The sequence below is a fragment of the Rhinolophus hipposideros genome (assembly GCF_964194185.1).
Source record: "Rhinolophus hipposideros genome assembly, chromosome: 1".
NCBI classification, from domain to species: Eukaryota; Metazoa; Chordata; class Mammalia; order Chiroptera; family Rhinolophidae; genus Rhinolophus; species Rhinolophus hipposideros.
In genome coordinates, this window is record NC_138047.1 from 29,972,102 (window position 1) to 30,094,280 (window position 122,179).

Below are 122,179 nucleotides of genomic sequence, written 5' to 3' on the forward strand. Positions count from 1 at the left end.
CCTGGAGCAGGGACAGCAGCAAGGACTCTCCCGTCTTAAGAATGGATGTATTCTACTATCCCAGACTTTTATGTCAGTGCATAACTTGGTTACAACTGTTAGCGCCCAGTATGCTGTCCATGAAACTGAGCTGTGAAATCACATTTGGAAAAGAGAAACAGGTTGGCTATTGTTGGCCCATTTCAGATTCAACCACAGACATTTCTTACTTGTTATAGGACAATCTATTGCAGAAGCTAGAAGTGAAAAGGGACCAGTGTCCAAATCCATTCCAAATTATAACACATCAATGAAATATAATTGTCTTTTAAATGATGAAACATCAAGATTGGTGCTAAAATGACAGGACGTGGTTCAGGAGACATAAACCAAGACTTTCCAGGACATCTCAGTTATGAGATTTCAAGGACCAAGAACAGAAGAGGCACTTGTCTGGGCCTTGTTAAGGTGTTGATATGGCCAATGTTTTTGTTGTTATAGCAACAGAAAAGCATGTCACGCTTGGTATTTGTCCCACTGCCTCTTTTGAAAGAGCCTTTTTCCGCCCCTTAGGTATGCCCTTTACAAATGAATCTGGCTTTGACTCTAAGGGTTAAAAATACTAATATGTATATAATGTTTACCGTCATGCTCAAGCCCTTGAGTTCTGAATCACTCATCTATAGAATAACACTAAGCTATGTTGGTGATACATCAAATGTTTACTAGCAGATACACCTTGATAAAACATTACATAGCAAGGTAACTTTGGGAAGGATTATGCTCTTTTCTCTCCTTGGAAACATATTTATAATATGTGGTAGCATTCTAAAGATGCTGAAAAATCCCATGAGCTAACACAAAGGATAAGATGTCACTTCATACACACAAATCAGAGATCTGTCTTGAGCTACACTAATGATTTCAAAGATAAAAGTAACCAAATGGCACACGTGAAGCAGGAAGAAGTGTGGGACACCACACTCAAGGGCAATGCCCATGAGTCTCTTTCCCACATTGCGTGGATGTTTTCTGGTCTGTAATACTGATGAACTTTTTAAAAATCAGATCCACAGATTATTACCTCACAAACCTAGAACGTGTAGGTTGATCCCATCTTATACACTAGATAGTTATATATCTTACGTGACATTTCTGGAGGCCATGCTTTGTAAATCTAGATTCTACATTCGTTATCTATAAGCAGTTCTGAACCACAGAATTCCTGCTAAAAGCGTTTCACAAGAACTCTGCTCCTGGCAAAGACAATGAGTCTATTTACCAGGTCAGTTTTCAGCCATGTGGACAAGGATGTCAGAATGAGTCTCCCATTCTACCCATAATGGGGAGGAAAAAAAATCATAAGCCAGCGGCTTTAATTCCTTTATCTCCACCCTAAATTTTTAAATATCTGTTTAATTTCTTTGATCCAATGTTTCAACAATTTGTTTAATTTAGAAATAATTTTGTGAATACAAATATCTAAGGAACACGTTTGGGGAAACACTGAAGTAGATAACCCTAAGGTGCTTTTTAGTTACATATTGTATAAGTTATTAAAACCTAGAACAAGGTAGTTTCTCTCTATGAATTTCACATTCTGTCAATAAAATGGAGATAACGATACTTGTTTTTTGCAGAATTATTGTAGGTATTATAAAAAATATACAAAATACCTATTATAGCTTATCACCGAGCTTGTTATATTTGGCATTAAATGTGTCGTAGCCTTTTGCTCAATGGTATTTAAGTCTAGGTATAGATTTGTGACAAATTTTAATTTAAAAAAACTATAATTATTCAATTAGCTCAGGTTCCACTCTCCAGTTTCTTGGTTCTACCTTCTGAGACATCATTCCTTTTTTATATAGCATGTCACCATTGTTTGTAGTTAAGATAATTTGGGGGATCTAGAAGCCTCCTTTCATTTCATAATGTCACAGTCTAATTTAGTACAAACTGACAGGTTTCTGCTGGAACAACTTTCTCAGGAAACTTGTGGGTCCATGTATTTCATAAGGTTTCACATCATTGGACATAAACCAGGTCCAAAGACTTTTTCAAGATAATCTCTCTGCTACTTGGTGTCCTGCTGAGATCGTGGAGCAACAACCCCCTTAATCCTCCTAGAAAAATGAACACTCTGGTCTGATGGAGATGGTCTAGAAAGAGCATCTTTAATCTCTTGAAAGGGACTTTTGTGTGCTTGTGTGACTAATCACTCTGACTTTTTTACCTTTCTAAGGTTTTACCAAAAGGGTATACAATCACACCCAGCCTTTTCTCTGTGCCATACTTTTGGCTGTTATTTCTAACTTTATCATCTCTTGTTATATAGAAGTGCTGTCTTTTCAAAGACCTTGGCTCCTTTTTGTTTAACAGTTTTCCCCTAAATTTATCTCTCTCCTCTTGCATTTTACTATAAGCAACAAGAAGAAAACAGGCAGTTCCATCAACAAAATTGTTTGAAAGTTTTCTTAACTACTTAACAAGTTTCATCTTTTACAAGTCCTGATTTCCACATAACAGCTACACATATTCTCACTATGCTTCTTCCACTGTATAACAAATCTAACTTTCTAATAACTATCTGTTCAAGGCAACCTAGGCTTTCTCTATCATGTGCCTCAAACTGTTTCCAGCCTCCACCCACTGCCCTACTCCAAAGCTACTACTAGATTTTAGGTATTTGTTATAGCGGCATTTCACTTCCCAGTACCAAAATCTATATTACATTTTAATGGTCTATTACAAATTACCACAAATTTAGTGGTTTAAATCAACATAAATGTATTATCTCACAGTTTCTATAGTCAGGAGTCCAGGCTGAATCCTAGGCTGTCAGCTAAAATTAAGGTGTTGACTGAAGCTGCCACCTTGTGTGAGGCTTTGTGTCGTCTTTAGGCTCACTAGTTGCTGACAGGATGCAGTGGTCACGGCTATAGGACTCATTGCAGCTCTTTTATTCAGGCCAGCAGGAGAACCTCTCTGCAGTGAGCTATGATGGACAGAACCTTACATAACAAAATAAGCCAACCATGGGAAGGCTTAATCCATCATAATCACAGGCCACGCTACGTACAAGGGGAGGGAGTATATACAATCGGGGGCAGGAATGTTGGAGGCCATCTTAGAATTCTGCCTACCACAAATATATTCATATTTTTGTCTCTTTAATCTATCCCAATTCTGAGAATTCTCTTGTCCTCCATAATTAATGTGGTTTTCTCATGTTATCTTTTCAGCCTATCATTTAGTCAGTCATCATAACGTAGAAACTCATGTTTACTCTCAAGTCAAACAGATCTGTTCCATTTTATCATTATTATTTTATTTTCTTCATCTACTTGATTTTTTCCTTCTGGATTCCCTAATGAAAGCACCTTTTTAAAAATGTTTCTTGTTTTCAATTACAGTTGACATACAATATTATATTAGTTTCAGGTGTACAACATAGTGATTAGACATTTATGTTACTTACAAGATGATGACTCTGATAAACCTAGTACCCATCTGACATCATACACAGTTATTACAATATGATTGACTATATTCCTTATGTTATACATCCCCATAACTATTTTGTTACTACCAATTTGTACTTCTTAATCCTTTCTCCTTTTTCACCCACCACCAACACTCCTCCAATCTGGCAATCCTCAAAATGTTCTCTGTCTTTATGAGTCTGTTTCTGTTTTGTTTGTCTACCTATTTTGTTCTTTAGATTCCATATATAACTGAAATCATATGGCATTTGTCTTTCTGTCTCACTTACTCCACTCAGCATAATACCCTCCATCCATGTTGTTGCAGATGACAAGAATCCATTCCCTTCCATGGCTGAGTAATATTCCATTGTATATATGTAGTGCCTTGCCCCTTCTTTATAGACCCTTCATCCATCAGTGGACATCCAGGATGCCTCTACATCTTGGCTATTGTAAATAATGCTGCAATGAATTTATGGATGAATATACCCCCTCAATGTAGCATATTCAGTTTCTTCAGATAAATACCCAGAAGTGGGATTACTGGGTCCATCTTTGTCTCTTGTTATAGCTTTTGTCTTAAAGTCTATTTTGTCTGTATCAGTATTGCTATCTCTGCTTTTTTTTTTTTCATTTCCATGTTCATGAAATATCTTTTTCCATCCCTTTATTTTCAGTCTGTGTGTGTCTTTCCATCTGACATGAGTCTCTTCTGGGCAGCATATGTAAGGATCTTGTTTTCTTATCCATTCAATCCCACCCTGTCTTTTGATTGAAGCATTTACATTTAAAGCAATTATTGATAGGTATGTAGTTTTTTGCCATTTTATTATTCATATTTTTTATCTTCTTTGTTTTCCCTTCTTCTTCTTAAAAAAGTCCCTCTAACATTAATTGTAATACTGGTTTGGTGGTGGTGAACTTCTTTAGCTTTTCCTTGTCTGGGAAGCTCTTTATCTGTCCTTTGATTCTAAATGATAGCTTTGCTGAGTAGAGTAATTTTGAGGAAAAAAACTCATGCAGTAGACTGACACAATGAAAAAGTCAGAAAGATTTAATGAGTGTGTAAGCAATGACATCTCTCATACTGATGAAGGCTGTGTAAACCTACATGACATTTGGAAAACAATTTGGCATTATCTAGAAAAAGCGAAGATATACACACCAGAATTAGAATTTCAGTTCTAGAAAAATGGCGTATGTCCAAGATGAGTGCCCTAGTAGAAGAATGTGCATATCAGCATTGTCTATATTAGAATATAACTGTAAACAGTTCAAATGTGCATCAACAATAGAATGGACAAAGACAATTCTGTTGATCAGTGACCCTATCTCTCTGTGCCTCAGTTTCCTCATCTAAAAATGGGGTAATAACTGTGCCTCACAATATCATCTATGGACAGATCCATTTGAATTGCTCTATGTGTCTGTTTTTCCCTATCCAGACTAAATTTTAGATGGTGGTTACCTTTAGCACGGATGAGGAGGCAGAGGGATGTGATCTGAAATGTGCCCACATGGGCTCCAAACATAAACTTATACTTTTAAAATTAGGTTATAGACTATAAAATTATTTGCCCATGTTTACTCTCTTAAAATGTGCAATATACCATTTAAACTGTGAACTTCAGATTAATGAACTATTTTATGTTTTCTTCTATTTCCAAGAATTGGTATTCAAATAATACTTGCTGCTAAAAGGACTTTATTTTACACAGCACTTGATACTCACACACAAATTGGTTTTTAATCTGGGCATTTGATTGTGGTGAAACTTCTAAGGCATAAACTTTCGTCCAGGAAATGGTACATTTGTAAGACTATAAAACTTCTAATTTACTCCATGAATTTAGTATACGTTAGTAAATTTGTTGCTGGAAGAGACTTTCATTTAATTCATACTTAAAGTACTAAAGTGTAATGAAATGAAGTTTTCCATAACGGCTTACTTTCCTTTACAACTCCAAAATATTGTTAGGAGCTCAGGAAATGTGTAAAAATGTCTTAAGCTCCACTCCAACAGCTCAGGAAACAGAGGCAATCCATGTCTGCATTAATTAATGCAATCATCAGCCTTCTAACACTGGTCTGCACTAACTGAAATCTGTCCTGATAGTTCACCTTGAACCTTCCTTTTCATATTAGTGCTTTTCATTGCAACCACTGCCTGGTTTAGCTGTTTACTCACCCCTGAGATGCTGTCTCTTGACCTCTTTGGATTCTATTTGCTGAAGCTTTCTTTCCAGCTTTGTGCAACCCCGAACTCAGCGCCAGCCCCCAAACCCCAGGACCAAGAGCCAGGCCTAGGAAGAAGAGAGATTTGACAATGATTTAGTCAGTAATTATGCAGTTACTGACAAAGTTGAACCTAGTACAAGCTACTACTAGATCCTCATGTAAACATGTCCTGCTTCTTCATCAGAATGTTTGTTTCAGTTAGTGCAATGTAGTAAATTTGTGTAGGTTGGCATCTTTGCATTAATCTGCAGTTTCACTATTCTCCTCTTTAAAAACTAATAAATTTCTTCCAATGAACAGCACACCTTAGAGGCTGAATATCGATTGGCTTATAGCATTGGATTTTGTTACTCTCTTAGGTCACCCATTAATACTCTCTTCGAGACCATGCTGCTTAAACATTCTGGCTCCTGTTTTCCTCTAAAACAATTATGTGGTTCCACTTCAGGGCTTTTGCACTTATTGCCTCTCTGCTTGGAATTCTGTTCCTAGATGTCCAAGTGGCTGACTCCTCTACCTCCTTTACAGCTGCACTTAAGTATTCCCTATTGATGAGGCATAATCCGATTATTCATTCAAGGTAGCAACCTCTTCCTCTTCCTGACACTTCCAATCTTGCTTCCCTGATACATATTTTTTTCTGCATAGAATTTTTTACCACCGGACCGAGTATTTGTGATTATATTTCTTCATCACCAGAAGCATATGTTCCATGAGATCAGGGTTTTTTAGTTGCCCTCTTATTACTGTATATCCAGTGCTGAGAACACAGGAATTGTTCAACACCTATTTGATGAAAGGGAGGCAATAAAGGAAGGGAGAAAAATAGCAAGTGAAAGTTTTCATAGCTTCATAATCCCCTGCCACCCAGCATCATAAACATGCCTATGATATTATGTTGAGGGGCAGCCATGCTATTTCCTTTCATACCTGTCACATATTATCTTATTAAATCACGGAAATACCTTAAATTATTTAATTAATTGACCTGGCCAAATGGTAAAAAGAAGCAGAAGTAAAGATGAAGTGTGAAAAATAACACTTTAAATGCATCTTTATTCCATTTGTCTCTTCATTTCTTTCTTCCTTCTTCTGTCCTCCCTCTGCTTTGTAACTTTGTGCCCTCTCCTCCTTTTGCTCCTTTTCCTCTCTTATTAAAGCTAAATGCATCTGTGGCACCAAGCCACACTGAGAGGCAGAGACTATTGAGAGTCTATGAGGCACATAGTAGATGCAGTTAATCTGCCTTGTAGACTGTTGGAGGAAGAGGTCCTGGTGCTGAAATTGGATAGTGTGTTCTGTAAATCGGCCGTCTCCAGTAAGATTTGATTTAAACTGAACAAGGTATTGCTTATTAAATTGCTATCAGTTGCTTAGAGACACCTACTGATGAGGACGCATTATAATAAAATATAAAAAGAAAAAAACTGAGGATGTTTTTCAATTACTTTTTTTCTTTGATTAAGATTACTGTGTCTCTTAACTGAAAAATACTTGAGTAAACTTAAAAAGTGAACAAGATTCAGTGTGTAAAGAAAAGGTTAAGCCTTTTAACATTGGGCAGATTGCCTGTCAATTGCATATTAAATGGATGTCTGTCATGGAATCAGATATGATGTTTTGAGATATAATTTGTTGGTGTGCCTACCTCCAGACACACACTAACTGGTTCCTGATCATTTTCCAGCTAGAATTCCACACTGAATAAATCCCACACTGCCTAAATCCAAAATTCCTTGAAACAAAGCAAAAAGAAATATATAATGAGTTGTTGGTCATGTCCTCAATTTTAAGTTAGAACGTCTAACCTGGAAATGTAATTGAGAACAGGGAGTAAACACCCAGAAACCCTTGTCAAAGACCTGAGTTGTAAATGCAAACCCAAATCAGAAGCAGATATTTGTGACAATCAAGAATGAGGCTGTATACAATACCAATTCTTAGATAAGAGTTTGGGAAATAGTAATCAAGTTCTAAACAAATAATTCTCCATTTCATTCTTTTAAATTTTTTATAACACTTCACCTGAAATCATTGCTCTGTCTCAGGCATTTTACAAACTTCCTAAAATTCGATGTAAATTTTTGTGTGAATGTACGCATGTAAAATTTTCTGAAATGTGTGTCTATAGTAACCTTAGATTTTTTTTTCTGTTTATAACCACCCCCCCAAAGGAAAAAAAAGATAAAGAACTACTGCTCTATAATCTTTCGGCTATTTGAAAAACAATGTGAGATAAGTGTCTGGCTTTCTGGTATTTTTAGTTGACAGGAGTCCAAAGAGCTGCCTAAGTGAAGGTTCTTTGGTTGCAAGAAACAGAAGCCCAAATAACCTAGCTGCAGCAGATCAAAGATGCCTATTAATCAGAGTTTTGAACAGCAAACAACAGAAAGAGAATCTAGCCATTATAAAGCGAAACTTAATTCATTGGATGAATATCACGGAATTCCTAGAACTGACTGGAAGCTTTAAAAGCTAGGTTTAAAAATACAGGCAACAACTGAAGCAGGCCATCAGAAGAAAGTCAAAATCCAGATATGAAAAGAGTGTGATTAGGACGCTGTTGTTTCTAGTGCAGAACCTTGCATGACATGTCCGTGTTTCCAGAATATTGCACACACTTGAGAAAATGAAAATAATCCCAATTTGTAATCATTTGATTCTTTTCAAAGTCAACTTGTATATAATTTTGTTCATTGGTAAAAATGGAAACGTTGCTCATAAATATTCCGCACAATATCTTTTTGCATATTTAAAAATGGATTGATAGGTAAGGCTACTTTTCAAACTTAAGAGACTAATTTTTTTCCATGCAATTTGAATTTCCAGATAATGCAGACAATAAATGTATATGCCTTTAAGGTGACAACAGTAACAGTCTAAACCATGTCATTTCCAAACTGTCTATATTTCACATAAATATATTTTATTCCACAAATTAGAAACATGATTCCATTATAAAAATTAATGAAATATCAGCCATCGTTTATATTCAGTCCTTTGAGATCATTCTCTACTTAGAGAATAATGGAATGGAATAATGGAATGTTGCTCAGCCATGGAAGGGAATGGGTTCTCTCCATCTGTGGCAGCATGGATGGACCTGGAGGGTAGTGTGCTGAGTGGAGTATGTCAGACAGAAACATAAATGCCATATGATTTCACTTATATGTGGAATCTAAAGAACAAAATAAACAAATAAAATAGAAACAAACACATAGATACAGAGAACATTTTGATGGTTGCCAGATGGGAGGGGAGTTGGGAGTGAGTGAAAATAGGAAGGGATTAATAAGTACAAATTGGTAGTTACAAAGTAGTCATAGGTATGTAGGGTATAACATAAGGAATGTAGTCAATAATATTGTAATAACTATGGATGGTGTCAGAGTACTAGATTTATCAAGGTGATATGATGGAAGGTGGAGTTGGGGGCAGGGTAAAAAAGATGAAAGAATTAATAAGTACCAATTGGTAGTTACAAAATAGTCATGGAAATGGAAAATAAAACATAGGGAATAAAGTCGATAATATGGTAATAGCTATGCATAGTGCCAGATGAGTACTAGATTAGTGAGGGGTACTAGATTTAATCACTTCTTAAATTATATAAATGTCTAATCACTACGCTGTACACCTGAAATTAATATAAAATAATACTGAATGTCAAAATAAATAAATAAAGTGTAAGAAAAAACTTCTATAGACCACCATTATGGCTACTCTTTATTTGAGATATTCTAGAAGAGTTTTGCTCTACAAAAATTCTATCCCTGCTTGATTGTGGTAATCATTTCATAATGTATACATATATTAAAACATCATGTTGTACATCATTAATATATACATATTTTATTTCTCAACTCTATTTCAATAAGCTGGAAAAAATTTTAGAAGCAGGACAAACATACTATTAAAAGTACTAAAATATAAGTCTTTTTCCTTTCATCTTCAGTTCCTCTCTCAAGCTGTCTCTCACGGTGTCTTTTTAAATAAATTTTATATTTTAGAACAAAAAATAAATCCATACTTTTGTCAGGCTGTTTATGAAAAAACATATCTAGTGAAGATTTTGATTTCGGGTTCAAAAATATGGTCACCTTTTACACATTCCCAGGTAACCATTTATTTCTGTCACAACTGGGACACTAAATGAAACAGTTTGAAAGATGTAGTGAAATCCATCACTATGATGGAGAAAGTTTAAAGTAATGGGTATTAGAGTTTCAGTAAAACACAGGAGGCCCAGTAAAGTAGAAATTTTAAATAAACAAATATTTTTAATGTAATTATGCCTCATGCAATATTTGGGAAATATGAAGATCAGACAATTAAGTTCACGAACTCATCCTAGAGCAAGTGCTATGTACCACATTGCTGAATATCTCTATGGTCACCTTCGAAATACTTCCCTTTGGGAAGCTATGCACCGATGTCAGCACCTAGTCCACCCTTCAAAGCAATTTTGGAACTCTTTTTCTGGAATGGCCATCAGAGCTATCGTTGTGTTACTTTTGATGTCCTGAATGTCATCAAAATGTCTTCCTTTCAATATTTCCCTTATCTTCAGGTAAATAAAGAAGTTATTGGGGACCAGATCAGGTGAGTAGAGAGGGTGTTCCAATACAGTTATTTGTTAACTGACTAAAAACTCCCTCACAGACAGTACCGTATCGTGATGCAAGAGCCATGAATTAGTGAAAAGTTCAGGTCGTCTAACTTTTTCACACAGCCTTCTCAGCACTTCCAAATAGTAAACTTGGTTAACTGTTTGTCCAGTTGATACAAATTCATAATGACTAATCCCTCTGATATCAAAAAAAGGTTAGCAACATGGTTGCAACAAGTTCATGAACTTATGTCAGATCTCATATACTAAAAATTATTTGTTCTTTTTCTGAATTCAACTGTAGCCAGAATCTTTTATTTTTATTTGCTAAATCTAGTAAACTTAAGAAAGCTTGCTGCACTAAAATTAAGAAGTGTTATTTCTGTTCTATTCATTAGCATTGAACACTTAATAAGTGTGCAACCGTAGAGGAAGGAGCAAATGCTATAATAAAATGGCTTGTTGAATTGTAGTTTCAAATCAAATACCAATTGGTGTCCACTATATAAAATTAAATCTTCAATGTCTATTTGATCCTATATTATAAATGCCAAATATGACATACCAGAATAGCACAATTTTAAAAGATAATTTAAGAATATGTCACTAGGGTTATGTATTCATAGAGATACAGCTGTACACTCAAGGATATGGGCAAACTGCTCCAGCAAAACAGAGAATACAGGGTGACGTCATAGGAATGGCGGCAGCCGGGCACATTTTCTGAGTTCTCCTCCGGATTTTATTACAAACAGGACATATAACCCATCAAACAACTCTTCGCTCATCACGCAGAACAGCTAAGAGACTCCTAAGAGACTCGTGTAAGGATTACTTGAAGGTGCGCAAATTGGGCGAGCAGGGGAAGAAAGAAGGGAGCGGAGAGGAAACGCGCGGTCTCGCGGTGGAATCAAGCCGGCGGCGGCGGCGGCGGTAAACCTCAGCTCTAAAGACACAGGGAGATATAGAACACGCAGAACAGCGGGGAGACTCGTGGAGGAATTTACCTGAAGGTGTGCGCGGATTGCAAGCAGGGGAGGAGGCAGGACAGCGAAGTGGAAGCGCGCGCCCCCCCACCCCCACCCCCGCGGAGCCGAGGCCGGCGGCGGCCGCCGCCGCAGCGCCAGGACGACGGAGCGCAGACTCGTGGAAGGTTTGCTTTGGAGTGCGCTAGTTAGGCAAGCGGGGGAGGAGAGAGGGGCGCAAAGTGAAAACACTAACCCCCCCGCAGCGGAGCACAGGCCGTACAGCATCGGCTGCGCTGCGCGGCTCCCAGGTCGGAACGGAGGCTCGTGGAAGGTTTGCTTTGAGGTGCACTAGTGGGGCGAGCGGGGGAGGAGCGTGCCCACGAAGGCGGGGGAAGGGAGCACCCGGGGCTCTGGAGTCCCACGGGAGCCCAGGGTCCAGCGGAGAGCGTGGGGTCCAGGAGGTGGGCTCTTTCCCTGTGTCCCGCGGCTGATCGCTCCCGCCAGGGCGGGCAGCTCGTGGGCCCTAGGGCAGACGAGGAACTGAGGCGCCACACCTGGGCCCCTCACGGCGCTTTTCGAATCCTCCCCCCGCCCTTCCAGAGACTTAAACTACCCCTAACTGAGAAACAGTGTCAGATTACAGAGGGGCGTCTGCGCTCAGGTGCTGGGAAGATTGGCAGCCGGCTCTGACCTTCGGAAGAGGCTGGGAGGAGGGGATTTTCGCTGGACGAGGAGAGAGGAGACTCCCACACCCCCAGCCACCACCTTTTCAGGCCTGCGGGCGGAGTGTGAGTGGCTGGCCTGGGAGGGAGGAGACCCCTCCATCCCCAGGCCCCACCCTTTCTGGCTGGCCTGCGGCGGGGCAAGGGCAACCGCGGAAGCAATCCCTGAGTTCAGCAGTAAGCGGCAGTCGCAGCTCCCGGCTTTCAGCAGCTTAGAGATCTCCCGCCCGCCCCCTCCCACTCATCCTTGGAAGGAGGGCCCTAAGACTCAGGAGTACTGGGCACAGGGCTGTTGGAGCTACTCTCAGCGTGCATTTGTGCAGGAAAGGACAGAAACTGCATGGTCTCTCTGAAAACTGTCATCCAGACCCCTCAGCCCCTCGCATTTAAATCTACACTCCCAAATTCACTCTGGGCACCAGGTGACTAGCGATGCCTGCGCACTAGGCAGGGAACTCTTTGGCACAGCGGAGGACAACCTGGAGATCACCTGGTGGGCTTAAGCCAAGACTGGTGCTGCTTTCTGTTTTGCTTTGCTTGGTGGTTTTTATTTTTTTATTTTTTTTTATTTTTTATTTTTTATTTCTTATTTTTTATTTTTTTATTTTATTTTATTTTATTTTCTTTCTTTCTCTTCTTTTTTTTTCTTTTTTCTGCTTGTTGTGATTTGCTTTGTTCTGTCTTTATTTCTTTGATATCTTTGCCTATGTTGAGTGGGGATTGTCGGTTGTATTTTATTTGTGAATGTACTTGATTTGTTTTCTTTGTTGTTGTTGTTGTTGTTGTTGTACTTGCTAACTTTATTTGTGCTGAAACTGCCCTACCAGGGCCCAGCTTAAGAGGCACAAGATTCAACATATCCAGAAGCCAACTCTGGACCAAACCAGAGTACTACCGGGTTTGACCTACAAGTCACCCACGGAAGGAGGGCCCTAAGACTCAGGAGTACTGGGCACAGGGCTGGTGGAGCTACTCTCAGTGTGCATTTGTGCAGGAAAGAACAGAAACTGCATGGTCTCTCTGAAAACTGTCATCCAGATCCCTCAGCCCCTCGCATTTAAATCTACACTCCCAAATTCACTCTGGGCACCAGGTGACTAGCGCTGCCTGTGCACTAGGCAGGGAACTCTTTGGCACAGCGGAGGACAACCTGGAGATTACCTGGTGGGCTTAAGCCAAGACTGGTGCTGCTTTCTGTTTTGCTTTGCTTGGTGATTTTTTTTTGTTTGTTTGTTTGTTTGTTTGTTTTGTTTTGCTTTTTTGTTTTTTTGCTTTTGTTTTTGCTTTGTTTTGTGTTGTTTTGCTTTGTTTTTCTCTTTTTTCCTTTCTTTTCTTTTTCTTTTTTTTTCTTTCTCTTCTTTTTTTTTCTTTTCTTTGCTTGTTGTGATTTGCTTTGTTCTGTCTTTATTTCTTTGATATCTTTGCCTATGTTGAGTGGGGATTGTCGGTTGTATTTTACATGTGAATGTACTTGATTTGTTTTCCTTGTTGTTGTTGTTGTTGTTGTTGTACTTGGTAACTTTATTCGTGCTGAAACTGCCCTACCAGGGCCCAGATTAAGAGGCACAAGATTCAACATATCCAGAAGCCAACTCTGGACCAAACCAGAGTACTACCGGGTTTGACCTACAAGTCACCCATGGAAGGACGGCCCTAAGACTCAGGAATACTGACCAAAGGGCTGGTGGAGCTACTCTCAGCGTGCATTTGTGCAGGAAAGGACAGAAACTGCATGGTCTCTCTGAAAACTGTCATCCAGACCCCTCAGCCCCTCGCATTTAAATCTACACTCCCAAATTCACTCTGGGCACCAGGTGACCAGCGCTGCCTGCGCAATAGGCAGGGAACTCTTTGGCACAGCAGAGGACAACCTGGAGATTACCTGGTGGGCTTAAGCCAAGACTGGTTCTGCTTTCTGTTTTGCTTTGCTTGGTACTTTTTTATTTTTATTTTTATTTTTTATTTTTTTTATTTTTTTCTGCTTGTAGTGATTTGCTTTGTTCTGTCATTATTGCTTTGATATCTTTGCCTATGTTGAGGGGGGATTGTTGGTTGTATTTTACATGTGAATGTACTTGATTTGTTTTCTTTGTTGTTGTTGTTGTTGTTGTACATGGTAACTTGATTTGTGCTGAAACTGCCCTACCAGGGCCCAGCTTAAGAGGCACAAGATTCAACATTTTCCAGAAGCCAACTCTGGACCAAACCAGAGTACTACCGAGTTTGACCTACAAGTCACACACCCAGAGGGAATTCTCTGAAGGCACAAGAGCCCATAGAGGCCAAACCTCATTTAAGTGGCCAACCCTCACCCAGCAGAACACCCTGTGGTGAGCAGAGCCAAGTTTCACAACTAGACGGCCTAGGAGTTAAGCCCACCTACTCACAAGCAAAAAGCAATCAAAGTTCTTCTTGAACAGGACGATATACTAAACACACGAGCCACCTGTGGAGCACATGCAGAGAAGAACGAAGTAGTCCAAGTCAAATATAAAAGACACATACTACATAAGATAACCCAGCAAGAACTAAGAGCTCTAGGGGATCTTCCTAATACATCAAAGCAAACACAGAGAGTCAGTCAGAATGGGGAGACAAAGAAACATGTCCCAAATAAAAGAACAGAAGAAACCTCCACAACTGGAACCAAATGAAGCAGAGGTAACCAACATGTCAGAGACAGAGTTCAGAACACTGGTGATAAGAATGTTTAAGGAGCTTAGAGAAGACATTAAGAAGGACATAGAAATCATAAAGAACAACCAGTTAGAGCTAAAAAAGGATGTAGAAATCTTAACGAACAACCAGCTAGAACTAAAAAACACAATTACCGAAATTAAGAACTCACTTGAAGGAATGACCAGCAGGTTAGATGAAGCAGAGGATCGAATCAGCGACTTAGAAGACAAGTTAGCAGAGATCACTCAAACTGAACAACAGAAAGAAAAAAGAATAAAAAACAATGAAGATGGGTTAAGAGACCTCTGGGATAACATCAAGCGCAACAACATGCGCATCATAGGAATACCAGAAGGCGAAGAGAAGAAGCAAGGGATTGAGAACATATTTGAGGTAATAATGTCCGAAAACTTCCCTAACCTGATGAAGGAAACCAACATACAAGCCCAGGAAGTGCAGAGAGTTCCAACCAGGATAAACCCAAACAGGCCCACACCAAGACACATTATAGTTAAAATGGCAAAGCTTAAAGACAAAGAGAGAATCTTGAAAGCAGCAAGAGAAAGGCAGAAGGTTACATACAAGGGAACTCCCATAAGACTATCAAATGACTTTTCTACAGAAACATTGAAGGCAAGGAGGGAGTGGCAGGAGATACTCAAAGTGATGGAACACAAAGGCCTACAACCTAGATTGCTTTATCCAGCAAGGCTATCATTTAAAGTTGATGGAGAGATAAAGAGCTTCCCAGAAAAGAACAAACTGAAAGAATTTATGACAACCAAGCCAGCATTGCAAGAAATACTTAAAGGACTTCTGTAGATAGAAGAAAGATGAAAACAATTTACTACAAATCTAAAAATGGCAATAACTATATACCTATCAATAATCACTTTAAATGTAAATGGATTAAACGCTCCAATCAAGAGACATAGGGTGGCTGAGTGGATAAGGAAACAAGACCCTTGTATATGCTGTATACAAGAGACTCATTTCAGATCAAAAGACACACACAGGCTGAAAGTGAAGGGTTGGAGTAACATATTTCATGCAAATGGAAGCAAAAAAAAAGCTGGAGTTGCAATACTTATATCTGACAAAATAGACTTTAAAATGAAAAAAATATTAAAAGACAAAGATGGACACTATATAATAATAAAGGGATCAATCCGACAAGAGGACATAACCCTAGTAAACATCTATGCACCTAACATAGGAGCACCTAAATATATAAAACAGGTACTGATGGACATAAAGACAGAGATCAACAGCAACACTATCATAGTAGGGGACTTCAACACACCTCTGACAACAAGGGACAGGTCCTCCAGACAGAAAATCAATATAGAAACAACAGCCTTAAATGATACTTTGGAGCAGTTGGATTTAATTGATATTTTCAGAGCATTTCACCCCAATGCTGCAGAATACACGTTCTTCTCAAGTGCTCATGGAACATTTTCTAAAATAGATCATATGTTAGGACACAAGACAAGCCTCGATAAATTTAAGAAAATTGAAATCATACCAATTGTCTTCTCTGACCACAGTGCTATGAAATTAGAAATGAACTACAGGGGAAAAAAACCAGGAAGATACACCAATTCATGGAGGCTGAATAACATGTTGTTAAATAATGAATGGGTCAAGCAGCAGATCAAAGAAGAAATCAAAAGATATCTTGAGACAAATGAGAATGAGAACACGACGACCCAAAATCTATGGGATGCTGCGAAAGCAGTCCTAAGAGGGAAGTTCATAGCACTGCAGGCCTACCTAAAGAAACAAGAAACATCACTAATTGACAGTTTATCTTCACACTTAAGGGATCTGGAAAAAGAACAGCAAAATAAACCCAAAGGGAGCACAAGGAAGGAGATAATAAGGATCAGAGCAGAAATAAATGAAATAGAAACCAGAAAAACAATACAAAAGATCAATGAATCCAAGAGTTGGTTCTTAGAGAAGATAAACAAAATTGACAAACCTTTAGCCAGACTCATTAAAAAAAGGAGAGAGAGGACCCAAATTAATAAAATCAGAAATGAAAGAGGAGAAGTGACAACAGACACCACAGAAATACAAAAAATTGTAAGAATTTACTATGAGCAACTATATGCCAACAAATTTGACAACCTTGAAGAAATGGACAATTTTCTAGAGGCGCACAACCTTCCAAAGCTAACTCAAGAAGAAACAGAAAGCCTGAACAGTCTGATTACCACCAGGGAAATTGAATCAGTAATCAATAATCTCCCAACAAACAAAAGCCCTGGACCAGATGGCTTTACAGGTGAATTTTTCAAAACGTTCAAAAAAGAATTATCACCTATTCTCCTCAAGCTCTTCCAAAAAATCCAGAAGGAAGGAAGACTCCCAAACACTTTTTACGAAGCCACTATCACCCTGATCCCAAAAGCAGACAAAGACACCACAAAGAAAGAAAACTACAGGCCGATATCTCTAATGAACATAGATGCAAAAATTCTCAACAAATTATTAGCAAACAGAATTCAGCAATACATTAAAAAGATCATACACCATGATCAAGTGGGATTCATCCCTGGTATGCAGGGGTGGTTCAACATCCGCAAATCAATTAATGTGATACACCACATTAACAAAATGAAAAATAAAAATCACATGATCATATCAATAGATGCAGAAAAAGCATTTGATAAAATACAGCAACCTTTTATGATAAAAACCCTTAAGAAAGTGGGAATAGAGGGATCATATCTTAACATAATAAAGGCCATATATGACAAACCCACAGCTAACATCATACTCAATGGGGAAAAGCTAAAACCATTCCCCCTAAGATCAGGAACAAGACAAGGTTGCCCACTTTCTCCACTTCTATTCAACATAGTACTGGAAGTTCTAGCCACAGCAATCAGACAAGAGAAAGAAATAAAAGGCATCGAAATTGGTAAGGAGGAAATAAAATTATCATTATATGCAGATGATATGATTCTATATATAGAGAACCCTAAAGACTCCACCAAGAAACTATTAGAACTGATAGATGAATTTAGTAAAGTAGCAGGATATAAAATTAATATTCGGAAATCAGTTGCATTTGTATATACCAATGATAAAATAGCAGAAGGAGAAATTAAAAAAACAATTCCATTTACAATTGCTCCAAAGACTATAAAATATCTGGGAATAAATCTAACCAAAGATGTAAAGGATCTGTACTCAGAAAATTATACAACACTGAAGAAAGAAATGAAAGAAGACATAAATAGATGGAAACACATTCCATGTTCATGGATAGGAAGAATTAATATAGTTAAAATGTCCATACTGCCTAAGGCAATATACATATTCAACGCAATTCCTATCAAACTACCAACGACGTTTTTCACAGAAATAGAACATATAATCCTAAAATTTATATGGGACCATAAAAGACCCCGGATAGCCTCAGCAATCTTGAGAAATAAGAACAAAGTGGGAGGTATAACGATACCTGATTTCAAACTATACTATAAGGCTACAGTAATCAAAACAACATGGTACTGGCATAAAAATAGATACATAGACCAATGGCACAGAATAGAGAGTCCAGACGTAAATCCATGCCTATATGCCCATCTAATCTACGACAATGGAAGCAAGAATGTACGATGGGGTAAAGACAGTCTGTTCAATAAGTGGTGTTGGGAAACCTGGACAGACACATGCAAGAAAATGAAGCTGGACCACCTCCTTACACCATATACAAAAACAAATTCAAAATGGCTTAAAGACTTAAATGTAAGATCTGAAACCATAAAATATCTAGAAGAAAATATAGGAAGAAACTTCATGGACATTACCCGGAGTAAGATTTTCACTGATATATCCCCTCGCGCGAGCGAAGTAAGAGAAAATATAAACATGTGGGATTACATCAAACTAAAAAGTTTCTTCACAGCAAAGGAAACCATCAATAAAACAAAAAGGGATCCTACTGTATGGGAAAAGATATTTGCCAATGATATATCTGATAAGGGATTAATATCACAAATCTATAAAAAACTTACTCAACTCAACTCCAAAAAAACAAACAACCCAATTAAAAAATGGGCAGAGGACTTGGGGAGACTTTTCTCTAAAAAGGACATACAGAAGGCAAGAAGACATATGAAGAAATGCTCAACCTCACTAACCATCAGAGAAATGCAAATAAAAACCACAATGAGATACCACCTCACTCCAGTCAAAATGGCTATTATCAATAAATCAACAAACAACAAATGCTGGCGCGGATGTGGAGAAAAGGGAACGCTAGTGCACTGTTGGTAGGACTGCAGATTAGTGCAGCCACTATGGAAAACAGTATGGAGGTATCTCAGGAATCTGAAAATGGAACTACCCTATGATCCAGTAATTCCACTCCTAGGCATCTACCCGGAGAAATCCAAAACTCCAATTCAAAAATCTGTATGCACTCCTATGTTTATTGCAGCACTTTACACAATAGCCAAGATATGGAAACAACCGAAATGCCCATCGGTAGATGACTGGATTAAGAAGCTGTGGTACATTTATACAATGGAGTATTACGCAGCCATAAAGAAGAAAGAAATCTTATCATTTGCAGCAACATGGATGGATCTAGAGAACATTATGTTAAGTGAAATAAGTCAGAAAGAGAAAGACAAGTACCATATGATCTCACTTATATATGGAATCTAAAGAAAAGACTATGCAAATGAACTAATCAGAGACAGTTTTGGGGACGCGGAGAAAAAACCGAGAGTGGTTAGATGGGTGTGTGGGAGGGGGTTGGGGATAAGGGAAAAGGTGAAGGGATTTGGAGGCAGCTGGTGACCCAAGATGGCCTCGGGGTTTTTTTTTTTGTTTGTTTGTTTTTGTTTTTTTTTTTTTGTTTGTTTTTGAAAATTAATTTGGGGAAGGTATTCTATAATGTTGTGGAGATTTTGTTGGGTATCCGATGGGCATGCGTCCTGTTTGGGAGACCACCTCAGGGATGCTGTGGATACCTGATCATGGCATTGGACACCAGAGGCTGGACATTAATGAATGCCAACTATAATTTTATATATATAATGTGATGGTTCGGTGTGGGGTCGGAGGGATGGTGGATGGGGGGAGGGGGGTTCACAGTGTGAGGGATATGGATGATGAACGTCTAAGTATTACCTTGTTTTGTACACCTGAAACTAATAAATAAATAAATTTATGAAAAAAAAAAAAAAAGAAAAAAACAGAATACAAAAGCTTCCAGAGAAATAGACTATTTTTAAGTGAAACGTCACATACCTCAAGTCAAACTGTTAATTTGTGATAATATTGGCAGTGCTGAAAACCTAATAACTTATAGATTCATAATATTGGAAAATACAGCATATTGTTGGTTTCATTTCTGGAATGCTATGTAAAACATGTAATCTCTCACTCAAGACTTATAACAATTATATGATATAAAATAAAAGTTAATTTTATATCAATATTTGAAAATAAAGTTGATAAATCTCCCAAACTGAGAATTGATTTCTATCTAGAGAAAAATATAAATCATATACCTTTTTACTTTTAAAATATCACCGATTTTATTAGTATTTTCAATAATAACAAAAACAACATCAAATACTTTATATATACTTTTTAATCCTTTACAATGCTTTCTACTCTAAACTCTGAGACAGGAACTGCTATGGTTCTCCTTTCATTGATGAAGTGCTGAGGCTTAGTGAGCTGAATCACCTGTTCACAATCAGTGAGGAGCAGAAATCCAGTTTGTCCATAAGAAAAGAATTTAACAAATAACATTTTCAGTAAAGTTACCCTAATACCTATGAAGTCTAAAAATATTTATTTCATCTTTTAATCTTTTAAGCACTTCTCCAACATCTCTTAAGACTGCCACCAAATTTATCTCCTTAACCCTCTTATTCTGTAAAGTATGTGTAACAGACACAGAGAGAGAAAAAGTGAGAGAGTAAAAGTGAGAGAGTAAAACAAAGACAGAGAGAAAAAGAGACAGAATGGAAGACAGATAGACAGAAATGGAATTTACTGTAAAATAAGATAGGAAGGACTCTAGTATGTATTTCCTTTGCTTTTTCAGTTCTGAAGTTCCCATTTTCATCCCTGAGAGTTGATCTGGGATAAGTAACTTAAAGGAATATAGAGAATCAGAGTGATGGAAAGGCTGGAAGGGGAAGTAGTGACTGGAAGATCAAACACCAAAGAAGGGGTAAAGGATGGCAAGGAAGATGGTGAAAAAAACAAGTATAAAGATAGAGTCTTAGTTAGAGAGGACACACAGGCTGGAGGGTAATACCATGCAAGGATCAAGTTTAACATGGTGAAAAGTATGGGCAAAATGGGAGACCTGCCACAGTAAACTAATTATTGGCATGTTTGTAACAACAATGTTCAGACTGCAGTTATTTTAAAGATTAAATGTTCTTAAATTTGGCATTCGACCTCATTTTCAATGGTAAAGCAGATATTTTATTCAGTTCTCTCTCTCTCTCTCTCTCTCTCTCTCTCTCTCTCTCTCTCTCTCTCTCCCCCCCCTCTCTCTCCCCCCCCTTCCATTCCTCTATTCTTAATCTGCAAATTTAAAATCCAATCTCCCATCCAAGTACTAACTAGGCCCGACACTGCTCAGCTTCTGAGATCAGACAAGATTGGATGCGTTCAGGGTGGTATCCAGATAAAAATAGTAGAGAACCGTATGACTTCACTGATATGTGGTATATAAAACTGAAAGCAACAAAAAAACAAGACAAACAAACAAAAATCATAGACATAGAAAACATTTTAGTGGGTACCAGAGGGTAAGGGGAATGGGGGATGGTAGAAAAGGGTAAAGGGGGTCAAATATATGGTGATGGAAGGAGAACTGAGTCTGGGTGGTGAACACACAATACAACCTATAGAAGATATATTATGGAATTGTACACTTGAAACCTATATAATTTTACTAATCAATGTCACCTCAATAAACTCAACAAAAAAATTGTAAAGGTATTATACACATAAATAAATAAATAAATAAATAAATAAATAAATAAATAAATAAATAAATAAAATCCAACCTCACGTCAGTTCTTTTTAAAACTATAAAAATGTGAAAGCTTCAATCAAATGGGGCTTGTGTCATAATCTGGCTTTTACTGCCACTTGGTGGTGAGAGGAGCCATGAGTCTAAGATCATTTAAGGCAGAAATTCTTTATCTCTCAAATTATACTTTTGAAATTCTAGCCACATTTAATGGTCCAAATGTTCCATTCTGTAGAACATGTTTATAAAAATAGTTTCTTTTCTTCTCTTATTTCATTATTATTATATCATGCTTTAATTTGTGGTAATTTGTGAATGTGTCATATTTTCCGAAAGCTTCTTAAGGTCAAGATCATTTATGATGATTTTGTGTATCCCTTAATCTCTTGCCCAAATAAGTGCTCAATAAATGTTTGCTAAGTTAATACCATTGAATAAAGTAAAACAAGTTATTTCTGCTATTTGTAATGCCTGATTCTACATTAGCAGGGCAAGGATTCTGAGGCATTTGTCTAACAAGCATTTTGAAAATGACTAGCCAGCTTTAGAACTAGAGACCATGGAAAAGGTACTGAGTGAAGTCATTGGTTGACCTTGGCTTTACTTATACATTCTCTAACCAAATGGATACAGATCAGAGAGTCTCAGAGTTGGAAGGCGCCATAGAAATAGTCAAATCAGAAAAAAATATTCCAAGAAATACTTGAAAGATGTATTGAGCTATTAAAAGTTTTAAAAAGTAAAAATTTAGATGCTAGTTTCTTAAGCAAAATGTCACTTCACAAAAGAATACTCTTAACCACTACAACAAAAGCGATACTTTTGACAGAAGTAAATTCATAGGTTTGTACACATTTTCAAATATTTAAAAGTGACATAAGCTTGATATACAGTCCCAAATGTTTCTGTCAGATCTCCAACTTCTTTGAGTTTGAATCTTAAATGTGTTCCTTAAGCAAGGAGATTTTCATCATGCTTGTCTTCCCCCTGTCCTCACTCAACTGAGAATGAGAATCCAGCTAATTACAAGGGCACAGGGCACCCTGATCTGTAGTGCCTGGGTGACATGACTGTGGAGAAAAGCACTTTGGGGTCAGCCCCCAGACACTTTCCTGTGAGTCTTCTGTTTTCACATGAAGCTTCTGAAAAAGCAGAAATAAAAATGCCAGGAGAAATATATTGCCCTTCAAGAGTATAGACCTGCTGGGAGAGGTGTATACAACCATGAAGAGAGTTCAATATTCTAACTGAACTTTCCACATGGTGTATGTGAAGTTAACAGACTATTTTTGGAATCCCTGTTTCTAATTTCTGTCTACATTCTTTCACTTAAATTTAAGGGAATATTCATATTGGCATTGAGAGATGTGTCTGCATTTGAATTTTTTCTCTTGCATTTTCTGATTGCTAGCACAAATGACATTGATGTTGCCCAGCGATGTGAAGTCAGTAGGCATAGTGTTTATCTAATCTGCCATTTTGGACTCTCTTCCTCAAGATATATAGTCTTTACTTGAATGATAATGTTATTAGCTTAACAATGTGGGTTCTAGTTACTAAGAAAAAAAAGGAGAATGGGTGTTGAGGAGAAACTAGGAATCTTTGACACACATAAACCCTTTCTGTAATATAAATGATTTTTTAAAGAATTATTTTATATCAATGAGAAAAAAACATGGGAAATCCAATAAAAGATAGGCCAAAGAATATAACGGCCAAAGGTATTCGAAGGTGGGGGAAAACCCCAATGGATTAAAAAATACGTGGAGAGAAGCTCAAGAAAATTCACGATCAGCTAAATAACACAAAATAACACATTATAGACATTTGTTCATACATTTTAGAAATTAGCATCATACAAAATGTTAGTGAAAATATGGGTAGAAAGGAATGTAAAAGTTTTATCTCAAGGATGCAGACTCATTTAGAGATCTTAGTACTTACTGAAAATAATTATGCATATACTTTATATCCCAATCATCGCATCCTGAGTGTTTTCCCCAGAAAAATAGGCACAGATGTCTATAAGAACATTTTCAAGGGTCTTATTGGCAGCACTTTTTTGTACTGCAAATTGTACTGAATTTAAATGTCTATCATTGGCAATTCTAGTCATAAAGTGGGGTTTATCTTGTGTAAATATTACCATGATGTAATATGACTATGTGATCTATATAAAATATATATTTTTATGAAATATGTGTGTGTGTGTGTGTGTGTGTATACACACTGAGTACTATAGGTAGACATTTTAAATGGTATCGAGTGAAGATATTAAGCACATTTTAAGAAGCGGATGGTTATCTATGCCGAGTATTACTTATGTATAGTTAAAATATATATACACACAAAACACAGTATTACATATTTTTCAGAGACACATATGTCTCCAAGAACATATATCAAGCACATTAGAGTAAAAGCCTGAGGGGGGATTAGAAAATTTGAGTGAAGATGAAAAAATTGTGGAAAATAAATAAATAAAATAGAGAAAAATAAGAGGGAACTTACGAGGATCTATGCTGAGTTGAGGAGAAAATGAACTCAACTCAGTCTACTATTTCTCTCACCCCTGCACTTAACCTACAGCAAGGTGAAGAGTGAAAAATATAAATTAAAGTGATGAAAGGTGGGTTCAAATAAGGATATATTGCTGACAAAATAAATGTCAGAATAAGAAAGATGAAAAAGTTTAAATACTATAATACTTGACACCTAACTGAATTTGGGGTGATTTCCAAATTCTTAAGTTGGGTAAGTGAATAAATGGTGTCGATTTTTGACATAGGAGATTTTAAGGAAAAGTTAATAAGGTCAGTTTTAGACAGAGTGAGATTGAGGTGCCAATAGATGTCAAGCAGACAGTTGAATTTTAGGGTCTAGTGATCAGGGAAGGAGGGAAGTTCTTAAGACATATACTTGAGAGTGATCGTTATGGAGGTGATAAGATCACTTAAGAAGAGCATCAAAATTTATAAGAAAAATGGGTCAAAAACACAACCTCAACAGGCACCAAAAAATAACGGGTAAACAGAAGCAGAAAAAAAAAATTGTTAAAGAAGCAGGACCATGGGAACTCTTAGATACAGTGATCTGAGGTAATTGTAGCGTCAGTTTGTAAAAACTAAGGGAGGAAAACATTTCAAGAAATACTGTAAACATGTATAGAGTAACCCATATGCAAAAGATGGAAAGTTGATACTTCCAAAGATTGACACGTATTTGGAAATATCAATAAGACTGATTTGATATCACATAACATGTCCCAAAGCAGCCAAATTATCTGCTGGCTATAAATATATACAATGACTCTTCAAGTATTTACCAAAAATATTGTTTTCATTTAGAATGGGTTCAACTGAAAACAACAGAAAACTTAACTAAAAGGGTGTAAAAATAAAGATATTTATAATCTCACATAGCATGAAGGCTGGAGGTAAAAGTTTAGTTAATTCAGTGGCTCAACAACATCATTAAGGACCCAAGCACTTTAACTTTCTACACTGCTATTCTCTACATGCTTAGGTTGCCTACTTCTCAGGATGGCTTCAGCAGTTGCATCATCACGTGCAGGAACAAATCAGAGGAAGAAACAGGAGTAGCCCTTAAGGAAAACCTCTCTTAGTAGTCCTCAGCCAATTTCCCTCACATCTCATTGGACAAATTATGTCACATAGTCATGCTTCACTCAACCACTGTGACGAAGATTAAGGTGGCTGCACTTTTTTTAGACTAATTATGATCCACTGAAAGACCCCCTCCTCTGAGCTACTCCTCTTACCACGAAGGACACGGCCATGACCATTGAGTGCAGAGAAATCACACCATAAAATAGTGAAGACGTCTTTGGGTAGAAAACCAAAAGTGTCTTCCGTAAACAGGGTATGGGAGATATATATAGCCTGCTTTTCTCCAACTTTCCTTACAATAGTGTCTTAATCATCAGAACAAGCAAAAATCTATAAAACAAAGACAGAAAGCATGCAAAACAACAAAAAAACAACAACAACAGTGTTTTATCACGTGAAAACTGACCTTGCCAATACCATCTCACATACTTTCAGCATGTAAACAATATAATTTAAAGGGAAAACATGATTAAGCTTGTACCATAGTACCTCCTGACAAAAGCACATCCTTCAATATCTAAAACACACCCCAAAGACATAAAGATATATACAATCATACAGCATTTTGTGGAGAATAATAAGTTATAAACCAGGAAACAACATTTACATTCAAGTAAGCTGAACATGGTATTAAAACATTTTTAACCACATATACCAAATCAGCAACTGTGGAAACTTAAGTTGAACAACAGCCCGTGTCTATAATATTGGGTAGAAAAATAAAACTACTTTAAAGTATGCATTTTTCCCAAATTACAGAGTGATAAAGTAGCCTCTGAAACCTGACAAATCAAGTAACCACATGAGGGAGTGTGTTTAAGATATTATTGTGGGGTTCCTTAAGTTAGGAGAATATTTTATATGAGGATTCTTCATAGATTGAGGTGCCAAATATTCATGGGACATATACTAAAATGTATTTGTTCTTATGTGAAATTCAAATTTAATGGAAGTCTTGTATCTTGTTAACTCTAGCAAGCCTATTCATACAGGAGAAAAGCTTACTAGAGTTCGACTTCAGACAGAAAGCTTCTGGAATTAAATTCATTAATGCTTTGGGGGTCAAGTTAATCAAGTAATGAATACAAGTTGGTAAAAAAAAAAATACACATGCAAGTATGAACTGAATTAATTTGCTGCGTGTAACAATGTTTGACCAGTATCTCTTCTTGTTGTTAGTTTCAGGTGTACAAAACAATGTAATAGACCCCCTCACAAAGTGATAACCGCCCTCCCCCAATCTACCACCCCTCTGACCAGTATCTTAAGTTGAATTGTGTTTATTTTTGTTCTCTTAAATGCTATCATTTTGAGGTAAGGTAAAATCATGGAACTAGGTGATTCATAGTTTGACACAGTGGTAGCACTTAAGAATCTGGTCCTTAGCTGGCTAAAAGTGGTTGGAGGTAACAGTCATCTTAGGGTATGAATCAAAGTTACAGACTATTGCATTTGAAATGTCCAGAACCTGTTTATATTCATGTTCTAAATCTGTATTTCTTAGACTTCGGTGTGCATGATCAGACTTGCCCAGAACTGCTATATAACAGTACCATTATCCAGGTGCTGCTCTACAAAATCAGAAAGTCAGGGTGGGAATTCAGGAACTGTACTGTGGAGGATTTCTAAGAGCGTTTTTGCAAAGACCTCACTGACAGATGCATTTATATATCATGCTGTAACTTCACACGCTAAGTACTTTCATCTCCTGAATGGATGTTCTGCTGTGGCTGCTAAGGTGCTGCGGTTTTAGAAATGCTGCGTTGTTCTCCTTTGGTCATTGCCTTCAGTGAAAACTGGAATTTGTCTATTACATTCATTATCCTAGTGATTGGTTTCCTTGTGGTATGCTTCAAATGTGTAAGTGCCTACTAGGTATCAGATGGCTGGAATGTGAGGAATGTAATAGGTAAGAGAGCCTCCCATTCAAGTAGCTAAAAGATATGTTTGGAAGGTGGAATTAACAATTTTCACAAATTATAATAGGAGCTAGAATAAAAAAGTAGCATGGTATAAATATAACAAGAAATTCAATGGGATTCCAAAAGGAGGAAATTATATCAAGTTGTGTGGAGATAAATCTTCAAGATAGGATTTAAGAATGAAAATGGGGAGAAACCATTATTACATGATAAATAGTTTTATTTAAAGGTTCTTAACACAACACATTGTCAAGAGAAAAAGAAGCAAGAGGACAAAATGCACCATGAAAATGCTTTATAAAATGTACTTTCTTTGGTAGAAAGCTTATTCTTAAGGATGAGGGACATTAAATCTGAGAGTGAGTTATTTAGATTAGATAGAGACATCCCCTTGTCCAGTTGCTTCCTTGGTCCAGTTGCTTTTTTTTATTAGATTTTTTTTCTTGTCCAGTTGCCTTCATGTTCGCAAATATTAATATTTAGGAAAAGGTCTCTCTGGGATACCATCTGTATATTAGTTCATTCTAACTTCCCATCATCAATGCAAGCATTCAATTACTAACAAAAATTGGCTATGGCCTATATGCTTCACATAACCTATGTACCATCACTTCAGGAAACCGCAGGCTTGAAAACTGCACTTCCTTTCCGGACAACAGAGCAAAGCGTATGATTTTACTGCACACATCTGATGTTTAGGGATGACATGGAGGAGAAGTGCAAAAACAATAGTGGAGGCTTTGCTCCCTTGCACCTGGGCTGACAAGCATACACAGGAAGGAGAGAGAGAAAAAGTGGGGTCAAGTGAGGGCTACAAGGGTGGAAGTGGAAATCAGACAACAGAAATGCTAGCAGCCCAGGAATTTCAAACATACAACAAAGAACGGAATCTGGTCTGCTAGTGGCAATAATTTCAAGCCCATTTTGATAGGTTGAAGTTTTTATACACATCACAACAAAACATTCAGCCTTTCAATTCTTACTTTGAGTCATTCTAACAATATCAATAACATAGGAATGGTGTAAGAGCTTGGTGGAAGACAAGAACAACTGCCTCTCAGTGCTGGAAAACACAAATCATGAACTAAAACGGGATTTTTACAAATAAATGTATATTGATTTTTTTGCTTCCACAATAAAGGGGCATGTTTTCTGCAAAAATTTTAATGAAGACTGCCAATGAGAGCTATCTAAGCCAAAACAAACCTCCTTTATTTTTCACTCCTAAGGGCAGATATGCTTGTGGAAACTATGCAATTGTGAAAAACTTCAGCAGTTAATAGATGATAGACGGTTTAGAAGCCAGAGATTTTAAAACGCATAAAAAAGGAAAAGATCCTGAATGAGAATTATGATCTTTAAAAATAACATTTAGAAGTCAATGAAGACATGATTAAGTAGAGAAGCATGAAACCCTGTACAAAACCATTATGCGGATGGGAAATTCAATTTGTTTGGTCATTCACCAGTGCCCTAAGTAAACCGTTTTGCTTCATAAAAAGCTAAATAGGCTGAATTCACTTCAAGGAAATACTGTGACCATTTATGCAACAACATTAGTTTATACAGTCTGGACAAGAGTTAGCATGCTCTAGGGTAAGGAAGGAATGTATAAAACATTTATCTTAAGTATCTAGTTTAAACTAACATACAAATAATAACATGCCATGTGAGCAACCAAGAAAAAATATTATGGGTTTTTTTGTTAGAAATAGATTATGACCAAAGCATAGCACTGTGTTGTTAAAAGGCCCTCAAAACATTTTCCGGAGTGCAGAGAAAATAATCAGAAGGAAATTCTGCTTGTAAATACTTATTAGGCATTCCCTCATATAGGGAAATTCTTTCCTGAAATCTCACATAAACGGGCTTTATACTCTTATACATAGAAAGAACAACCAGTAAGTTGAGAACTTACCATTACTTAGGTATTATACTTGCACTTTTCATGCATTATCTCAGGTAAGTGAGATGAACTATAGAGCTAATTATTCTGCCAATAATCCTGCAATTATTTGGCAGAATCTAACAACATTTTTAAATTGCTAATTCAATCAATAAATTAAACTATCAATTTGCTTTTATTTTTCCAAGCTGAATTAGATATATTTATTATTATATTGTTATTTTTTATTGAGATAAAATGGACATAAAACATCGTGTAAGTTTAAGCTATACATCATGTTGATTTGATATATTTATTTATAGCAATATGATTCCCACCGTAGTGTTAGTTAACACCTCTATGACATCACATAATTAGCAATTCTTATTTTGTGTTGAGAACATTTAAGATAGAGTCTCTTAGCACTTTGATATATATAATACCGTATCATTGTCTATAGTCAATATGCTGTGCATTAAATCTCCAGAACTAATTCAGATTCATGCTATAAGTTTGTACCCTAGACCAACATCTCCTAGCCCTGATAACCATCATTCTACTCTATTTTTTTACTAATTTGACATTTTTAGATTGCACATATGTATCATATAGTATTTGTCTTTCCCTGTCTGACTTTTCTCACTTAGCATACTGCCCTCAAAATCAATCTATGTTGTTGCAGTAGCAGGGTTTCCTTCCTTCTCATAGCTGAATAACATTCATATATATAATATACATATATTATATATATATATTGGTGTGTGTATATATAATATATATATATATATATATATATATATATATATATATATATAAAAAATCAGGGGTGCCCAAAAAATGTGTACAAGTGGACACTTTGGTCAACATTGCTCAAGCAGTAATTTGCCATAATCAGAAATGTCTGGATGCTGATGGTAACCATTTTGAGCACCTCTTGTAATTGTGAAGTCAAACATGACTTGTATTCATCTTTTGTTATCAGCATATATTGAGTATTACGATTTTAATACAGTTTTCCTTTCTAAAATGTGTATACATTTTTTTGGCACCCTCTGTATATTACATCTTCTTATTTATCCTTTCATCCATTGTTGGACAATTGTGTTGTTTCCACAAATGGGCTATTGTGAACAATGCTGCAATAAACATGGGAATTCAGATATTTTGTTCAATGTCTTGTTTTCATTTCCTATGGATATATACCCAGAAATTGGATTGCTGGATCATTTAAATTAAGTTTAAAAAAAGTTGTTGAGAAATCATGATACTGTTTTCCCTAGGGGCTGAATCAATTTGCAATTCCACCAACAGTGTACAAGTGTTCCCTTTGCTCCACATCCTCACCAATAATTGTTATTTCTTGTCTTCTTGAATAACCATTCTAAAATGTGTGAGGCGATATCTCATTGTGGTTTTGATTTGCATTTCCCTCATGATTATTGATGTTGAACGTATTTTCATGTACCTGTTGAATATTTGGATATCTTCTGGAGAAAACTGTCTATTCAATTCTTCTGCCCATTTTTGAATTTGGTTGTTTGGTTTTTTTGCTGTTGAGCTGTATGAGTTTTTAGTATATTTTGGAAGTTAACCACTTATCAAATATGTGATTCGCAAATATTTTCTTCCATTTCATAGGTTCCCTTTTCATTTTGTTGATTGTTTCCTTTACAGAAGTGTTCTAGTTTGACATAGTTGATTTTTTAAATTTTGTTACTTGTGCTTTAGGAATCACATCCAAAAATTTGTTACCAAGACCAATGTCAAGGATCTTGTTCCATATGTTTTCCTCTAGGAGTTTTACAGTATCAGGTATTACATTTAAGTTTTAGTACATTTTGAGTTATTTTTCTGAGTGGTGTGAGATAATTGCCCAATATTATTTTAATATAAGACCAGGTTTTTATAATATAACATAATATAACATAACATAACATAACATAACATAATATAATGCCGGGTCTTATATTAATTTTTGCTCCAAAAGACGTATTAGAACTGATGGTCCGGCTACGTCTTATTTTTGGGAAAACACGCTATCACATTGTGTGTTCACTACCCAGAGTCAGTTCTCCTCTCATCACCATATATTTGATCCCTTTTACCCTCATCTACTACCCCCCCCGCCACCCTTGCCCTTTGATAACCACTATACTGTTGTCTGTCTGTGAGTTTTTAATTTTTTGTCTGTGAGTTTTTGATTCTTTGTCTTGTTCATTTGTTCCTTTCAGTTTTACGTCCCACATATGAGTGAAATCATATGGTTCTCGACTTTTTCTGTCTGACTTGTTTCACTTAGCATGATAATCTCAAGATTCCTCCATATTGTCATAAATGGCAGTATTTCATCTTTTCTTATGGCAGAGTAATATTCCATTGTGTATATACACCACATCTTCTTTATCGAATCATCTATCAAAGGACACTTTGGTTGTTTCCATGTCTTGGCCACTATGAATAATGCTGCAATGAACATAGGGGTACATATCTTTACAGATATTTTCAGATTTTGGGGGTAGATACCCAGAAGAGGGGTTCGGGTCATATGGTAGTTCTATTTTTAATTTTATAGGAACTTCCATACTGTTTTCCATAGTGGCTTTACCAATTTACATTGCCACGAGTAGTATATGAGAGTTTCTTTTTCTCCACAGCCAGGAGATTGATAATTTTTAAACCTTGCATGTTGTGAGATCATTTTTATAATATACATGTCTTGAATTTAAGTTTTCTAAAATTGTTGCCAAAATAAAGGAAAATGAGAAAGGCATTTTAATATTCCCTTTAGTAGGCCAAAAGTATAGCACTAACATGTATTTTTTACAAACACCATTTTAGAAATCATTATCTTATTTATAGTAATTTGGAGAAAATTCATAAACTGTAAAGTAGAATATCACTTAGAATGTGCTTTGTCTGAACTTTGGAAATATTTTGGGACTATACAGATGAATAACATGATTTATTTAGGAAACACAACTGAGGAAAAATAATATACAAAAATTCAATGATAATTAGTTGAAAACATTCATTCTGATGTAAATATTTAGACCTTATAAGTTGGTTCTTCCTCCCCTCTGCTGGCCATTTCTCAAAATGCAAACAGAGCTGTGTTCAAGTGAGGGTTTAAACTATTAATAAATCACAGGGTTATGAATCACACTCCAAATTTTAGATATTGGAAAAGCCTGAGGAATCATCTCACTCAATTTACTCATTTTAATTTTGTTGCATAATCACAATATCTCAATTACATAGGGTCCTTTGAGATTACTGACTTATAAAATTGAATTTTGGCATCTCTTAGCTATTTGACTTGGACGTTAAATTATCCATAGCGATAGTAATTTTCCATAAAATGTTTACAAGCATAGTGTAATCTGAAGCTCTATGAATATTTCATAAGGCATGCTTTTCAAATTAATTAAATACTTTAAAATGTACTTACTCTGCTTCCTACTGTTAGATAAGGCCTTCATACATTATTTTATTCCTCATAATCATCCTATGCAGTATGTGAATTATATACTACACTATTCAAGTTTCACAGGGAAACACAATGACCCTGAGAATAACTAAATTAACTTAGTAACTGGCATACTCAAGATTTTAAAAACAATCTAAATCTGTACTTTGTGCCCTACCTCTTTTTTCTTTTTCAAATCCATATAGTTTATTGTGAATCGATTTTAAATTATTTAATTGAAATAAGTTATTAGTGTGCAGCTTACAAAGTGTTATATAACATCTTACTTTTGTTTAAGTCAGCATTTGTTTGTCATATATTTTTATATCCTAATATATGCCAGCATTAAAGATCTGAGTTCTTCTATGAAATTTAAGTACCAGTCTCTTTGATTTTAAAGCTGAGTTTTTAAAATATCTAATAAAAAATTTTTTTTAGTATTTAACTGAAGAACTTAGAAGCAGGAACTTAATGCTTGGTGTCCTTTTCATGTTAGGTGCCAAATAAATGCTTGTGGGCCACAAAGAAAGTACACCTTGAAAAAGAATTATAGAATTAAAGAGTATAATTACAGATAAAAATGGTTATTATCTTGAAGATTTTTCATTACTACAGAATTCCAGATTAAGCTTTCTTAAAGTTCCTTGTCTAAAATAGCTTCTTTAAAAATCCCTTGGGCATTCTGATTATAGCCACTACTTCAAGACAGATCATTTGAGTAAGCTATCAGTCATGCACAGACCAGTCACTCTGGTCATTCTGGTCAGTATGCAGCTCCTCCCTTGAATTCCTGGTTTATGCTGCTAATATGGCCCTGACCTCACACAGCCAGTACAATAGGAAACATGAAGCAACCGCTAAGAATTAAAGAAAACAAATCATTCTATAGGAGTGAAGCAAGTAGGATACATACAGGACGGTCCAGGTTAGCTGCTGTAAAATAACCAGAGGATATGTCTGCAAATATGTGACTCTTCACAGGATCCAAGTGACTTGAATGAATTCTCAGGGGAAGACTAGAGATTCAGCTACAAATAGGCAAGCTCAAATCTAGCCAGTTGTACTATTTATATATCTTGTATGAAAAGTGTATTAGAATACCATGTAACTAGTTTGATGCTAGTTTAATAATTAATAATAGCTATGTCAAATACTTAAAACCCAACTCTTCTAAATTTATCATGTGTATTAATTAAAGCCATTTTCACAACAGTCCCAAGAGAGGAGTGTTGTTATTAACCACACTTTCATGATGAATGAATTGAGGCACAGAGAAGTTTAGTAACTTATCCAGGATTCCAATCCAGTAAAGGATGGAGCAGGATTCAAACCTGGGTTCCAGAGTAGACACACATAAATACCACACTATACTGCCTCGTTTGATATGGACTACTCTCTTATGCTATAGCTCTTCAGGATTGGGAAATGCTGTTTGTTCATCACCTGGTATCATTCCTACTGTGGTGTAGGAATAAAGTGAGGGTTTATTGGAGAGAAGGAATCAGAAAGCAGGGTCTGTCCATTATTCATATGACCAAGTACTGTGTAAAACAGAAAGGGGCCAGATCATGAGGAAAAGAGAGTATTCTGCTATTTATTCATCAGTCATGCTAGGAAAAATAATACAGAAATAAAATATGCAGTTTCTGCCCTCCATGGCATCATACTTCTTAGGATAGCAAGCAAAGTTTATATGGATAAAATCCTTTTAACAGGGTAGCTTCCATATTAATCTTAAATGAGCATTGACCTAATATTGGAGCTTCAAAATATATTAATCCAAACTTAATTGAACTTAAAAGGGAGATAGATTCACCATCATAGTTGGAGATTTCAACATGCCTCTCAGTAATTGACAGAAGAGACAGAAGTCAAATACTTAAAATCCAACTCTTCTAAATTCTCTCTTCTAAGCAGAAAGAAGCTCTGAGAGTATCTACCACTGGGCATCACTAACATATATAGAGCACTGTACTAAAGCAAAGCAGAATATAATTCTCTTCAGGAGCACTTGAAACATTCACCGAGAATGACCATATCCTGGGCCATAAAATGAATTTGAGCATGTATAAAAGGAGTAAAATCCTACATTTGCACTCCTCCTGGCTGTGAAGCCTGTTCAATCTGGTTACAGAAAGAACTAGAAAGGGACAAGCCTGCATTACTGAATGAGAGGCAATAAATATTTGCAATTACATACAGGTCTGAACAAAACAATCTCAGAAAGATTGTAGAGAAGTGGAAAATTGTGAGAAATGTGGAGATGTAGTGCTTGTAGGGAATAGGGCAAGTGTATGAGTTAGAAATCATTCCATGGTTTCTGGCTTAGGAAATTGAGTTGATGATGATTTGATTTACCAATAATATAAATACAAGACAAACATAAAAATTTGCAATGAATCTATATGTCTGTATATCTGTGTACGTGTGTGTGTGTGTGTGTGAATTTGCAGAGATATAGTTAGTTTAGTTGTTCTGTCTTTTCTGTTCAAGAGAATATCAGTTTGAACACACATAAACTATCTTTCCCAGAAAGACAGCTTTCAAAGTCAAGAACATATAGACGACAGACAGACCCAAAGTTATGAATGAAGAGCTAGCAGGGAGAAAATGACCAGACAGTGCCTCAGAACAACTCTATTAACATGAACATTTCAAGGGTGAGCAGAAGATGAGAAGCTTGAATAGTTATACTAAAGAAATTCCAGTAGAAAGTGATTACTGGTTTTTTTCCCTTAACGAACTTCGCGCTCTCTTTCTTGATGGTAGAGCTCTGTCCACCCCTTTTTGAGAAAGGGGTGGTGGGGGGAGAAGGAAAGAAAGAAGGAAGGAAGGAAGGAAGGAAGGAAGGAGGGAGGGAGGGAGGGAGGGAGGGAGGGAGGGAGGGAGGGAGGGAGGGAAGGAAGGAAGGAAGGAAGGAAGGAAGGAAGGAAGGAAGGAAGGAAGGAAGGAAGGAAGGAAAGGAAGGAAACAAGAGAAAGGATGAAAGCTGCATGGAAAGAAACAAGTCTTCCTACTTCTAATAGATATTGTCATATCTGGTTTTCCTCTTGCCAAACACATACAACCTGAAGTGGGACAAGCCCCCAAATAAGCACAAAATTTGAACATGGCAAAACTGAAAATGAAAAATTATTATGTCTTCAGTGATGTATGAACTTATTATTGACAAACCATGAACACTTAGTATATTGGGATTTCTTGTTAAGTGTGTGGCTATTAAACGAGACAGTATAATTTCCTTTCAAAATGAGATTCTCTCATTTTTACATGGGTTTTCTAAAAGTTAAAGACAAAGATATCTCTAATGTAATAGAGCAGTATCACAGACATCCACCTGAAAAATTGCTTAAAGGAGAAAATAGGTTAACTGAAAGCTTGTTGGTGATTTTCATATGAGCAATTTCAGTGTAATTCATATGAATGCAAGATAAATTTCAGTAGATTTAGGGTGAATGAAGGTGAGATAGGATGCGAAAATCTAGATTTCATATTATCTGTTACAGAATTTGGGCTGTAAATAAAAAGAAATTTTGGGTAGAAGCTAGATTAGGGTTATAATGAAGACATTTTGTTTTATTTAGGGGTTCAGATTTTTCATTGCTGTTTTTATTTTTGTTGGTTTGTTTTGTTGCATGTTTGTTAATGGGGTACCTTAGCATGTTTATGTACCAAGGGGGAAAGTTTGCTAGACAGAGAGTACTTGGCCTAAAAAGATGGTGATATTAATGGTAGATAGCATCAGGAAAGGATAGCTCCAAAAGGAGAGGTGGAAGGATTGGCTTTCTGTCTTCATAAACTACCCCATTTTGGATTATCTCCTTGCACTCCAGATTTTTCATATAATAACACTTGAACACTCCTCATCAGAACACTCTTTCTTCCTCAAAGGAATTAGGGTTCTTGCCCCTATTAATTCTACCACCCCTGTCAACACCTCTAACATTGTAGGTGTTAGTGAAAACCTGGAAGACCTATCAACTTCTCCTGAAAACGTTTGAAGCACCAGTGACATAATCTGATAAACACTGAGGAAGAGTTAAAGTAAGTATCTCCAGAGTTCTTCTCCTACCATATTCTAATCATCTGTTATCACCAAAAGCTGAAAGGAAACTTTCTGGGTTTATTAAAAGCCTTTTTCCAGGTCCTTTTATCTATGTATGCCCACATTATCTTCCATTCTTTCTGGTTCACCCGATCTTATTAAACACTATTGCAATTATACTAAACAACTGAAAACATAATATCTGTATACTCATTGGGAAAAGGATGGAGATTAAGAGTTCTATGGAATTACATGCAAAATTTGGTGTATATAGGCATAGATAAATTTATTTGTAGCAAGGAGTTCTTTATATTCATCAGATGTTTAAGGTGATCCATGAATAAAAAAGGTATTAAGAACAAATAAAAGAGGCTTATGCCTCACTTGTCATCTCTACTTACTCTCGGCTGATGCCAGGGCCTGTTTCAATGTAAAGGATACTGGCTAATGAAATACAAATTGTATATCTCAAAAAGTTCTAGAGATCTGCTGTACAACATTGTGTTTATAGTTAACAATACTGTATTATACACTTAAATTTTGTTAAGAGGGTAGATTTTTTATGTGCTTTTGATCATAATAATAAAAAAAAGATAACCCAACTATCCCAGTACCATTTAGCTTAGAATACTTCATGCAGTATTATTTGGTACTTATATTGGGGCCAAACTCTGAGCTAGACGCAAGAAACTGAAATGCAAATATAATACAACCCTAAATGTGCTCCAGATCTTAGCCTTATATGGAAGCCAGACCTATAAGTGTATAATTTTACTTTCATATATCTGTGTGTATATACACCTAACATAATAAATATCTGAACTACCCATTAGAATACAACATTAAATAAAAGGGGAAAAGTTGCCTCTGCCTAGAGAATCGAAGAAGGTTCCTGAATAACAGGTTGTGAGTGGAAACATTTAAAAAAAAGATTAAAGAATATCTTCATAATAAATATGGTGAAAACAATTCCAGGTAAAGAAATAGTGTGAGTAATACAGTGTAGTCATAGAAATACAAGTAATTTTGATATTTTTAGGCCATGATTTGTCAGGAATGGCATGAGAAGAGATGAAGCTAGATGTTTATGGTAAAGGTCCATTTTTAACTTGCTAGAGAACTTGTATACTTACAGTGGAAGGAAGTATATAAAAGGCTGTTAAGTAAGAAGAAAAATTGATTACTATTCTATTTCAGATAGATAATGATGGGGAAGATGGATTCAAGTGGGACTAAGACTAAAGAAGAAACCAATGTTACTGCAATGCAAACAGTTCATGCACCAATTAAAAGGATATGAAGCATTCTAAAAATAATTTTGGAGGCACAATTTCTATGATTTTCCTTAATTGATTAAAACAGGAAAGTGAAGTTTAGTAAGTGACTCCTGGATATTTTGGTCAGTAACGTGGTGGAAAACGGTACCATAAATGGAATAGGAGATACAAGGGGAATAGTTGGGATTGGGCAAGAGGAGAAAAAAAATAAATCTATTGGAGCATATTAAACATAAATTTGCTTACAGGACATCTAAATAATACTATCCAGTGGACATATAGGTAATGTGTCTGAGGAACAGGAGATGTCAGGACTCCTGTATAAACTTGAAAGTCATTAGCATATAGATGGTAGTGAAAATGATGAAAAGTAAATTCCTGTAATTGATAAAAGCAGAAGGTTAAAGATTGAATGGTGGGACCACCGACATTAATGTGTGAATGGAGAAATATCTCTTAAGAAAACTAAGAATGGAGAATAGAGAGATCCAAGATGGTGGAGTAGATAAACACTGTGCCTGCATCCTTCCATGAACAAATTAAAATTACAACTAAATTATAGAACAATCAACCTGGAGAATCATCTGAAGTCCGGCCAAACAGAAATCCTGTAACTAAAAACATAAAGTAGAAGCCATGTGGAGACTGGTCTGAGGGCCAGAGATGCATAACAGGCCCCAAACCTCCCTGTGGTAGTTGAGAATCAGGAAAGTTATCTCAGCTGCAGAGGTTCCCCCCAGAAGAGTAAGGGAACCCAGCCCCCCACACCGGGCTCCCCAGACTAGAGTACTGGTGCTAAGAATAAGTGCCCCCACAATATCTGGCTGTGAAAAACAGTGGGGATTCCTAACCAGTCAGGTGAGATGTAAGGCTGTGGGAAACCCAGACATCCTCTTAAACGGCCCGTGCACAGACTCACTCACTCACAAGCACTCACCTTGGGCTCCAGTGGAGGGATGGTGACTCAGGGGCCTCAGAGACACACAGGAGAGCAGACTGAGGGGTGTGGCTTCAGAGTGAGGACTGGAGGAGAGTCAGCATTTTCCTGGTGAGGGGTCCTTTCCCATGCAGCCAGCAGGCAGGCACCATCTTTCCCATGTTGAGCCTGCCCCCACAGGCCAACTCTGAATCTGATTAACCTGTTGAGCTCTGCTGCTCCACCCTGCTGACTCAGCTGGGACTACTCCCTACCCAACTCATGCACAGCTGGAGGCACTTTCTCCAGCCCCTCCCGAATTGCACTCTGTCTTGGAAAACTATAGGAGTCCACAGGCCCCAGGCAGGCAGAGACTGGCCTCGGTGTGCTCTGAGATTTTTGCTGAGCCACCCCAGGCTCAGCACTGGCCCCAATCCAGCGTCTACATTAACCTGGTGACCACAACTCTTCCCACTCTAGTGACTCCCTGAGACATTGCCTCACCCAACTGGCGTACTGCATGAGGCTTTATCAGTGGCTGAAACTTAAGGGAGCTGGCAGGTGACAGCAAACCTCAGGGTGTCCTTGCTTTTTACAGAGTTACTCCAGGCATGGTACTGGTGGCAACCACCCTGAGTTCACAGTGTGGCCTCTCCCATGCACCTCCAGGTTTAGCACAGGTAGTGAAAAACTGTGGATAACTTTGTAGCTCCTACCAGGTAGCCCCCAGCCAGTCACAGGCAGTGGCTGACCTGGGCCTGCATTAGAGCCCCTCCCAAGATACTCCAGAACCAACATACTTGGAGGTTGGCTTCTGAACACAGCAGAGCACTACCCAATTAGCCCCACAGTGGCACACACAAAGGGTAGTCTCAACAGGCACCAGAGCCTGCTGGAGCAAATCCCACTCAGTGGGGTAAGCCTCTGCATAGCAGCCCATCAGCTGTGGATGTGGCCAAACCCCTAAGCCAGTCAGCCTGAGGGTCAATCTCACCCACTGATGTGCCAATAGCAATCAAGGCTCAACTATAACAAGAGAGCACACACAACCTGCACAAGGGACATTCCTGGAGCACCCGGCTCAGGTAACCAGGGAAACTATGCCACAGGACACCTACTATATAAGGCCACCTGGCCAACACTCAGAGACATAGCAGATCTACCTAATACCTAGAAACAAACACAGAGAGGGAGCCAAAATGAGAAAACAAAGACATCCCAAATGAAAGAAGAGAAAAATCCAGAAAAATAACTAAATGAAATGGAGGCAAGCAATCTATCAGAGACTACTTGGCAGGGACATAGGGAGTCAATGTAAATGAAATGAACGCGAAGCTCTGGCTACTGCTTTTGCCATGTTATAAAGTTCTTTGTTGCTGACTCAGGTGTTCACGTCTTCCACTTGCCTCCATGACAATAACAAGCTGACTTGTGACCTTGCAAGTAGGGCGAAATCTCAGACCCTGGACACTTCTGGGCAGTTTTGGTGAGGAGGAGGGACAGAAAACCAGAGGCATAGTTTTCTGGAACTATGAAGAAACATGAAGACCCCTGAGGACTAGGTTAAAAGGCATAAGAATACTTCTCAGGATTTGGTAGTGAATGTTCTTGCCCAGTTGTGTGTGAGAAGGAGAAGTAAGGTGTCACGCAGGGGACCCTGCTCGCTGCGCCATTTGTCGTGCAGGGTCTCAGCTCCCGCTCCCCGCCCAAGAACGCAGGACACGGTAAGGCCAAAAAGGAACACCCACGGAGCCATAGATAGGGGAGTCAAACCAATATATTCTCGCTGGCGGCTGGGCTGGAGACACAGGAAGCAGGATCTACATAATCTGCCTAACAGCAGTCCGCGCTTGCCAGCCACCATCTTCTCGCTAGCCCCCATTTCTATTCCTGCTAGCGTAGCCACAGCCATTATATTAGTGGCCAATGGCCTACGGGTTACAGCTGACGGCCAACTAGCCACAGCTGCTGGCATCTGATCACAGTTGATGGCCATTTACTACCCGAGCCAGCACCTTTCTATGTGAGGCCGAGAGCCTGGAAACTGCTTTTTGGGGTTTTGTCCCCACACTCCACCCCTACAGGGTCTCGCCTCACAATCTACGCGACAAGCGTCTTCTGCGAGGGGCCCTGTGCAAGGAGCCTGGAGGTGAATGCACTATCCTGAACACAGCCAGGCTCTCTGGGCACAGCCAGGGTTTCTCAGGGCACCACCAGTACTTCTGGGCATAGCCAGACATCCTGGGCTTCTTAGGGTACCACCTGTCTCCCCGGGCACAGCCAGGTTTTCTCAGGGGACCACCACAGTACTTCTGGTCACAGCCAGACTTCCTGGGCTTCTTAGGATACCACCTGTTTCCCCGGGCACAGCCAGCTTTTCTCAGGGCACCACCACAGTACTTCTGGTCACAGCCAGACTTCCTGGGATTCTTAGGGTACCACCTGTCTCCCCAGGCACAGCCAGAGTTTCTCAGGGCACTGCCACTCTCTCTGGGCACAGCCAGACTTCCTGGACACAGCCAGGGCCTCAGGGCACTGCCACTCTCTCTGGGCACAGCCAGACTTCCTGGACACAGCCAGGGCCTCTCAGGGCACTGCCACTCTCTCTGGACACAGCCAGACTTCCTGGACACAGCCAGGGCCTCTCAGGGCACTGCCACTCTCTCTGGACACAGCCAGACTTCCTGGGCTCAGCCAGGGCTCTCAGGGCACTGCCACTCTCTCTCTGGGCCTCTCGGGGTACTGTGCTGGAACAACAGCGGCTCACATCAAGGTGCTTACATATTATCAATGGTGGCCAGTCAAGACACAAAAGCAAACATCCGCCAGTCCCACTACATGATGGTATGTTCCCAAACAGTCAAGCGTCCATTAAATCAAGGATAGAAGGCAATTCCCCATAGTCCATAGTCATTCGCCAGGGCTGTCCTGAGGGTGAGGGATGACGTTGACCTCACTCTCAGCTCCCATGGAGGACTCAGCAAGCGTTTCCTCCTGGGACTAAAAGTCCTGCATCTGGGCTGCCTCAGCAAGCAGTTCCCAGCCCACAGGGCGGCAAAAACCTTTGCTTTCTCTGCTTTCTCCACTTTCTCCGGCCTCTGCTGGTTGGGGAACCATCCACGTCTTTCCACCCCTCCACGGGAATCGAGCTCTCCGGCAGCTGCTCCTCCTGGTCTTCCTCAGACTGAGCTTTCATACGCACAAACTGCTCCACTGCCCTTCGGAAAGCTTTGGCCAGCACCGTATCCTGCCGACTACGCCATGTGTCACGCAGGGGACCCTGCTCGCTGCGCCATTTGTCGTGCAGGGTCTCAGCTCCCGCTCCCCGCCCAAGAACGCAGGACACGGTAAGGCCAAAAAGGAACACCCACGGAGCCATAGATAGGGGAGTCAAACCAATATATTCTCGCTGGCGGCTGGGCTGGAGACACAGGAAGCAGGATCTACATAATCTGCCTAACAGCAGTCCGCGCTTGCCAGCCACCATCTTCTCGCTAGCCCCCATTTCTATTCCTGCTAGCGTAGCCACAGCCATTATATTAGTGGCCAATGGCCTACGGGTTACAGCTGACGGCCAACTAGCCACAGCTGCTGGCATCTGATCACAGTTGATGGCCATTTACTACCCGAGCCAGCACCTTTCTATGTGAGGCCGAGAGCCTGGAAACTGCTTTTTGGGGTTTTGTCCCCACATAAGGATACTCCACTTACCTATCTATTCCTATTTCCTATCACTTTCCTATTTAGGAATGTTTAGAGTATGAGCAACAAGAGGTGAGATTGAAACTAACCACTCAAATGGAACCTTAGTTATTGTTCACTCTTTATGCAATTAAAGGCAGAAGGGATGGTATCATGACAGAGGGAAGGGAGCCACAACACTCTAGCTAAATGACAATATGAGTGCAACTGCCAACTCAAAAGGTTTTCAACACTGAAACAGAAAAATCCACAAGGAGATATACTGCTTTCAGGAAAAATGTTTGTTTATTTATTGAGCAGAACAGGCAGCTTCTGGACACTGAAAGTAAATGAAAAGCTTCCCTTAATGTTGAGGAGCTACACTCTTCCCTAGAAGACTCCTAATGACTCCCACCTCCTCTACACGTACTGTTGATGTTTTTAAAACAAAGCCTAACAAACTGGGGAACATCGGAGAGAGAAGGGACTAGGTAGTCAACCATTCCAATTTTCCTGGGATTGAAATTGTTCCCAGGATGTTGGACTTTCACTGCTAAAACTAGGAAAGATCTGGGCAAACCTATGTGAACTGCTCACTCTAGGGATTCAAACTCTGTTGGATATGAATTTCCAAAACACCATCTTACTTTGTCCTGTGAGGAGAAGAGCACTGTGTATAAGAGTGGCCAAAAGTGTTGAAGACAAAAACAAAGTTCCTTGAGCCCAATTTCTCTCTGGATGCTGAGAAGTGCAAAAGGAAGAACATTGATCTTACAGCCAATGGAGAAAAATGCCTCCCTCACTGCTCTACCACAGGCTAGGTTCTGCTACCCTCTTTGAATTCTCAGGACTCTCAGCCAGGAGATATGATCTCCTGTGATTATTATAGCCCCTAATATACAGAAGTCAAGTCCTTGTTCTGTGTTTCCATGGAAGAAGGAGAGGAAGCACCTGAATTCAACTAAGAAGGTCTGAGAAAGTCCCATAGTGAGGGATAAATGTTAACAAATTACAAGCTCATTTAAAAAACATGTAATTAGAATAGAGCAGAAATATTGAAATAATTGAATTGGTAATGAAAAACCTTTAAACAAAGGAAACTCCAGGTCCAGAACTCTTCACTAGTGAATTTTATGAAATATTTATTGACAAAATAATACAAATTATACAATATTATTTCCACAGTAAGAGAAGAAACTTCTGTTTTGTTTTGTTTTTTGAGAAGAAACTTCTTAACTCATTTTATGAGGCAAGCATTACCCAGAAATGTAAATCAAAGATATTACAAGGAAATAAAATTATAGACCAGTAGCCTTCATGAACATAAGCAAAAATATACTCAACAAAATGTTATCAAAGTGAATCTAGCATTATGTAAAAATGGAACTATGTCATGACAAAGTTGGATTTATCTTAAAAATGAAAGACTTGTTCAATATTCAAAACTCAGTGTAATAAGCAATATTAAAGAATTTTTTAAAACATGATTATCTCACTAAATGCAGAAAAACTATTTTACATAAATTAATATTCATTCATTCAATAGAAGAAAATTTCCTAAACCTGATCAAATATATCTACAAAACATCTCCAGTTAACATTATACTTACTTGTGAAAAATTGAATGTTTTTTTCCTAAAATCAAACATAACATAGAGATGTTCCATCTCACCACTTAGAGCGTAGCTAGAGCAATAAGGGTAGAAAATGAAATAAAGACCACACAAATTACCAAAAATAGAAAATAAAATAAAATAGTCTTTAGTTACACATCACATGATTATTTAAATAGAAAATCCAAAGGAATCTACAAAAAAAAAGCTAATAGAACAAACTAAAGAGATTTTCAAGTCATTTAAAAATCAATTGCATTTCTACAATATTGGCAGTGAATGACTAGAACTTGAAATTTTTAAAAAGTGCTGTTTTCAATAGTATCAAAAACCATAAAATTATTATGCATAAATCAAACAAATGATGTGAATGATCTTTATGTCAAAACCATAAACATTGATAGAAGAAACCCTGATGAAAGAAGACCTAAACAAACATGGAGGTGTGCTCTGTTCATGAACTGGAAGAAGTCAATAAGGTGACATTGTCAGTTCTCCCAAATTAGTTTATAGCTTTAATGTAATTTAAATCAAAATCACAGCAGGATGCTTTGTAGAAACTGACAAGATGTTTTAAATTTTTATGGAAAGTCAAAGGAATAGAATAGTCCAAACAATTTTGAAAAAGGGAGAACAAAGTTGGAGTACTTACACTACCTGACACTAATTCTTACTATAAAGTTATACTATCTAAGTCAATGTGGTATTAGCAAAAGGATAGATTCATACATTAATAGAACTGAAAAAGATAGCCCAGAAATAAACACACTACATATTGTGAATTGAATTTCTGCACTTTGTCAAAGCAATTAAGTTGGGAAAGAAAAGCAGACTTAATTAGGCAGAAGAAGAAACAGCAAACTTGAAGATAAGCCACTTGAAATTATTGAGTCAGAAGAGCAAAAAGAAAAAATAAAGAGGAAAAGTAAAGATAGACTAAGGGGCTTATGGGGCACAATCAGGCAGGCAATATACACATTAAATAGGAGTCCCGGAAGTAGGGGAGAGAGAGAGAGAGAGAGAGAGAGAGAGAGAGAGAGAGAGAGAGAGAGAGAGAGAGACCTGGAGTCTATCTGAAGAAATAATGGCTATAACCTTCCCAAATATGAGGAGATAAATAGACATAAAAGTTTCAAATGGTCTAAGAATTTAAACTAGAATAACTTCAGAGAGACCTACAATTACACACTTCATAATCAAACTGTCTAAAGTCACAAACAGAGAATCTTGAAAATGACTCTACATGTAGTAAAGCTCCTATTAGATTATCAGTGGTTTTCTCAGCAGAGAGTTTGCAGGGAAGAAGGGAAAGGGATGATATACTCAAACAGCTGAAAGAATAAAACTGACAGCCAAGAACACTATATTTGGGAAAACTGTCCCTCAAAATGAAGGAGGAATTAAGGCTTGCTGAGGTAAACAAAAGCTGAGGTAGTGCATCACCACTAAACGTGACCTACCAGAAATAGTGAAGGGATGAATGGACTCCTTCCAATTGAAGCAAAAGGATGATAAATAGCAACATAAAACCATATAAAAGTATAAAATAATAGTTTATACTAGTAAATATATAGACCAGTATAAAATCCAGTAATATTGTAATTTGGTGTGTAAGTCACTTTCAAATATTGTATAGGATTTAAAAATGAAACCGTAAAGAGCAATTATAAAATATGTTAATATATAGAAAATATTTTTAAAAAGGTAATGTGTCACCAATAACAAAAAGTAGAGGAAGGGGGGGTAGATATAAAGGAGTAGAGTTTCATATGCAATTGAAGTTATCAGTTTAATGTAGATTATTATAACCTTAATATTTTCATTGGTTGTAATGATAACCAACAGAAAACATCTATAAAATACACACAAATGGAAATGGTAAACAAATCAAAATATATCAATTAAAAGTTTTAAAAAACACACAAAAAATGGCAGCAGGAGAGAAAAAAAGAGACAAAGAAAGATACAAGACAAAAATATTAACCAAATGTTGATAGTAAGTACGGACTATCAGTAGTTACCTCAAAATAAATGAATTAAACACCCTAATTAAAAGACAGATTGGTAGAAAGTATTTAAAATTTCCAACTATATGCTATCTACAATAGACTCATTTTAGATCCAAAGACACATATAGCCTAAAAGTGAAAGGGTGGAAAAATACATTCTATGTAAACAGGAACCTAAAGAGATTAAGAGTAGCCATACTTATACCAGACAAAATAGACTCTAAAACAAAAATTGTCTCAAGAAAACAAAAACGGTTATCACATAATGACAAAAAGCATGAATTCACTAGGAAGGTATAATAGTTAAAAATATACATGTATGGAGGTGGCTGGTTAGCTCAGTTGGTTAGAGCATGGTGCTAATAACACCAAGGTTGCCGGTTCGATCCCTGCATGGACCACTGTGAGCTGTGCCCTCCTTAGAAAAAGAAATACATGCATTTAATGTTAGATCTCATATATATACACACACACACACACACACACACACACACATATGTATATATATACATATGTATATACGTATATACATATATACGTATATACATATGTATATATGTACATATATACATACGTATATACATATACACACACACACACACACACACACACACACACACATATATATATATATATATGAAGGAAACATTGACAGAACTGAATGAGGAAATACAAAGCAACACAATATTAGCAGGAGACTTCAGTAGCTCACTTTCAGTAATGGGTAGAACAACCAGACAAAATATCAGTAAGAGCACAGGGAATTTGAACAATATTATACCAATTGAATATAACAGACATATATAAAACACTATGTAACAAGAGCAGAAAACACATTCTTCACAAGCACACTTAGAACATTCTTCAGGATGTGGCCTACATATTAGGCCACAAAACAACTCTTAACAAATTTAAGAAGATTGAAAGTGTATAAAGTATCTTCTCCAACTACAATGGAATACAATTAAAAATCAATAGCAGGAGGAAAATACAGAAAAATATGGAAATTAAACAACTTACTCTTAACCAGTGAGTCAACGAAGAAAGCACATAGCAGAATCTTTCTTTTTTAAGGCTGAATAATATTCCATTTTGTATATATACTACAATTTCTTCATCTATTTATCTGTCAATAAACACTTAGGTTGTTTCCATATTTGTGTATAGTGAATAATGCTGTAATAAATATGACAGCACAGATATATCTTCAAGGTTTAATATCATTTCCTTTGAGTGTACACCCAGAAATGGGATTGCTGGATAATATGGTAGTTCGACTTTCATTTTTTTGAGAAACTTCCATATTGTTTTCCATAATGACTGTACCAATTCACATTCCCATCAACAGTGTATGAGGGTTACCTTTTCTCCACATCCTCTCCAACATTAGTTATTTATTGTCTATTTTGATAATAGTTATTCTAACAGGTGTGAGATGATATATCATTGTGTTTCTGATTTTTATTTCACTGATGATTAGTGATGTTGAGCACATCTTCATATACATTCTGGACATTTGTACTTCTTTTTAAAATGTCTATTCAGTTCCTTTGCCCATTTGCTGATTGGGTTTGGTTTTTTGCTATTGAGTTGGATGAGTTCCACACATATTTTGCATATTTATCCCTTATCAGATATATTATTTCCAAATATTTTCTCCCATTTCATAGATTGCTTTTTCATTTTATTTATTCCTTTGCTGTTCAGAAACTTTTTAGTTTAATGCAGTCCTACTTGTTTATTTTTGCTTTTATTGCCTGAGCTTTTAGTGTCAAATTAAAAAAACAAATTCCCAAGGCCTATGTCAATGAGAATTTTTTCCTAATTTTTTTCTAGGACTTTTATGGTTCAGGCATTACATTTAAATATTTAATCTATTGTGAATTGATTTTGTGTATAGTGTAAGATCAGGGTCCAATTTCATTCTTGTGTGTGTGGATATCCAGTTACCCAACAAAATTTATTGAAAAGCCTATCCTTTCCCCATTGTGTATTTGTGACACTCTTGTTGAAATTTCATTGACTGTACAATTTTGAATTTACCTGGGCTCTCTTTTCTGCTACAATTGTTCTACATTCCTGTAGAGATCGAATATACAGCATGATGACTATTATTAATACTATATTGAATACTGGAAATTTTATAAAAAAGTAAATTTCAGGTGCTCTCATCACATAAAAATTATAACTATGTGTGGAGAGCATATGTTAATTAGCTTAACTGTAGTAATCATTTCACTATGTATATGTATCACCGTTGAGTACTCTCTAAATACATAAAATATTTACTTAAAAAAATAAGAACTATTCAATCTAAAACATATTTGTTGTAAAATTGCAATAGACAATGGCTTGTAATTGAATGAAGGGAGTCTCTAATATGTTTTCTCACACAAGGGAGTACAGTTATTAATGATGACAATGTGACAAAAATCATACACACAGATATGCCTTGATATACAGAATTAAATACTATGTGTAAACTAATGTATGCAAAATTTAATTGAATATAAAATATGCAAGAAACTAAACAAAAGCTATGAGTAAAATCTGTTAAAGAACTCAAGCCTTTCAATACAGAAATGTTCACTAAGAAATTTGACAATATTAAATAATTTTTCTCAAATATAAAATTAAATATGAGAAGCAGTCATACATGTCTAAATCTCTCCCACACAAAAAGACATATATATATATATATATATATACAACAAAATAAAACTGTATAAACACACAATCAATACATAAAACATAGCACAATACAAACTTAATTTACAATAAATACTACATTTAACCATCTGACATTGACAAATGTGAATACTAGGTTTGTATTACATGTGATAGAGTAACCATATTTCTTAGAATGTGGACCCTAGTCTTAGGAAGATCCGTTTTCAAATACAGGCTCCACCCCTTAAAATTTGTAAATTTTTGACATTTTACTTAACCTCTCTTTGTCTCAATTTCTTTGTAAAATTGAAAAAATACACATCTGACAGTATTATTAAGATTTAATAAGATTACATGTGCTTTAATGTTGTATCTATATATAGTGAGAGCAAATTAAATATGTTTTTAAAAATGAGATTTAATATAAAGTAATTCTATGAAATTCTTATGGCATTAATTTTTAGCTAATAATAAAATCATCAACAATTTGTAGTAAAAGTGCATGGGCTTTGGATACAAAAAGGCTTGCAGCCTAAGTCTGGCTTTCTTCACTTACTGTCTTGGATAAATTAATTAGCCTATATGAGTTTTAGTTTTCTCATATGCAAATTGTGAATAAAAGTATTTGTACTGAAAAAACTTTTGAGAAATTCAAAATGAAATAATTTAAAAACAAAAACTACCAGGAATGAATGCTCAGCCAATTTTTTTCTATAAAAAAAAATAATAATGTTGATAGTGGGAGAAATTGGGCAGCCTTTTCTCAGCGATTGATGGATGATGGGATTAGCGACTATAATACATATAAAATAGTGTTTAAGATGTCTTTGATAATTCTACTCGTGTGAGTTGAGCGTTATTTCAGTGAATGAATGTAGTTACTACACTATAGTGCATATAATACAATGTTTAAATACCCTTGTATATAAGATGTTTTTGAGAATTAAACTTGCACATAAAGTCGAGGAGTGTGTTATTTCAGTAAATGGATGTGACCACACTATAATTCTTAATAAATAGCCTTGAAAGACACATGTATAAGATATTTCTAAGAATGATATATGAGGAACTAGTTGAGAATAACGTATGTTGGTGAATGGATGTGGTAACAAACTGTAATGCATGTAAAACAGTGTTTAAAATGCATGTATAGAAGACAATTCTAAGAATGCTATTGGATGGTAAAGTAGAAAAGAGTGCTTTTTTAGTGAACAATGTAATCACCACACCTTCAATATACAGTCATGTGCTGCTCAATCATGGGAGACATTCTGACTAATGTGTCGTAGGCAATTTTGTCATTGTATGAACATCATAGAGCACACTTTCATAAACCTAGATGCTATAGCCACCTAGGCTATATGGTATACCACTGTTATATATATGGTTAGTCATTAACAAAATCATTGTAGCTGCATGAATGTATATAAAATAATGTTTAAAAACATAAAATGTTTCTAACAATGTTACTTGGCATAAAAATTTGAGAATAGTCTTGTTTGGGTAATTGGATGTAATCACCACACTGTGACACGGAGCATTGTCATGATGATGATTTATGGCACACTTTAAAACACACCTTCTGTCAGCCATGGCTCGCACCCAACGGACTGCACCAAACAAGTTGAAACTTGTCACACTCTGTTACTAAGGTTTGATGCACCGCTTCCTGTATTGAAGATCCCTGCCTTTCCGTTGAATGATACTCGGTAGCAGCACTTACCGTATTTTGTGATCACAACAGAAAGGCTCCGTGTCACACATTGCTTCTGGTATGGCAATTTCTGTCAAATAAAAACATTACAGTGTGTCCTCATCCACTTTATGCACCAGATCTGGCACTGTACAACTTCTGGCTCTTCTCCAAAGTCAAAATGACCATGAAAGGTAAATGTTTTAAATCAATTCAGGAAATCGAGGCAGCCACAACAGCGCAACAAGACACTCATGAAAAAGGACTTCCACAACTGTTTCAGAAAGTGACAAGAACAATGGGATAAGTGTGTTCGAAGTGAAGGGGAGTATTTTGAGGGGGATTAATGACAATGTATCTTTTTCTGTAATAATTTTGTTTTATTTAAACATTCATCGTATTTGATGATCACACCTCATATATTGCATTGTGTGTTCACCACCAGAGTCAGTTCTTCTTCCATCACCGTATATTTGACCCTCTTCTCTCTTCTACCACCCTTTTCCCCTTTAACTCTCTGGTAACCACTAAACTGTTGTCTGTGCTCACGAGTTTTTTAAAAAACCTCTCCTTGTTATATCCCCTCAGTGGTCAAATTTCCAAATTGGCCTGTATGTTTCTTTTTCTTCTTTTTTTTTTTAAAGACAATCAACAATATTTTATTTTGGGCACTTAGTATTTCACAGATCCTCAACAAGTTTTGAGGTAGGTTAAATATGAGCATTGTATTTTACAAACTAAAACGCAGGCAGAGGCTACATCACTTGTTGTAAACCACAGCAGGAGTCCTATCACGATCAAGAATAACTGGTTTCTTTTTCAGATCAATCTTCTCTGATGTGCAGAATTAATGGTGATAGCGTGCACATCTTCATTACAGAAGACCAGATATCACAGAAAATTCTACTTTGGGTATTTTCTAATTCTTAAATAGATCCTACAATGATTGTACATATTGTGGGATAACCTACTTGCTCCCATGACAAATACATCTATATAACTGATTCTTAAAATTACAAATTAGCACATTACTGATACTGTTGCTTTTCTGCTTTTGGGGGCAGGTGGAGCAGAAAGATAGTCAACAAGCTTTCCGCAGAACGTTAGGCAGTCTTTAAGTGCAGGTGCTGTGCTCAAGGCACCATCTATGATGATTTGGGTCATAGGAAAGCAGGTATACAAAGAGCCAAGATCCAGCAAAGATGCTTGGATCCCAAAGAAGGGAGGCCCTGTGCAAGTCAAAGATGAAGAGAAAAACAGTATCATCTCCAATTACTGATTCTTATTATCATGCTACAGCCTCACAACACCTTAAGGAAAGAGCTCCTAAAAGAGCAGTAAATTTGTCCCAATAAAGTGTGTTCAAGTTCTTACTAACTAGATAAAAAACACGTAAATTAAATTGCTATTTTATTAAAATGACATCTATAGAAGAAAAATACCTAAATATTTTAATATGAATATGTTCCACTTATGTAAATTACTCTAATTGTCACAAGTCTAATTCACTTCGCTCGTCATAATTACTTAAAATTACTTACCAGAATTTAGCTCATCCTGACATGGTTCCTGGGCCAGTCTTCTCAAGTATTTGTTTCATTATAAAATTCCTTTTATTTAAATAATTGTAAAGTATTAGTAATACAGGATTAAGAATGGTTAATAACAGAAATTATAAGGAAAACATCCTTAGTATGTTATAAAATACAGCATTCAGCACAGCAAATTTCAAGGGTAAGGACACACACCTATGCTTCCGAACAGCACAGCCCTACATGATTTGAGTCAAAGCAGCAAGAAAAAAAGGAGGGAGGGGCCACAGGAGGCAGAGTATTGAAGCCTTTTATTCTAGTGTCCCCAAAACTGACTATGGAAGTAAAAAGTTTCTACATTTAAAAAGTTTGTATAAATTACATGAATTGTAATTTTCATAAAAGTCAAAATGAAACATTCTGCATAGGACAAAAGATATGCCTAAGCAACATATCATATTTGCACAAGGCCACTGAACGTCAGGGATATTAGCAACAAATGAAAAAGCTTAAGTCTTCCTATGGCAGACTGAGCAAGGATTTCAGTTTGGTATTCTATAAACCCAAGATTGTAAACTACTCTTCCTATACAAAAGCTCTAATGACATACAGACTTTCGTGTGTGAAGTGTGTGCTTCTGGTTGGCACATCATCTACTTTTTAATATGTGAAATTAATACAGACATTTGTGAGAGGTTGTGCAAAACTTGTATTTACAAAAACGGCACAGAAGTGAATTCAACAGTCAATGGGCATGCATACTTCAGTCACATCTTTAACAACAAAAGGTATTCTAACTATAGAACTGAATGGTACCATCAAGGGCAGCTGTTAAGCAATAGGGTCACATAAGTTACACCAGAACAAGCAAATAGTGCCCAAGTAAACTTCTACTGTGAAAGCTGAAACAGGTTTAAGGCCATTCAAGTTCAAGCACAGAAATACGAATTTTTTGGAGCCCGATCTATTTGTGTTTGAAATATGTGACCTTTCTTCCAACTTGTGGTCTTAAACTTCTGTTTTATAAACTCCGAAAGGATAACACAGAAGAAAAACAATATAGTAGAGGTTATATTAAATAAGAGTAACACACAAAGCTGTAATTAAGATGAAATAAAGAAAGCCAAAACATTAAAATTATAAAACTTGCTTGGTAGTTGTTAGGACCAGTTCTACACTAAAGAGTTAGGTAATATATACAATTATTTTCAAGTAGATTACTTTATGTTGCTCTAACATGTTTTCATCGGTGCACTGTAAAACTAATCAAAAACTCTACACATGTATCTTCCCTTACAATAGCAGCACACACTACTGCTACCTGCAAAGCTGTCACTCTCAAATGACTTAGTGAATGAAACGAAATAAAAAGCAGGGAAGTAACATAGTAAGGAAAAATAATGGGAATTAGAAGATTCATGCAGTTCAGCTCTTTTAATCAGACAGCCAGCTTGCTAGCAACAAGAGATGGTTTCCGCTGGGGAAGGTCCTGTGGAGTGGGAATGTGGTCACCAGTGACCTCTGTCTTATCCGGGGCTGCAGTAGGAAGTTGCTTGTTCTTCATTTCTGCTTTAGCCATGTTGTAATCGCCAGAATCAAAATATGTTTGCCCTTTCTGCAATCGTTTCCTTAAGAAAACTGAACCTCCTCTTTTGTCCCAGATGAGGATACTTTGCTTTTAATTTTGCTTCTTCAGCTTTCTCTGGACTAGTCACTTTGTCTTCCATTTCCTTCTGTTCCTCCACTGAGGCTGCCTCAGGGACTTCCGCGGACATACTGCTCCCTCTGCAGACAAGACACCCTCTTCTCTGGTTCAGCGATGCCGAAGCACTTAGGCCTGTATATTTCAGATAGCTCTTTCCTTTTCGCTCTTAGCTTTGGCCAATGAGAGCTAAATCACTTTTATATAAATCACTTGTTTATAAATGGGAACTTGTCAACAGCAGGAAGATTTCTATCTATGATATAGTAAAATGCTTTTGTTTGTTTGAATTTTAAAACTAAGCCTATTTCCGAGGCAAATTTTGCTTTCCTGCATTGTTTTGCATTAATTGGAAAACAACTCAGATGTGAAAAAATATTTAGAAAAGAAAATGTTGCCTTGAGCAAATGGTGTTTTCACAAATACTTGCCATAAGTGCATAACAGAGAGCTGTGTCCTCTACTGTTACTTTAGAAGTATCATCATGTAAAGTGAAATCTTAGAAAATGGAGTTCAACATGTTTTCATTCAGGGAACTGCTTGACTTGCAAACATGTAAAACTCACCCTACCAGTGTCAACTGAGGGCATTCCTGCTGGGGTTACAGTGGAAAGAGGTGATGTACATACAGGAACAAAAGCACGTGAACGCGTCCCCATCATCTGCTCCCTCTGTACACCTACAACCCACCCAGGACCTCCACGAAGCTGAGCAGGAGCCCCACTCCAAGGTGGAGAGCCCGAGGGGGCCGTGGCTGGCAAAGGGGTTATGAGAACAGGCCGATGGTCTTGCTGGATGTCCAGACATGACTGACCCTCCTGCCCCAATCTTCAGAACTCTGGGCTCCTGGGGTGCCCAGGGCATGTAGCCTGCTGCTTCCCCTCTCCACATGCAGGTCCCAGGTCTCCAGGTCTCCACTCCTCCTCCCACCCAGCCCCAGCTGTGCCCATTTCCTAGGCCCTGCCCTGCAGCAGCCACCCCCACACACTTCCCTCCCCCAGGCCATCAGTCCTTGGTGGGCTCTGAGCCTGGCACCCACTCCCACGCAATAACAGGAAGTGCTTCCTTCTGGGGTGGAAGGGAAGCTGGGAGACTAGAGTTGTGCCCTTTCCTGAACACCCCATTTCCCAGCCCTCCCTGACTTGGCTTTGGAATTGTTTCCATGGTAACAGGACCTGACGTACAGCATGCGGTATATATCTACTAGAAATAAAATGCTTGTGGCTAAAAAACATATGTATTGCAAATATTGTGTAAATACAGTCTGTGGATCTATACCTTGTTGCTTCCATAGCTGCCCTGTGTAGTAGCAGCTCTGCGGCCATCGCTACATTCTGCCCCAGGGCTGCATAGTGGAGAGCGGGGTCGCCATCGGCGTCCTTCATGTCTGGGTCTGCTCCACGTTTCAGCAGGATTGTTGCACACTCTTCCTGGCACAGCACCGCCTGCCAGGATTATGCCATTAAATAAACGGTAAATTCTGGGAATTCAAAGTAAGCATTCTGCAACTTTCCTCAATTAGTTATCGTTTAATGAGATAAATTCATTTTTATTCTAAACAATTAAATCAAATCCGTCTTGTGTTGACATAATTGGCTACTGCATACCTTCATCAGAGCTGTCCTGTTTTCCTTGTCAGGGAGGTTCAGCTCTTCCTGCCCCCAAAGAAAGGAGAATCTGCAAGACGGATCCTTTCAGGTGCTTTGCTAACCCTTTGTGTTTGCCCCTTATGCTTCCCTGTTTGGTCCCAGAAAGATGACTGGACACTCAATGACGAGTAAGATTCCTCACAGAAGGAACAGCTCAAGCCAGACGCATTCGTGGGGACCAACAGGAGAATCCTCAGGGTTCACAGAGGTGGGCACAGCCCCCACCTTCCTCAGGCTAAGGAAAGCCTCAGCCTCTGTGGCTGCATTCCTTCCCAAAACCTGCAAGGGAAGTAATTCAATGAGGTGCTCTCCATCTATTCATATGCATATAGGTTTTGTCCCTTGGGGAAGTTGAGACTTATGGTCCAGCTATCTGCAGGCAAGGGTGATTGACACAAATCGGTTTTCTATTATGATGTATAGAATTCACAGATCTTGAGATTGACAAGTTTTACCTCCTTTGTTTCCCACCTAACTAATAAAAGTTATTGCGCAGGCCCGACCAGGTGCCACAGCCCAGACGTTGAGGCTGCTGGTCCCTTGGCCTCCGCATTTAAAATCTATTCATGGCTGCTGTCTTTTCTTAACCCTGTGCCACCCTCCTCACTCCCCACAACTCACGTTGCGCAGGACGGGACAGCTTTGTACTTACCTTTCTTTTGAATAAGGCCTGTGAACATAGAAATCTATTTCACTACTCACTATATATGTTAAAAAAGAAAGAAAGTTTGTTCCTTTTGCCACATGATTTCACCAGTATATTCAATCTAGAATGGCCAGAAAAGACTGACTTTCCCATTCTTTTACTTGGTAGTATATTCATTTGTCAATTTGTGACAACTGTACCAGTATTATTACAGCTAATCCTTGATTTTCATACACTTTTTTTGCAGCCCGCTTCAATTTGTCATTTAAATCCTTCAACTGAGTTTAGATTAAGTTAATCAGTTCATGAATAACCACACTACTGACAGTTCATTTTGGGCAGAGTCAAAACATTTGTCTGTAAAATGATTTTGCCAATATTTGAGTATTTAATCATATTTTTCTCCTGATAATACTGCATGAAGATATAAAAATGAATTTACCAACACCCAGAAGCATAGATCATACAAACATAATACAATTATCAAACATAGACATCATTAGACATTTTGAGCAAAATCCTTACTTACATCAAGTGAAATAATAAAATTAAAGAGAATATATAAAACATTAGAAAAATCATGGAGGGTTATACTTAAAAATCAAAGATAAATCAGTAATAGCTTTGACAAATTTCTTGGGATGAAATCCTTATGTTACAACACATTAAGACTACTATTACGTTTTTATGCTTTTAAGTTCCACATACATTTGAACCTAAAAAGCTATGAACTGGAGAAAATTGCCCCTCAATAACTACCTAAGCTTGCCATCTAGTGGTAAAAGTACCTACTGTCTTTCCAGTCTATCATTTTAAAAGGAAAGAATCCAACTTTTACTATTGTGTTTTTCTCAGTTTTCAGAAATGGATTACAAAAAAGAAAAAAAAAGACTATTTCTGCTGCTCTAGGAGACTATTTTGGCCCTTTTCTGACAAGCACTGAGTCCAAGTTTTTGGTAGCGCTTCTATACATTTTGTACCTCCTAAGAAGTATATAGAGCTGTTTCCAAATGTAGGGATTTTCAGACCTTCAAAATCTGGCAAGTGACGATTCCTACATCACACAGTATTTTACTATAGATGAAGACTATTGTTCAGATTATGGTCCCAGGGTTATGGTTATTGTTACTGAAACTCTTCATGAGTAGGAAAAAGATGCTAGGCAAAAAGTGGAAAATGTCTGGCAGATTTTGAAAAGAATGACTATGTAGATAACATTCTTACAGAGTTTTGGTTATGAGAATATGTGCAATATATATAACAGACAAGATGTACATAACAAGAATGCTTTTATAAACAGTATTTCCAATTTTTATGGATTTTCCACTTTTTATGTATGGTATTAATATTTCATCATCATATGAAATCATTTCCAAAAAGTGTGAAATTCCCCTAATGGTATATAAACAGGCATTTATATATTTTGATCAGTATACTGAAATATTAGGAAACACTTTTTGAAGTGTCATTGTTGCATCAACAGCTATGTTCATTGTTTCCTTAGTGTTAATTCCTCATCCACTGTGTTCCCTGTGGGTAACTTTTGCCATTGCTCCTGTGATTGTGGGAGTAACCAGTTTCATAGCATTCTGGAGCATCAATCTTGATTCCATACCCATGATTAATCTTGCCATTTGTATAGGGTTTTCTTTCCGTTTTTCTGCACACATTTCCTATGCAGTTGTTTACGGTGCTAAGCCCTCGGTAAACCTAAAACAACTGAGGCATTGTGTATGCTAGGCTACCCAGTGTTACAAAGTGTAACTTCAACAGTAATCAGGTGTGTGTTTTATCTGCAGCTAATGCATATATCTTCAAGACATTTTTAAATATTATATTTCTTGCTATGGTATTTGGGGCTACTTGTGGCTTGATTCTTATTCCAGTATTCTTAACTTTTTTTTTAGAGGTTTGTTTGAATATCCACTAGCAAATCAAGGACCAATTATAGAATTCCTGATTGCCCCAATTCGAACAGGTAAAAATGCATGATTAAGAATAGACTAATGGGGAGATCAAAAAAAACGGCGGCATGAGGCGAGCCTCTGTAACGCTCCCCTGGAATTTACAACGAATCGGACAACAATAACTCCACAAAGGACTCCTTGCACAGCAGACAGGCAAGACGAAGAGGCCCACTACTGAATTCACCTCCAGGTGGGTGAATCGCGCGAGCGGGGGAGGAGGGAGAGGAGAAGTGCGGAGACGGAGCCGCGCGGGCGCAGGACACAGACCTAGCTCAGTGCTCGGAGCCCGCTGCTCCCGGATCTTCCGCAGCTGCGGGAGAGGGAAGGACTCGGACTACTAGGGCTCCGCTTCCGGCCCACAGGGCTGAGGGGGCAGCATAGAACACGGCTGAACCCAACGCTCGCTCAAGGCAGACCTCGGAGCAAAGACTGAGGGAAGAGGGCTGAAATCGGTGGTTTAAGCCCTCACTGCCGAGCGGAGAACGGAAGCCTTAGGCACGGAGACTAGCCGCCCCCTCCCTACCCTCCCAGAGCTCGCCCCGCCCCCACCTGCCCGGTGCTACAAGCGATAAAGTAGCAGTGTCGGATCAAAGGACAGAATATTTGCTGCTCTGAGAACTGTGGACCGCAGACACAGATTCGCAGCTCAATTAGTTCCGGCAAAGGGGAGGGAGCTGTGGAAGCAGGACTGGCTGTGGTGGTGGTCGCCGCCATTGCTCTGGGCCACCTCTCACAACTCACCCCGCCCCTAGCCCCACCTATCTGGGCGGATCCCTGCAGGAGTAAACAGAACTGCTGAAACAAACGGGCTCTGAATCTGGTGCAGAAAGAGCTTTAGAACTCCAAAAGCTCTTCGCATACCTATCAACCTGTTGCAGAAGACACTCCTGTAGATGTCTAGGAAGAGAAATAGTAAATCAGTGATTGCCATGAATAACCAAGGCAACAAGATAGCTCAGAAAGAAAGTGAAAAGTCTCCAGAAAAGGAACTTAGAGATATGGACCTTTGTGATTTAAATGACAGAGAATTCAAGATCGCAATTCTGAAAAAACTGAACGAGATGCAAGAAAACACAGAAAGGCAGTTTAATGAACTCAGAAACACAATCAAAGAACACCATGAGCATTTTACAAAAGAGATTGAAATCTTGAAAAAGAACCAAATAGAATTTCTGGAGATTAAGAACTCAATAGAAGAAATTAACAATAAAATATCCAGCTTAGGTAGTAGAGTTGACCAGATGGAGGAAAGAATCAATGACATGGAAGATAGGAACCTGGAATTTACACAGAGGGAAGAAGAAAGAGACTTGAGACTTAAAAGAAATGAAAGAACTCTACAAGAACTTTCTGACTCCATCAGAAAAAGCAATACAAGAATAATGGGCATACCAGAAGGAGAAGAAAGAGGGAAGGGAACAGAGAGTATATTCAAACAAATCGTCGATGAGAACTTCCCAAACTTGTGGACAGAACTGGATCCTCGAATCCAAGAAGCAAATAGAACACCTAATTACCTCAATCCCAACAGGCCTTCACCAAGGCACATTGTATTGAAGCTGTCTAAAATCAATGACAAACAAAGAATCCTCAAGGCAGCCAGGGAAAAGAAGACGGTAACTTACAAAGGAAAGCCCATTAGATTATCATCAGATTTTTCAGCAGAAACTCTACAAGCTAGGAGGGAATGGAACCAAATATTCAAACTATGGAAAGAGAGAGATCATGAGCCAAGAATAATATATCCAGCAAAGATCTCTTTTAGATATGAAGGAGGAATAAAGACCTTTCCAGACATCCAGAAGCTGAGGGAATTTTCTAATACACAACCTGCACTACAAGAAATACTAAAGGAGGCTATTAGACCACCATCAACAGGGACAACTTGTGGCAACCGAAACATAAAAAGGGGGAGCGTAAAGGCCTGAACTGGAATATGGGAATAGAGAAAGTAAGCGTACTGAAGAAACTGGAATACTCTAAATATCAAACTTTCTTTTACATAAACTCAAGGGTAACCACTCAAAAAACATCCAAATCTGAAATATGTACTGTAATAAAAGAAGAAACAGAGGGAAACATCATAGAATACCACCACACAGAAATAACAGACAACAACAAAAAGGCAAAGAAACAATGGAGACACAGCCTTACCAGAAAACTAAAGACAGAATGACAGGAAATCCTCACATATCAATAATCACCCTAAATGTAAATGGACTGAACTCACCAATAAAGAGACACAGAGTAGCAGATAGGATCAAAAAACTAAACCCAACCATATGCTGCCTACAAGAGACACATCTCAGCTACAAGGACAAGCATAGACTCAAAGTGAAAGGGTGGAAATTGACACTCCAAGCAAATGGTACCCAGAGAAAATCAGGTGTAGCCATAATGATTTCCGATGAAACAGACTTCAGGGTGAAAAAGATAACAAGAGACAAAGATGGACATTTCATAATGGTAAAGGGGACTATACAACAAGAACACATAACAGTCATCAATATTTATGCCCCCAATCAGGGAGCACCGAAATATACCAAGCAACTACTAACAGAACTAAAGGGAGAAATTGACCAAAACACAATTATACTAGGGGACTTAAATACATCATTGACAGCTATGGATAGATCATCCAAACAGAAGATAAATAACGAAATCGCAGCCCTAAATGACACATTAGATGAATTGGACATAATTGACATATATAGAGCACTTCATCCTAAAACATCAGACTATACATTCTTTTCTAGTGTACATGGAACATTCTCAAGGATAGACCATATATTGGGACACAAAATCAGCCTCAGCAAATTTAAGAAGATTGAAATCATACCAAGCATATTCTCTGATCACAAAGCTTTGAAATTGGATATCAACTGCAAAAAGAAAGCAGGAAAAAACACAAATACATGGAGATTAAACAACATACTTTTAAAGAACGACTGGGTCAAAGAAGAAATTAGAGGAGAGCTCAAAAGATACATAGAAACAAATGACAATGAAAATACATCCTACCAAAATTTTTGGGATGCCGCGAAAGCAGTTTTAAGAGGGAAATTTATATCATTACAGGCCTATCTCAAGAAACAAGAAAAATCCCAAATAAATAACCTCATGTTACACCTTAAAAAACTAGAAAAAGAAGAACAAGCGAAACCCAAGGTCAGCAGAAGAAAGGAAATAACAAAAATCAGAGCAGAACTAAATGAAATAGAGAACAAAAAGACAATAGAAAAAATTAATGTGACAAAAAGCTGGTTCTTTGAAAAGATTAACAAAATCGACAAACCCTTGGCTAGACTCACTAAGATAAAAAGAGAGAAGACACTAATTAACAAAATCAGAAATGAAAAAGGGGAAGTTATCACGGACACCACAGAAATACAAAGGATTATCCAAGAATACTATGAAGGACTATATGCCACCAAATTTAATAACTTAGATGAAATGGACAAGTTCTTAGAAACATGTAGCCTTCCAAGGCTGAATCATGAAGAACTGGAAAATCTTAACAGGCCGATCACCAGTAATGAAATTGAATCAGTCATCAAAAACCTTCCCAAAATCAAAAGTCCTGGACCAGATGGCTTCACCAGTGAATTCTACCAAACCTTCAAAGAGGATCTAATACCAATCCTGCTCAAACTCTTCCAAAAAATTGAAGAAGAGTCAGTACTCCCTAACTCATTTTATGAGGCCAACATTACCCTGATACCAAAACCTGGTAAGGACAACACAAAAAAAGAAAACTACAGACCTATATCTCTGATGAATACAGATGCTAAAATCCTAAACAAAATTCTAGCAAATCGAATACAACAATGCATTAAAAAGATTATTCATCACGACCAAGTGGGGTTCATCCCCGGGGCACAAGGATGGTTCAACATTCGCAAATCCATCAATGTGATACATCACATAAACAAAATAAAGGACAAAAATCATATGATTCTATCAATTGATGCAGAAAAAGCATTTGATAGGATACAACATCCATTTATGATTAAAACACTTACTAAAATTGGTATAGAAGGAAAATACCTCAACATAATAAAGGCCATATATGACAAGCCCTCAGCTAATCTCATAATTAATGGTGAAAAGCTGAAGCCCTTTGCTCTACGTTCAGGAACACGACAAGGTTGTCCCCTATCACCTCTGCTTTTCAACATAGTGTTGGAAGTCCTCGCCAGAGCTATCAGGCAAGAGAAAGAAATAAAAGGCATCCAAATTGGGAATGAAGAAGTTAAATTGTCACTCTTTGCAGATGACATGATGCTATATATAGAAAACCCTAAAGACTCCACCAAAAAGCTATTAGAAACAATCAATGAATACAGTAAAGTTGCTGGCTACAAAATCAACGTACAAAAGTCCATTGCTTTCTTATATACCAACAATGAAATCTCAGAAAAAGAGATAGAAAAAACAATTCCTTTTGCAATTGCAGCAAAAAGAATAAAATACCTAAGAATAAACTTAACCAAGGATGTGAAGGATTTATATGCTGAAAACTATAAGACATTTTTGAAAGAAATTGAAGAAGACACAAAGAAATAGAAAGACATTCCGTGCTCATGGATTGGAAGAATCAACATAGTTAAAATGGCCATATTACCCAAAGCCATATACAGATTTAATGCAATCCCCATTAAAATCCCAATGGCATTTTTTAAAGAAATAGAACAAAAAATCATCAGATTTGTTTGGAACCACAAAAGACCCCGAATAGCCAAAGCAATCTTAAGAAAAAAGAACAATACTGGAGGTATCACACTCCCTGATTTTTCCTTGTACTACAGGGCTACAATAATCAAAACAGCTTGGTATTGGCGGAAAAACAGACACATAGACCAATGGAATAGAATTGAGAACCCAGAAATAAAACCACATAAATATGGACAGATAATTTTTGACAAAGAAGCTAAAAACATACGATGGAGGAAAGACAGCCTCTTCAATAAATGGTGCTGGCAGAATTGGATAGCTACGTGCAAAAGAATGAAACTGGACTGCTATCTGTCACCATGTACCAAAATTAATTCAAAATGGATCAAAGACTTAAGCATAAGACCTGACACAATAAACTGCATTGAAGAAAACATAGGTACTAAACTTATGGACCTTGGGTTCAAAGAGCACTTTATGAATTTGACTCCAAAGGCAATGGAAGTAAAAACTAAAATAAACAAATGGGATTATATGAAACTGAAAAGCTTCTGCACAGCAAAAGAAACTATTGACAAAATAATGAGGCAACCAACTGAATGGGAGAAGATTTTCGCAAACAGTTCCTCTGATAAGGGGCTAATATCCAAAATATACAAGGAACTCATGAAACTCAACAACAAAAAAACAAACAACCCAATTGAAAAATGGACAGAGGACCTGAAGAGACATTTCTCCAAAGAGGATATACAAATGGCAAATAGACATATGAAAAAATGCTCAACATCGCTAATCATCAGAGAAATGCAAATGAAAACCACAATGAGATATCACCTCACCCCAGTCAGAATGGCTTTCATCAACAAAACAAATAGTACCAAGTGTTGGAGAGGCTGTGGAGAAAAAGGAACTCTCATACACTGTTGGTGGGAATGCAGACTGGTGCAGCCGCTATGGAAGGCAGTGTGGAGGTTCCTCAAGAAATTAAGAATAGAATTACCATATGACCCAGCAATCGCTCTCCTGGGTATCTATCCCAAAAATATAAAAGCATTTCTCTATAGAGACACGTGTACTCCAATGTTCATTGCAGCTTTGTTTACGGTGGCCAAGACATGGAAACAACCAAAATGTCCTTCGATAGATGAATGGATAAAGAAGTTGTGGTACATATACACAATGGAATACTATTCGGCGTTAAGGAAAGATGATATAGGAGCATTTGTGACAACATGGATGGATCTCGAGAGAATAATGCTAAGTGAAATAAGTCAGACAGAAAAAGCAGAGAACCCTATGATTTCACTGATATGTGGTATATAAACCAAAAAGAACAAGACAAACAAATGAGAAACAAAAACTCATAGACACAGACAATAATTTAGTGGTTACCAGAGGGTAAGGGGGTGGGGGGTGGGTGATGAGGGTAAAGGGGATCAAATATATGGTGATGGAAGGAGAACTGACTCTGGGTGGTGAACACGCAATGGGATTTATAGACGATGTAATACAGAATTGTACACCTGAAATCTATGTAAATTTGCTAACAATTGTCACCCCAATAAAATTAATTAAAAAAAAAAGAAGAAAAAAAAAAGAATAGACTAATGGGGTGATCACTGCATAAATTATATAAATGTCTAACTACTATGCTATATACCTGAAACTAATACAAAATAATACTGAATGTCAACTGTGACTGAAAATAAAATAAATAACTAGGAAAACAAAGAATAGTCAAAAAACTAAAAACAGAGGCATTTTTCCTTGGCTTTGAAATTCCATTTTAAAATGTTATTTAAAATATCCTGAGAAAAAATAATTAATCTTACATTAAAATATCTTTACTAAATTAGGAAGTGTTGTCATCTTTATTGTGATCTGTACAACCAAGTATAAAGTATAACTTTCCAGTTATTTTTTCCCTTTATTTCTTCAATACAAGTTTATGCCTGGAATTCAAGTATTTTATATGTTATACTATAAATGCAGCATTACTTTTATTGTACTTCCTATGTGCATTATCATGTAAAAGTTCAACTTACTTTTTCTTCCAGTCTGGGGATTTGCTATGCATTTTCTTAATGGTGTATTTTGATGAACTGAAGTTTTTAAAGTTTTGAAATCTAATTTATTTTCTTCTTTTAAAAATCACAAAAAAAGTTCATTTCAGTATTTTTCTCAAAACTAATGGTGTTAACTTTACATTTGATCCATAGACCTCTGTTTGTCAGAAAGTATGGATAGCGATTCGTTTTATTCCCACAATAGTTATCTAGTGTCCCAGCATCATTAGTGAAAAGACAATCCTTTCACTAATTAACTTGGATCAACTTGGCACCTCAAGGAATCAATTGACAATTCATGTGTGGCTTTCTTTTATTTTTATTTTTTTTTTATTTTTTTTTTAGATTTTATTGGGGAAGGGGCACAGGACTTTATTGGGAAACAGTGTGTACTTCCACGACTTTTTTTTTCCAAGTCAAGTTGTTGTCCTTTCAATCTTAGTTGTGGAGGGTGCCGTTCAGCTTCAAGTTGCTGTCCTTTCAGTCTTAGTTGTGGAGGGCGCAGCTCAGCAGCTCTAGGTTCAGTTGCCGTTGCTAGTTGCAGGGGGCACAGCCCACCATCCCTTGTGGGACTCAAGCAACCTTGTGGTTGAGAGCCCACTGGCCCATGTGGGAATCCAACAGGCAGCGCAGCCTTCAGAGTTAGTAGCACGGAGCTCCAACCACCTGAGCCACCGGCCCAGCCCCTGTAGCTTTATTTCTGATCGTTAAACCGGTTGTCTATAAAAGCCAGCACCACACTGGCTTGATTACCAACGCTTTATAGTAATTCTGGAAATTAGGTTGCATAAGTTGTCCAACATTTTCCTTCTTTTCCAAATTGTTTTTGCTACTCTAAGTTCTTTGCAATTAAATATTCTTTTTAGAATCACTTGCCAATTTATCAAAGAAGACTTCTGGGGTCATGATTGGAGCATGGTGAATCTATTGATTAATTTGGGGAAAATACCTATTTTACCAAAATGGAATCTTCCAATACATGAATCTGGTTTACCTCTCCATTTTTTTTATGTCTTCTTTAACTTATCTCAAGTATATCTTTTATAAATTTTGACAGATTTACTTCTAAGTATTTTTATTTTTATGGCATTTAATTTTTTCTATTCTTTTGTTTTAATTTTTATTAAATTTATTGGGGTGACAGACATTTTAAATAATATTTTTTAAATTCTTTTTCCATTCTTTTCTAGTACACAAAAACACAATTGATTTTGGTATACTTATATTGTGTAACCTGGTTAGGTTCATTTATTAGTTGTTGCAGAACTAATAAATGTAGTTTCTTTATCTATGCAATTATATAAAGGTCACATAAAGGCTATTTATTTATTTATTTATTTATGGAGAAAAAATTAAATCCTATTTATTTTTAAAAACCAGACCACTAGGAAAATATATCACAGTCCTGAAACAGCAGGCAGGTTATATTATCATTTCAAGTAATAAACTAGTAAAAAGACAACAAGGTCCTTATCAAAATGGCAAGGTGCCAGAGCTGGAGCAGGAACACTGCACGCTGCAAAGGCCCCAGGCAAAAGTGGTATTTGGAAATGGGGAGCTGCCCCTCTTTTGCTCTAAAGGAGCAAAAAAAAGTTGCTTACTTTTTCTCCTTTGACCTTCCTGATGCCAAGGGATCGTCTCAGTAGCGCTGTATTAATTCAGGGGGCTAAGTAAGCAATACTGGATATAGGTTCCATTCCTGAAAATCAACTCTTGGAAAAACCAAGATTTTTCCAACTCTATTTACTTCATAACCCTGTTAAGCAGCCAACAGTTCCTCTTTCACTGTTCATTCCTGGGTACTGTTATGCACAATCAAAATCCTCTTTCCCTTCAAGGGTGTGCCACTGCAAGAGTGTCCTGTCACTTTGCGGCAGACAGCCTCATCATGGCAGCCAGTGAGGGAAGGTCTGCTTCTCATACCCAGTGTGACATCACCTCTCATGTCTTTGGAGAACTCCAGGCTGAAAGATGTAATATATGAGAATTTTAAGAAATAAACATCCACATCTGATGGCCAGAAATGGATATCCAAAGGAATCTTTCAAAGTTCTTATCTAAACTATCTCTCCCAACTCCACATCTTAAATCAACTTCATGCCCTTGTATATAAGACAAAACCAAACAAAACGAAAGACCCAGAAACCTTTCTTCCCCTTTAAATTAGTGACCTCATGGATTTTGTTTTACAGCTTATGGAAACTGGTGTGGTGATGCTTCTGGTAAACAGGAGGTCGGCAACAAACATAAACACCTCTCCTCACATGCCAGCAGATCCTTGGCAGGTTAGAGGAGCTTGTCAGCCTGGTGGTACCTGTGGACTAAGAAGAATCTGGTACCTGAGGCTCTGGATTGGTAGGAGGGAGATGCCTGCTGCCAGGATAAGCCCTTGCCACAAGAAATTTAGGCTCTCAAAAACTTTCTGACCCAAATTTTAGCACCAGTTTTTCCATTTCATTTTCTAGGATTAAAACATAAAGGAACCAGTATCTAGAGACAAGTGACATGTCCCTTAAACTTGCTGCCACCCTTAATTTGTTCACTTATAAACTTTGCTTAAAAGACCAAAATTCTCATTCTTCCGAAATAGATTCCTGCCCTCAGCCCTGATGGCCAATGGCAAAGACTTCTGTTCCTAAGTGGAAGAGAGTGACTCCTTCATCTTCCTGGTCATGGTTGGAATGAGGTTTATGTGGTCACCCACACACTTGTTCGCAACTCTCCAGTTGCCCCTTCACCTGAAGCTCTTTACTCCCGGCATCTATCGAATCTTTGGCTGTGTCGTTGCAATGCAGGGTGCACCGGGCAGGCGGTCCTGGAACTTCTCCAACCCACTGGCCCCTAAGACTGGGGCCTGAGTCAGAGGCACGCTGCGGCGCTCAGTGCACTGGAGCACCTGCTGCATGGTCGCCTGGCTGTCCTCACAGCAGCGGGCGCTGCACCGGAACACGAGGCCCTGCCTCTTCCGGATGTTCTCTCTCTCTAGACTCTTCACCGTGGAGTCCACCGCCTCCTGCACACGGAGCTGCTGCACTTCCGCCATGGAGCCCCCTCGCTGCACCCCGCTCCTCCCGGGCCAACATGGACTGCATGCACGGGCTCCCGTAAAGGCCATTTTATTGCTTCCTATATAATCTTTCTTATTTGCCTTATTGTACTGGCTTGGACTGTCCAGAAAAATGTCGGAAAACATACTAAGAACAGACATCACTGCCTTGTTCACAACTCTACAGTAAACATGTTCAATATCTCATCCAGTATAATCATCACTTGAAGGTATTTCACAGCTGGTTCTATCAGGTTGAGGAAGCTCTGTTGTACTCCTAATTAGCTGAGCTAATTTAGGTATTGAATTTTGTCACGTAACTTTTGTCCATCTTTTAACATCATCATGCCCTTTTCCTATTTTAATCTGACTGCAGTAATTTATGTTGAATGATTTTTTATTATTCCACCAACCTGGTATCCCGAGGTTGTGAGGATGACTCACATTTGATCACGTCATATTATTATTTTCAAATATTGCTCCTTGTTTTGTGAATATTTTATCAATGATATTTGTTCCTGTGATCATGAGAGATATTGGCCTACAATTCCCTTTTCTTGTAATGTCGTTCTCAGGTTTTGATATCAGGGTTATGCTGCCTTCAAGAAATAAGCTGGTAAATAATCCTCCTCTTTTATTTTCTGAAATATATGATGTATGATTAATATAATTTCTTCATTTTTCCCTTAAATATTTGGTAGAGTTCACCAGTAAACTGGGCGTGAAGTTTCTCTGGAAAAGCTTTTTATTTCAAATTCACTTTCTTTAACAAATATAAAGCCATTCAGATGTTGTGTTTCTTACTGGGTCAGTTGAGGTATGTTTTTCTCTTACAAGGAGTTTACTCATTTTTCTAAGTGTCCAACTGATTACTTTTTATCATCATTTTAAAGCCTCTAGTGAGGTTCCCTGTACAATTTTTGGTATTGGTCATTTGTATTTCTTGATCAAAGGATTGTCCATTTTATTATATTTTTTCCAAGAACCAAATTTTGGCTTTATTAATTTTTCTCTATTTTTTCTCTATTCACTAATTTGTAGACTTTTACTTTTTATTTCTTCTTGTTTTCTACTTTAATTTCTTTTCCTTTTCAAGCTTTGTAAAGTGGTAGGTTAAGCCATTAATTTAAACCTTTCTTCTTTTCTAAGAAAACTTTCAATGCTATAAATTTCTTTTAAATACAGTTTTATCTGTACCCACAAATTTTTATATGATGGGTGTTCCTTAGCATTAATTTCAAAATAAGTTTCCATTTCCCTTGTGATTTCTTCTTTGACCAATGCTTTCTTTGACCAATCGAACACTGACTTCATCTTCTCTTCCTTTTTAAAGAATACTTTAACTTGACATAGAATTCTAGGTCGAGAGGGTTTTCTTTCAGCATATTAAAAATGTCATTGCATTGTCTTCTTGGTGCAATGCTTGGATTGGAATTCAGCCTTCCCTGTTACATTGTTCTTCTTTATAAAATCTGCCCTTTTTTTTTTTTTTTTTTTTGTCTAGGCACTTTTAAGATTTTCTTCTTTATTATTGATTTTTCAGGAATTTGACTATGATGTGGTTGTGGATGGTATGTTTTCTATTCAACCTTCTCACGTATCTTTGAACTTTAGGACATGTTTGGTAATATTTTGGCCTTTATTTCTTCAAATGTTTTTCTGCCAAATTGGCTGTCTTCTCTCCTTCTGGTGTTCCAATTACAAAATGGTTCTTCTTATTTTTAGTAGGTTTATAAAATGGTAATCTTCAAGTTTGCATTGTACTATTAATCAATTTGAATTTGTTTATGCTTTTCATCCATTGACAGACACCCAGGCTGCCTTCATATCTTGGCCATTGTAAACAATATTGACAATAATTGACAACAAATGAATATATGGATGCAAATGTCCCCTCAAAGTAGCTTTTTTGGTTTCTTCAGATAAATACCCAGAAGTGGGATCAGCCACTCCCTGTGACTGGCAGGGCACTACCTGGAAAGAGCTACAAAGTGATCCATGGTGGGTTGTTGCCTGTGCTAGACTTGGAAGTGTGTGGGAGAGGCCACCCTGCAAACCAAGGATGGTTGCCAACAGTACCAGGTACAGGGTAGCTCCAGAAAAAAGCCAGGACACTCTGAGGCCTGTTGTCAGCTGCTGGTTCCCCTAAGGGTCAGCCACTGATAAAGCCTCCTGTGGTAGGGAGTTGGGAGTGTCAGGGTCTCAGTGAATCACCAGAGTGGAGCAAGCAGAGATCACCAGACCAATTGAGATTCAGATTTGGCCACGAGCATGGTGGGGGGGAGGGCTCAACACAGAAAAGAAGCTGCCTGCCTGCCAGCTGCATGGGAAGAAAACCCCACACAGGGGAAATGGCAATTGTCCCTCCAGTCCTCACACAGAAGCCACACATCTCAGTCTATCCCTGTATGTCTCTGACACCCCTGGAGTCACTGTCCCTCCACCAGAGCCCAGATTGAGTGCCTGTGAGCAAGTGAGTCTGTGTATGAGCCTTTTAAGAGGATATCTGGGTTTCCTGCAGACTTTCATCCCACCCAGATGGTCAGAATCCCCACTGTTTTTCCCAGCCAGATGTCAGGGCTCCTTTCTCAGCACCAGTACTCTAAGCTGGGGAGCCTGGTATGGGGCTGGAGTCCCTTGCTCCTCCAGGGGGAACCTCTGTGGCCAAGATATCCCTCCCAATGTTCAACCACTACAGGAAAGTTTGGAGCCAGGACGTTTCAAGTCTCTGCCCCTCCTACCAGTCTCAATGTGGTTTCTTCTTTATATCCTTAGTTATAAAACTTCTGTTCAGTTAGACTTCAGATGGTTTTTCAAGTTGACTGTTCTATACTTTAGGTGTAATTTTGATGTGTTCACAGGATGAAGCAAGCACAGCATTGATCTACTCCACCATCTTGGATCTCTTCCCATGTAGCTTTTACATATATAACATGTACATTAAAACCATGTGAAACATTCCCAGGAGATAAACACTAGGTAATTAACATTTATCTCAAAGCTGGCTTCTATCCAAATCATTGCTCTGCATTTATAAAGCAAGAAAATTCTCTTAAGTAAGTAGCTTTGACATACAGCACTCAGTTAAACCAAACTGGGTACTCAAAGTGGAAAAAGAGAGCCAAGCCAATGAACCATACATAGTCTCTTAAATCATCACCATCTACATTTAGCTTGAAGTCAGTGTGACTGCTAGGAGTTCCCCAACCTGAGAATCGGGCTGTCTTCCCAAACTTAAAAGAAAATGAAAACAGCAATATTGTTTTCAAGTTAAAGCTAATACCAGCAATTATAATACTTATGATCAATTTATAAACTAAAATGACTCCTCTTGTCTTTTGGACTCAGTATGGTAAAGGTTTTCCTTTTTTGTTCATATAGTTCCTAGAAAAGGGCCTAGTACTTCAGGATGAAAATCCTGAACCCGCGTAATGGACTCTGCTTCAAATGAATATGATCCTAAACACCTGGGCAAGAGTTTTTATCAAATTAATGGAATTTGTATCTATAAGATGAAATAAAATGCAAAATATCTGAAGTTACAAATGTGCTATGCCAAAACATTTAACTCTATTTGTGGAGTGATACACAGAATTGCCTTTTCACATTATCTTAAGTGAGGTCTGAGGCAGACACTGCAGGCAGATGGAGGCGCTGGGGAGGTTGGCTGTTGCAAATGTGCCGCGGCAAAGGAACATGTCTGGTGGTTTTAAAACCCTACGGAGAAAAATAAACAGTTCATTATTATGGTCACTCTCTTAGAATTTCTTGGGGGAGGACCTAAATAAAGCAAGGTAGTTAATCTAAGTTTACATCAATAAAATCTCTCAATTTAAGCTCCTCCTATGTCACTCATGGCACCTGCTCAGGTACCATCCACCCAGAAAGGAAAGGTATGAGGTAGAGGTAAACGCTGTCCCCTAGGAAGCAAAACATTCATTTTGCTGCACAGTGCTGAGTACTAAAAATAGCATTAAAACACAGAAAATTGTTCCATCTAAATCATCCCACTTACTTGGCAATCCATATCTTACTGGAGAAGGACTTCGGCTTTGAGATATCTGGAAAATATAAAAGTGTAATGTGAATCACACAGTACATGGAGCTTGATGAGTGAATCCTTTGGATGCTTTTTTGTAAAACCAGCTAAATAGTTGTTTTGAGACACTGTAGAACTATACTTTTCGCCCCTAAGGTTGAGCACTGCAATTCCTTTTTAACTTCCTGAAGTAAATGGGCACTTAATTTAAATTATATTATTAATTAAAATCTGGGTTCAGTGGCCTAGTTTTTGTTGCTTTTGTTATTGTTATTTAATGATTGCTAAAGATTTTGAGATTGGATGCTCAGTGGCCATACTGAATTAAAAGCTCTCCAGAAAATTATTCCTATTGTTAACTAGTTAAAGCTAAAATGATCAAATTCTGTCTGACAGATCCTTTATATGAATTATTTCATGTGTCCAAAATGCTGCCTTATTAAAAAAGGTCACTGGGCAGCCAGAAAAAAAAATCATTGTTCAAATCTCACTTTTGCTTTCACTAAGCAAAAGCCACTACCTGTGCCTACAAACCTGTTACAGCTCACAAATAAGTGACTATAGGCATTATTCTTGCTTGGAGCTTTCAAACACCTCAGATAAATAGACACTAGCAAAGATGGAAGCTGTTCTCGATGAGAGACTAAAACCCAGACTAACCAAAAATATTTCTCTTTTATTTTGTTAGGTGTACCAGTCTTATTGTAAGGAGACAATGGGGGAAGGGACAGAACTTTGTAGCAGTTTCACATTTGAGGCTATATTTTATTCTCATCTAAAGTTTAGATTACTTTGTTCTCTCTAAGCACAAAGTGGGAGAGAGGACGTGGTTCAGACATGTATAGGGGTTTATTACAGAGGGACAGTGCCCATTGATAGCCTTCCAGTGAGCATCCAGAGGTAAAATTCACCTTGGCTGTAAGCACAATAGGATCTAAATTGTTCTTTCTTCTAACATGTCATTTCCTCTTAGAATGAGGAGAATCTTCCAGTATAAAACTCTCAAGATTTCCTTTTTATTCATCAGTCCACTAAATGCACTCTCCTTTTGCTTTTACCTACTATAAATATTATCCATGAATAAAGACAAGTAAGTTATATTAAAATCTAAGAGCAAAAGAACTGTGTTAGATGCAAGTCATTTCCATTGTCAGGCCATTTGCTTCATTTGGATTTTCCTCCCCAATTTCCCAGCTCACTAAATGAAATTCTGCCAGATCAAGCTGAACCCCATCCTCACTGACAAATCCAGGAGGAAGATCTACCTACTCTGTGCTGCTTTGTGCCTCTTTTATAGATTGTATCATATACCACATTCAGTTACTTTGCTTACATCACATTAAATTTCCTATATCGAAACCCATTCAGGGAAGAGACCATGTTTTAGCCATTTTTATGTGCCGATCGTGCCATAAATCTAGCGTTCATCCGATACGGGGGTGGGGGGTGGAAGTTTGATAAAGGAGCGTGCTACAGTACCAACAGATGCTCAGTAAACTCAGTAAGAAAGGTGAGTCTTATTAACTGCAGGGGTTTTTGTTTTTCTTTTGCCAAGGGGGTTTTAGACATTTTTGGGTTAAAGCTGCATCGCTAGAGATAATTTCAGAGAAGTGGAGTATTCCCAGATGTGGTTCTCCTTCTCCATCAGTCTACCTAAAACAAGGTTGAACAAATAGTTTAAATTTTTTATTGGAAGGAACAGCACTTTGTTAGCTTATCTGGTGTCCACATGTTTGGTCCAGTCCAGTATTCAAACAGCATTGACTAAATAGTATTTGTTGAATAAATGAACATCATTGAATCATTAATAATATTAACGTGGTGAATCAATAATATTTTCAGTGATGAATCATTAATAATATTTTCAGTTTTCAGAGGTACTTTTACTATTATTTTTTTATTTGACAGAGTATTAGTAATCCTTCCAAGAACTAATATGCAAAGAGAATAATACTAATCTTATTCTTCCAAGTTTGAAGTTGGGAGGAAAGTTAATCCCTTCAATGCCCATTATACAATATCGAAAGCCAGACCATTTGAGCAATTTCTCCAAATCATACAGTAAGTTCCAGAGGAAACTGGGACCTATTCCAAGGTCAGTTGACCAAGGTGTCCTATTCTCTGTTCAAAAGACTGATACCTAATACCCCATTTTCATTCATAAAACTACGAAATAAGAAAAGTCTATTAGTCTTTCAACTAAATCAGAAAAAAACTACTCTACCTCCTTCTTTCTAGAATGATAAATTCCTCCTCCCAAGGTAGTATAAAAATCAATTTGGGGTTATTGCAACAGGTTCTCTTTCTACCTATAGACTTATAATCACCTCTATTATAGGTGACTGTTGAAGAAAAAAATGTCAACCATAGGATGATTTTGTGTAAAAATAACTAGATATGTACCGTGTTTAAACCAATATGGCTACGGAGGCAGATGGGACTTAAACTCCTGCTTCGACTTCGACTTACAGACTTCATCGAATCCCACTACGAAGTGAGAGAAAGAAAAACAGTCAATAGTCCGTGAAAGCACACATGGCTTAAAAGAGTATGCATATCCCACAGACCAAGGTTTTGCTGATATGATTACATTTGCCCATTACTGGTCATTAGCATAAGGTACACTCCCTTCACTTCCTATAGTTGCCCAATATTTGACAATACCTTTAGAGTATTTCTAAGAAAGAAATTCCATTACAATGAACTTGAGGATATTCAAACTCTTGGTGCTAGTAGAATTTTGTTTTGATGAATAAGTTGTTAGAAATTACATTACCCGTTTGCAAGTGTTAGAGAATGTAAGTTCCCCATGGGCAGGGATTTGTGTCTGTTTTGCTCATTGCTGGATCTTCAGCTCCTACACGCAGTGCTTGGGTCATAAATAACTACTGAATAAATAACTCTTGTTGAATGAAATGAATTCATGAACGAGTGACTGATTCACCAATGCTGCCTATCTACTCTCCAACTAAGTTAATAAGAAGAAAATCATATTCACAATAATGAGATTTCATTAGTAAAATCCTCCTTAAAAATTTCCCTTCATTTAACCCTTTCATTTTCCAAGTTCTTCCATTTAGGGTATTCTGGTTTTGTTTTAGGAATTTACACTGGGGCAAATGTTGGTGATATGCTTGATGGGAGAGAAGGCAATTGCTAGAACATAAGAATAGTCACTATTTCCTCTCCCTCCCTTCCAAATTGCACTGCAGACCATCTACAGTAAGAGTTTCTTAACAGAAGGTGATTATTATAGGGGCAAGAAGCGTATTTTATGAACTTATTCACTGTAGAGCCTGTGTAGTTGTCAAATTAACACAATCCAATTTCTATGAGCTCAACTTGCATAGCACAAAATATTTTATTGAGATACAACTAGCTGCAGTGGGCTGCTTAAGCTGCAAAAACCCTATTCTTAAATTCTTTTAAAACATACTGCTCCCCTTCTCCACTCTATAGGTGAAAATCTGCCATGATGTATGGCCCCTATTCTCTAGTTGAAAGAGAACAGGAACTGAGACCATGCAGATGGTGGCTTTGCTCTAGACCGAGGAGCTTCACTTCAGGAGTTACTTAACTCTAGGAATGGCAGGGTCAAAACTCCCTAATGTTCACTATACAGAATATGCAAGCACCCATGGCCAGCAGTTCCAACACCCAATCCCACCACAACACACACTCACACACTTGCATACCTAAGACTATTTTGAAGGCTGCCCAATTATTTAGCATGTTCTACAACCAATGTATACAGGAAGCAACCTTCCAAAGGTGATTGGCTCTTCTCTCCCCAAGTCCTCTGCCCTCTTTTTCTCCGTCCCTCCCCTCTCTATACATCATACCAAGGAGAGAACAACAGGACATGTTCATTGGTTTCCAAAAATAGAGAATTGTCAGTAAAAATTTGGCAACTGTTTCCTGAAAGTTAATTAATTACTTTCAAATGCTTGGAGTTACAAAAGGCCTCCAATAGGGTGACTTCAAAGGGCTTAGATCTTATAATAGCATTATATTGCTAAGATGGAGGAGGTAAATATGACTAGTTCCATCTTATAAATAAATGAAACAACAGGCAAAGAAATTACTACCAGAAAATTATGAAGAATCATTAATGAATCAAAGAAAAGAATTTGTTCTTTCCCTGATTATCCCTTTCCTCTCCTTTGTATGAAATTTTATCAAACAACTCTTTATAAACTTCTTCTATAGAATCTCTGGGTTTATAAATGTTCTCGAACTTGTGAATCAAACACTTGGGATGAATTTTCACTATGCAAGACATCCGTACAAAAGCCCCTCTCTTGGTGACAGCCTCTCCCTTCATGATGACAGTGTCATTCTCCATGAGCGCAGGCCACACATGATAGAAGACTAAGGGGGCAGTGAAATCGGAGTCATAGCTGCGACGGTACCTGTTTTAAATACACAAAAGGAGGAGAAAGAGAAGTTAAGGAATTATGTGGCATAACTGGGCAGGGGGATATCAGAGTAAATTTTCGTTTTGGTTAAGCTCAGATCTAGATAAATATGGATGCTTGTGCTATTATTAAAGAGATGGTTGTGGGCTCTTAGAATGTGAACCAGTGATAACGAGGACTGACAGGGACTCACTGAGAACGAGTCATGTCTGACTAATCTTGTCCTTCTCTTCTCAGGATTACAAGAGTTGCCATTCAGGGAAATGTTAGAGACTCTGTGAAGTCCTATAGGCTTCCTACAAGATTTCTCATGTATATTTGCAGACAAAATAAGTATAAGTAGGTGATTAACTTAAATAGGGGGGTTGGAAACTGATTCAGTGATCATTTCCAAAGTGGGATAATTAGTGGGTCAATGAGAACATGAATGAAGGTGCAAAGAGCTCTCTGTCTCAATCCTGTGATAAATCAACACATTCAGCAATGATCTGCATAAAATATAGAAAAATCGTTCAAAGGTGGGGAGTGGGTAGGAACAAAAAACAGATGACAGTAACTGGCTGGAACAATAAGCTGAATCTAATCAGATCCAACGTAATGCAGATACCTACGGGGTCCTACAATTGAGTCTAAAAAGCATTTAACTGCACAGATAAAAGTGATAAATGGCTTAATCATAGCACGAGTAAAAATTTAATAACAGATTTTAGTTGAACTCAAAATGAGTGAACAGCGTTATATGGCTGGAAAAAAAAAAGTACTACAAATTAGCTGAAATAATAGAGAATAAGAATGGAAATCATGTTAGCCCCTCTAGGCTGGTCATTTCAAAGCAGGGAACGCCATGCAATGTGGACACTTTCTTAAAAAGAAATGCCCGGAAGAGCATGGAGAACAGGCCAAGGAAACCATCCATTTGTCAGGAAGTCTCAAACCCCCTTCGTAGGAAAAAATCTGAAGCCATGAGATCAGATGGAAGAGAATTTAAGTAATGCTTTTACCTGTGTGAAAGGCTGCCAAAGTAAAAAAGAGAGAATGAAAAGAAAAAGCATTAGACTTGTTTTATGAAATCCTAGAAGCAGAGCCAAATCCATTACTAGGAACTCCAGTTTCCACTCCACAGCCATACAAGAGCACAGGCCACAAAGAGCCCCCAAGAGGCTGCATGTTCCCTCTGATTAAGGCATGGAAGCAGGAGGCCTGCCAGAGGTCTGGGAAATGTGCAGATTCCATGAACTGAAATGGGTGAATATTTCCAAGTGGGACCATGAATGCTCTAAGGAAAAAGGAATTTTAAAAAGAGGCATGCAGATATTGTATGCTCTGTAAGAGAATCAAAAAGATCCAACGGCAGTGTAATGTTCTAATATTCAGCTCTTCCACGAGGGGATGCACGCTGGCAGCAGTCATCTGAAAGAAACTAGAAGCTGGGAGATGGCAAGAAAATATAACATGCTATAAGGCAATTGGAAATGCCATCGTTGTGATTTGTATAAGCAAAATAAAGCTATATGGTCTCCATCGTCAACAAGCTGGTATGAATAGGGGGCTGCCACCAACCCATAACTCTACAACCTGAGCAAAGACCCGGAGCTAACATTTCCTGAGAACACACTACATGCCAGGCAGCGTCCTTAAGTACTTTATCTGAATGATCTCAACGAACTTCTATAGCCCTAAGAAATAGGTATTATTATTGCTTCCATTTGACAGAAGAAATTAAGGAACAGGAAAATTAAGTAAAATTTGAGTAAAAATGTAGCTGCCTAAGCCTGTACAGCTGATTCGTGGTGGATCCAGGATTAGAACCCAGGCAGTTTGACACCAGAGCCTGTTCTTAACCATTAGCATGGTCTCCTCCAGGATAATCTCTAGCTATATCATAAGATCTCATACAATTTCAGTAAAATGTTCTAAATTAAAGTTCTTCTAATTTATAAAGGAAACATTTACCATTTAAAAGCTGGTAGACATCTAGTGTTCCTCGATAAAAGAGTCTAGAGCAGTGATTTCCAAATGTTAGTGTGCAGAAGGAATACCTGGGTGCTTGTTAAATTACAGATTCCTCAACCCCACCCCAGGCCTATACTGCAAAAATGTCATGGAGTGTGATCCAGGAATCTGCATTTTTAACAAGTACTTGAGTAATTCTGATGCAGGTGACCCATACACCACATTTTCAGAAATCTGGCCTAAATAATGCAATAAAAACCAACAAAAGCGAAAAACCCCAAACAATCTGATTTAAAAATGGGCAGAGAATCAATCTTTTTCCAAAGAAGACATACAGGTGGCCAATAGGTTCACAAAAAGGTGCAGGTGCTCAACATACTAATCATCAGTGAAATGCAAATCAAAACCGCAACCTCATACCTGTTAGAATGGCTGTTATTAAAAAGACAAGAAATAATAAGTATTGGCAAGGATATGGGAGAAAGGAAACTCTTGTGCACTGTTGGTGGGAATGTAAATTGGTGCAGCCACTATGGAAAACTATATACAGGTTCCTCAAAAATTTAAAAATAGAATTACCATATGATCTAGCAATTCCACTTCTGGGTGATTATCCAAATAAATCCAGAATACTAATTCAAAAAGATATCTGCACCCCTATGTTCACTGCAGCATTATTTACAATAGCCAAGATATGGAAACAACCTAAGTGTCCATTGATGGATGAATGGATAAAGGAAGATGTGATAGATATATATATATAGATAGATATATATATATATATATATACACATATATACATATATATATACATATATATAAAACATATATATGTATATATATGTGTATATATATGTGTGTGTGTGTGTATATATATATAGAGAGAGAGAGAAAACAATGTATGTAATGGAATATCACTTAGCCATAAAAAATAATGAAATCTTTCATTTGTGACAACATGGATGGACCTTAGAGGGTATTATACTAAGAGTTATAAAACAGAGAAAGATAAATACCACATGATCTCACTTATATGCAGAATCAAAAAAACAAACAAAAATCAAGCTCATAAATACAGAGAACAGATTGATGGATGTCAGAGGCGTGAGGGGGTGAGCAAAATGGGTTAAGGAGGTCAAAAGGTACAAACTTCCAGCTATAAAATAAACAAGTCCTAAAGATGTAATATACAATATGGTACGTGTTTGAAAGTTGCTAAGAGAGTAGATTTTAAAAGTTCTCATCACAAGAAAAAAATTTCTGTCATTATGTATGGTGACAGATGTTAACGAGACTTACTGTGGTGATCATTCCAAAATATATACAAACATCACATCATTATGTTGTATACCTAAAACTAATATGATGCTATATGTCAATGCTACCTCAATAAGAAATAAATTTTTAAACAATAAAAAGTAATACACACTTGTATTTATATAGCACCTTTCTTTTAAAAAGGTCCAGAGAGGCTCCAGGTACTCATTAATTTTCCCCAAGACCAATATGTTGAATGGAAATCATCCCTCCTGAATCAGATTTGGCTGAGAAAGAAAATGACCCCAGGCGAGGGCCCTGCCCTGTAGTACCAGGAAGTACACGGCAGGGCCTGGAAATCAGGTCTTGTTTGTTGATTTCCCCACCCACAGTCCTTTTCCCTAAATTGTTCCCAGGTAATAGAGACAAGGTCACTTATTTATAGAGAACCCCTTAGCTTCTGCTATGTCTCTTACATGGAATCATTAAAAACCTCTCCATCGGCCCCAAATGCAATATCTAAGGGTGGCTCTAAAGTCTGCATTGCAAAGGCAATGCAGCATATCTCCTGGATGAAGTTACTGAGGATGCAAAAGTCAACTTCCTGAGGGAATGAAATCTTGGGGTTGATATTCATGGCTCGGATCACATCCTGAAAAACAAAAAGATGGCATCAACTTGTTACCAACCTGTGACATGAAACTGACAATCCTAAGGATATTATGACTGATGGAAGGTGGGAAAAGAGCATGTGAGTAAAAACAACTTACAGTGGAGAAGGATTACATGTGCTAAAAGGAGAAAGCCTTACTGATAGGGAAGGAGGAGGGATGACAGAGTACAAATGACATACTAAAGGCCTCAAGAGAGTCTCAAAAAAAAACAGCAAAAAAAACAAAAAAAGCCTTAGTAGCTTTTATTTATTGTTTCCTTATTCTGGGCAAGTTATACAATATGCCAACACAGAACTCTGACTTGTTCATAATCTATAATAAAAATAATAAATAATAATAATTATTATTATTATTTTATTGAGAGTCTTTTATTGAGAGTCTACTCTGTGCCAAGTCTTGTGCTAAGCAAATTACCCTTTTCCTTTAATTTAATCCTCTCAAGAACTCTATAAGGTCATGACCATTGCTGCTCCCATGTAAAGATTTAAAAACTAAAGCACAGAGAGGTTAAGTAAATGTGCAAGGTCACACAGTTAATAAGTGGCAGAGCCAGGATGCAAATCCACACCTATCTTTCCCAAAATAATTTATCTTAAGCACTATGATATTCTATCTTGCAGTCTTAAGAGCCTATTGAAAGAATAGAACTATAAATTTCAGAATACTTTTCCCCATAAAACGTCTAAGAAAGAAATAGCCAGTGATGACTGGTTCTACAAAGTAAATTGGGTGCTGCTCATTTCTGCTCTTCTATTACATAGAAGCAATACTAAGCACCAAATGGACTTCTGAGTCATTAGTATTCAGTATAAACATCAGCAGCAGCAAACTGTCCCCAATAAGAGACCCAACACTTACGTTTACACTGCTTTGGGAATCATACAGATCAAGATGACAAAGGATATAATCCGAGACAGCATTCTCAAAGTCATTTGACCCCGCATAAGATGGTGTCAACGATTTCTTCACACGGGTCTTGAAATGTCTGAATGCCATTTTAGCTATATGAAATGCCTCCTGCGCATAAAAATATCAGCAAATTTGTTTGGTGAGAGGAGGGGGGCAAAGATGTCCAAAGCAAAAAATGAAGAACACCCATCAAAAATTCAACATCTCATGGATATTCTAATAACTAAACACAGTTGGTCAAAACTAATTTTAATCTGGGAGAACATACACATCTCAATTTTGAAAAGTACACAAATGCGTATATGACTATCCATGTTCATTAATTTCAAGACGCTGGACCGTCGTTCTGGTAATCCTGAGTGCAGGAAGCAGTTGGTACAGAGGTTCAAGGAAATAGATCATCTATGATTACATAAATACTGGAAAAGTGCTAGTTGTTGCTATGCTGTCACAGTAATACCATACTACTGGTGAAGAAATGAGAGAAAATGATTAATCTAGGGTATATGCAGTACATAGACACACATCAAAGGTCTGGCATGTTATCTGGCACATAAATTTAATTCAAGAATTATGTATGGTGTTCGCTTCAGCAGCACATATACTAAAATTGGAATGATACAGAGAAGATTAGCATGGCCCCTACACAAGGATGACACACAAATTCGTGAAGCAGTCCATATTTTGCTTTTGTGATATCAGCGGGTGGAGGAACTGAGACAAAATAAAGGAAGTGCTTTACATGATCGAAGTTGCTTCCCGTCTCAAATCCCATCCCCAATTCCTCTGAGAAAAAGAAAAGAATTATGTATGAAATCCCTGTTATGTAGTCGGCATTGGGAAAACAGGTATGCGTGAAAGACATGGTCTCTATGTTTATAGAACTTTAACCAACTCAGAAAGTGATTCTTAATTATAAAACCAGAGGTGTGCAAACTTTTTCTGTAAAAAGCTGGATAGTACATATTTTAGGCTTTAGACATAGGCTCTTTCTTTTTTTTACTACCCTTTAAAAATGTAAAACCCTTCTTATATTCTTAATTCTCTGGTGGTATGTCTCTAAGAAATACAGGCCAGGGACAGCTATAGCCCACAGGTGCTAGTTTGCTGACCTCTGACATAAAATAATAAATACAGCATAAAGTTCAGTAGATTCTGATTATTCTGCTCCCACACCAATGTTCTGTTCTATTGTTTTAACATTTAACTGTTCTCATAAGGAACTCAGCAGCTCAATATGGTACTCAAGGAACAAACGCATTTGCTTTGGGATTTAGGATTCTACATCAGCACTTTTTAATCTGCCATACTCAAGTAGCGGATATGCTGGCAGCTTTAGCAACTACTCTTAGTTAAATAAACAGAAGAGTTAACACAATCACGGCCTTCTCATATTTCTAAGAACTGAAGGAAAACAATCAAATGATTGCCGTTAGCAATAATATATCCACTGGTGCACCTGTGTCCATTTAGAAGATTCAGTGCAAATCAACTTAGTATGTACCCATCTGAGAGAGTCCTACAGCTATGACTACTTCAACAAATGTCTGGTCAGTATCGATATTAATATATATGAATAGTTATTGATTGTGAAAAACGACTCATCCTACACACTTGCAATGGAAGGAAGAAAGGAAAACAAGAAGAAAGGAGGGCGGGAGGGAAATCCCACCCTCCTGCAGGGACCTCAGGCTCTACCAGTCTTGTTAAGCTGTTCAGTTAACCAAAACGTGTGTCCCCGCTGCGCCCAAGGACCCCTGGAGCGCAGCTGGAGTGTCACATACCACTGTGGCGATGTAAATGATACGCTGCACAGTCTCGGCTTCGTCAATGCAGCGCCGCAACAGGCACTGGGCATCCAGGCGGGCCTGGGAATAGGCATCGTTGAACCGCGACAGGAGGGCAGCCCTGCGCGCCGCACTGGACAGTCGGGCGCGACCCGGAGACGGGGTCCTGATCTTCACCATTGCGGTGGAGGGGCTGCCTGCCCGGCTGTGTCTGGGGCTGCGGCTGCGGCTGTGGCTGCGGTTGCGGCTCTGACTGCGGCTGTGGCTGCGGCTGCGGCTGCGGCTGCGGCTGCGGCTGTGGCTGCGGCCGCGAGGGGCAGGGCTAGGAGACCGGCTCCTGGCGGACCTGTTGATAAGCAAGAATCAGCAGGGAGGCACTCTGATTCACTTCTCTGTCCTTCCTGGACTCTGCTGCTCCTCCCCTCGTAAACCGCAAACGATACTAAGGAGCCATGCGCCCCTGCAGGCGGGAACGCAGCTGCCTTCCTGACCTCTCCACTAGGCCTGTCAGAGGCGCTGTGAATCCACCAGGCCTCGGACGTGATCACAACCACGAGACAAGACTCGATATTTATTTGCATGGTGAATTAGGATTGGTAAAACCCTTTCACTCATTGAGCACCTCAACGTATCCTTTAAGCAGCCCTGTGAAGCCAGCATGGATTGTTGGCCATTTTACAGATGAGGAACTTGAACTTCAGGAAAGTTAATTGGCTGTCCTAGAGTGACACAGCTAGCAAGAGCCCGAGTTCAAGAAGTCAGATTTTCAGTATTTCGTGCCCCAACACCTCGGTAGACGTTATGGTATAAGAGCTCACACCACATGAGCCTTATGTGAAAGATTTATGTTACAGTCCCAGCTTCTCCATGTCACAGCAGTGGCAGCGTCTGCAATCATTTCTCCTCTCCAGAGCCTCAGCTTTCACCCACATAATCTTTGCTCTATTTTGAGGTGGGGGTGGAGGTTGGAAGACCAGGTGAGCTAATACATGTGAAAGTACTTGGCGAATTGGAAAGCACCATATCAGTAAAACATATGTGACTACCAAGTACAACCTAAATTATCAGACTAGCTAGCCCAAAGGAAATGGGCCTCCTGAAAAGGGAGGTTTTGTAGAAGAAACTATGGTGCAAAAGGCAGTGCAACATGAACTCTAAGTGGGGGACAGCGTGGAGAATAGAGGTGGGGAAGCCCTCATTGATGGCGCTTGCCAGTTTCTAGGGTGCAACAAATTCTCCACCCATGGCCAATTTCAAGCTATCAATGTGATGTCACTGAACGCAGAGTTAGGCAAAAATGCCCAGAATCCACTCCTAGGATCCAGTACAAGGCGGTACAAGCACAACACGGGAGGAGTGATTCCCCAAAATGAAAGACATTTAGGGGAATAGAATGCGGTGCTGGCTTTGATAACCTGAACCAGGCCACGGGCGGGGGGGAGGAAGGAACATTAGAACAAAGAAAATGCAGCAACTCCAAACAGAAACATACTGTTTTGTCCTCACTTAACACTAACTGAATGACCTGTCCTAACGTTCTGTCCATCGCTAGAAAGGAATTTCACAAGAACACTTACCTACACAGCCATCAAACACAGAGAGCTATAAAAAGGAACTACCCTCCAGTAGAATGGCAGCTGGTCATCCCTGGAAGGAGGGAGGGAGGACTCAGAGATCTTCCTATCATGGAACAGTCATTCTTACATTATAGGCCCACTCAAATCTGGTTTCAAGCCAAAGAATTTTCCTTTCTCATATGTCTCAGTTTCATTCCTTAAGCCTCATCGTCAGCCCCAGGTCAGTTAGTGCCCAAGTACTGGGGATCCAGGGAGTGTTTTCTCACCCTGGAAGGGTGCAGTCAGAGAAAGCCCTTTACAATTCAAAGCTTCCCATATTGTTGGGATTTCGGTTCAAGCATGTCATTTTACTTTGTTTTCCAAGCCAGGCTTGTATCACTAACAATAGGAACTTAAAGGAAAGGGTCTGTGAGAATGTGTCAGACCTTCCTTGGAGGGCAGATTTTTCAGCACACAGAGCAGCGATCTCGTCCTTCAGCGTTCGGATCTGTTTCTCATAATTGCATATCGCGTCTGTGCTGGGCTTTTCAGAGCCGCGCTTGTCCGAGCCCCACCGCTCAGATCTCCTCTGCTCCCAGCGCCTACTCTCGGGGCTTCTGTACTCCCAGCCTCTCTGCTCTGAGCGCATAGGCTCCAGGCCCCTCTGTTCAGTGCGCGTAGGCTCCCGGCCTCTCTGCTCCGAGCGCATAGGCTCCAAGCCTCTCTGCTCCAAGCGCGTAGGCTCCAAGCCTCTCTGCTCCGAGTGCGTAGGCTCCAAGCCTCTCTGATCGGGGCCCCTAGGCTCCCAGCCTCTCTGCTCCGAGCGCATAGGCTCCAAGGCCCTCTGCTCCGAGCGCGTAGGCTCCAAGCCTCTCTGCTCCGAGCGCGTAGGCTCCAAGGCCCTCTGCTCCGAGCGCGTAGGCTCCAAGGCCCTCTGCTCCGAGCGCGTAGGCTCCAAGGCCCTCTGCTCCGAGCGCGTAGGCTCCAAGCCCCTCTGCTCCGAGCGCAAAGGCTCTACGGTCTTACGCGCCGAGCCTCTTAGCTCTGAGCTCCTGTTGCGGGCCTCCTCATGGGCTTGAAGAGTTTTAAGCCTGAACAGCAAAAAAAAAAAAAAAAAAAAAAAAAAAAAACGAGAGAAAAAAAATTTTTTTTAAGAAAGAAAAGAGAAGGAGGGAGGGATGGAGGAAAAAGCAATAAACAACAATGGGTATACTTAACAACAGTGGCTACTATGATGGAAACACGTAGGAATTAGCAATTAGAAATACGTAGGAAGTAGAATTGCCAGGGTCAGGGGGCCACTCCATGTCTGCAGTTTGCATGTGAAAAAGCTCTTGAAGAGAAGAGAGGCATGCAGAACTCTAGCAAAAGCAGAACGGGCCTATAGTCATACTGTTCTATATTGGACAGATCTTAACTGCACAAAACTCTGGAAACATTTGACCTCCAAAACCTAGTCCAGAGCTGGGCAAAAACATAATATACTATCCTCACTAGCTCTTCCATTCTCTAAACCGATGGAATATGGGGAAAACTACAATGGAAATTGAATAACATCCTCAGTACTAGGTGGAAGTATGGACCTATGAAAATAATATATTACAAATAAACAAAGCTTTGGAAATAAAATTGGCACCTTTATAAAGATACAAAGAGGCATGGCCATCATAAAACAGGAGTAAAAGTCATAAGAAGAGGACATGCTGTAATGAAAAGACAATAGTGTAAGATGAAAAAGGTAAGGGGTAAAATTGAGAAGGATGTTAAAAGCTAAAAATGTAACTGCAGAATTAAAAGGCGCTACAAACATTAAAGAACAGAATTGGTGCTATTGGAAATCACTGAGTAGTATGATCAATGTATTTGAGAAGGTATATCTCTTAGTATTAGTGCTAATACTAATAGATTAAAGTGATGAGAGGGGAGATAGAAGTGAAAAATAAAATGGTGTTCCACGCTAAAATTTGTGGGTATTTTTTAAGAAATCAGAACAATTAAAACGTGGGAAGGCAACAGAATGATATGTATCTATCATGATGATATATATATGAGGATGTTATATATAATGTATTTTAATATACTTTCCACTTGCTCTTTTTGGGGAGAAAAAAAATCAAAATTAAGATCAAGGAAGGTATAATCTTAAAGGATCGGTGTCTTTTCCCCTTCTAGAAATTTACCTAGAGAGAATAATCTGAAATTTAAACGGATTTGCCACAAAATTATCACAACGTTATTTCCAGTGTTGAAAACTGCTATCAAAATAATCAATATTAGGGAAATACCCAAATGATGGAACATGATACACATATTTAAAACTAAGTTCTGCATTTTTTCTTAGTAATAGAGAACAATGTTAAGTGAAAACAATGTTAAGTGAAAAAGTGGGATCCAAAATTATAAACTCATACTTATTTTGTAGTTTTAACCCTATTTTTAATGTATGAATTGGAAGATATGTCAAATGGTAACAGTACTGGTTCTGGAATTACAAGAGGGTTTTTAGTTTCCTTTATACTATGTTGTACTTTGAAACTTTTCTCTAGTAGATAGGTAATGTTTTTGTAGTAAGAAAAATATATAAAACACCAATAAAAATATCGCTGCCTTTCCTCTTTGATTGTGAACAGATTCTTTCATATTTTGATGGAACACCAAAAAAGCTACATTCAAAGATTAATCAGCAGGCTGCAAATAATCCTGCCATTTCTTTTTCTTACTGATTTCTTAGCTGACTTATTTCCTCCTCTGCAGCCAAAAGGGACATGGCCGATTTGTCCTTGGTTTCTTCAAGAGTCTTTTCAGTTTCAGCCAGACTGTAAGAGAAATCAGTAACTAAAGACAGATTCTCCAAAATTGGCAGATTTTCTAAATCAAGGCATAGGTTCGCTCAGGAACTTTTGGCGTATGATATAAATTCAATATAAACAAGCTCACTTTATAAGACATCTGCATTCAATTAGATGATATTGCAAATTGTATGGAGCACTTGTATGCAAAAACATACTAGCATCCTTTCTCAATGTCAAACACAAAGAAATTACAAAGCTACTAGCTCTAAAAGACTAATAATTACTAATATTAAAATGTAAAGGACAAAGAAACTTGTTCAATTACTCCTTCTGATGACCCTAATTCATCTGCTCTAATTACACCAAATTCCCAGGTTGCCTCACTCTATAAAAGTCTTCATTTTTCTGCAATATACTATCACCTATTCTCATTACTTTGTACAGTAGAGCAGCATTTGACTTAATTTTCCCAGGCCTCCTAAATGTAAAAACAATTATTTACCCATTCTGTAGAGAAAGCCCTCCACAATTACACCTGACTACCAAGTATTTCATGTCTTCTTGCCTCTGACTTTCACCACTTGTTAAGCACGAGTTTCCCAACTTTTCCATGTAGCTCAGTCACTGTTAGTTAAGGACTCTCTCCAATGTAGGCAAATCATAATAAATCATATTATTCTTTAAGGCTATCTAAATTTAAAAGGAAAAGGGAGTGTGATGGATGACATTGGATGAAGACCAATCAATGGTTCTCAATTACGTTGTCCTAGTGCAGTGAGAGACCACGGGCTGGCAAAGGTTTCTTGACTTACTCACTCTACTTCCTTAGAACATCCACACTCTTTCATCACAGTGGTCCTGAGGCGAAGAGGGTGCAACTGTCTTCTAGACTCACACCAGTCTTCCTCATCCTGCCAATGCCACTCCACATACCATCCTCGACTCTCTCGAGCCAAATTTGTCTCCCCTTCTCCTGAGCTCCTCCAACTCTCAGTTCACATTTATAATCTCATTACAAACACACTGTGAACTACTTGAAGGCAAAGATTTTATTTTATTCATCTCTCACCACCAAAAATGAACAAAATGTCTAAAGTCTAAAACAAAGCCATAGTAGCAATAACTTCACAATAGGCCTACTAGAGATTGGAAGGAAATTGCTGTGATCTTATTCAAATGTGAATATGTTATAGATTTTAAAATATATATATGGGAAATGTGAATATGTTATAGATTATAAAAAATATATATGGGAAAATGAACAATGAACTCTTTTTATCAAGAGAAAACTGTAGAAAATTAAAAGAAGGAATAGACTAAGAAAGAAAGGAAAGTATGAACAGGAATAAAATAGTTTTTTTTTGTTTTCTCTCAAGACATGGTATTCACGTGTGAGCACATATCCATGCAAGCAAACATACATGCTAATTTGGTGCCCTTGGATGACATACAGAGAGAAGAAAGGGAGGCACTTCATGTGCCAGGAATTGTTTTAAGCAGGTTAATATTTATTTAAAGTTATTACAGATTTATCATTCATTGAACAAATTCTTGAGAATGTACTGTGTGCCAGGTCTGACGCTGGGTGCTGGAGATACAACAACTGTCAAAAGAGCAACACGAGACAGTAAGGCTTTGGAGTCCAGTGGATCATAAATATGCAAACAAATTTTTCAAAGTTGCAAATTAGGGTCAGTGCTATTCTTAGATCGTTGTAAAGGAGAATTAAAGGAGGGGGCAGGAAAGACCTTTTGATGTATAGTGGTCACAGACAGACTCTGAAAAGTCGCATTTAAGCTGAGATCTGGAGGATAATAAAGAGCCAACAGTGCAAAGAGTCAGAGAAGACTTCCATTTTCCTGAAAGAGCACAGGCAAAGGCCTTCAAGTGAAGCAGTAGACAGTGGAGTAGGCGAGGGGAACCTGGCAGGAGACGAGGGTGGAGCAAGAGGTCAGGCCAGATCAGGCAAGGTTGTGAGAGCCCTGGGAAGGAGTTTAGAATTGTTTTCTAGGAGGCAACTAGCAGCTGTTCAGCAGGGGGGTGACTTGATACAACAGATATACATCTACATTTGCTACGTGGGAAATGGATTTTAGTAGAGCAAGAATGGAAACAGGGAAGCTAATTGGAAAGCAATGGGTTGAGGCAAGAGGTATCGGGGCAATGGCAGTAGAATAGAAAGAAAGAAAGAAATGTGGGAGATGCTTAGGGAACAGATTCAACTGCATATTCTAGTACATTGGATATAGGAAATGAGGAAAAGCGAGATACCTAACCAGAATCCAGCCATAAAATCTAGTGGTCTTCCCTCGTCTAGGGCTCATCGAACCTGGGCAGACCTGTCCCCATCCAGCACTGTATTGGAATTCATACCTTTGGAACTGAGTCACAACCAAACATGGGACCCTCCTTGGGTGGACCAATCATTCCACAGCAGGCAGCATCCTGGCTTTAGAGACAAGTAGGCAGAGTAAGAGAGGGAGCCTAGAGCTGGCTGCCTTACAATGTAGGGAACAGCCTCCATCATTTGTGATGCTTTATATAAAAACAGAATATGAACCATAGGTGGATTCAAAACAAAACAAAATTAGGATATTCAGGGAAAAGCAATAAGCACCTTCCTGTGTGCAACTTTCAAATGGAGGGTGGGACGGGGGATATGTGTATATAGATAAAGAGAACACACACACACAAATGATAAAGCAAATTGGGCCAAAGTGTATGAAAGGGTATATGGATGTTCTTAGTACCATTCTTGCAAAGTTTCTGTATTTGAAATAATTTCCAAATAACAAGTTTGTAAAAATATATGCAGTCATATTTTCTTGGTCCACAGTGCCCCTCATAGGTAACTACAGAGCCATAGTGACAGAGAGGGAGGTAGGGATTCCTGGCTCCTATTAGTGCTGATAGACATCAAGAGCCAGCAAAGACTCGAAGCCCTGCCTCACAACTAGAGGCAAATGGAGGGACCTGGTCATCAGCAGCAGTGGCCAGCAAATGTCCACGGAGACCTCACCAGACAAAACATATCTCACCACGCTTTAGCACAAGACACCAGTGCCCAGGTGTAACTGAGGACAGCAAGAACCCAGCGGGCAGTACAAGACCAAAAGGCCCTCTCCTCCAGCGCGAGGAGAGCATGCAAGCCCCCCCTCGACCCCTAGATGCCAGTCTAAGGAAGGAGGAGGGAATGACACCCCTTGACAGGGGAAACACAGCCCCTAACAGAAGTTTGAGCTTGGAATTAACTGAATATTTACATAAAAGGAACTACAATAAACCAGAAAAGAAGTGGCAGATTTAAGGATCCTCCTCACCCCACTCCAAACCAGCTGACATTAGTTGAAATAAGTTGCAGAAATTTAGAGGAATTATGCTCTTTGTACATTACATTTGTAAACTTTGCTGCAGCTATAAAACTGCTCATTGATGACAGTTCCAATCAAAATAATGAATGGGAGTGTGTGGAGGTAACTCTGCGTGTGCGTGCAAATACACACAAAGAAAAATGTCTGGAGTAAAATATACCAGAATATTAACAGGGATAAGATTAACAGAGTGATTTTCATTTAGATACTTTGTTATATGCATTTTGAGAAAGAAATTTGTATTTTCTAATCACGCAGAACTAAATCGTTCGAGATGGTTTCCTTAAAAGGAAATCTCAACAGAGAACAAGGCAGAACGCCACAGCCTATTCCATCACAAGCCTTAACTAGTTAAGAAAGCATTCCTCGCTGTCCCATATATGTCCGCAATGGAGCGATGCTGTGGTAGGGGTAACACCTTATTGATGTATTTGTGTTAGGTCCGTCGAATGCAGTTTCATACACACATGTCTATCTTCTTCAAGTACAAGCCAAAGTTTGGGATTTTCTTGCCAGTGATTCCTTAAACTTGTTACCCTGGCTTTGCACATAGCATGCATCTGATATCTGTTGCTGTCTGGCATTGCTTCAATTTTTAAAAACACATTTTTATATCTAATCATTATTCCAATATCTTGAATTGTTCATTCTGTAAAGAATTTTATCTCGCAGTCCCACTCCCTAAGTGACAGATAAATGCAGCCTGCTTCATCTTGCTTTTGCTCTTTCTCTTAATTTTTCTCATTTCCTGCTCTTACACCCTCCTTAACTCTTCCTTTCTGCATCTTGAATAGATTTCCATGTAACAATATTCCTCTGTTTATAAAAATGGCTGATAATGAGCTTATGGAAAAGAAGGAGCTCCGGGAATGGAGCCAAGGGTAGCAGGGTCTTGGGGATCATGACATAATATAGAAATCCTGTCCCCAGCTTCAAAGATACTGACTCCCAACTCTCTCTCTCTCTCTCTCTCTCTCTCTCTCTCTCACACACACACACACACACACACACACACACACACACTCACATTACTTATTAGCAAATGCCTACATTTTACATGAGCCATTATTCTCCTTTCAAACTTAAAAATCAAATGAAGAACAAACAATTTTTTTTGGAAAAAGATAACTTGCATTCCTCTTACTCGTCTTGACCCTGATTGACTTGATTAGGAGATGAGTTCAGCTCAGAGACTAATTGTTGTATAGCCCAATTCCGAACACCAGGCTCTTTCTGTTTCTCCTTATCCAACGTGTCCTGCAATGATACACACGTGAAAAAATCATCTGAATATATAAAAAACATAGACAGATTGCAAAAACATTAGACTGAGCAAAAGAAATCAAGCCCATAATGTATAGTTCCATTTACATGCAGTTCTAGTGCGGGCAAAATTAATCTAGACTGATAAAATCAGAAGAGTGGTTGCCCTGGGAATGGAAGGAAGTGGTTGGGAAGTGGCATAGGAATGCTCTGGAGTGATAAAAATGTTTTATATTTTAATAGGGGTGTGAGTTACACAGATATATGCATTTGTCGAAATCATCCAATTGTGGATGTTATTGTAGGTAAATATACTTCAATGTTTTAAAAAAAGACATTGAAATATCATCCTATATCTCTACACCCAGAATAACATGCATAGGAGGTGAAAAGCTAAGAAGCATATGAAAATCCCCAGGGAAGAAAACTGGTTAAAGATAACTGACATCTGGAAATGAGCAAGATGACAGAATAGGTAAACACTATGCCTGCCACCTCCCATGATCTCATAAAATTAAGAATTATTGAACAATCAACCTTGAGAATCATCTGAAGATTAGCTGAACAGAACTCCTATAACTAAGGTTATAAAGAAGAGACCACATTGAGACTGGTAGGAGGGGCAGAGATATAAAACAGGTTGATCCCAAATCCACAGGTGGTGGTTGAGAACTGGGAGGAAGGTCCCCCCTTAACAGTGAGGTGCCCCAGCCCCACACTGGGCTCATGAGCCCAGGGGTCTTGTGCTAGGAAGAGGAGTCCCCACAACATCTGGCTGTGAAAATCAGTGAGGATTCCCTCCATCCCTCACGGTGAGACAGAAGGTGGCTGGAAACCCAGAGTGCCACATAAAGGACTTGCAAACTGAGTCACTCACTTGCAGGCACTCACCTGGGGCTCCAGCGGAAGGATGATGACTCAAGAGGCACCAGAAATATATCAGGAAAGACTGAGTAGTGTGGCTTCAGCTTAAGGCACAGAGGGATAACCACCATTATCCCTGCATGGAGCCCACCTCACGTGTAACCTATGTGAGGGCACCATCTTTCCTGTGTTGAGCCCACCCCCATAGGGCCAAATCTGAGATTGAGTTGGTCTGGTAAAATCCACTTGTGCATGCACCACCTTAGTGACTCCCTTGGACCCCACCCAACTAGTGTGAAATCACCGAGGCACCCTCAGCTCCTGGGCATTTGGCCCTGCCCCACAAGCTGCTGGAGGCTTCAGCAGGCAGCCCACTGCGGCCTGGGAAGATTTCAATGGTACGTAGTCAGACTAGCTTGCGTTGCAGCCTTTCCAGGATGGCTCCCAGGGTTCTGTGGGCCTGAGGCAAACGACAGCTGGCCACATTGTTCTCAGGGTATCTTGTGGAGTGGCCAGAGGCTCAGTCTGGCGCAAGAACTAAATCTGCATTAACTTTGTGAAAACCACTGGCCATACCCGGTGAATCCCTGGAACCCAGTCCCAAACAACTCAGGCAGCATTCTGAGGGCATTGTTAACACTGGGTCAACCAGCCCAGCCTGTCCACCTAAGGAAGATCTTTCAGCCACTGAGCCTTATGGGCAGCTGGCAACAGGTCTAAGGGGACTCTGGGACTTTTGCTAAGCTGCCCCAGGTCTGACACAGGTGGCAGCCAACCTCTGTTCACAGTAAGGCCACCCCCACATGCCTCCAGGTCCAACACCGGCAGCAAACAAACACATATAGATCTTCAGATCCTATAGGGTAGCCCCTGATCACAGGCAAGGCTGAAATTGGCTGGCACGTGACCCCTCCTAAGAGGCACAAAAAAATAATACATCCAGAAGCCATCCTCAGACCACACCAGAGCACTACCTGATTAGCCCCACAAGCAGCACATCCAAAGGGTAGTATTAATAGGCACAGCAGCCCACTCGAGAGAATCCCTTTCTGAGGGCTCAGCCCCCACCTCCCATCTCCCTTACCTCCCCACAGCTGCTCATACACTGTGGGTATAGCCAGTCCTCACAGCCAGTCAGCCTGAGAGTCAATCCCACCCACTAACATGCCAAAAACAATTAAGGCTCAACTATAACAGGAGAATACACACAAGGGACACTCCTGGAACACATGTACAGGTGATCAGAGAGACTGTGCCCACTGGACCACACAGGACACCTACTACATAAGGCCACCTAGCAAAGACTGAGAGACATAGGAAATCGGTACCTAATAAATAGAAGCAAACACAGAGAGGCAGACAGAATGAGGAAACAAAGAAACATGTGCCAAATAAAAGAACAAAAGAAAACTCCAGAAAATGAACTCAATGAAATGGAGGCAACCAACCTATCAGAGACGGCGTTTAAAACACTAGTTATAAGAATGCTTAAAGAACTTAGTGAGAACTTGAACAAAGAGATAGTAAGCATGAAGAAGGACATACAAACCAAAAGTATGGGAAAATTAAGTGAATTAAAATTTAGTATTGGGAAGTTTCTTCATTGAAAAAAAAACATTTAATAATTATGGAAAACAAACACTGTAAAAGAAAAAAAGATCTTTGTGTGAATTTATAAACTCACAAGATTATAGAGAGGCGAGTTTTGAGGTTGGAGCAGACAGGCATTGAAAACCACGCCATCTACATTTGATAGCCTATATTCTTTGCCATATTATCATATTGCCCTATATTTAATCTGTTTTTTTTAAGTTGGCTTTAAATTTCTGACAAAACTTCTTGACTTATTTAAAGAAATTAATCTAAAACCAGTCAGAAGTGAGGGATACAATAACTGGAATGAAGAATGTACTACAAAAAAATCAATAGCAGATTAAATGAAGCAGATCACTGATTTAGGGTCAAGATGGTGGAGTAGGTAAATGCGGTGCTCACCTCCTCTCAGGACCATATCCATTACAGCTAATCCATTGAACAATCATTATTGAGAATCGCCTGAAGCCTAGCTGATCTACAACTATGGGCATACAAAAGAAGCCACCTCAAGACTGATAGGAGGGGCAAAGATGTGGAATGGGCCTGTCCCAAACTCATGTGTGACCATTAAAAATCACACGAGGGATTTAAGATCACACAAGGGAGGGATCTCTCAGCTGCAAAAATTCCCCACTAAGGAGTGAGGGATCCCAGCCCAGGGTTTCAGTGCTGGGGAGAGAAGTCCCCATAACTTCTGGCTGTTTCCACAGATTGTGGCTGTTTCCAAAGATTGTGGCTGAGTGAGATGGAGGGCAGCTGAACTCCCAGGCGCTCCCCTAAAAGGGATCACACATGGACTTATTCATTGACAGGCTCGCTTGCTCTGAGCTCCAGCACTGGGGCAGCAGCTCAAAAGGCACCATACAGGGAGGAACTGAATTATCCAGCTGCAGGGTGAGCACTAGAGGAGCAGCTTTCTCCCAGATGGAGGAGCTGGCAGAAGCCATTGTTTCTTTGTCCAGCCCTCCCCGTCCCTGTGTGCAGACACAGGCAGACACTATATCTGAGTCTTCATCAAACCAGCTATCACCTTTCATCTACCCTGCCATAGTGATCCTGAGACCCCACCCTACCCAACTTTTGGGCACACCCAAGCAACTTCCAGTGGCTTTTCCATGTAAACAGCGTGCATTGGTTCATGCTACAGGCTTTCTTAAAAATCTCTCAGAAGTTCACAAAACCCAAACAAGCAGCAGCTGGTTTACATGTGTCCCTAAGCCTGGTACTAGCTACAGCTGGCATTAGTTCATGGCTTGGCCTCTCAAGGCACCTCCAAGTACTGTGCAGGTGGGGGCCATCTCTGGATTGTTTTGTGGCTTATGCCAGGTGGACCTGGGTAGGGCACTAACTGCCACTGAACTTGGCCTGCAGCAGGTACCCGCCCAGGAGGCCCTGGGGATGGCAGGCCCAGTAGGCAGCTTCAGACTAGCCTGAAGTATCACCCAGCCACCTCCAAAGATGACATATAGAAAGGCCAGAATAGGCAGGCACCAAAGCCACACTAAAGTGAACCCTGCTCTGTATGGTCACCTCTGCACAACAGCTCTTCCACTGTAGTCACAGCCAGTCCTCACAACCAATCAGCCTGAGTATCAATCCCTCCCACTGATGTGCAAACAGCAATGAAGTCTCAACTACAACAGGAGAGCACACACAACCCACACAAGGAACACACCTGGCTCTGCTGACCAGGGAGACTACACCACTGGGTCGCACTGTACATACAGTGCGTATGTACTACATAAGTACTACATAAGGCCACTCTACTAAGACTGGGAGGTATACGGGAGGTATAGCAGCCCTACAAAAAAAAAAAAAAAGCAGCACAGGGAGGCAGCCAAAATGGGACACAAAGAAACACGTCCCAAATAAAAGAACAGAACAAACCTCCAGACAAAGAACTAAACAAAATGGAGACAAGTAATCTACCAGATGCAGAGTTCAAAACACTGGTTATAAGGATGCTCAATGATCTCAGGGAGAACTTCAATAAAGTGATAGGAAACATAAAAATGGAGATTGAAAACATAAAAAAAGAACCAGTCAGAAACAAAGACTACAATAATGGAAATGAAGAATACATTAGAGGGAATCAACAATAGATTAGATGAAGCAGAGGATTGAGTCACATATTTAGAAGATAAGGTAGCAGAAAACACCCAAACAGCAAAAAGAATCCAAAAAATGAGGAGAGTTTAAGGGGTTTCTGGGACAACCTCAAGCATACCAACATTCGTATCATAGGGGTACCAGAAGGAGAAGAGAGAGAGCAAGGAATTCAAAACTTATGTGAAGAAATAATGACTGAAAATTTCCCTAATCTGGCAAAGGAAATAGATATACAAGTCCAGAAAGCAGAGATTCCCAAACAAGATGAACCTAAGCAGACCCACATCAAGACACATTATAATTAAAATGCCAAAGGTTAAAGACAAAAAGAGAATCCCAAAAGCAGCAAGAGAAAGACAATGAGGAGACTCCCATAAGGATGTCAGTTGATTTCTCAATAGAAACTTTGCAGGCCAGGAGGGTGTGGCAGGAAATATTCAGTGATGAAAACCAAGGGCCTACGACCAGGACTACTCTACCCAGCAAAGCTATCATTTAAAATTGCAGGAAAGATAAAGAGCTTCCTGAACAAGAAAAAGTTAAAGGAATTCATTACCACCAAGCCAGTATTACAAGAAATGTTAAAAGGACTTCTTTAAGCAGGAGAAAGAAGAATAAAAACAAACAAATGAAGATCAAAAATATGAATAATAAAAAGGCAATAATTATGTACCTAGCAATAATCACTTTAAATGTAAATGGATTAAATGTTCCAATCAAAAGACATAGGGTGGCTTAATGGATAAGAAAACAAGACCCATACATATGTTGCCTACAAGAGACCCACCTCAGATCAAAAGACAAACATAGACTGCAAGTGAAGGAATGGAAAAAGATATTTCAAGCAAATGGAAACAAACAAATAAACAAACAAACAAAAAAAAAAACAGTGTAGTAATACTTATACAACACAAAATAAACCTTAAAGCAAAGACTATAATAAGAGACAAAGAAGGATATTACATAATTATAAAAGAATCAATCCAAAAAGAGGACATAACACTGGTAAACATCTGTGCACCCAACAGAGGAGCACCTAAATATATAAAACAAATATTGACCAACCTAAAGTGAGAGATCAACAGTAACACAATTATCTAAGGGAATTTAACATCCCATTGACACCAATAGCCAGATCTTTTAGACAGACAGTATCAACACAGAAAAAGTGGTCTTAAATGACACACGAGACCAGATGGATTTAATTGATATTTTTAAAGCATTTTATCCCAAAGCAGCAAAATATACATTCTTTTCAAGTGCACATGGAACATTTTCCAAGATAGCCCACATCTTAGGTCACAAAATAAGCCTCAATAAATTTAAGAAGACTGAAATTATATCAAGTGTTTTCTATGACCACAACTAAAATATAAACCTAGAAATCAACTACAAAAAAAAAGAAAGAAAAACACACAAACATATGGAGGCTAAATAACATGCTACTAAACAATGAATGGGTTAAAAATGCCACTAAGAAAGAATTCGAAAGATACCTTGAGATAAACAAAAATAAAAACACAATGACCCAAAAATCTATGGGAAACAGCAAAAGCAGTACTAAGAGGGAAATTCATACCAATGCAGACCTACCTAAAGAAACAAGAGAAATCTCAAATAAAAAGTCTAACTTTACATCTACAGTTCTGGAAAAAGAACAGCAAACAATGCCCAAAGTGAGTACAAGGAAGAAAATAATAAAGATCAGAGCAGAAATAAACAAAATGGAGGCTAAAAATAAATAAATAAATAAATAAATAAATAAATAAATACAAAGATCAATGAAACCAAGAGCTGGTTCTTTGAAAAGATAAATAAAATTGATAAACCTTTAACCAGACTCATCAAGAGAAAAAGAAAGAGGACCCAAATAAATAAAATCAGAAATGAAAAAGTGACACTGACACCACAGAAATACAAAAAAATATTTTAAATATTATGAGCAATCATATGCCAAAAAATTGGACAATCTGGAAGAAATGGATAAATTCTTAGAAGCATACAATCTGCCAAGGCTGAAATAAAAAGAACAGAAAATTTGCACCGACCAATTATGACTAATTAAATTGAATCAGTAATCAACAAGCTCCTAACAAACAAAAATCCTGGACCAGATGACTTCACAGGTGAAATTACCAATCATTCAAAGAAAAATTAACACTGATTCTTCTCAAAATAGTCAAAAAAATTTAAGAGGAGAGGAGGCTCCCAAGCTCATTCTACAAAGCCACCATTACCCTGATTTTAAAACTAAAGACATTACAAAAGTGAAAATTACAGGCTGATATCCCTGCTGAACACAGATGCAAAAATCCTCAACAAAATATTAGCAAACAGAATTCATTACATTGCAATACATCAAAAAGCTCCAACACCACAATCAAGTGGAATTTATTCCTGGTATGCAAGGCTGGTTTAATATCTGCAAATCAATTAATGTGATACACCACATAAACAAAATGAAAAATAAAAATCATATGGCATAAAAATTGATGCAGGAAAAGCACTTGACAAAATTCAGCATCCATTTATGATAAAAACTGTCAGCAAAGTGAGAATAGAAGGAACATATCTCAACATAATAAAGGCTATATATGACAGACCCACAGCTAACATCATACTCAATGGGGAAAAGCTAACAGCATTCCCCTTAAGAACAGGAACAAGACAAAAATGTCCACTTTCACCACTTCTATTCAACATAGTACTCAAAATCTTAGCCATAGCTATCAGACAAGAAAAAGAAATAAAAGGCATCCAAATGGGAAAGGTAGAAATAAAAGTGTCATTATGTGCAGATGACAAGATACTATATAGAGAGAATCCCAAAGCAACAACAAAAAACTATTAGAACCGATAAATGAATTTAGTAAAGCAGCAGCATACAAAATTAACTTTCAGAAATCGGTTGCATTTTTATACACCAATAATGAACTATCAGAAAGAGAAATTAAGAAAACAATCCCATTTCCAATTGCATCAAAAAATAAAATAAAATAAAATACCTAGGAATAAATTTAACCAAGGAAGTAAAAGACCTATACTCAGAAAATTATAAGACATTGATGAGAGAAATTTAAAAAGATACAAATAAATAAAAGCATATACCATGCTTATGGATAGGAAGAATTAATATGGTTAAAATGTCCATACCACCCACAGCAATCTATAAAGTCAGTGTAATCTCTATCAAATATCAATGGCATTTTTCATGGAACTAGAACAAATAATCCTAAAATTGATATTGAACCATAAAAGACCCCAAATAGCCACAACAATCTTCAGAAAGAAGAACAAAGCTTAAGGTTTCATGCTACCTGATATCAAACGATGTTACAAGGTCATAGTAATCAAAACAGTATAGTACTGGCATAAAAACAGACAAATTGGTCAATGGGACAGAATAGAGAGCCCAGAAATAAATCCATGCCTATATGATCACTTAATCTATGACAAAGGAAGCAAGAATATACATTGGGGTAAAGACAATCTATTCAATAAATGGTGTTGGGAAAACCGGACAGATACATGCAAAAATGAAACTGGACCATCTTCTTACTCCATATAAAAGAATAAATTCAAAATGAATTAAAGACTTAAATGTAAGACCTGCAACCATAAATCTCCTAGAAAAGAACATAAGCAGTAGACTCTCAGTCATTACCCTTAGTAACTTGTTTAGTGAGGTATCTTCTTGGGCAAGGGAAACAAAAGAAAAATAAACAAATGGGACTACATCAAACAAAAAAGCTTTTGCACAGCAAATAAAACTATCAAAACAAAAAGACATCCTACTAAATGGGAGAAGATATTTGCCAATAATACATCTGATAAGGGGTTAATATACAAAATTTATTTTAAAAACTCATACAACACCAAAAAAAATCCAATTAAAAATGGGCAGAGTACCTGAATAGACATTTCTCCAAAGAGGACATACAGATGGCCAATAGATATACAAGATCTGACGATTAAGTTCACCAACTTGTTGCAACAATGTTGCTAACCTTTTTTGATACCAGAGGGATTATTCATTACCAATTGGTACCAACTGGACAAACAGTTAACCAAGTTTACTAGTTGGAAGTGCTGAAAAGGCTGCGTGAAAAAGTTAGGTGACCTGAACTTTTCATCAACAACTCATAGCTCTTGCATCACAACAATGCACAAGCTCACACAGCACTGTCTGTGAGGGAGTTTTTGGCCAGTAAACAAATAACTGTATTGGAACACCCTCCCTACTCACCTGATCTGGCCCCCAGTGACTTCCTTCTTTACCCAAAGATAAAGGAAATATTGAAAGGAAGATATTTTGATGACATTCAGGACATCAAGGGTAATACGATGACAGCTCTGATGGCCATTCCAGAAAGAGTTCCAAATTGATTTGAAGGGTGGACTAGGCACTGGCATCAGTGCATAGCTTTCCAAGGAGAGTACTTTGAAGGTGACTGTAGTCATTCAGCAATGAGATATGTGGTACCTTTTCTAGGATGAGTGTGAGAACTTAATTGTCTGACCTCATATGAAAAGATGCTCAACATTACTAATCATCAGAGAAATGCAAATTAAAACCATAATGAGATACCACCTCACGCCTCTTAGAATGTCATCATCAATAAATCAACAAACAACAAGTGTTGGCAAGGATGTGGAAAAAAGAGATTGCAAATTGGTACAGCCACTAAGGAAAACAGTATGGAGGTTCCTCAAAAAATTAAAAATAGAACTACCTATGACCCAGCAATTCTGCTCCTTGGTATTTATCCAAAGAAATCTAAAACACTAATTTGAAAAGATATATGCACCCCTATGTGCACTGCAGGGCTATTTACAATAGCCAAGACATGGAAACAACCAAAATGCCTATTAGATGATCGGATAAAGAAATTGTGGTACCTATATACAATGGAGTATTACTCTGCCGTAACAAAGAATGACATCTTACCATTTGTGACAACATGCGTAGTGAAATAAATCAGACTGATAAAGACAAATACTATTAATCTCTCTTATATGTGGAATCTAAAGAACAATATAAACAAACAAACAAAACAGATCTATAGATACGGAGAACAAACTGATGGTTACTAGATGGAGAGGAGCTGGATGGCTGGGTAAGACAGGTGAAGGAATTAAGGAGTACAAATTATAGTTACAGGAGAGTCATGGAGGTGTAAAGTATAGTATGGGGAATATAGTCAATAGTATTGTAAAAACTGTGTAGCGTCAGATAGGTAGTAGACTTATTGGGGGGAGCACCTCAAAAATTATATAAATGTCCAACCACTATGCTGTACACCAGAAACTAATATAAAATAATATTGAATGTCAACTATAATTTTAAAAAATAGTCATGGGGATATGTAGTGCCGCATGGAGAATATTGTCAATAATGTTCTGATAACTATGTACATTGTCAGATGGGTAGTAGACTTGTTTGGGTTACTACTCTGTGAATTATATAAATGTCTGACTACTTTGTCATTTTGTATGCCTGAAACTAATAAAAATGAAATAAAATACAATTCTCCTGTGATTGCAAGCAATTGTGATTGACCAAATAAATAAATGAATAAATAAATACCAAATAAAAGTATCGAAAAGAAAAGACAACTAATGTCTAATAGAGTACTTATCACATGTAAGTTGTTTTGCATGCTATCACTTTAATTCTCATAATAACTCTATTAGACCAGCAAAAGCATTGTCCCCATTCAACAAATAAGGACTCTATGACGTAAAAGGTTAGACAACCTGCCAAGGACCACAGAAGAGGAAGTAGAATTCTGTCCAGTGATCTCCAAACCGGAATCCTTCAGCCACCACCTCATAAGGCCTGGCTCAACATGCTTTAATTTTAGAAAGGAACTTATGTAAATGCATATAAACGTTTAAAATCCAGGTTACTAATGTTTTGCTTACCCAGCCATAATGATGTCAATGCCTTAAGCAAGCTATATGTTCTCTTTCCGGTCTGGTCTTCAATAGTTATAACACTGACACTGTCCCATGGGAAACACCAGTATCAACAACACATTGTGATTCCCTTTGTCAGTCTACCAGAACTGAGTGTTCTTCTTATCTCAGAAGTTCCAATTAGTTTTATTTCACTGTTTCAGAATACCAAGCTTTCCCCCATCTAATGATCTCTTTCCCTTCTGAGCACCCATGGTACCCTAACTATTTGGGTGACTGATTTGTCATTTAAAAGTTACTATCTAATGTCTAATGTGAGCCAAGCAATGTGCCAGGTGTAGGTCATCACCAGGCCCTTGTCATAGCGGAGGAAGCAGAGGCTCATTGATTTGCCTGAATTCACACCACTAGTGAGTAGGCAAAGCTGAGATTTTTTTTTTTTTTTACATTTTTAAATTAGTGACTATTTTTATTTTTTTTTCATAAATTTATTTATTTATTAGTTTCAGGCGTACAAAACAAGGTAATACTTACACGTTCATTATCCATATCCCTCACACTGTGAACCCCCCTCCCCCTATCCACCATCCCTCCGACCCCACACCGAACCATCACATTATATATATAAAATTATAGTTGGCATTCATTATGTTAAGTGAAATAAGTCAGAAAGAGAAAGACAAGTACCATATGATCTCACTTATATATGGAATCTAAAGAAAAGACTATGCGAATGAACTAATCAGAGACAGTTTTGGGGACGCGGAGAAAAAACCGAGAGTGGTTAGATGGGTGTGTGGGATAAGGGGAAAGGTGAAGGGATTTGGAGGCAGCTGGTGACCACAAGATGGCCTCGGGGTTTTTTTTTGTTTGTTTGTTTGTTTTTTTTGTTTGTTTGTTTTTTTGTTTTTGTTTTTGAAAATTAATTTGGGGAAGGTATTCTATAATGTTGTGGAGATTTTGTTGGGTATCCGATGGGCATGCGTCCTGTTTGGGAGACCACCTCAGGGATGCTGTGGATACCTGATCATGGCATTGGACACCAGATATGGAAACAACCGAAATGCCCATCGGTAGATGACTGGATTAAGAAGCTGTGGTACATTTATACAATGGAGTATTACGCAGCCATAAAGAAGAAAGAAATCTTATCATTTGCAGCAACATGGATGGATCTAGAGAACATTATGTTAAGTGAAATAAGTCAAAGCTGAGATTTGAATGCAGGCCTGTCTTAAGGGAAAACTCAGTCCGCTGTGCCCCATATGACTGTAAACAGAAACTCACCTTTCATACCTACATCCCAATTCCCTAAGTAGAGTTGAGCCCCTCACTAGGCCAAAACCATATCTTCCATATGTTTGAGTTCCCAAAGCCTGCTGAAAGTCCAGGGGAATCCTTTAGCATCCTTACCTGTGGAAAGGGGGCCTTGCCGCTAACAGGTTTCCCCAGGGAAGCACCAGTAAAGGTGGCCTCCAGCCAAGGCAAAAGGCGTGATTTGATTACTTCCAAACTATCATTACGTCCTCCTAAAAGAATCCACAAATCAGGTCAATGAGAGAAATACAACCACACCAACTCAAAGAGCACAAAGAAAAGAAAGAAAAGAAAGGAGAGCCACATGGGCAAGTTCTGGCCATTCTCACCTTCTTGAGCTGTTGCAGTGAGGATTCCAAAGAGTTGTCCTTGCACTTTGGCAACTTGTTCGATGAATTCAAGGCAAACATTTAAGTTTTGATCACATGAGTTTTTCTGCAAAGCAAAAACGGTAGACATCAGTAGACATATTTCCCTTTCCTCCTGGGCATACAGCTAGAAGGTTTTCCTCAGCTTCCCTAGCAGTTTGTGCAGCCATGTAACTGAGTTGTTGTCCATGGGATGGGAAGTGATGTGCGCCATTTCCAGGTGTGACCAGAAGAAAACCTCCTGAGCGATTCTTTTCTTTCTCTCTCTTTCCTCATCAGCCAGCCAAATGCAGAGGACCCAGCAGAGGACTCCAAGGGCATAAGGGATGGTGGAGCCACAAGATTTGGAAAGCTGTTCATTGAACATTCTAATGACTGTTACCTAGTAGAGAAAGCTTTTTGTGGATGTTAAACCATTGAGATTTGGGGTATTTTTAATAGCAATAACCCTGACTCCTACTCAATGGAATTCTACAAAAAGTCCTTTTATAAAGTGAATAGACCCTTTGTAACACAATACACGTCATTGCTTCCTAATTTACCAGCTTTGTTGGTTCTTGTTCTCTACCTAAGTTCAATGTGTGCATAAAGAACACTACTTGTTAACAGTAAGAGGGTACTGCTGGGTGGAGGATACAATGGTGAAGACGACAAAAACGATGGGCCAGGCCACATGGTACATGCAGACTAGTGCGGGAGATGGGAGCATGGACAGTTACCTGCTGTGGAATGCAAGTCTCACTGTGGGGCGAGAACGAGGTCTACTCATGAGCCATTGTTGCAGAGAGTCGGGAAAGACTTCCAAGAGGTGAGAAGAAATTAGGCAGACTTGGGGAAAAGGATGATTCGAGTGGCTGTGGAACCATCTAAGCAATAAGAGCAGAACATGAAGAAGCCAAGAGGTAGGGCTTTGACCTATTATCATGCTTTTGTCATCTCCCGGTGAATGTTTAACGTTTCCTAATTAGCTAAACTTCTAATTGATTCTAACACTAAAGGAAAGAACACAACGATAAGCAACAAATAAATAATACGGGTGTAAAAATGCATAGACTGATGTGTCATCTCAAGTCATAATAAGGCACTAGCCGTGGGTGCCTCCTGGACACTGTGAGCTTTGCGATAGGAAGCGGGGTACAAGGAGGATAGAAACGAGAATGAGGAGGAAAAGCTTAGATGAGCTCCATGCAAGAGTTTATAAGTTGACAAAATGCGCATCTGTGTCATCAAGGGAAATGGTTCAAACAGGCAGTGAGCTCCCTGTGGACGGAGGCGGGCCTGCCCTGCTCACACTGGTATTCCCAACCCTGCATTCTAGCGTGTCTATATACGCAAACTCAATAACATGATTGGATGGATGAATAAACATGAGCCAATTCAGTCGTTTTGGATTTGTTAGGCACCTCCTAAGTGCCGGGCGCTATTAATGCTTTCCATATATACTCAGTGAGATTTTTACAATTGACTGTGTTTTTCATGTTTGTATCAATTGCCAGTAGTATCCATAGCAAATGGAAGGGCCCAACAACGTTTTATGGACAAATGAATGAGTGACTTAACAGCATAATATCGACGTGATCAGAACACTGGGAACCCACAGCCTGAACAGCGCCCTCCATTCCTTCCTCGTGAACCAGCAGCCCCTGCCCTCGCTCTTTAACTCCTGCACTTACCACACTGACCTTCAGCTCCCCTGTTGCAGCCTTTTGCCCCCTGGCTAGACCATGCCATGTGCTACGTGGACAGAGAATGGGCATGGGAGCCCAGCAAACCTGAATGAGTGTCTCAGTTCTGCCACGTGCCACAAGTTCTGTGTGATCCTGGCGCTTAGGAGGTATGTAACAAATCCAAAGTGAGTGAACTGTCTCATGTTTATTCATCCATCCAATACATATTATTGAGTTTACATTCATAGAGAAGCTAGAATACAGGCTGGGAATGCAAGAGTGAACAGGGCAGGCACAAAATAATGCGTATCAGCACCTCAGAGAAAGGAGGTGTCCAATATTTGGTCCCTATGAGGTGGTATGTGATAGTGAAAGGAGCAATGGGCTTCGGAATAAAGCAGACTTTGGTTCAAATCTGCTTCTCCACTAATTAGCTGCATTCCCTTAGAAAAGAAATTTCAAATATGAAATTGCCTCTGTTTACTCGTATTTAGGAAGTGGTTGATCTCACGAGCTAACTTAGGTGCAGAGCAGAGGAGGGACATAATAATTAGCAGCATTACTGTGGTGTTATTATATGCCCCTAGGCCTTGCCCGGTATCTGGTACAAAGTAGGCGCCTAAAGGAATGTTTTTCAAATGGTTGCATACACAACTTAAATAACAGAAAAGAATATACTGTCAGACAGTTCCTGTTCCAAGACATGTCACAACATGCTGCAACTTCTAACACAAAGCATCGCACAAGATACTCAGGTTTCAATAGGGTCACGTTACTCTACCAAACGTGTACTCGCACATGATAAATAAAATGAAGAGATGAACTAATTACACTGCCTCCTCATTCCAAAGCACAGACTTTCAAAGTTCATTCATTCACAAACCATTGAATTCCTATTATATGTAAGGCCTGGGGCTGGCAGCTCAGGACACAAAGCCACATTAGAGAAATTAAGAATAAAAAATAAGTTGCCTGCTGTCATTGAGCTCACTAGCTGGGGAAGTGGAATGGAGAATGGGAAATACACAGGGGTTGAATACTACCTTAGAGTTTATTAAGTGCTCTAGGTGGGTAGTGAGCTGCGGAAGGGACAAAGCGCATTCCAGTAAAGGGTGAGGGGTAAAAAATTAGGGCATCACAAGCAGAGGAACAGCAGGTACCAAGGCAAGAAGCAGCAAGGTACATACATTATAAGGGAAAGCAGAACACAGGGTCCAGATACCCAATAATGAAAAATTTAATTTGCCACATGAGGGGCTTTGGGCTTTATCCCATCATTAAAAGATTTAATGGGGCAAGTAGATGAGGATGGGTATGACATCGCTTTGCATTTTAGGAAAATCAGTCTGGCAGAAGGAGACCAGATAGAGTTTGGATAGAGAGTGCGTCTGGCTGAGATGCTGAGGGCTGCGGAGACGTCAAGTGTTCCCTAAAGTCCTATCTAGGCCCCAAATCACAGCTGCGTCAGCCAAGGTCCCACTGAGGCATTACTTGAGGATGAAGCTGGGAAGTTCGGAACCAGGTATGAGGTGTGAGCAGGATGATACTGTTTGGGGACAGTCAGTGTCTGGAGGACCTTCCGATGGAGATTTCCAGTCATGATGCCTAACAGTTATTGAGCACCTACTCTGTGCCAGCCAGGCACTGTGCTAAGGGCTTTAAATACACTTTCCTTTAATCCTCAAAAGAACCCTGCACATTGGATGCCATTCATCATCCCGACTTCACAAACGAGCAAAACAAAGGTTTTAAGTTATTTGGAAGAGACAGTGTTTGAGCTGGAACCTAAACCCATTCCTGCAGCCTCTGACACTAAAGCCGAGTTCTCAACTATGATGTTTTACCAAAAACAGCTGGAAAATCAGTCTAGCTCTCAGAAGAGAGGTGGAGTGGGGGATGTGGCTTTGGAAGCCTTCAGCAGATGGACAGAGTGGAAGCTGTATGTGTAGTTGAGATCATTAGGGAGAGAACAGAGTGGGGAGAGGGCTGAGGGCCGGGCAGAGGGCAATTTTCCTAATTCAGAAGTGGGCTGAGAAGGAAGGGCCAGTGAATGAAAACCAAAACAAGAGTGGTAAGAAATAAGAGGACAGCCAGGAAGAAAGATGAAGAAGAACCAGGAAGGCAAAGAAGAAGATAGATGGTTTACTCTCTGCTTCAGTCGTGCATTTATGCTCTCAACAAATCCCCCTGGAGGGGCCTACTGGGCGCTACAGGCAAGCAACACAATGATGAAGGAGTCAGTCTCTTGCCGTCAAGGAATTTATAGTCTAAGACAAACATGTCAATAAATGCAAAACCAGGTACTATTTGCTATCATAAAGGTAGGGCCAGATTTCAGTGGTGAGGCTCAAAGGAAGACGTGGTAAGAAGCCAGGAAGATTCAGGAAAGCCTTCACCTGAGGAGCTAGGTGGGCTCCTACTCCAAGAAATTCTAGCTCTTTGAGCGCGGGGCCTAGGCGCTGAAAAAATTTTTGAAGCTTTCTAGATGATTTTTATGCGCAACCAAGATTGAGAACCACGGCATTAGTGGGAAGTAAGATCAATTTAGTAGGGCTCAACCAGTCCCCCCATCAAGAAAAATTAAGAGATAACAGTATATCACAATTACTAAAGATTCGTGAAAACTTTTCTTCAGTTACATATGCATAAGGGTGTATGTGTGTTATGTTGTGGAGTAAAATGCATTGATTTCTGTGGGTAAGTTTTTAAAACACTGCCTCGGGGATAGTGCTTTGCTCTGTGTTGAAAATCACTGGTCTGGGAAATGAGGAGCCAAAAAATGTCACCCCTCAAACAGCTATATCAAAGTTGAATTGGAGGTGGGCAAGGAGCAAGGCAGGGAAATCAATAGAAATATGCCATGTTTTAGATGTGGAACTCAAACAAATAACCTTCAGACTTAGTCTACGGCTTTGAGCACATGGGAAAGCAAGAGGTAACAGAAAGGAGTAGAATATTCAGGAATATAACTACCAACATATTAGCATATACAGAACTTGTTCTTTTAAAGCTACCAACCCTTGTGCAACAGAGATGGGCTATTAGCCTCCTTTCGTAACCATGATGGCTGTAAAGATACTGTGAGTCCTGCTAGGGACAGAATTCTCTGGACAGCAAGAAGCTACTATACCTGAGTCTCCTTCTTGGCTGCAACAGGTATTTTTGCAACAAAGTTCACATGAGATCTGCCCTAAACATACCCTAGAGGTTGGTTTTCCTGCACGTGTAATAAATGATGTGAGCTTGTATAAGAGCAACAGTAGCTAGAGGGGAAAGGTGGGAGGTGTTAGACAGATATTTCACAGGTAGAGTCCTCACGGCTTGATGAACCCATTTGTGAGGCAGAATGGGGAGGGAAGGGCCCAGGTTTCTGACTTTGGCCACAGGGGCAATTGTGATGCTATTGCCCAACCCAAGGCCACAAGCGGAGAGCCAACAAGACTGGAGAGAGGATAACTAGTTCTGCGTGGTTCGTGCTGGTTAGAGGAGGTGAAGCTTCCACGTGGAGCTGTCTGGAAGGCAGGTGGACACTCACGTCAGGTGAGATGGAGAATGGCCCATGCTGGAGATAGATTTGGGACTCACCAGCATCTGGGAAGCAGCTAAAGCCATAAAATTTGATAAGATGTGCCAATTGCTGCAGAGAAATGAAGGAGATAGGGACTAGGAGATAGGGGCTAGGGAAAAAGAGATTGGACTTGACTGACCAACAGGGGGCCTCTGGTGACTGTTAGGAGACCTGTTCTACCAGAATGATGGGGGGGAAAGCGGTATTCCATATACTTCCAGATTGTTCCATGATGAACAAATGGGAGTTGAAGAAGCTAAGGCAATGAGGACAGAACAGATTCCTCTTTCAAGAAGTGTCATAGTTACAGTGTGGGGAAAGAACAACAGGACAGAAACATTGTTCCCATCCCTTCAGTGTCACCACTCTCTTGCCCAAGCAAAACCTCCTGACCCATTGAGCCTAAATGTTGCCTAGTTTCCAAGGTCCTTAATTTCCTCCAGCGACTCTCTCCACTCCAGTCATTATCATGCTCTGCCATTGTATATATCATGTGTGCACCAGAATGACCACCAATCCTTTAGTGCCTTTCACTTCAGAATCTTCGACCTCGTTTACTAAATGTGCCAGCATAGTTTACAAGAGGCTGATTCATATCATGTCTTGCCTAAAGTATCTTCCAGCCCTATCCATTCTCCCTAGAGTTCCCAATGTCCCCATCATGCAACAGCTAGAGAAAACTTTCCAAAACACAGCCCAAACACGTGTCCTCTCTGCACAACGCTTTCAGGTTCTCCCCACCGCCCTCAGGATCAAGTCCAAACTCCTTAACACAGCATCTGAGCCCCTCCACCCTCTGGGTCCACCCCACCCCACCTCCTCAGCCTCATCTCATTTCCACTCCTAACCTTTTCACACCTCCCTGCTTTCTGCACATGCTATTTCCTCTACCTTTTGTTCTCTTCTCCAAATGGAAGTTCATCATTATGATGCACTTGACATTTCTATTCCCAGCACCTAGCGCAAACAGGTGCATTGTAAATTCTGAAAAAAATATTTGTTGAATAAATTCATAAATGCACTGCAAAAAGTATAGAATGCCTCACCCAAACCTTTACACATAGCAGAAGCTCAGTAACCACTTGTTGAATGAATTGTTAAGCTCTTAACAATTGGTTCAGTTCTTGGTTGAACAAGAAGGGATTCTCTGCGGCTCTTTCACCAACATTCTCAATAACCACAAAAAGGGAAACAATTCTGCAAGTCAGGCGTTCACGCGAGGCTGTCCCTGAACATCCAGTGGGATCCAAGTTTTAAAGGCCAAGTAACGCAATAATCCAGCATCTCTTTAATAACTAAAAGAAAATGAGTCGGCAATGTTTGCTGTTGTTTTTATTATTTGTTTCAATAGCCACCATATTGGACAGTGCAGATACAAAACATATCCGTCATCACAGAAAGTTCTATTGGACAGCTTTGCTCTAGAAAGAACAAGAAGGCCAAGAATTGCTAGGGCAGATTGAGCAAGGAAGAGAGTAATAGATGAGGTCACAAAGTTAAAGAAAACACAATTGCATAGGAGCTTGATGGCCGTTTTAGGAACTGTGACCCATTCTGAGTGAGATACAAGTCTGGAGGGTTTTGCTAGAGGAGTAATTTGATCTGACTTGACATTTAGAAGAATCACTTTGAGTTATTTGCATAATAATCCAGATGAAAAATGATTGAAAGTGGACAAGGGTGGCAGCAGTGGAAATAATGAGAAGCGCTCAGGTTCTATGTAAATTTAGAAGCTGGTACCAACAGATTATGCTGGTGAAAAGGATATGGAGTGGTTCTTAAGACAAATTAGGAAAAAGGTCGGTGTTTGGGGCATAGGAGAGGCTAATGTTGGTTTTGACTTTGAGATGACAGCACAATTGGAAATGTCCAATCGTCAATTGGAGAAGTGAGAACAGGCCCTGAATATAGATATGAGATTCATCAGCCCACTTATAAGAGCGGAAGCAGAAATAGAGGTAGAAGGTAAGATTTCTCAAGTCTGGCCCTTGAACAACAGCCACAAGAGGAAGTGGATTAAGGCACAGAGACAAGTAACAAATATAGAGTCTTAGAAGAATGGGGATGTCAACCGTCAAATGTGACAGAGATGCCAGAGAGTTGAAGAAAATGATGGGCACGTAATTTGGAAAGGCACCGGTATCTGAGAGTGCAGTCTTTATTACGTGTATGTGGGTGGGTAGGGGGCAGAGCTAGGTTGAAATGGTTTCATTGAGAACAGAGGAATGGGATGGACCACTGTTAATAAGAAGAGAAAGTACAATAAACTTGGGCATTTCTCAGTATTTACAGGTAGTTTCTAAAACAATCATTTAATTTGGTCCGGCTAAATGCTAGTGTCATTTGTGTTAAATGTTGTCTTGTGGCAAACTAAAGAGTCTTTTTAACATTCAGAGTTTATTTAGGCCACAGGGCAATAAATTTTTTTTAATTGAGATTGTTCTAAGAAGGGTAAATACATGTATCAAGATTTGTTATTCTCAACCTTCTGAGTCCAGGTAGCAAGTAGGCGCTTTTAAAGGTGGTGGGGGAAACACAAGGCTTTTGTGACAAAGAGGGAAATTCTAATTTTCCTGCAATCTTGATATAGAGAAGGAATAGTCAGTGCTGATTCTTTAAAAGTGGGCAAAGGGGGCAAACACTAGGAAAGAAGGCTAAGGAGAAAGCCTTGGCTGTTCTTTGAGCTCCCTTCCACCTCAGGTGTCCTGGTTAAGGGTGAATGGGAAAGTCGGAGGGACTCAGGACAGCAGCCAGTTCCATTTTTCCTGGTAGGATTTCAGAAACAAGCTGATCTAGACTCAAAAAACTGAGATCAGAAAAGGAACTTTATGTATCATATCGTCCAGACTCTCCCATTTAACAGAGAAGGCACTGAGACCCAGAGAGGTTAAATAAATGGCCCCGGGTCATTCAGCTAGTTAGTTCTACACAGAGCCAGATCTAGAATCTAGGAGGGCGGATTCCCTGTCCCCAGCTCTGTCTGCGTCACCGTTCTACTTGCTACGTGGACTCTCCTACTTAAGACGGAGTGACCGAATGTAAAGCAAATTCAGCGCTGGAGTTCTGCCTTCTGGAGGTGGGGAGAAATAATGGGAGCCGGAGAGGGGATTAAGAAGACTTGAAGAGGCTGGCTTCTTACAAATGCCCTGGCAACAGGCCTTCTGAAATCTGCCTTGGTCTTTTAACTGTGCCATCTTACTAGTGAAACCGCAACGTTGACAAGTGACCGTTTCACTCACTCTGCTCTGGGTAATAATTCCTGGGTGTATTGTAAAATCGGTCCTGATACAGCCGCTGCGTATCCCCAAGAGTAGGAGGTTTATGGAGAAGAAGGAGGAGGGTTATAATTCGAGTTGGGGGTCGGGGGGTGGATTGCTGGCGGAGAGAATGGAGGGCGCGTGGCAGGCTTGACCAGACCCGGGTCAGACAGCAGGGCTTCCCCGTTGCTAGGGCCACCGGCGTCCTTGGTTACCACTACAGCGGCTGCGCTCTCCACTGCTCCTCTCCGAACCCGCGCTCGGCCGGCCGCGCCCCCCCAGCGCCGCCTGGCGGTGGCGAGCGAAGGGCGCCGGCAGACACGTGCCTGTCCTTGGTCCCCGCGATCGCAGCCTGAGGCCGGGTCCCTGCTCGGCCTCACAACCGCCGCGGCTTTGCACAGCAGCCACCTGGGTGCCAGCCCTAAGACACCTCCTCCGGGGGCTGTACAGGGACTAGAGGGAGGGCGACCCGGGGGCCGTCCACCCCGACTCACGTTGTAGTCCCTCAGCCAGAGCTCCAGCTTGTCCTGCATCGATCGCAAGGATTCGCTGGAGACTAGTTTCCTCAGGTTTTCCGCCATCGCTCGCTGTTCCGCTCGGCCCGGCTCTGGGAGATGGAGACGCGGAGGGGACGAGTCGGTGGCCGACGCAGGACCTCGGGGTGATCTGGCGGGAAGGGTGTTATCTTCCTGGGGGGCTCAGAGCGCGGCGGATATTTCCATCCTCCCCCGCGGGTCAGACCTGGCAGGGTTTGGGGAGCCGGGGGGAGGTGCCCTGAGCCAGCGCTGCCGCGCCTCCTCTGCTGCCCGCAGGCTCCTGACTCCGGGCGGCTGCCCAGAGCCTGGCCATAAATACCCGGGCGATTATTAAACAAACCTTGACGTGGGGGGCGGCTGCCAGGGACGCGCGCCGCCGGCGTCGTAGCAACGCCCGGGTCACCGCCCAGCCCCACTGCGCCCTCCACTCACCTGGAGCCCAGAAGCCTCAGGGTTCCTGGGCACCCGCCAGGGGGCGCAGTGTTGCTGCTCCTAAAGCTGCAGCTGCGGGCCCAGGCGAGGGCGCCTCCTACCCCGGAGACTCGGTGCTGGGCCAGGGGCTGGAGGAAACCAAGACTAGGGAGGGCGGCTGCGGGAGACAGGCCCGCAGCGTGGAATAAGGGCGGGCGGGAGGGTGGGGTGGGGGGAGAGGCAGGCAGGGGGTCAGCTGGAGACCCCTTGTCTAGAAAAGCAACGATTATTTCTCTATAGAAGTTTTGGTTAGGAAAGCATGTTTGGCGCCTTCTTTATTCTTGCCCTTCTCAGGCCTTTAATCTTTCATTTGTGATACCTAGGGCTTATGTATATGAAACTTGCTTTAACTAAAGTTTCACTTCTTCCAACTTCTATCATTTCCTTTGTTCCTTGGCCCACTGGGTGGGTGCCCAAGTCAATAGATTTTAGTTCCAGGATGTTCACAAATTAAAACGAATCCCTCAGGATTAGACAAGATTTGTTAGTATATTTTTAGAATCATTGAGTACTTTAAAGGTTCATTTAATTCTGCATTCTCTGAGACTTTGTGAAAGTTCAGACCTGTTTTGACACTGTTTCAGAAGGATGTATTAAACCACAATAATAGTTTGAAACGAAACCATTTCAACCATCGTTAAGCACTTTAGAAGTCCTTATTTTATATGCCATCAAATGATGTACTGCTAGCAAATCATCCTTATCTAGTAATTAAAACAGTAGGGTGGAGCAGGACCTCTGCTCACTTTACTAGTTTAATTCAGTTTCTTTTCTTTAGGGACTTGAAAATATATGAACATTGTATATGTCCACGTACTGTAAAATTCAAAACTTGACCACCTCTTGTTTTTATTTCTCTTAAATACAGTGATTTGACTGTCCTCTAATAAAAATGAGAGGCTCATTTTTGGAACCTGTGCTTCTACTATTTTCTGTAGACCACAAAATGACTATAAGGGTACGTAACACATATTATTCTATCATAGTAGGATAACAATTACTAATGTAAAAAAATAAAATGCATTAGGCACCTTTTTCCTAAAAATATAAAGAAAGAAGAAGGGAATTGGGAGGGGGGAATCTCACAGATTTCTTAATTTGGAGACAATAATTGCATATTTCAACAGGCAATTAGAATCTTTGAACAGACCTATTTATGTATTTATAAAAACCAAGTTGGAATATTTAGTCAAATTAGGAGTTAAATCCTCTTCCTTGCTGTGGCATTTTAACCTCTAATCCTTGGTTTCGTGATCTGTAAACAAGGGATAATAATTCTTCATAGAATTATTATGAGACTAATAAGAATTCGTGTGAAGTACTTAGTACAGTGCTTGGCATATACTGTAGTAAGTGCTTCTCAAATGCTATCATCACTATTACTATGCATATAGATCACAGTATTATATTTAATAGAGAAAATTAGGTTGGAAGCAATCTAAATCTCCAACAATAGGGCATTGGTTGAGCAAATCAAAGAAATGTTGCACAATAAAAGTCCTGTCACTGAAGACTATCTAGTTTCTAGGAATTCTCAATGTGTAATGTGAAGTGAAAAAAAGCAGGACATTAAATTACGTATATTGTGTTATATTATGCATTATGAACTCAAGGTCTGATTACGGGTGATTTTAATTGCTGCTTTATACTTTCTGATTTTCCAAATTTCTACCATGAACACGACTACTTTTATAAAAGCTTATTCAGAAACAAAACTACCCCAAAACTCGACCATCCTCAGGAAAGTGTTAGCCAAAATATCAATATTTAAGCAGACTCAAAACAGAATATGCTTTGACCAAATGTTCATATTACTAATTTAGTTGTTAGACTTAGAGTCTTAGGATAGAATAGATCTTTGCAATCCCTTTAGACGATGCTATGTGATGTTATTTGTCTCTACAGAGCTCTAGCAGCACAACTAGATTCAAGACCCTAAGGCCTGTAGTCATTTCGTGTACCTCTTGGTTTCCCTAGAACTCTGGTGTGTGTTTGTGCATAGTAAGAACTTTTTATTAATAACAAAATAGCATAGTACTCAATGACTCAAAAGAAAGGAAATGTTTTACATATTTATTCATTACTTACCCCCTACTATTTCCAGAAAAGGATCTGAGATGGCTTACAGTAAAAGACTTGAATTAGGATGGTGCAAAAGTAATTGCAGTTTAAAAGGTTAAAAATAATTGCAAAAACTGCAATAACTTTTGCACCAACCTATAGATAATATCATTTACATTTAGAAATATTTTTAATGGAAAAAGGAAATATGCCCCAATTTTAAGCCTAAATACTAACTAAGACTGAGCCTTATTTTACATTTATTTCTGAACTTTGTGGAAGCCAAGACAGAAAGGAAAAGGAGTTATGATTATTAATTTTTTAAAATATATATACCAGTTCTTTGAATAGAAAAGCATTTTTCTGGTACTAATTCTAAAATATATTTATCCTTTTCTAAAGAGTATAGAACAACAGAGATGAAGATGTCTTTAATAACCCCCTTTTTTAAATAAAATATAGAAAATGATATGATTGTTTCTTGCAGTCACCTTTGATCAATGCCCAGGGGGTTATACTAGAACACATGTCATCAAAGAGAGAGCCAAGCAATTGACACCCATTTTTCAGCTCAGGTGATGTTACTTGCTACAAACTTAGAAATTCCATACCTGTAGGAATAAGTGGACAGTCTCATAAGTGCCCTTAATGATGATCCCCTCTCCAGAACTTTTAAGGGTGCTGGATAGCAGTCAATTAAACAAGAGCTAGAGCCTGGTGTGAAAATAGTCTGTTTCTGATCAAAGAATCTGTGTGCTTTTAATTACAAGCTTGCAGTCAACAAGGTAAAAATTCTGTTCAAAGAGTTAAATGAGTTCCAGGATCTCTTGCAGTTGTGACATTCTTTAATGCTAGTTGGTTTTGGTTTTGGTTTTTAACATATTGGTTAAGGTTCAGATTGAGCAAACCTTGCTCTTTGTTTCAACTTTTGGTTCACAGTTCAGTTCGGGACAAGCCTAGATTCTGAGAGCATTAGCAAATCACCAAAAGTTGAACATCTTTCTTAAGTACAATTTATTCTGCAAGCTTGCTGGAATAACTAATATTTCTAACCTCCAGGAAATAAACAAGGGATTTCTCTATAGTTGCACTTTTAATTAATTTAAACCCAACTCAAACTGACAAAAATCTTCCTAACTGCCCCAACCGCTCAGAGTTCATTACTCTCTTCTTTATGTTTTCTCTTTTTAACTTCCAGACGTGTTAATATTGTTGCAATTATCACAGGATATTATACGTGTCTGCCTCCTATGTAAGTTTGTGAGTTTCCTGAAGAAAAGAAGAGGCTTATTTAGTTTTATATCTCCAGCACAGCAACTGGTATGTTCTATACCCTCTATATAAATTTGTTGAACTGAATTGTTAACACAACGGGGAAAGGAAAGAAGGAAAAAAGCAAGGAGAGGAGGGAGGAAGGAAGGGAGGAAGGAGATGATTGGCTGCTTTGTATCTAATGTCATAATCCCTTTGAGTCTGAAGAAAGCAAATTTAATAGTGAGTTTGTTGTTCTATGGTATCATAATTCTGTCACACAGCCAGAAGCCATTTGTTCTAGAGAAATGTAATGTGTCAAACATCTGGACAGAATACACTTTCTGAAAGTCCTACATTTTGCCTGCTCTGAATTTTACCTGCATTGGTATTGGAGAGAATTTTATTTGTGATTTTATGAAGCCAACAAAAGATTAACAGAATCCACTTAGTGAAATGAGAGCTGTGTATGTAGTTTCGTGCTACTCCAAACATAAATATATTCAATAAGCTACAACGATATGCGGTGGGATCTTCATCATAATTTCCAGTTGTTCCTCACTAAGGACAACTGCAAACCCTTAGTCAGTGTGGCTGAAGACTAATCTGTTCTACTCTGGCCTGGATGCTTTTTCAGGCGCCCCGAATCCTCTTCTGTGTGTGCCATGCTATTCTTGTCCTACAGCTGTCTGTATTAGGACCTTGCGCCTTTGGTTCAGGGCCTATATTACAATTTGAAGAAAATCTTTTAGCCTTTGCTGACTCGCGTGCATGATGTTTCCTTTAAATTGTTTTTATTGCTGGCATTGCCAAGGCATTTTGTCTCCACTCGTAGGTAGAAAAACACTAATTTATCCATTTACTCAGTGTTCTCTAACCTGAGTGCCCTGTGTTCTCATTTTATCAGCTTCATTTGGTCCTTTCTGTTCTCTGCCACACTGGAAGGGAAAAGATTTAAAAACAAAAATCCACTGGAGAAAGAACAATGTGGGGGTTAGGGGTGCCCACCCCCTGCGCACTTGAAAATACAAGTATAACTTTTGACTCCCCAAAAACTTAACTACTGTTAATCGGAAGACTTACCGATAACATAAATAGTCAATTAACACATGTTTTGCACATTATATGTATTACATACTGTAGTCTTACAACAAAGTAAGCTTGAGAGAAGAAAATGTTAAGAAGAAAATCATAAGACAAAATACATTTACAGTACTGTATGTATTTATTTTTTTAAATCTGTGTGTAAGTGGACCTGTACAGTTCAAACCCATGTTGTTCAAGGGTCAACTGTAATTGGTAGGGATCTGAGCTGAAGACAGGTTCCCCCTCTGGATAGAAGCAGAGATTCTGTTTTCTGTGTAATACCAATAAGCATTCCCTGCTCAGAGCAACAGTTCAGAATTTTTCTGTAAAATTATTTCATGCCCTGTATTAATTAAACTACAAAAACATAAGAAATTTTTAATACCGTGTTTCCCCGAAAATAAGACCTAGCCAGACCATCAGCTCTAATGTGTCTTTTGGAGCAAAAATATATTATATAAAAATAAGACCGGTCTTATATAATATAAGACCAGGTATAATATAATATAATATAACCGGGTCTTATATTAATTTTTGCTCCAAAAGATGCATTAGAGCTGATGGTCTGGCTAGGTCTTATTTTCGGGGAAGCACGATATATCACAACTGTATCACCTTAGCACGTAAATAAACTACAGGACATTTATAGCAAACAGATTAGAAGGAAAAAAAAACACAATTTACTGTGATTTTTGAGAGCCACAAGATACCCCTTCTATCTCAACCCAGGTTTCCATCATTATAGTTAATTTAAAAAAGAATACACCCTTGCCCTCAATCTTTTCAGCTCTGCTAGCTAAATACATGGCAAATACTTGACTTTATGAAAATGGTCATTGAAGGAGTAATAAGCTAATGAAGCTATTGCAGAGGCGCAGTGGGCATGATCTACATTGTAAGATACCCTTAAGCACCCCGAGAGGGACATGGGACAGCATGAGGTCAGTTCTAAGGTGAAGGGTGTTGAAATAGAGGTTTTCAGCACATTTGATAAACATGTATTGAATTTGTAGTATGACAGAAACATCTGCCTTAATAAGAAGGCAAACTTAGACTCAGTCCCTGCTCCCACAATCTACTCAGGAGAGAGATAGACAACCATAGTTCAGTGTGACAAATTACATTAAATATAAAATTCTATGGAAACACTGACCCTTCCCTTACTTCCTCCTCCATCCCCCTGAAGAAAGGATCAGGGCAAGTTGTGGAAGAAAGTGACATTTAGCGCCAGCTCTGGAAGTATGGAGAGGAGTTCCTCAGAGGAGGAAGAGAAGAGAAAATGGAACAGGACAGACTAGCAAAGAGGCATAAAATTACATGGAGAGGCAGGAACTGACGAATGCTACTCCATTGTGACAATAGTATCAGAGAAAAGACTGAAAAGATAGTCCTGGGTTCGGCTACAATGAGTCTTGTATATCAAGCTAAAGAAAGTGGTTTTTATTTTGTAGGCCATGGAGAAGCAGCAAAGGGCTGTACATAGGTAAATAGTATGTTCTGGTCTCTTTTTTATGTCACATAGGAGGTCCTAGAGGCTAATTTTGGAGGGGGGCAGAACTAGACCCAGAAAGAACATTTAGGAGACACAGAGGTGAGAGCTAATGAGGTTCTTCTCTGGGGTAATGCAAGGTGAGAGCATTAAAGTAGACACGTCAGAAACACTTAGGTACTAGTAATATTTTTTATCTAATGGAAAAAATTAGCCCAATGTTCACTCATCAAAGTTACTAGGTACATATTATATACTTGGTTGCTAATGTGTTCAGGATTTGGAGCAACACAGAAGCTGTTAACACATTGCCCCTACTTTATAAGGAGCTTATAGTTTACCTGGGAGTAAATTATATGTGCATGAAAGGTGAAGTAACACAAGATAGTGTGTTATTAAGTATCAAATGTTCATCATAGGAAATGGTGCAATAACAGTTAGAGAGAGAGAGACAGACAGAGAGAGAGAGAGAGAGAGAGACAGACAGACAGACAGACAGAGAGACAGAGACAGAGACAGACAGAGAGACAGAGAGAGAGAGAGAGAAATAATGATTGGCTGTAATTGACAGGAGGAGGTGGAGCTGAAGGTGGTCCTTAAAGACCAGTGAGATTTGGAGAGGTATGAATTCACAGACAAGAGAAATGGGCAAGTAAATAAATTTCAGCGTAGTGGGATAAGTGTGACAATAGAGACGTGTTTGAAGATAACAGAAGAGCACAGAAATCAGAAATTTGTGATGGGGAGAAAGGCTTCCTAGCAGAGAGGTCATTTGAGCTAACTTTTAGCAGAGAAGAACTTTTAGCAGAAGAAGAACAGGTAGATAAAAAAGATAAATATCCACATATGCAAAGGCACAGAGATTTTAAGAACTTGATGCATTCTGTTAAGTAGATGAGAACTGCAAATGTTGCACGGGACTAGAGTAAAAATGAGTTTGTGGAGAGGCAGTAAAGAAGGCTAAACAGAGGTAGATGGGAACCAGGAAGTAAAGGACCTTATGTGCTAAATAAGGAGTGTAATTTTTATCATGGAAAGTACTGGACGATTTTAAGCTTCTGCATGAGGAGTGACATGATGGAGTTTGTATTTTAGATCACACTAGAAATGATTTCAAGGTTTCTGAATAAATGGCGATATCCTTCACTAAGGGAATTCACGAAGAGCAGATTTGGGGAAAAGATTTTGAGTTCAATTTTTGGATGTTTTGAGCTTGAATTTGTGAATTCGTTTTTTTAAGGGCTGTTGTATCAAATTACCTCAATCTTGGTGGCTTTAAACAACAAAAATTTATTATCTCACTGCCTGGAGGCTAGAAGTCAGAATCAATAGGGTCTGTTCTTTCTGGAAGCCCTGAAGGAGAATCTGCTCCATGCCTCAATCCTAGCTTCAGGTGATAGTCTTGACATTCCTCGGTTGTAGACACATCACTCGGATCTCTGCCTCTGTCACATCATCTTCTCTGTGCCTCTGTCTTCTCTTCTTTTACAAGACACCAGACATTAACTTTAGAGCCTATTCCAGGGTGATCTCATCTTGAGATCCTTAACTTAATTATACCTGCAAAGACCCTATTTCCAAATAACATCACATTCACAGGTACCAGGAATTAAGACTTGGATGTATCTTTTTTGGGGGGAAGACACTGTTCAAACCACTATAAAGTGAGTGAATCTGATTAGTACTTCATGATCTGATTCGAACTTTAGCCTTGGTTTGTACTTCTAAATGCTAATATATTTACAACAGGCAAAAGGAAATGCAGAATTAAAGACTGTGTTACATGGTAGAAAGAGCAAAGACTTTAATCAGGTGGACCTACGTTCAGTTCTGGTTCTTTATTAGTTAAAAACCTGGTTAACCTCTATGAGTCTCGATTTCTTCATGTATAAAATGGGGATAATATGACCTATCTCATAAAATTGCTGGGAGAATTAGAAAGAGATTACCAGGTACACAGTAGACTCTAAATACTATTATTTCAGGGGGAAAAATGCTTGAAGATAATACATTTGGAAATGATCACATTAAAGATGTGGTCATGTGAGTGTATTGGATCTCTCTTTAAAGGCTATAGCAATTGGTAGCAAGGAGAATCAAGGTGTCCTGTCAGAGAGGTGGAGATCAGCAATAAGGACTCCAAAAAAAGGTGATCTTTCAGATAGTCAAAGGGACACTCGGCATGAATTATCAGTTATCTTACCACCTAAGTGGGAGAGAAGTTGGCAAAGTAAAGGCAGGACTCTAATCTTAGAAACTGGGATATCAGGCAAATTTCTAAGACAATAAGCGTCAATACTATGCTAGGCATTGGACGTAAAACAACAAGTAAGACATGGACCTTCCAGATAGAGTTCACTGTCTTTTAAATGACATCAGACAGGTAAACAAGACAAAACACAATGATATGAAGTGCTAAAAAAGACTAGGAGCAGAATTAAGGGAAAGACCAGCTAAAACTGCCCATGGGAGCCTGGGGAACCTTTAAAGAGAATTTAGTGGACTCTTGGGAGGATAGAAAAAATGAGGACTTGCCAAGCAGAGGAATAAGAGGCAAAGCATAGGAAAGATTAGAGTAACTGAACTGGAGACAGGAACTGAAGATCAGTCAAAGGCCCAGTGATCTAAATCAAGAAATGGTATCAGAGCCAGACTATTCACAGAATCTTACTGCTGATTCCCAAAGCCCTGGGCTGTAACTTACAGTCTTCCTGCCTAAAATGCAGGTTTGTCCTAGAGATCCAGGCAGGAGTGGGCCTAGAGATTTAATTCAGGTTGTTCTAGTGTTTGGAAAAGAATA

The 122,179-nt window shown here is 38.8% G+C and overlaps 1 protein-coding gene and 3 pseudogenes across 5 annotated transcripts; 1 reads left to right on the plus strand and 3 right to left on the minus strand.

The window, feature by feature from the left end:
- Positions 1-53,489: 53,489 nt before the first annotated feature.
- LOC308499099 (cAMP-regulated phosphoprotein 19-like) lies at positions 53,490-53,826 on the minus strand (annotated as a pseudogene). The gene has a single exon. The product of its transcript is annotated as a cAMP-regulated phosphoprotein 19-like (transcript).
- Positions 53,827-56,509: 2,683 nt separating this feature from the next.
- On the plus strand, positions 56,510-58,124 carry LOC308497045 (patched domain-containing protein 3-like; annotated as a pseudogene). The gene has a single exon. The product of its transcript is annotated as a patched domain-containing protein 3-like (transcript).
- Positions 58,125-67,390: 9,266 nt separating this feature from the next.
- LOC308499109 (protein FAM136A-like) lies at positions 67,391-67,926 on the minus strand (annotated as a pseudogene). Its single transcript has one exon. The product of its transcript is annotated as a protein FAM136A-like (transcript).
- Positions 67,927-69,299: 1,373 nt separating this feature from the next.
- On the minus strand, positions 69,300-113,462 carry SPATA18 (spermatogenesis associated 18). Of its 2 annotated transcripts, XM_081061525.1 has the most exons (13): positions 112,980-113,396; positions 103,955-104,060; positions 103,722-103,837; positions 91,702-91,814; positions 87,115-87,210; positions 84,841-85,485; positions 82,836-83,184; positions 81,001-81,159; positions 79,945-80,120; positions 76,129-76,252; positions 74,244-74,327; positions 71,817-71,862; positions 69,300-71,518 (listed from the first exon to the last, which is right to left on the minus strand). In XM_081061525.1, exons 1-13 carry the CDS (start codon positions 113,064-113,066, stop codon positions 71,511-71,513), a joined length of 2,109 nt encoding a protein of 702 aa, XP_080917651.1. In that variant the 5' UTR covers positions 113,067-113,396; the 3' UTR covers positions 69,300-71,510. The 2 variants fall into 2 exon arrangements, with proteins under 2 accessions (XP_080917651.1, XP_080917652.1); XM_081061526.1 differs by lacking the exon at positions 87,115-87,210 and having other exon boundaries at positions 112,980-113,462.
- Between the last annotated feature and the right edge of the window lie 8,717 nt (positions 113,463-122,179).

Excerpts from the sequence above, each read along its gene's own strand:
- SPATA18 (XM_081061525.1), bottom strand. The coding sequence starts at position 113,066 with ATGGCGGAAAACCTGAGGAAACTAGTCTCCAGCGAATCCTTGCGATCG. Across the intron at positions 85,486-87,114 it reads ATAAGTCAGCTAAGAAATCA|GCTTAAAACTCTTCAAGCCC; the intron begins GTAAGAAAAAGA and ends TTTGCTGTTCAG. Across the intron at positions 71,863-74,243 it reads GCCATATTGGTTTAAACACG|ATATCTCAAAGCCGAAGTCC; the intron begins GTACATATCTAG and ends TATATTTTCCAG.